This window comes from Lissotriton helveticus, chromosome 10 (assembly GCF_964261635.1).
Source record: "Lissotriton helveticus chromosome 10, aLisHel1.1, whole genome shotgun sequence".
Taxonomy (NCBI): domain Eukaryota; kingdom Metazoa; phylum Chordata; class Amphibia; order Caudata; family Salamandridae; genus Lissotriton; species Lissotriton helveticus.
The window spans coordinates 76,645,667-76,789,845 of NC_136071.1; positions in this window are offsets into that span (position 1 = coordinate 76,645,667).

Sequence of the window (144,179 nt, forward strand, 5' to 3'; positions counted from 1 at the left end):
AATGTCCTACTCAAACTCTCTATACCTGAAGACCCTCATCCTGTCGGATGAGATGGAGGGCACTTATCACAGCCCCCCACTAACATATCACATTAAAGGAGACCCTTCCCACATAGGCTCACAGCAGAGACTTCCCCCACACACCTCTGTGGTGCGATGTGCTACCCGTGTGGATAATCCCTTGAGTGACAAATATTGAAATTGCATTTATATAGCGCTTACTGCCCCTGACGAGGCGCCAAAGCGCTTTTTCAGCGAGTAGCACACCACTCCGGAACCAAAAAAGGATTATTGGTGAATTAGTGTAGGGAAATCTGAAATTGATTTGAGGGGTGGACATGTGAGTCTGTTATTTGGATTGAAAAAGGATAGTGGAGGGATAGAAGAGGGAAGGGTTTGCATTTATACAGCATTTATACAGCACTTGCTACCCCTGATGAGGTGTTGAAGCAATTTTTGGCAAGCAGTATGCGAATCTGGAACCCAAAAAGGATTAGTGGTGAATTAGTGTAGAGAAATATTAAATTAATGTGAGCGGTGGAGAAATAAGCAATATACAAATGCCATAAAGCAATGCGATAGCTGAATCATGGCAATGGCAACAAAGTATTTGGTGCCACAGGACGTCTGGCCTTGTGTGGGATCGGCATCCTGATGCAGGAAGTCATTGCTAGTGCTGAGATGGAGATAACTTCACGTTCAGCTACGTTTGGGGCATCAGGAAACATACCCCATTGGTCAAGTTTCCCAACTTTGGCCGAGAGTTGCTCTACTCTATTAAGAGACGCTCCTGTGCCGTCCTTTCACCCTGTTTTATATATATATGTGTATATATATATATATATATATATATATATATATATATATATATATATATATATATATATATATATATATAATTATGCATAAATATATATATATATATGTATATTTGTATGTGTGTGTGTTTGTGTGTGTGTGTGTCCTCGTGCACACCATAGATCACTTAACACGGGAAAGATGCTCCTTGTGCGCCACCCAGAGAGCGATGCGACACCTTTGGAGTGGCTGGTAGGGAACAACATACCAGCAGAACAGAAACAGAACACCTAAATAAATACAAGATATAAAGGTGGAAAGGCAAGCGAGGTGCTGGGCGCGCGGAGGGAGCTGGGCAGGGAATTAATGTTCCATTTCCTTCAGAAAAAGAAGCCACTCGGAGCACTTTAGCTGGAGTTTGACACAAGTAGGCAGCGCCGGTGGGGGTGGGGGGTGCTATCTTCTCCTAAGATAACCTTGCGGACGGACTAATGTGCACAGCCTGCCTCGTGCTGCCTGTGTATGTTTCCCTGTATCTGTTCCCCGTGCCCTCAGCGCGCTTCCTTTGCGCGGGCAGGGAGACAGATGCGCTGAACATGTGGATGGCGAGGCAGCAGTTTCCATGGCAACGGAAGCCAAGGTTAAAGTTCTGCGCCTCTTCTGTTTGCGCCGCTCCGGTTCAGCGGGCTCGGGCAGGAGATGTGAATACAGATGATGCGAGTCTCCCGGGCCCTCGGCCCGCACGAGCTCCCCGCACAGTCCTGGGAGAGGCCGGGAGGTTCCATTTCCAACCAGAATTCCATCGGATGTCTCCACAAGTCCAGCAGCCGCGCGACATTTACTGCGCGTTTCATGTCCACTGGGACCCTACAGTCCGTCTCTACAGGCTCCGCCGTTACCGCATATTTAATGTGTAGGCTTAAACCTCTCCGGTGCCTGCGTGCAGAGCATCTTATTTACCGCACGCTTCACATCAACTTAAAACCGTCTCTGTCTGTGCAAGCACAAACAGCACTGAGCACACCCCATGTCTATGAAAAAACGCCTCTATCAGTGTAAGCACAAACAGCACTGATCACACCCCATGTCTCTATCAGTGCAAGTGCAAACAGCACTGAGTACACCCCATGACTATGCAAAAACGCCTCTATCAGTGCAAGTGCAAACAGCACTGAGTACACCCCATGACTATGCAAAAACGCCTCTATCAGTGCAAGCGCAAACAGCACTGAGCACACCCCATGTCTATGCAAAAACGCCTCTATCAGTGCAATCCCAAACAGCACTGAGTACACCCCATGTCTATGCAAAAACGCCTCTATCAGTGCAAGCGCAAACAGCACTGAGTACACCCCATGTCTATGCAAAAACGTATCTATCAGTGCAAGTGCAAACAGCAGTGAGTACACCCCATGTCTATGCAAAAACGCCTCTATCAGTGCAAGTGCAAACAGCACTGAGCACAACCCATGACCATGCAAAAACGCCTCTATCAGTGCAAGCGCAAACAGCACTGAGCACACCCCATGTCATTGCAAAAACGCCTCTATCAGTGCAAGTGCAAACAGCACTGAGTACACCCCATGACTATGCAAAAACGCCTCTATCAGTGCAAACGCAAACAGCACTGAGCACACCCCATGTCTATGCAAAAACGCCTCTATCAGTGCAAGCCCAAACAGCACTGAGTACACCCCATGTCTATGCAAAAACGCCTCTATCAGTGCAAGCGCAAACAGCACTGAGTACACCCCATGTCTATGCAAAAACGCATCTATATCAGTGCAAGTGCAAACAGCAGAGTACACCCCATGTCTATGCAAAAACGTATCTATCAGTGCAAGTGCAAACAGCAGTGAGTACACCCCATGTCTATGCAAAAACGCCTCTATCATTGCAAGCACAAACAGCACTGAGCACACCCCATGTCTATGCAAAAACGCCTCTATCAGTGCAAGCGCAAACAGCACTGAGTACACCCCATGTCTATGCAAAAACGCCTCTATCAGTGCAAGTGCAAACAGCACTGAGTACACCCCATGTCTATGCAAAAACGCCTCTATCAGTGCAAGTGCAAACAGCACTGAGCACAACCCATGACCATGCAAAAACGCCTCTATCAGTGCAAGTGCAAATAGCACTGAGCACACCCCATGTCTATGCAAAAACGTCTCTATCAGCGCAAGCGCAAACAGCACTGAGCACACCCCATGTCTATGCAAAAAGGCCTCTATCAGTGCAAGCGCAAACAACACTGAGCACACCCCATGTCTATGCAAAAATGCCTCTATCAGTGCAAGCGCAAACAGCACTGAGCACACCCCATGTCTATGCAAAACGCCTCTATCAGTGCAAGCGCAAACAGCACTAAGCACACCCCATGTCTATGCAAAAACGCCTCTATCAGTGCAAGTGCAAACAGCACTGAGCACACCCCATGTCTATGCAAGTGTAAACAGCACTGAGCACACCCCATGTCTATGCAAAAACGCCTCTATCAGTGCAAGTGCAAACAGCACTGAGTACACCCCATGTCTATGCAAAAACGCCTCTATCAGTGCAAGTGCAAACAGCACTGAGCACACCCCATGTCTATGCAAAAACGCCTCTATCAGTGCAAGTGCAAACAGCACTGAGTACACCCCAAGTCTATGCAAAAATGTCTCTATCAGTGCAAGTACAAACAGCACTGAGTACACCCCATGTCTATGCAAAAACGCCCCTATCAGTGCAAGTGCAAACAGCACTGAGTACACCCCATGTCTATGCAAAAACGCCTCTATCAGTGCAAGCGCAAACAGCACTGAATACACCCCATGTCTATGCAAAAACGCCTCTATCAGTGCAAGTGCAAACAGCACTGAGCACACCCCATGTCTATGCAAGTGTAAACAGCACTGAGCACACCCCATGTCTATGCAAAAACGCCTCTATCAGTGCAAGTGCAAACAGCACTGAGTACACCCCATGTCTATGCAAAAACGCCTCTATCAGTGCAAGTGCAAACAGCACTGAGTACACCCCAAGTCTATGCAAAAATGTCTCTATCAGTGCAAGTACAAACAGCACTGAGCACACCCCATGTCTATGCAAGTGTAAACAGCACTGAGCACACCCCATGTCTATGCAAAAACGCCTCTATCAGCGCAAGTGCAAACAGCACTGAGTACACCCCATGTCTATGCAAAAACGCCTCTATCAGTGCAAGTGCAAACAGCACTGAGCACACCCCATGTCTAGCAAAAACGCCTCTATCAGTGCAAGTGCAAACAGCACTGAGTACACCCCAGGTCTATGCAAAAATGTCTCTATCAGTGCAAGTACAAACAGCACTGAGCACACCCCATGTCTATGCAAGTGTAAACAGCACTGAGCACACCCCATGTCTATGCAAAAACGCCTCTATCAGTGCAAGTGCAAACAGCACTAAGCACACCCCATGTCTATGCAAAAACGCCTCTATCAGTGCAAGTGCAAACAGCACTGAGCACACCCCATGTCTATGCAAGTGTAAACAGCACTGAGCACACCCCATGTCTATGCAAAAACGCCTCTATCAGTGCAAGTGCAAACAGCACTGAGTACACCCCATGTCTATGCAAAAACGCCTCTATCAGTGCAAGTGCAAACAGCACTGAGTACACCCCAAGTCTATGCAAAAATGTCTCTATCAGTGCAAGTACAAACAGCACTGAGTACACCCCATGTCTATGCAAAAACGCCCCTATCAGTGCAAGTGCAAACAGCACTGAGTACACCCCATGGGCCCGATTCACAGAACTAACTTAAGACAAAATCCTAAACTTACTACTTTTGGTATTCACAGAAGTTAGGATTTTGTCTTAAGTTTGTCTTAAGACAGACTTAAGTTAGAATTTTGTCTTAAGTCTGTTTTAAGATTGTCTTAAGACAAACTTAGGACAAAATCCTAACTTCTGTGAATAGCAAAAGTAGTAAGTTTAGGATTTTGTCTTAAGTTAGTTCTGTGAATAAGGCCCTGAGTCTATGCAAAAACGCCTCTATCAGTGCAAGCGCAAACAGCACTGAGTACACCCCATGTCTATGCAAAAACGCCCCTATCAGTGCAAGTGCAAACAGCACTGAGTACACCCCATGTCTATGCAAAAACGCCTCTCTCAGTGCAAGTGCAAACAGCACTGCCTTTACAGTATGTCCAAGCAAAACCGTCTTTATCTGTAGAAGTGCAAACAGCATTGCCTTTACCGCATGTCTAGGTTGAATCGTCTCCATCAGTGCAAATTCAAACAGTACTGCCTTTGCCCACATGTCTAGGCGAGACCGTCTCTATCTGCAAAAGTGCAAACAACATTGCCTTTGCTGCATGTCTAGGTAACATCATCATCATTTATCAGTGCAAGTACAAACAGCAAATACACTACCGCATGTCTTGGTAAAGCTGTCTTTATCTGCAGAAGTGCAACAGCACTGCCTTTGCCGCATGTCTCATATCTGGGCGATCCCTTAACAGCTTCGCTGCGGGGGCAATTCCTCCACAGCGCTAGGGGGAGGGGGGCCGCGCGGCGCTCCCATGCTCGTGACGGAACCGCTCCGTCACGAGCCTCGGGCGTGCTGTGCTTGTGACAGAGCGGTTCCGTCACGGCCCCGCCCGCTCAATAGAACGCACTGCGCAGGCGCAAAATCAGCGCCGCGCAGGCGCGCCGAGCGGCGCGTGACGGAACTGCTCCGTCACCAGCAAAGCGCGACCGAGGCTGGTGACGGAGCGGTTCCGTCACCAGCATGGAAGGGGTTAATTCAATGACTGGAAGCGTAATTAAGGGTGCCATCTTACTACATTTTTCCCCTCTAGGTGATCCCTGCTTTCTATCTCTGAAAAGACATGATCGCGACCTCAACACATATTTTGGGGATTATTCACAAAATGCATTTTGTATCAGGTTTTGTAATACTACAAAATGCTATTCACAAACCTATGTGCGGTGTTCACGCCTCCGCTACTCCTATATTTATTTATTTAGATTTGTATAGCGCCTTATCACCCAGTGGTTTCTAAGCGCTTGTCCAGAGGTACACACAGAATATTCACAGGGCCAGAGCAACCTTAGGACGAGCCCCATGCCTCCCGGAAGAGCACTTGAGCATCTTCCTGAAAGGAAGCTCTCCGCAACAAGAGGATGGAGTTTCTACACACGTAAGTAATAGCTTTATTCAGTGCTTGAAGTGGGATGAAAAAACTGGGGGGGCTCCCAAAGGGGCGTGACCAATGTAATGAAGGGCGTGGCTTAAAAACAAGTATGCTAAAAGTCTGTGCTTAGCACAGTGTGCCTTACGACTTGTATTTTGTTGTTTCTGTCATTGCATTCAGATGTATGATACAACAAGTAATATCATACCTACAAGAAGTCAAGACTATTGGCTTTTTCAATGGTTGTTTGTTACATAAGATAATAAGCAGCAACTATGGCGTGTATGTAATATTGAAAAAGCTTCCATTTAAAACCCTGGTGTCACCACAACATGTTGCTGCTCCTGAGTTCCAAAAAGAGAAGGGAAATCCAGAGAGAAAATAACTCTCTTTAAAGGATTTCCCTTACCCTTCAATGCGCACCTGGCATGACGTCATGCCGTAACTTCTCCACTAGTGCGAAGTGCGCAGTGTGAGCACGTGCACATGATGAGCCTGCTGTCACTGCAGTCCGGAAAAAAAAACAGACCGCCAGTGCCAGGGCACAAAACAGAGCCCGATAGAGACCCGTTTCGAGCCCCCCTTTAAAAAACTGTCGGTGATCAGCACCGGTGAGACCCGACCCACTTAAAGCCCTGTTTTTTTTAGTAAATGTAGGCTCAAGATGAGTGGCTGTAAAATGGGGAATGCCTACTTCTAAAGGGAAGAGAAAAGTTAGGAGAAAGAAGGTGTTGAGGGAGGACAGGGGAGGAGTTTATGGAGAGACTCACAGCCTCTCACAAAAGGGTAAGCCTGTTTCAATTAACAAACTGCACTTCTAAAGTTACTACAGCCAAAAGGACCCAAAAGAGTTGTATATTTCTCCATCTAGGGCCTGCTTTACCACGTCTCATGTCTAGGTGAACCCTAGTGTCTCTCTTTCTGTACAGTCGGACTTGCTTTAATGCACATTTCATGTCCAAGTTAAACCCCTACCCATCTGTAGGTACCGTAGGGTCTTCTTTACTCCACCTTTCTTGTCTGGGTGAACACTTCTATCCACAACCACTCACACAGTGTACCACTATTCTAGTATGTCATACACCCTGGCTCAGTGGTGAGGCATCCGCATAGCTCTCGCAATGCATCTTTATGCTGATGTGTACTGCACTCAGACATCCACGGATATCCCACAATGCACCTTTTATTCCACTCTGTCACACACCACTCTCCCTGCAATGAGACATCCAGAGAGCTCCCAGAATGCATCTCTTCATGATGGATCATACCCTACTATCCCATGCCATTCATAAAACGTCCAGAGAGCTCCCAGAATGCACCTCTTTCCTGGCATGCGTCGTAATCTAGAATCCCTTTTCTCATGGCATTGACTGGGTTCTAAGCAAACACAAGAAGATAATGGACATAGTGCTGAAACCTTTCAAACACTCACCCCAGTCACAGATCTGGGTTGAATCCATCATTGTTCTTTAGCTCACTTCACCAACTCAGTTCAGACACAGCTATATGCAAGGAGTCTTGACCATGTGTCTAATAGGAACAGTCCAGCCCGAACTGCCAAGCCATGTCTTCCCTTGACCGCAAAACAAGCATCCTGGGACCAGTTTCGGGGTAACACCCCTCAACAGCCAGGCTAGCTTGAAACCAGTGGCAAAGTGAGAAAGGGACCCACGTCTGGTCATGCCCTGCCAACGTAGGTATCCCACAATGTACCTTTTATCCCAGTCTGTCACACACCACTCTCCCTGCAATGAGACATCCAGAAAGCTAATGCTGAAGCAACCTCTGCATAGGGGTTGACCCTCTGTGCACAGCTGAAATAAAACTAAAAGAGTTTTTGATCCAATAAACGATTTTTGAAGCAAAAAGTTCCACAAGGAAGTCTTTAATTCCAGTCTTTAATAATCATTATCTTCATGATCACATATAGTCAATTGCTCAATTATATTTGCTCCACTGTCAAAATCCAGTGTGTGATTTTTCTTAGATACAAGGTTCACCAGAACATTTCCCAATGCATTTCGGCCATGCTAAGTGCCCTTCGTCAGGGGATAGTTCTAGAAGCAAAGAAACAGATACTCATCAAAAAGACGTTATGAACCAGCTCAGTGGTCATGCTTTAGGAATCCATGCGAAGCATGTGAGAGGTGAATAGAAAGCTCCCAGAATGCATCTCTTTATGATGAATCATACCCTACTATCCGATGCCATTCATGAAACGTCCAGAGAGCTTCCAGAATGCACCTCTTTCCTGAGATGTGTCATAATCTAAAATCCCTTTTCTCATGGCATTGACTGGGTTCTCACAGTGCTCCCTGTCCTGGCCTGTCATCCTTTTATACTCCAGCATTAATACTATAAAGCAATCCTCAGTAAAATAAAGTTATCTGAAATCTAACATGTTAGTTAAATGCTCAGTGGGTTGAGTCCATGTCACAGTCAATTCTTAGCCACCTCTGTGAACACATTTCGATCGAAAAAAGTTAATTCTGTAGGTTGGGGTGTAAGCAATCTGTGAGTAATCTACCAGTTAAAGAATTAAATCATAGAAAAATGGCTCTGTAGGTTCTGTCGCTACTTTAACAGTTTGAGTCAGGCCTGCAGGTCAGCGCTCCAGTCTCTACAACAGAATGCCCCTGCTGCGACCAGTGGCACTGCTAGAAAGGGGCCAAGTAGGGCTCCTGTCCCAGCTCTCTGTGTCCTGCTCCCACCTTAGGCAGCACCACATCAGCTGTTGAATGCGCCAAGAGGCAACACAAAAGAAAATACAGACACTGCAAATTGCCACACAAATGTATTTGTCCATTTACCTTGTTCTTCAAAGCAGTATTTTGTTTGAGGCAATACATACGCCCAGAGGTTTGCTTGAAATTTTACATCTGATTTTTGTTTGTATTCATGAATATATGTGTATCTATAGGCACATGCACGGATCAAGATATCTGCACCCTCAGCCAGATTTTAATGCTTTAGATAAGCATGCATATGTATATACACACACTCACACACACATTCTACGCTTATCCTTTGAAGTCCCCACCAGTTCTGTGGTTCCGTGTGTATCCCCGCTAAATGTCACTCATTGGCTGCGACACGTTTTGTGTAGCCTGCAGTCAACAGATTTCAAAATCAGTAGATATTATGGGGCATATAAGCAACAGCCGGAGATAATTATCGCTAAGCGCGATTAGCCCGAGGATAATTATCGCAGGCTATCGCTAGATTTTATCGCAGACATAGAGCGCTATCAGCAACGCTTATCTCCAATGTGATAAAAATCCAGCGATGGCTGCAAAATGTGCGATTATCGCTGGAAAATCCAGCGATAATCGCAATGCGATAGGCAAATCCTTGTAGGTAGGGCAGGGTGGTCTCGTCCTTATAATCCACCACCCATAGAATATAATGGTTAAGTAAGTTTAAAAGCAGGCATAATGAAACCTGCGATAAGCGCGGTTAGTGCTACTATTATCATCGCTACGCAACTTAGCGAGCAGATTGATAACAGGAGAAAGGATCGTTAACAACATTTTTCACTTTCTTCTAGTAAGGTACACCCACTTTGCATATTATTAGTGTTTCAAAGCTGGGCGTCTAGGAAACTGGCAGAGAGGCATTGGAACACGCGCCAGCGTGTGCTAGCTGATAGTGGGATAAAATTATCGCAGCTTTTCGCCCGAAAACGGACGCTAAAGCGGTGATAATTTTATCGCAGAGCCTTGATAATATGCCCCTACATTTGCTGTTGAACTCAAAGCCACCTTTTAACAACATGTTTCAGTTAGGGATGTGTGAAAATGTTCTCCATAAAGCAAAGATGGTGAAATCAGTCCCTCTTTTGAAATAATGTTTTAACAATTAACCTTAAGAGTCGATTTTGGTAACAGAAATCACCAAAATCTACTCCGTGGGCAGACTAGATCGAAGGGCAAGTTTTGTGCCGGAATACTTGTTTTTGGGCTTTCCCCCAAGGCAGATAAGTAGTCCAGGGATCCAGGGAAGTGCAGGATGTCCATGGCCCTTCTGAATGGTTGCCAGCATCCAATCAAAACCATGGTCTAACCACACAGATCAATTCTGAGAGCAACCAATCAATACTGCTGAAACAGGATGATTCAGATTGGCTACCCTAAGCTAGCAAGCTTAAGCAGCCATTTCTGAGTAAGATTTGTTTAACGAATACATTAATGCATATAAATAAATACATGGATGTCAATTCACCATCAGGCCAAGGGTAGTGGAAGTGACATCACATGCCTTTTGACCTCCACTTTCACTTTCACTTACACACACAGACAGACACACATATTCACACTTACATATACTCTCTCTCACATAAGCACACTGTCACCCACACGCATGCACACAACATAGATTAGAGGTACCTCCAGTAAGTGCCACAGAGCTGTGTTGTAGAGAGGTGGTCTGTGGCCACACCGCTTTTTACACCTCTTTGCAATGCAACTCTGTGGCGCTTACTGGAGGTACCTGGTGGGCTAGTTGCCCCCCGGTGACCCTCAGGATTCAAGGGACTCAATTCCCCAACTTAAAACGCGCCATAGGGCACCTTTGAACACTTTTCACATCAGGCCCGCCCCCTCCCTGCCCCACTGTGCAAACGCGCCCCCTGGCACATGGTAAATTGGGGGATTAAGTCCCCTTGAGTCCTGACTGTCCCTGGGGGCCAATTAGCCCATTATGTACCTCTAGTAAGCGCTACAGAGCTGCTTTGCAGAGTGGTGTAAAAAGGGGGCATGGCCTTGGACCACCTCTCTGCAGCGCAGCTCCCTGGTCAATACTGGAGGTTCCTGGTGGGCTAGTTTGCTCCCAGGGACCCTCAGTATTCAAGGGTAATTAATTCCCCAACTTACAACACTCTGGAGGGTGCATTTGCAGAGTGGAAGTGCCATCACATGCCTTTTGACCTCCACTTTCACTTACACACACAGACAGACACACATATTCACACTTACATATACTCTCTCTCACATAAGCACACTGTCACCCACACACATGCACACAACATAGATTAGAGGTACCTCCAGTAAGTGCCACAGAGCTGTGTTGTAGAGAGGTGGTACGTGGCCACACCCCTTTTTACACCTCTTTGCAACGCAACTCTGTGGCGCTTACTGGAGGTACCTGGTGGGCTAGTTGCCCCCCGGGAACCCTCAGGATTCAAGGGACTCAATTCCCCAACTTAAAACTCGCCATGGGGCACCTTTGAACACTTGTCACATCAGGCCCGCCCCCTCCCTGCCCCACTGTGCAAACGCGCCCCCTGGCACATGGTAAATTGGGGGATTAAGTCCCCTTGAGTCCTGACTGTCCCTGGGGGCCAATTAGCCCACTATGTACCTCTAGTAAGCGCTACAGAGCTGCTTTGCAGAGTGGTGTAAAAAGGGGGCATGGCCTTGGACCACCTCTCCGCAGCGCAGCTCCCTGGTCAATACTGGAGGTACCTGGTGGGCGGCTAGTTGGCTCCCAGGGACCCTCAGAATTCAAGGGTAATTTATTCCCCAACTTACAACGCTCCGAAGGGTGCTTTTGCTGAGTGCTGCAGGGTGAGGGCGGGGCCTCTTGCGCGATGCTGTTTTTTTTTTTTTTTCTGAAGGGGGCTGTGTGGCCCCCCTTCTTTTCCCATGTTCTTGGCCCTGGGGAACCCATCCCCCAGGGCCTGACCCCTTTTAAAAAATAAATAAAACTAAACGGGAAGGGGGCCGCGTGGCCACCCCTCCCGGGGCCAATTTCAGCCGCGGGGACCCCTTCACTCGGGGCATGGCCATATATGTATTTTTTGTTTATATATTTCTTTTTTTAAGGAGGGGGGTTGCGTGGCCTCCCTCTTGAGTCCTCTATCAGCCACGGGGATCCCATCACAGGGGCTCTACCTCTATTATTATTTTTTTAATTTGAGGGTGAGCGGCCGCGTGACCCCCCTTCCGGGACACTTCTGGCCCCAGGGACCCCATCCCCTGGGGCCTGGCCGCTCTGTTGGGGACTCTGGGGGGACCCCAATTCCCCCACGGTCGCGCCGGCTACCCGTATCTTGTGGGAGCTGGCATTGCTTTTCTACAAGGGGAGCTGCTGACATGCAGCGCCCCTTGTGGAAAAGCAATCTGCTTTGCTTCATTGACGCGAGATCACGTTTCCCTGCTCTTGCTTCAATGAAGCAAAGCAGAGTTTGTTATGGCAGGACGGGAGCCGCACGTATCCCGCCCTGCCATATCTAACAGCAGTGTCCCGGGGGTGGGCACCCTGGGGCACTGCAGGAGCCGACCCTGGGGGGTGGCGGTCCCCAGGGCCATCAAGGGCTCCAGGAGGGGGACGTGCGGCCCCCCTCCCAATGTTTGAAAAGCCCCGGGAGGTGGTGGTCCCCAGGGCACGGGCCTGTAACGGACCCCCATATTTAAATTCAAGGTGCCCCGGGGAGCTGGCAGTCCCGGGGCTTGGGGTCCCGCGAGGCCCCCCCACCCCTATTTAATGATGCCCTGGTGAGATGGCGGTCCCTGGGGCAGCACGGGGGGAGTGTGACCCCCTACGCATTACTATTTCCAAAAAGCCCCGGGAGGTGGTGGTTCCGGGGGCTGCGGGAGGGCCGCGTGCCCCCCGCACATAATGAGCATAGCCCAGGGGAGGTGGCGGTGCCCGGGCTGCCGGGGCCCTGTAGGTCCCCGCTATTATTTATTGACGGTAATCAACCTTTATCCAGCATTTTTTTTCCCGCGGACTTTCAGGCCGCATACTATTAATCCGCAATGTCATTCATCCCGCATACCATCATCCCGCATTTTTTTACAACGCATGTGCTTTTATCACGCATGCCTTTACAACGAAATACGCGTTGTAAACGATGACGATGATGAGAGAGGTAAGGGGGTTTGGTTTAATTTTTAAGGGTGGGGGTCGTGCTGGGGTAGTGATTGTGTAGTGTAGTGTTGTGTTAGTGTAGTGTAGAGTTGTGGTGGTTGTTTAGTGTAGGGTCGTGCTGGGGGAAGTGTAATAGGGGTTAGGGTAGTGTTGTAGTGTTTGTGTAGTGTAGGGTCATGCTGGGGGTAGTGTTTTAGGGTAGTGTTGTAGTGTTTGTGTAGTGTAGGGTCATGCTGGGGGTAGTGTTTTACTGTTTTGGGTAGTGTTGTAGTGTTTGTGTAGTGTAGGGTCATGCTGGGGGTAGTGTTTTAGGGTTTAGGGTAGTGTTGTAGTGTTTGTGTAGTGTAGGGTCATGCTGGGGGTAGTGTTTTAGTGTTTTGGGTAGTGTTGTAGTGTTTGTGTAGTGTAGGGTCATGCTGGGGGTAGTGTTTTAGGGGTTTGGGTAGTGTTGTAGTATTGGGTCATGCTGGGGGTAGTGTTTTAGGGTTTTGGGTAGTGTTGTAGTGTAGGGTCATGTAGGGGTAGTGTTTTAGGGTTTAGGGTAGTGTTGTAGTGTTTGTGTAGTGTAGGGTTATGCTGGGGTGTAGTGTTTTAGGGGTTAGGGTACTGTTGTAGTGTTGTAGTGTAGGGTCATGCTGGGGTGTAGTGGTTTAGGGTTTGGGTAGTGTTGTAGTGTAGGCTCATGCTGGGGGTAGTGTTTTAGGGTTTAGGGTAGTGTTGTAGTGTTTGTGTAGTGTAGGCTCATGCTGGGGTGTAGTGGTTTAGGGTTTAGGGTAGTGTTGTAGTGTTTGTGTAGTGTAGGGTCATGCTGGGGTGTAGTGGTTTAGGGTTTGGGTAGTGTTGTAGTGTAGGGTCATGCTCGGGGTAGTGTTTTAGGGCTTAGGGTAGTGTTGTAGTGTTTGTGTAGTGTAGGGTCATGCTGGGGTGTAGTGGTTTAGGGTTTAGGGTAGTGTTGTAGTGTTTGTGTAGTGTAGGGTCATGCTGGGCTGTAGTGGTTTAGGGTTTGAGTAGTTATGTAGTGTAGGGTCATGCTGGGGGCAGTGTTTTAGGGTTTAGGGTAGTGTTGTAGTGTATGTGTAGTGTAGGGTCATGCTGGGGTGTAGTGGTTTAGTGTAGTATTGTAGTGTTTGTGTAGGGTCATGCTGGGGGTAGTGTATTAAGTTACTGTTGTAGTGTTTGTGTAGGGAAGTAAAGTGCTTTATGGTAGTGTTGGGGGGTCGTGCTGGGTAGTGTAAATGTAGAAAAAGGACTGTGTGTCAAGGGTGGGTGGTGCAGGGGTACTACATTAGAGTGTAGGGTAGTGTAGGGTAGGGTAGGGTAGTGTACTTTTACTTACCTTTACAACTTTTACAACGAGTATACCTTTAACATGCATGCCTTTACGTTGTAAAGGCATGCGTGCTAAAGGCATATTAGTTCTAAAAGTTTTCGTTCTTTTAATTTGCGGCCTAATAGTACATGCGGGATTATTTTTGCGGACTGATGGTATGCGGGCTGTTTGTCTGCGGGATGACGTCATATATTCTTTATTAACAACTTCATGTTATTAATAATTTCGGCGGGATTAAGGACCCCAGCGCCAATTCAGCTGAAATTATTTAAAAAAAATGTTTTTATTGGTCTTGGGGGTCCTTGTGGGACCCCCTGAGCAGGTCTAGGGGGTAAGGGTGTTTCTGCCCTGCCCCCTTTTCTTGTTTTGTAACCTTTATTTTACTGTTTTCTTGTGACTCGGTTCTACAGAGTCACAAGATGGCTGGCAACACTTCCTGGTTTGGAGTGTTGGCAGCCAAACAGAGTGAAGCTCTTGCTCGAGAGGGTTCACGAACCCACTGCGCCCATAGATATCAAAACATTTTCTTTTTCTAATTTCTCAGGAACTACTGAACAGATTTACACCATTTAAAGAAAAGTGATCTTTCTGAACCAAGACCTACCCTTTTGCCGAATTTGGTGTAATTCCATTTAGCAGTTCGGGCTGTAGCTTTGTCTAAAGTTTCCTATGAAAATTACATGGTGAAAACGGTTTTTGGTACCCCCCTTTTTTCTCGGCTTCGGCTATCAAAGCAGGAGCTGACCGGAGCTCCTCACTAATTTTGAAAATTTCGCGAAGATTCGTCAACCAGCGCCAAAGTTATTGGGAAAAGAAAAAACGTTTTTCCTATGGAAACTAGGTCTTAACTATAACTACCTACTGGTGACCGCCAGTAGGTAATATATATATATATATATATATATATATATATATATATATATATATATATATATATAGAGAGAGAGAGAGAGAGAGAGAGCAAGAGAGTGTGTTTGTGTGTGTGTCTCGTGAAATCCAACAGAGACCTCACTACCATACCCTAATGAGAGCACTTGTATCTACAGCTATTACAGGGCTTCAACACCCCAGGCACCCCCTTGAAGTTATGCCTCTGAGGATGGATTTGCAATACATTGCATGCAGACCTGGGAGCGCATCTTCATTCAGTGTGGCTGGGTGCTATTGGAGGGCCGCTGTTCCCTGACACTGTGGGACAAGTTCCCTGGCTTGCCTATAGCTGCTTTGACCTCCCTACATGTTCTGAAAGTGTAGTGGGGTCATGAAGAAGGCAGCCATTACCTCGTGAGGTACTTTGAGGTCACCTCATCTTACCTGGGTAGCCATCATTAACTAGATCACTATCCTAGCTTACAGCAGCATAAATAAATAGTGGCTGTCAAGCTGAAATGATAAATGGCTACTTGCTACAGCAATTTACCATTGGTTCAATCTGAAAGCACATTTGATGTTTCATAAAGTAAAGAAATCTTTCCTCATGCAAAAAACATGCACTAATGCGTTTGCCCGAACTGTTGACATGTTGACACCTGATTCCATTAGAACTGGATCTATTGTTCTTGACAACACAGGTAGGAAGTGTGCTTAGCATGACTCATAGTAGCTCTACGGAGACAGGTGGCTGGCTGCCTAGTGAAGGGGCTTTGCAGAATGGGAGACACGTTTAATGTGCCTTCTCAGCAAAGTATTTTGTTTCTCAGAGAACAACTATTAAAGTGGGAGTTTGTTTTTGAAAAACAAGAAGAAATGGTCCCGATATGTTGGATGTTCCTCCAGTTATCAAAGAGTGATTTCTGTATTTTCCTGTTTAGGAACAACAGGCTTTTCATTGTGATCCAGATCAGGAAAAATGGACGCTTTCCATAATGGTCCAGATGAGGGATAAACTTCGATTTCCCCTATGTTAGGGGTATGGGTCGTATATGTATATTGTGTTAGCATGATGTATCTATATATTCCTAGTATACAGGTATGCACAGAATGTAATCTATAACTTCTTTCACTGAGTTAGTAAGGATATATGTGTGTTTATGTTCTGTTTTCCTTGAGTAGGCCGAAAACTATATAGACGCCATCTCTTCTTGTCTGCTTTAGGCATGAGCAGTGATCACGTGCTACCTTCCAATGGCTGTCAGGCCCTAGCTTAGTTGATTTGCTGGAGACAGCTGAATACACGCTATTCTTTCCCTGTCCCGGGACTTAAGCTTGCATCTGGCTTTGGGTGCCATAAGCACATTCCTGAGGGCGCTGTGCCTGCACTCCCGGGCACTGAGACGAACGGGAGTCACCCCTCCTGACCTCCCCAATAATAACTAAAGCAGAGCTTTGTACTAATCATGTGTGCCATATATGGTCCTTCCTCGAGGGCCAAGAGCCAAGTAGTGGTTTTCCATCTACGGTGTTTCATGCGCTATGCCGAAAGCATTTATGTGTCGTTTTGAATGTAAGCCAGCAGTCTTCTCTGCACACCTTGATGGGTGAGGATGGGAGAGGCTCCTCTATAGAGTATTCTGTATAATAAACAATTAAACTTTCTTCACTGCCAACTGTTGGGTAATTGGTATTGGGGCTATTGGTAAGTGTTGGAAATGGGATCCCCGGCTGGCCAGGGCTTTCGCCAAAGTCAGTCAGAGACCCACACTCCCAAGGTCAGGGCAAGGGAGTTACACGCCAAGATAACCCCTACTCACCCTCTAGGTAACGTGGCGCGAGCAGCAAGGCTAAACTTGGAGGCGATGTAAGTTAAGTATTTGCGCACGCACCCCAGCAACAACACCCAAAGGCCCACCACAAAGGAAACTCCACACAAGGTTATATAAAAATAGCCTTTGTATTACACCAAAACACATTAGATAAAACACACTTTACAATGTGCCAGAGGCACGGGCAGAATTTACAAGGGATTATTGTACAAGACAGGGCCACCTGGACCACTGTCAGGAATCAGAAGTAGCACTTTCAGAAATAGCACTTAGTACATAGAATATAAATTTACTTTAGCACAAAATAGCACACAACCAGTAACTACTGGTAACAGGACCTCACTAGCACCACCTGCACTAGGGAGAAAACAACCACCTATGTATCACAATACCTGTAGGGGTGTAAGAGGAAAACACATGATGCAATGCATGACATTCATTCAGAGGTGTAAAAACAATATCAATTGCGCCAATCTCACAAGTCACCACCTGTGACTGTCCATGTGTCCCAATGTCAGGGCCTAAACGTGGCAGCTGCCCACGAAGTGCTGGGCAGCTGGAGATGAGGATGGGGCCAACGTGGGAGCCTCTCTAGGCTCTGCCCAACTGACTGTCTCCTGAGCCTCTCTGGGCTCGCGAAACAAATGGCCCCTGCCTCTCTGGCTCGCAAAACAAAAGATGCAGCCTCACTGGGCTGTTGGGGTCCCTCACGGGGGACCTAGAAACACTGGGGGTGCCTCGAGCCACTCTGGGCAGGAGGCACCAATGCGGGCGTGTAGGAGTCCCTCCTGGACTCAAGACTCAAGTAGTGCCCACACGAGCCCCTCGGGCTCTGAAAACAACTGCTGCAACCAAGAGCCTCTCAGGGCAAGAGACAAAATGCCCTCACGAGCCTCTCAGGGCTCGTTACCACTTTTGCCCCCTGAGCCCTTCAAGGGCTGAACAAATATGTGGCCAGAGCCTCTCCGGGCTCAAAGAAGGAATGCCCCCGGGGCCCCACTCACCGGCTTCCTGTGGCGGAGGGAGGGGCTCCTCCTCTTCACTGGGGACACACGAGAGCTCCCGCTCCTCGGGGCTCTCTCCTCTTCACTTCGCTTGGACTCCTCTGAGTCCAGGCTGTCCCTCGAGGCGGCGGTCTTCTTTCACGAGAGCTCCCGCTCCTCGGGGCTCTCTCGGCACACTTCTCCCTTCTCTCCTGGGCTCTCCCTCGCTTTGGGAGCCTGGGGGGGGGAACAAGGAAAGACGCCGGCTTCTCCCCTTACCGGAGCACGGGGTGGCCTCCCGTCTGCTTCCGGTTGCCTCTTTGTCCTGCCCCCGGCCTGCCTGACTTCCGGGTCGCGGCTGCGGGGGCGGGACTTCCGTCGGGCCGCTCACTGATTGGCCGGCCGGCCAACCACTTCCGGGTCGCACTTGGCAGCGGCCCGGCAACGTTTTAAAAACACTCCGGGCTGCGGCGGTGACTCCACAGGAAAATGCGGCGTGGGCAGCCGCTCAACGGGGAAAATAAACAATAACTCGAGGTGGGCACTCGAGGGGCTCAGCACTCCTGAGCAAATGCCGGGTGGGCACCGGCTGGGCAATTACATGTTCCCAAGCGCTCCAGCCAGAATAAAGCGCTGTTAGGCGCTAGAAGGAAAACGAAGCGCTCCCAGGCGCTAGGAACCTCAGAAAGCGCTCACCAGCGCAAGCAATAGATAAAGGTCCACAAAATGTCCTTCAGCAAGGCAGGGGGGGGCAAGGCTGGGCCCAGAGCCAGCACACTGGGTCTCCAGGCAGGGAGACACCCCAAGTGGCGGTCCTCTGGCCCAGCGACAGCAGCAACAGCCCCTCAGGATCCTAGAAGAGAACCACTTCAGTGGGAAGACAGCCCCATTTTTATACAGTGCATTCCTTTGTCTGAGGGTGCAGAGTGGGGGCGGAACCAGTCGCAGCTGGTTCTTGAGTACTCTGTTTACCTCAACCACCCTCTCTATTCACTGGCAGGGCTTGGGTCATTAGACACACCACAGGGGGGCGGAGCCAGCATTGTGTGGGGAAAACCCAGCCCATCCAGGACACAGGTACACTCCTCCCACACATTACTCATGCAGATCTCCCACTCACCACCGGGCAGACCCATCCAGACTTCCTGGAGCCTGGCATGCCAGCCAGCTCCAGCCAATCACACGCCAGCACCCTCACAGCACACGTACAGCCATGTCTAGAAATGGCGCTTCGCTACTAGACACATACATGCTGCATACACCATCTCGCAGCATTCACTCTCACGAGTTCACACATACCAGACTCAAGCCTATACACCCCACGCATCAGGAACTACCAGGGACACATACATTCCCCATGCATTCCTATGGGCGGGCAGGCCTAGCTCAGCACATGCACTCAGAGTGCGCACGCACTTTCCACTGGGACACAGTGAAAGTGCGCAGAATCCAAAAATCACCATCTCCAGGTCACCATTTCAAGCAAAAAGTCTCGGGGTGAACCTGCCCTAAGGGCCAAAGTCCAACATAACCCCCTTCCAGCCAAAACGCAGGGGAGACCAATCACCACCGTGATGGACTTCCCTGCTTGGGGCGATAGAACACGGACGCGGGCCCACAACTGCAGGGACACCCTCCTGTTCTACGCCATGGTGAACCCAGGGGATTCCTTCTAAACACACTGTCTGGACCAACTGGGCTACCCCACTGGTACTCCCAAGTTGTCCGCGGCCAGGACCAGGCCCTGGGCCACCCAGGTGCCACTGGTCCATGCCAATTCGCAGAGCGGGGGGTAGTAACCCCTGGCACATAGGAGCCATTCTCCACTCTTCCTGTCTGCAAGACAGGACTAGACTGCCACTGGTTCTCCAGCCTAAGGCCTACAACCTCAGGCGGACCAGGAGTCTCAGGGAAGGCTCTCCTCCCCTTACCTCTTCTTCTAGGGTTCCTCCTCCCTCTGCAAGGGGTACCCCTAGAACGCCATTCCAACCCAGGACTTATCCACTCAGGTTGCACCGGGGTCAGAGGTGGGCTCTCCCACCCTCTGCACCCCCTTCCAGAGGTCTGCCCTCTCCCACCTGGAGAAGTTCCTCTGGAAGAAGAACCGGTCAGGACACTGGTTACAGTCGTCCTACCCTTCAGGTCAGGCTGATCCTGAACCTGGCCTTCCAACCTCTGGTCTAAAACCTTCGGTGGAACAATTGCCTGGCACTCCAGGACTTCTGGGGATTCACACGCAATCCCCCTGAGGCTAACAAATGTCACATCGGTTGCGTGACTGTCTGTCTGGCGCAGATCTCCCGCCCTCTGTCCACCTGACAGTGCGTGACGATCCCCCAGACCAGAAGTGGTGTCACCATGGTCACTACACGGGAACCTAGCCCAACTGGGTAGTCCCTGACCCACTGGTCCTTCCACTGGGGAACTCCCCCAATCACTCCTCACTCTGGACTCCTGTACCCTCCCTACCGGAGCGGTACTGCCAGACTCTAGAACCACAGGAGCTCTGGTTACAGACACTCCAGGTCCTCTACTCACTAGGAGATCCTCCTCAAGTGGACTAACAGGACAGCCTAGGTCCCCAACCTGGTGTTCCCTCAAGAAACCACCCAGGTTCTGAGACAGGGCTTCGGGCCTCTGGGGGCTCTCAGCCACCCACTGACTCCTGCTCCACTGAGCCAGGCAGTCAGCCCCTACACCCTTCTCACTAACCAGGGACCTAGCTGGGCTACACTGAGCCTCTTCCACCACGCTGGGCTGGAAGATCCCTGACCCACTACTTTTGGAGTCACTCACCAATGACTCTACAGAACCTCTGGTCCCTTCCCAGCGGTCTGCTTCCTCTGCCAGCTCACATGGTTCAGACAATCCACACCCTAACAGGTGTTGGCGCAACCCTGAGGAACAACAACTGAGCAACTGCTCTCTGAGAAGCATATCGAACAATAGGTCCCAATCACATTTCGTGGGCTCCCGTACCCAATCACACAGGGCTTCACAACAGTCATCCTCAAAGTCTTCCCAAGACTGATGAGACGGTTTCCTAAGGTTCCTAAACCTCAACCTATTCTCCTCCTCTGGGGAAACAGGAACCATACTCTGGGAACTGGGACTTTCTAGACTGAGATTTAAATAGCTGCCACCACTGGACCCAACCCTCCCTGGGGGATCCAGAAACTCAACACTGCGCGCAGGGGATAGTCTACCCTCCAGAGCTACTTCGCCTCTGGTGGAGGCCCTCTCAGCCTCCTCTATCCTGTCCTGCGCTAAGACCCTCTCGGTCTCCAGCTGTTGCTTCTTAACCTCCAGCTGTTGCCTTCTAATGCCCAGCTGTGCCATAGCCTGGGCATGCTCCAACCTGAGCTTTTCTAAAGCCAGCTGGTGCTCCCTTTCTCTCCTCCTATCTTCCAGCTCCTCTGGGGACAGGGAAAGGGATGAGGCGCTGCCTCCTATGCTGGACCCAGCAAGGGACTCCCTATCTATGGGGTCCTCACTATCTGCTGGCGTCCCTGTGCTATCATTTTCTTCCTCCTCTTCTGAATCTTCAGGGCTCCCCACAGACCCACCACCCTCCTGGTGTGAAGCCCGGGCCCTTTCCTCACTGCGCTCAAGGTCCCACTGACACTTTTGCCATAGGATCAGGCTGCTCCTAAGTTCCGACTGAGTGTCTAACTCATCCACCCCTATGTCTCTCTCTTCACAGAACCTTACCAACTCTCCCATACTGTATCTAAACAGATCACAGACATCAAAAGCAGGCTCCATTCTGGCAGACGTTCTAGAGAAGAGATCACACAGGGAACCTAGGGGTCTGAGCTAACACAGGAGTACACAATTCACAAGGTATCAGCAAGCTCTCTATCCCAGAGAACTCCACTCACTTGCCTAGTGCCAAACACCATTCATCCACACACAACCCCCCCCTCGGACTAGTAAGGCAGTTTCTACCACCCCTGACTTCTCAACCTGACCACAAGTGACACAGGTACCAGACTCTGGGCGCGGGGCAGGGGAACAAATGCACTGGACACAATTGCACAATGATACCTTCAGGAGAAGAAAATATGAAACTTCCAAAAAAACAATCCCCTTAAAATGTGGTCATCTAAAATGCAGAGTTTTGTGGTGCAGCCAGCCGCTACTAAGGTACAAGGCAAACACAAATCCTTATCCCACCGCTTGCCGCCAATGTTGGAAATGGGATCCCCGGCTGGCCAGGGCTTTCGCCAAAGTCAGTCAGAGACCCACACTCCCAAGGTCAGGGCAAGGGAGTTACACGCCAAGATAACCCCTACTCACCCTCTAGGTAACGTGGCGCGAGCAGCAAGGCTAAACTTGGAGGCGATGTAAGTTAAGTATTTGCGCACGCACCCCAGCAACAACACCCAAAGGCCCACCACAAAGGAAACTCCACACAAGGTTATATAAAAATAGCCTTTGTATTACACCAAAACACATTAGATAAAACACACTTTACAATGTGCCAGAGGCACGGGCAGAATTTACAAGGGATTATTGTACAAGACAGGGCCACCTGGACCACTGTCAGGAATCAGAAGTAGCACTTTCAGAAATAGCACTTAGTACATAGAATATAAATTTACTTTAGCACAAAATAGCACACAACCAGTAACTACTGGTAACAGGACCTCACTAGCACCACCTGCACTAGGGAGAAAACAACCACCTATGTATCACAATACCTGTAGGGGTGTAAGAGGAAAACACATGATGCAATGCATGACATTCATTCAGAGGTGTAAAAACAATATCAATTGCGCCAATCTCACAAGTCACCACCTGTGACTGTCCATGTGTCCCAATGTCAGGGCCTAAACGTGGCAGCTGCCCACGAAGTGCTGGGCAGCTGGAGATGAGGATGGGGCCAACGTGGGAGCCTCTCTAGGCTCTGCCCAACTGACTGTCTCCTGAGCCTCTCTGGGCTCGCGAAACAAATGGCCCCTGCCTCTCTGGCTCGCAAAACAAAAGATGCAGCCTCACTGGGCTGTTGGGGTCCCTCACGGGGGACCTAGAAACACTGGGGGTGCCTCGAGCCACTCTGGGCAGGAGGCACCAATGCGGGCGTGTAGGAGTCCCTCCTGGACTCAAGACTCAAGTAGTGCCCACACGAGCCCCTCGGGCTCTGAAAACAACTGCTGCAACCAAGAGCCTCTCAGGGCAAGAGACAAAATGCCCTCACGAGCCTCTCAGGGCTCGTTACCACTTTTGCCCCCTGAGCCCTTCGTGGGCTGAACAAATATGCGGCCAGAGCCTCTCCGGGCTCAAAGAAGGAATGCCCCCGGGGCCCCACTCACCGGCTTCCTGTGGCGGAGGGAGGGGCTCCTCCTCTTCACTGGGGACACACGAGAGCTCCCGCTCCTCGGGGCTCTCTCCTCTTCACTTCGCTTGGACTCCTCTGAGTCCAGGCTGTCCCTCGAGGCGGCGGTCTTCTTTCACGAGAGCTCCCGCTCCTCGGGGCTCTCTCGGCACACTTCTCCCTTCTCTCCTGGGCTCTCCCTCGCTTTGGGAGCCTGGGGGGGGGAACAAGGAAAGACGCCGGCTTCTCCCCTTACCGGAGCACGGGGTGGCCTCCCGTCTGCTTCCGGTTGCCTCTTTGTCCTGCCCCCGGCCTGCCTGACTTCCGGGTCGCGGCTGCGGGGGCGGGACTTCCGTCGGGCCGCTCACTGATTGGCCGGCCGGCCAACCACTTCCGGGTCGCACTTGGCAGCGGCCCGGCAACGTTTTAAAAACACTCCGGGCTGCGGCGGTGACTCCACAGGAAAATGCGGCGTGGGCAGCCGCTCAACGGGGAAAATAAACAATAACTCGAGGTGGGCACTCGAGGGGCTCAGCACTCCTGAGCAAATGCCGGGTGGGCACCGGCTGGGCAATTACACGCTCCCAAGCACTCCAGCCAGAATAAAGCGCTGTTAGGCGCTAGAAGGAAAACGAAGCGCTCCCAGGCGCTAGGAACCTCAGAAAGCGCTCACCAGCGCAAGCAATAGATAAAGGTCCACAAAATGTCCTTCAGCAAGGCAGGGGGGGGCAAGGCTGGGCCCAGAGCCAGCACACTGGGTCTCCAGGCAGGGAGACACCCCAAGTGGCGGTCCTCTGGCCCAGCGACAGCAGCAACAGCCCCTCAGGATCCTAGAAGAGAACCACTTCAGTGGGGAGACAGCCCCATTTTTATACAGTGCATTCCTTTGTCTGAGGGTGCAGAGTGGGGGCGGAACCAGTCGCAGCTGGTTCTTGAGTACTCTGTTTACCTCAACCACCCTCTCTATTCACTGGCAGGGCTTGGGTCATTAGACACACCACAGGGGGGCGGAGCCAGCATTGTGTGGGGAAAACCCAGCCCATCCAGGACACAGGTACACTCCTCCCACACATTACTCATGCAGATCTCCCACTCACCACCGGGCAGACCCATCCAGACTTCCTGGAGCCTGGCATGCCAGCCAGCTCCAGCCAATCACACGCCAGCACCCTCACAGCACACGTACAGCCATGTCTAGAAATGGCGCTTCGCTACTAGACACATACATGCTGCATACACCATCTCGCAGCATTCACTCTCACGAGTTCACACATACCAGACTCAAGCCTGTACACCCCACGCATCAGGAACTACCAGGGACACATACATTCCCCATGCATTCCTATGGGCGGGCAGGCCTAGCTCAGCACATGCACTCAGAGTGCGCACGCACTTTCCACTGGGACACAGTGAAAGTGCGCAGAATCCAAAAATCACCATCTCCAGGTCACCATTTCAAGCAAAAAGTCTCGGGGTGAACCTGCCCTAAGGGCCAAAGTCCAACAGTAAGTAAAGCTCCTTATGTTATTTTCTATGGTATGTCACAGATACGGAAAACATGGAGGCTTTGCTTTTTGGTCCACATAGGGAAATATGGAGGGTTTGCATTACGGCTCAGATAGGGAAAGATTGAGGCTTTCCATTATGGTCCAGATCAGGAAAAATGGAGGCTTTAAAGTCACGTCAAGTCAGGGATATTTGTATAGCGCATACATCACTTCAAGAGTCTCATGGTGCTTGCAGACGGCTCTGAATAGAAAGGCTGGCTTAATTATCGAATAGACATGACGTCTGCATTCCATTATGGTCCAGATCAGGAAAAATTGAGGCTTTGCGTTATGGTCCAGATAGGTAAAAATGGAGGCTTTGCGTTATAGCCCAGATAGGGAAAAATGGAGGCTTCGCATTATGGTCCAGATACGGAAAAATGGAGGCTTTGTGTTATGGTCCAGATCAGGAAAAATGGAGTCTTTGCATTATGGTCCAGATCAGGAGAAAGTATGATGGGCCACCCTAAATCAGGGGTCTCCAACCTGTTCAGTAATAAGAACTATGTGTTCAACAGAAATCCTCCTGAGCTACTAATATTGTTTGAGATGTAGTAGTAACCACAAGAGACAAGATTACATTAGTGGCCACCATATGTAAGATTACTAGCAGTGATCACTTCAGTGCATCTGGCAGGGTTGCAAGCAGGAAAAGAAAAGGAAATGCTTTGTCAATGTTGGGTGCCTCTACATGGGTAATACATACAGCCATAAATGCAGTGCCCTAGCACCAAGTTAATAATATTAGTAATCGTATCCCCAACACTGTTTGACTTTTATTACTCAAATGTCAGCTTTAAGTATAGTTTGGAAATTCAACTGTTTTTCTCCAAACATCAGCTTTTCGATTTTGGAATACGAATATTAATTTAGCCAATCAAAAGATAAATACTTTTGTTCACTGGATGCACACAGGAGAGCCACTTACAGGTAGCTAGAGAGATACCATTAGCTCACAAACTACTTGTTCGAGAAGCCTTCCCTAAATAGTGCTTAAATTCTGTTTTGGTGCACGGGATATCCGTAAATTTTTGGAGCTGTTTCACATCTCCTAAAATCTAAACGAGCATCCTGGTCTAGACTCCAAGGCAGTGGCGGCTCCTCCGCTATGTTACAGGAAGGGTACGAAGTTCCTCTGTGTTAAAATGAGAGAGTAGTGAAGTCACTGGAGACCACTGATGTGTGAGTTAAGGAGAGGGGATTCTCCTTGTTGGAACGAGGGCTCTCACACACCCAGCAAGCTAGGTGTCATGCTTCATCATATGAGCCTGCCCCTTGTCAGGTCGGCGCTGCAATACCTGACGGGCACCCGAAACCGGGGCTCTTTATCGGGGATCTTTTGTTCCTGTCGGTAGGTGCATACCTTCAGAATAAAGTGTGGCTAGGACTAACTGACCTATTTTAATTCACTTATTCCTTACATTTACACACACTAGGCCCCTCACCTCCACTGCACCTACCGACAGGAACAAAAGATCCCCGATAAAGAGCCCCGGTTTCGGGTGCCCGTCAGGTATTGCAGTGCTGACCTGATGAGGGGCAGGCTCATATGATGAAGCATGACACCTAGCTTGCTGGGTGTGTGAGAGCCCTAGTTCCAACAAGGAGAAGCCCCTCTCCTTAACTCACACATCAGTGGTCTCCCAGTGACTTCACTACTCTCTCATTTTAGAACACAGAGGAACTTCGTACCCTTCTTGTAACATAGCCTTCTGGAGCATGTACGCTGGACCTCGGTAAACTAGCCCCCAGTCCCTCTTCCTGTTCAACACGGTTCCTCCGCTATGGCAGAGGAGTGTCCCCCCACTGCTTTTAAGCAAGTTATTTTCATTTTATGTTTCTGTCCAGTTTTGCGGGCAGCTGGGCGGGGCTGCTCTGCTCTCGGAGAACGGCAGGGAGAAGTGGTTTGCCCACTCCTAAGTGCACATGGGTGTTTGTCCGGCCCTCTCGGGCTGCCCAAAACAGTCATATGCTCTTTCCCTGTTGTACATGCAGCCTGCATTACAGCCTACGTGGAAAACATGCCCAGGCCTCTATTCCCTGGCTGAGCCTTGAACCAGGATGCTCAGACCAAATACAACGTATTGCTGCATTGTGATTGGTTAGGTGAGCTTGGCTGTGCATCTTGTTCCTCGGGTCAAGACAGGAGCAGAACTCAAGTGTTTATATATCTTTTTTACATTGCGCACAACCCCGCCACCCGTGAGCCATGCCACTGCTCCAAGGTCCCATTTTCCAAACATGTTCAAGACGACCACTGAAGCAGAACTCCAAACCTCTTGAAAAATGTCTTTGAGATCTAGCTACATTTCTTTAGACGTTATTGGTTCTATGTGATTTAAATGAGCCATTTATTACAATTCTTTTGCATTTTGGGTCTGCTATTAAGCACCTTTGTAAGCACGGTCTCACATCCTAGTCAATGTTCTCTTGTATTATTGGTGCAGCGTGGTTTAGTAAGTTGACCTTTCTTAAAACATTCATTAGTTGAGAACTAAAAAAAAACTCATATTTAAATTTGTACAAAATAATTGGCCTACAAAGTATTGAAAAGCATAACCAAACATACCTGCCACACACACGGTGCCACCCCATATCGGTTCCCATCACACGGTCTCCCGTGAGGAGCCATATCACTCTGTGGCAGGACAAACAAGCTGAAAACCAGTGTAAATAGCATTTCTCCAGCTCGTTCTCTGAGGTTTTGAACTGTAGACATCCATGACATGGGCACCAGCCTCAGTAACTCTTTTTTGGGGGGGTTGGGAGAGGATTTGGGGGCAGGGTGTGGTTCAAAAGTGCCTGGTAGGTACTTTTCCGCACCAGGCCCCGCCCCTCCTCACACAGTGAGATTGTTCTTTAAGTTGGCAGGTATGACGTAACAATATATTGCCAATAAATACAATAGTGGACAAACCTTTGTCCTGTCTAATGCTTGAAGATGGAGTGTTTCCCAATTTCCTTCCAAAAATGTCCTATTTGAGAACTGTAAGCTGGGCTGTCACGGGGAACATCGTTTACAACAAAACTTTTACCCCGCACTACTATTACAACGCAGGAATTACAACGAAAGTCGTTACAACGACTTTCGCTGGAGGGCGCTGTTGGATAGGAAATAGTTTAATTTTCTATCCAGCACCTTTCCTACTATCCACGGGGACTGGAGTTGGAATAGAAAATTAAAGTATTCCACTAACCAGCGACCCCCCAACACAAGTCGTTGTAACGACTTGCGTTGTAATCCCCGTGTTGTAAAGGCATGCGTGGTAAAAGCATGCGTTGAAACTAAATACATCGGGCTGTCACACCTTCAGGTTTTCGACCTGCGCACCAAGACAGCTTCTAAGCAACCAGCGGACGTATGGCGGAGGCAGCAGATAAAAAAGAACAACACATTTTTTGACTCAATAAAGTGCTGGATTTGATCTCCACGGGTCTCATAACACACCACAGACCCTACCGACAAATCACTGCGGTGCGAGATATATTTAAACTCATAGAAATCTGATTTCAAGAAAGCTCTCTGCATGGAAGGCTTCTGTTCAATATTGCATTAATTAAAGCTGTTCAGCTGCCTGCCCGTGGCCTGCAGCGAGCTCGGTGGAGCCAGCAGAAAATACTATTTATTGCATTAGGTACACAGGGAGCCCCACGCGCAGAGAAGCGGCCAAAGGTAAGCCTGTGTAGCCAATAGATTCCAGGGGAAAATAGGTGCTTATAACGACGAGCGCTGGCACGAAAAAATAGTTTAACAAACCATAAATCAATGCCACTAAAACATATTCTGTTGATTCATGCGTATACACAAAATGGTACCTTCTGCCAATCAGCTCTGGCAAAATGGCCACCTTTGCAGCCAAGTCAGACAATTAGACTGCAAAAGAAATCCTCCATTGTTTAATGATGTCTGTGCATCGGAGGTGGGTTTGCTGTGTCTGCTCAGCTGATGTAAATATCAGAAAAACCAGTGCAAACTGGCAGAAGTTGTGATTTGTGTTCTTTTCTTTTAAGAGCTGGTTTGTAATGTGCATTTCTTGTTAAATATTGCCCTTGCTCAATAAATGTAGGGGAAGATTCATTAAAAAGTCATGCAACGCAGCAAGTCAAGTTGAGCTGTGTTGCGTGACAGGGAGAAGGCAGGAGTGTGCTGTGGGAAGCTGGCGCTTTATCTAATGGACTATAACTAGGTACACTGTGTAAAGAGTTCAGGTAAACCACAATTGGTTACAGAGGCACAAATGATAACCCAAATGCTCTCTTTTGTGGTAGTGTGGGCGAGCAGTTGTGTGTATCAGAGGATAGTGCTAAGCATTTATTGTACTCACTGAGGCAATCAACTTATTTCCTTAGCCTCCCTGGTGGTCCAGAGGACCTCCGTTCTCCTTTGTCTCGCTCAGCTGTCAGCTTCGCTTTTCACTCGTTTTTCACCCTTTTTTAGTTCTGCACTTTTCTGCTTTCTGTGCTTTTCTTGCTTTCTGCCTTATTTCACTCTTTTTCTCCTTTTTCCCCCTTATTTCTCCTTTCCCGCCCGTTTTTACCCGCAGCTGCTGCCCCCGCGGCCCCTCCCTCCCAACACGACCAATCCTACACCCCTCCCCACTCTCGCCTCCCAGCTGTCCAGCCCTCCGTGACCCCTACTGGCAAAGCGGGTGCGCCAAAGGCAAGCCCGTCTATGCCCGTCCGCGACCCGACTGCGACCAGCGCTAGGAACCCTGGATCTCCGCATTGCCATTGCTACAACCCGGCGGCACTCCACGCACTCAACCCAGGCCACAACAACAACTGCAAGCTAGAGTCACCGGCCGACAGCCATGGACCTTTCAGCTGTCACCGCTGCCGGCACACCTGTAGCACCACCAAGACCACGGACCCAGTGCAACCCACCCGCAAGAACACATCCGAACCGAAGACCCTGGAATGCATCCTCCTCAACGTCCGATCCCTCCACAAACACGCCCCCGAAATATGGGACCTCCTCAACAGCACCACCCCGGATGTAGCGTTCCTCACCGAAACATGGACAAACACCTCCTCGGGACTGGACAGCGCCATCGCCATCCCCCAAAGATACAAGATCTCCAGGAAGGACCGCCCCACCCGCCCGGGAGGATGAATCACCATCGTCCACAAAACCACCCTCTGCCTGAGCACACTCCTCGACGAGCCCACAGACCTGATGGAACACCTTCACCTCAATATACTGGCCAGCCCCACCAAAAGATACTTGCCAGCCCCACCGCCACCCTCTGAATCCACACACTCAGCAGGACAGACACTCGACCCCCTCTTCACAACAGGAAACTCCATCACCTTCAGCCACACCACCGAACTCCCAAGGACCGACCATCACCTTTACCTTCAGAACACCCACCATCCACAGACACCAGCACCTACTCCCACGAAGAAACTGGACCAGAATCACCAACGACCAGCTAACCTCATCACTCAGCAACTCCACCCCTACCATCCAGGAAAACGACAACCCCAATGCCGCAGCCCGAACCCTGCACAGATGAATCACTGACAGCGCCAACACCTTAGCCCCCCTCAAGAAAAACAACAATGCCCACCCCAAGAAAGCTAGATTGTTTACCACCGAACTTCGAGAGTCCAGACGCACTTGCCACTGCCTCGAAAAGGACTGGAGGAACACAAAATCCACAGAGGCCCAAAACAACTTCTGAGCCACCACCAAAGTCCACCACCAACTCATCAGTAAAACAAAGAAAAAAGTGATTGAAGATAGAATCTCCATCCACGCGCACAACAGCAAAGAACTCTTCAACATCATCAAGGAGTTCGCCCAACCTACCAGCGAGCCCACCATCATCCACCCTCACAAGACCGCTGCGACAAACTCAGCACCTTTTTCCACCACAAAATCAATAGCATCTACGACAACTTCGATGAAGACAACCAAAACACTGAACCTTCACCAACCACCCTGACACCATGAAGCCAGCGACCGACTCCTACACTGCCCTCACCACCAAAGACACACTGAAGACGATAAATTCAATCCACTCCGGGGCCCCCATGGACCCCTGCCCCCACCACATAGTTCTACCAAAACCATTGCACCCATGCTCCGCCACACCATCAACTGCTCCCTTGCAACTGCATCTTTCCCCGACGACTGGAAACACGCCGAGATCAACGCCCTCCTCAAGAAACCCTTGGCGGACCCCACCAACCTCAAAAACTACAGACCCATCTCCCTGCTCCCCTTCCCTGCAAAAGTCATCGAGTAGGCCATCAACAGCCAACTCGCCACATTCATCGAAAAGCATAACATCCTCGACTCCTCCGAATCCAGCTTGAGAAAAAACCACACCACAGAAACCGCCCTCATCGCTGCAACAGATGACATCTGCACCCTACTGGACAAAGGAGAAACAGCAGCCCTCATCCTGCTCAACCTCTCGTGGCTTTTGACACTGTCTCTCACCCTACCCTAATACGCAGACTCCACGACGCAGGAATTCAAGACAAGGCCCTCAACTGGATCCGCCCCTTCCTCTCTGGCAGAACGCAGCGTGTCAGACTCCCCTTTCCTCTCAGACCCTACACCAACCACCTGCGAAGTCCCCTAGGGGTCATCCCTCAGACTTACGCTCTTCAACGTCTACATGGCTCCGCTCGCGCCCCATCGTCAGAACCTACGGGCTCAACATTTGTCATACGTAGACGACACCCAACTCATCCTCTCCCTAGCCAATGAACCCAACACCGCCAGACAGAACTTTCGAGAAGGCATGGAAGCCGTCACCAAATGAATGAAAAACAGCTGCCTCCAACTAAACACCAACAAAACGGAAGTACTCATCATGGGCCCACACCCTGATGCCTGGAACGACACCTGGTGGACCCCGGCTCTCGGAAGTCCGCCCACCCCCACGGACCACGCATGCAACCTGGGATTCATCCTGGACTCTGAACTCAAAATGGACTGCCAGATCAACACCGTCTCGTTCTCCTGCTTCCACACCCTCCACCTCCTATGAGGACCTTCAAATAGATCCCCCTCTAACACAGAAAGACTGTCACTCACGCCCTGGTCAACAGCAGACTCGACTACGGCAACGCACTCTATGCTGGAATAAACAAAAATCTCACACGCAAGCTACATAACATCCAGAACGCCGCCGCAAGACTGGTCCTCAACCTGCCAAGACACTGCCACATCTCCCAGCACCTGAGCACACTCCACTGGCTCCCCATCGAAACTAGAGTCACCTTCAAGATGCTCACCCACGCTCACAAGGCCCTCCACGACACTGGACCAGCATACCTGAACATCCGACTAAAACTGCACACACCCCAAAGGACCCTTCGATAATCCCAGCTCTCCTACGCCGTGGTCCCCTGCACCAGAAAGACCAAATCAGGTGGCTGCTCCTTCTTCTTCCTCACTACCAGAGCCTGGAACATCCTCCCGCTCCACCTCAGACAGACAACATCTCTCCCCATCTTCACAAGAAACCTCAAAACCTGGTTCTTCGACAGACCGCTGCCTTGATGGACTGGAACCTGCGAAACCCCCTCCCCCAGGGCCTTGAGATCCTTACGGGTGAGTAGTAGCGCTTAACCCCTCCGACGATCATGACGAGCTCAGCTCGTCATGAGCCACGTTCTCGTGCGCTCATGACCAACTGAGCTCGTCATGACCATTAGAATGCTCAGGTGCGGGGCCAATTCCCCTGCTGTGCTGGGCGTTCTAAGGAACGGGCGTGGTCATGACGAGCTCAGCTCGTCATGAGCACACGAGAAACTAGGCTCATGACGAGCTGTGCTCGTCATGAGCACCGGGGCGCTGTGCCCGCCCCCCCCTCCCCCCAGCACAGCAGGGCAATCGGCCCCGCAGCCAAGTGGTTAACAAATGCGTGATTGATTGATTGATAAACGACACACTCAAAAATAAATCCAAGACCAATTAAGAAAAAAAAGTTGTATATTTATATGAACTTTATTACCAAGTAAGTACTTTTGCAATTAATAATTTTTAAAGGTAAGTAAATTGTTCAATTCCATGCATCTTTACACAGCAATGCTTTCTTATTTTAGAATAGGAATATGTTGCATACAATTAGTTGCAATCTCTTTCTGGGGGTCTACTTTGGGACTTAGGATCATAGGAAGCCAAGAACCAAAGTACCACTTGCAGTTACTTGTTAACTGCCCTGGGGTGTCTGAGTGCAGAGGTGCTGGTCAGATTGGTAGCTACGCTGGTGGAAAAGAAAGTGGGTCACCTAGAAACAGGCTGCGGGGGTGGACTTGGGGGCAAGTCCGGGATCTCACAATGGGGGGCTTGGGCCACAAAAGTGGAAAGTTCTTCTGAGCTCTGTGCGTCCTGGGGCCTTGCGGTTGTTGGTCTTTGCCAGCTGAGGGGCCAAAATAAGGACAGCTGAGCCACTCTGAGAGTGGATCTCTGCAGTGCTGATGTCCCTCAACAGCTATGTGTAGGGGTAGTCCAGATTGGACTCTCAGGAGTGCTGTTTGCAGTAAAGGGTCTGCTAGCCTGGGTATTGGTCCTGTGCGACTCTGGTTGGTCATGGTGTCCTCAAACTTGCACTTGGTGAAAGGACAGATCTGATCTTCAGGAGCACAGGAAGAGGACCATGATGCAAGGGCAACGCATGCCAATTGTAAATCTGGATCATCGGTTGTGAAGTTTTTAGTCACAAATTTTGATGTTTGGCATCTATTCATTACCCAGTAAGGACAATCAACATTCAAAACCTGGCAGAAAAAATGTTGCAAGCATGATGCCAATATAGCAACTTTCCTAAGTGAGAACTACACTTGCCAGAAGAGACCAGGCAAACACCAGCCACCTCCACAATTAAGTGAGTGTTAATTACATTTAATGAACAAGACTCAACAAACTACTGATAAGCCTTGCATGGAGTTTTATGCAAGGCTATGCTTGCATAATACAAAACTAAGCACAGCCATAGAAATTGTAAGACTCAGTACTTAAAGCTATCAAGGAAACACACAAAGACCTGCACACACTTGCACAGACACAAACACAGGCAGAGACAGCCGTTCACAAAGATACACACACGTGCAGAGTATTGAGAGTAGGCAAAGTCATTTTATTTGATATAACTGAACACTGATACTAACGTGGTCTTTGACAGACTGGCAAACCCAGATAAAACAGTAACCTTATAATGTCTCCTAGTGTCAGTTAAAAAGTCCTGCAAAAGGCCTTAAAATACCTTTTTTAATTGTATGGGGCAATCCCCAGAAACTAAATTTCTATATCCCCTGGATTTCATAATTTCTGGTCTGCTAGTGTTCAAAGCCACCATGGACAATCTTTAAGTATCCTTGTCTCAAACATTGATAACGAAGTTCCAGTTTGAAGCCTTATTTTCAGAACGTTGTCCTTTGTTGGAGGCAGTGGTGGATGATACAGGTACCACATCTTAAGCAGCAATACATTTAATCGAAAGAAAGTAACTTTCAAACCGAGTTTATGAACAGGAAAGGTTTACCAGCAACTAAGTAGGAATGTATAATTTTTCTTTGGTTGTAAAGTTTTGCAAAGATCTCAATTTTCTCCAAAAATTTCCGAGTTTTTCCTCGGAGGACTTTAGTTTTTCCCACATTGTGAAATCATTTTAACTCCCTTACAAGATACATTTTACACCAATCAAGCCCATCCAAGCAGGAAAACGAATGCAGAATAGTCTTTGCAAGTTTACCTTATGCAAAGCTTTTCTATACATATACATAAATGCAAATGCCTGCAAGCTTACCCTTTTTAGATTGTTTCTATACACCAAGTGGCAAAGTGAAAAACTTTGGAATATTTTTAAAGTTACAAAGTTTTTCATAGAAATTTGTGGGATAATTTTTCAAAACTTTGTTCATGCCTTCTTCTAATCACAAAAAAGTGTAAGGAAACCGAGAACTTGGAATTGCAGAATATAGTCTTTGTATGTTATCTTGTTTAGCTATATTTATCAAAAGATCGGTGAAGTATACAAAATATACAAAACCAATAATTAGATATCTATTTGGGATAAAAAGCCCATAGCCACTTTTACAATGAAAGTGACTCTTCAGTATAAGGAGGGTCCATAAAAGATCATCAGTGTGCAGAAGTATTTAGTAGCGAGCTACGGTGTGCCAAGTGTTTTGACAGAAGAAGGAGGTGGTAGGTAGCTAGGGGATGAGGGGACTTTGGGTAAGCCAGTCATTTTGGGGGAAGCACACTGATTCCCGTGTTGGATGGTGCCAGATGTGTATTAGCAATTCAGTGCCAGGTCAAGAAAATTCTTCATCATTAGAAAAAGGGTGTCCTTGCTCCCTGTTTTCAGTGTTCTTCTGTGTCTTGAAGAATTTGGCATCGTGGGTGAAAATCCAAGATTCTCCACGCTTTTCCAGTACTACTCCAAAAATGCCAGACATTTTCAAAATGCAGGAATGCGCAATATTTACAAAAATACGGCACACCCCTGTGTTTTCCCTAGCGATGTTGCTAAGAAATCTGCCTAGCACCAGCACAGGCACCCTGCCACCATGTTTCAAGGGCGCCTGCGCTGCAGGGGATGAATAATGGCTATTTGCTCTTTCTATGTGTGCTACAGAATGTAGCACACATAGAAAGAGTAGGAAACAAGGAAAGATGTATAATTTCTCCTCATATCTCCATTCTAAGTCCAGGTATTACCTGGCCTTATTTTATGGCACTGCCCCAGCCTTGTAAATCTGGGGCAGTGTCAAAAAGCAATGGGCGTTGCGGTGGAACGCCTGCTGCAACACCCATTGCCTGCCCCTTTGCCGCAGCAGCCTGTGGCAGGAAGCAGTATATTTTCAAGGTGGCGTTAGGCCACATTAAGTGGCTTGGCACCACCTTATAAATATAGTAATGGCACAAAGCCACCAGAGCCTCAGAAAAAGTGATGCTCCGGTGGCATTAGGGGCTTGTAAATATGCCCCCAAACGATAGAATCTTGTGAACACCATCGGCATATTGGGTGTCCCACAGTTGTCTTCTACTCCTTCTGTAGATTACCAGAGAAGCAGGACCTCATGCTTCTTACGTGTTTGGATTCACTCTCTGGGGCCTCTTTGGTTCTCTCATTTACCCACTCAAGTCTGCCATGCACTTCCTCTCTTCCAGGATAAAGCAGCAGATGGTGCACCTCCTTGTCACATTGATAAGTCAAATGGATGGTCAAACTCCACTGGATATGGCTGGGTACCATGGGACCGCTGATCCAATATATCAAGATTCTTCATATCTCCAGGGATTGGGATGTGTCTTCGGGTTCCTGGTCCATTACATAGCTCAGCAGGCTCAACAAGGCACTACATATTGGATTTAATTTGATTTGCTTCAAATCTCAAAATGCATCATTTATGGACTGGCCCAAAAGAATGTTCCCCGCTTTTGTATAAAAGTAGCCTTTGCAAAATCTAGTAAGGGGGTTCCTCTAAGATGTAGTACAGCTCAAATCCTATGCAAGAGCTCCTCTGCCTATTTGTTCTAATGTGTCCAGCTCCTCAAGGACATCCATGGGTTGAGACTGAGAAGAGCCTTTTGAGCATGGCATCAGCAATATTGGCAAATTATCAGTAAGGCAAACATGACACTGTCTTTCTCATTGGTTTAGTCTAATTTTTCTTGCTAAAGCCTGAAGAGATAAGGGGGCTTTTTACATGCCCCTTGCACTGTTGGTACGTGACTTTTTCTCATATATTCTTGCCCGTGCAGGTTAGGTTCATCTAAATATGTGAAATACTATTTAATATGCTACATAATTTCAAATGTACACACTAACTGATATTACAGGTGTCACACAGTTTCATTTTGATGCTTCTTCCGCAATGAGGATGCTTAGCTGCGTGGCCTTTACACTACCGCCGTGGCTGAAATTCAAACAGAGAAATATGCCCACTTGTTAGAACCAACCACACTCTGTGGTGACCTAGGGGTGCTTGTTCTCTTTGAATTTTGTCTTTGACGTTACTACTCGGATGATATGAGAACAGCAGAGTGTTCCCGACACAGTTTCTGACCTCTTCTCTGGTCTGTTATGTTATGTTATGTTAAATTTAATTTCTATAGCGCACGGCTACTCGATTTGAGTGTCCCGGCGCTTTATTTTGGCAGCTCAGAGAAGAAACATAACACCATGTAAAACATTCATGAACAGTAAAACGGAAACACACTAAAGGGTAAAAAGCCAGGTTTTAAGGCCCTTCCTGAAAGACAGAAGATTGGAGGTACAGCGTAAGGCCAAAGTCAGAGTGTTCCAGAGCTGTGATGCCCTCAGTCTGAAGGAACGCCCCCCGATACATCATCCCCCAATGGTCTACGATTATTCTTTTCATCTTTCAGTATAATATTTTGAAATGAATCACAGACGATCTGGGGTTTTTTTAGATTTTTTTTTAGCAAATTATATTTGGGACAAAGTGGCCATTTTGTTTTTTTGCACGTGTTATTACTTCATCTGCATATTGTCTGTCTTTTGAATTAGCACGCCGGAATCCCTTCTCTGCCGTATCATGTCAGATCTGAAACGAAGTCAGTCGACTGAGAGGGAACATGGAAGGACAAGACCAGCCCTGTCCATTGTCAGTGATGCTGGAACAACTTTTCAGAGTGGGGGTGCTGCCATCAATGTTACATCAGTAAAGTCATGGGGATTGTGAAAAATCCAAGCATCACACAAAGAACACGTCTAGCAAGTGTATTTAGCAGAAGAGTGGTAAGGCTGTGTGTAGAATTTAACTGGTGGTTCATTGTGGAGCACCCTGTTGCAAATCTATGACTTAAGATTGGTGTGATAGACCACTGTCATTTACAGACAGTACATTTTCCATTGAAATGGTCATTACACTTGCACTTGAACATATGTACAGACTTAATGATAAAATGATACAGCAGACAAACAATAATCTATGCAAATTCAATGTCAGCGAATATTTATCATTTGTGGATCACAAAGTAAAGGGTCTTGATTTGTTTTGATCCAATAAAAATCTTGGTTTCCATCACACTTCAGAATTACAAAAAATTTGCTTCATTTGTTCTCCCCTAACTGCTGATATATTCTCTGAAATGTTTGTACAGCTCATTTACAAGTATTTACAATGTTGTTGTGTTAGAAAAAAATGACACCCTAGACCGCTTTCTTTCACACTCCATGTACCCCAGCAAGAGTATCACATAGTTCACCTTACAAAATCCTCTGCCAGAAAAAGTAAACAGCAGTCTCCATGTTTAAAGAATAAGCAACAGTTGACCCCTTTCTGCACCTATACATGAAAGACAGAAAGAGATCATTTGCAACCAAATGTGAAAACCAGTCATGATGGAACTGGGCGTGTTATACAGGTTGAAGGACATGCCTTATGTTGTCACACACTGTACCTCTGCCTTCTTCACATCTGGAGACTGGCTGCAGGTGCTGCAAGAGAGGTGGAGTAGGCAGACTGGATGCTCGGTATCAACTCCTGGTCAAGAGCCTTATCATCATAAATGCAATCAACAGGTGAGGGTAGCAGGTAGCATTATGTGACTGCGACCCGACCTGGCAAAAGACTCCGAAAAAAGACCGCAGCAATTTTGCAATGGACAAAATGGAATACAAAATAGGATTACAAATATGAGGAAAAACTTAGAATTATGTTGTATCCCTGCAAGTTTTTGATTCAATAATATCAGTAAAGTGTAATTATGTAATTATAATAGTGCCTGGAAGATTAAGCTGCTGAGTGGGCTATTTTGTTCTGGTTTGTTAGTATTGAAGTCTTGCAACCATCCCAAACATGAGTGATGTATCACTCATCAAGCTCCCTTCAAAATATTGAGTTTTGTTACTTACTAATCACTGCTAAGATTCAGTGAATCATTTGGTGTGACCTTTGCTAAAGAATCCTGCTGTGGACAAATTCTAACAAACACATTAATTAATATGCAAATGTTTCTACCAGCTAATGATGCCACAGCACTGTACAGCATAAAAGGATGCACTTCAAAAGGCTCTGCTACTCGCATCAGTATTAGCCATGAGCAACAGTGCAAACACTGCTCACTGTGAGCAAGACAGTCAGTTGGTATTTGGGATTCCTTCTGGGAGCATTGTGATGGATTAAGGCTACCAGAAGTGTAAAGTCCTCCATGGCAATTCAAGCTATGCACACTAACACCCAATGCTCTTAATGGCCCCTGTACCAGGTGCTTCACGTCCTATAATCTCCTTATGCAGCGCATGTGCCCCAAAGGCCTTACCTTGACTCACCTTGAGCTGGTAGCATCTCATACTGTCTATGGCATGCTAGCTCCTCACACTGTCCCTGTGTCCCAAAGTCCTTGCACAACAGTCCATGGACAGGTCCTCTCATTTTCCATGTTCCCAAGGTCCTCACACTGGCTGTTCTTGAGCTTGGCCTATGTGCCCCAGGCCACCCAAATGTTCTGTCAATGTCTTGCCAGCTTATCATACTGTGCCTGTTCCCCAAGACCCTGCCATTAAATGTCCATGCCTTGCCAGTTCCTTACACCGTACAATCACCATGGTGACAGTGATGAAACAAGATTTCACACATCGCGACTTGCTTGCGTCATGAACCTCGAATCACTCACAACTCTGTAATCCAATTGTACGTCTCACTAATTTCCTTATTTTCTTATATCTTAGTGATGCTTGCCTATGTGTTTTACTAACTTCGTAACCCTTGTCCATAATATGGCCGCCGCTTGATGTATTTTCTACTGCGCATGCGTTAGTCACACTCACGTGACGTGACGCAATTGTAGTTTTGGTGGGAAATTGTGCGCATGCGTACTTGCCTTTAAGATGGCTGTCTATATACTCACATGGTGAAGCTTGCGCAGACGCTCTCGTGTTATTGTGTGGCGCGCTAACCCGTAATGGCATAGTATATTTTATAAGTAAGAAATATGAAGTAGTTATTCATGGTATATGGTACATTCATTTATTTCTATGTTTTAATTTGTTCTCGCTTACTTTTCATGCACCACGCTATTGGGGGTCGGAAATGAGACGGGAACCATCTTGAAATGTCCCTTCCACGCATGCGTGAGGCCTGGGAGACGATAGCCTTGAGCAGTGGAACTCAGCCAGCTGGCAGCCACAGTCAAGATGCTCCTGTGAACGCCACCTCTGACCCAGGGGGATGGAGCAGAATTTGTTCTTCATTTGTAACATTTGTATTTCTCTATTGTATTCTGTGAAACTTTTCGTGGGAACCCCAAACTTGCTAGGCGGATCCCTAGAATGTAAATTTAGGCTTACAGTAGTCTGTTCTGATTGGTGTGCTGACCTATCCTACTTGGGGACCAAACGAAATTTGGGATTCTGACACTTTGCAACATTGGGGGGTGGTACACTGACCCGAAAACAGTATAACTAGCCTAGGTTTAGCTAGAGAAATTGTCCGACTTGTCTGAATAGCTGACCTGTCACTGACCCAACGCACTCAATAGGTGACTGATACAGAGGTGCTGCGGAGCACTCTGTCCGAATATACCATAGACTCAGAGAGGTTTTACTGAACCTTAAGTGCTGGCGGAGCACTTTGCTAGAGAATTCGCTAACCCAATCGGGGTTCTGACTGATAGCTGCAGAGAGGGTGGAGCGCAGGCGTTGCTTCCGAACTGCGGGTGCTGGTCGTGCCTTGGTGGTCCTGTCCTGATTCTTATCTGGGTTTCCTGTCCTGTCCTGGGGTGTCCATTCTGCACCTGCTGTCCCATTGATGACTGCTTTCCCTTGGAGTATTTCCTGTCCTTGACTGATCCGTGGCCAGGGTTGGTCTTCACACCATTCTAGGTAAATATATAGATAGGGCTAAGAACTCTATACTGCACCTTCCTATTCCTCTGTCTTTGCTTCAATAAAGACATACCTTTGCACATGTTATATTTTCCATGCTTTTCGCCAACCTACTAAATGAAAGCTCTACATTATTTTTCGTAGCATGTTCCTATGTTACCCTCCCTTTATGCATCTTCCTCCATACCGTTTATGACATATAGATGTTGTCTATAAATTCTCTCCTTTAAAACTGATCGGAAGTTATATTGTTATAGCGTGTTCCCTTTTCACCCTTCCTATAGAGGTATAGGAGCCCTAACTTTTATCCACTGTAGTATTTTCTATGTATATGCCCACATTCTGCCCATTTATAGTTGTGATTTCAGATTTATCTTCCGGATACTTGCTTAGCATATTTCCCTGAATTTCATTTCATTTAGACTCATAAATGGTAGCCCTAGTATACATTCTTTACGGTTATGTGATTTTCGTTATCCTAATCATTGATTGCCTATTAGCTGTGAATCTGATGCTTTCTGAACTCGAAAACTAGATAAAGCTTTTAAAACTTCTCAGTAGTCTGTGGTCATTTGATGAATACCAAGAAATAAAGTCAGTTTTGTATTTTGCCTGCTTTTCTTCACAGCTAGCTCCCTGATCCATTGTGGTCATAGGTACCCGTAACGGTGGATTGGTAAGTCGGGTACACTAGAAATAAATAGGAAGGAAACAGGGTTACTGGTAGTAGAAAGTAAGGTCACCTGAATTAACGTATATGGTGAATTGAATATGTTTATGGGCCTGGTACGTATATGATGAAATTGTTGGTCGGGTGACCTGCGATCTCTATCAGTAATTTTCTGGTAGCAGAGCTATGGTTAGGGACTAGTTAAAGTTAGGTAGGACTAGTTAAGCTAGATAAGTTGGATGCTGCTAGTTGAGAAAGAATTTTGCTGCAAAAGAGTAAAGATTTTAGGTGAACTGATCACTCACGTGAAATGCTTCGCTTTGAAAATTATGAAATGTTTTACATTGTTTTCTTATTGATATACTGATATATGTATTAACCCACTCGTTAGTAAATGTTGAATGTTTGTCTGGAATCCCCGGGGAATTGAATAGTGAGTGGTGAAGAGAATCCACTTACTTCGAGGTCACTGGCCCAAGGAAAATTGGTGCAGGTTAGGCAGAACTGGAAGCACTGATTAGGGTTTTTCTGAATGAATAGTTGAGTAAAATGATAGCAAACAAGAACACTGGCAAAACTTCTATTGTGATATAAACCGAGTGAGGGTCACACCGGAAGGAGTAGCAGGTTCGTCGGAGCTTGGGTGATAGCAAAGAGGTTCGTTGGTGAAACTTTAGGCTCTGTATATATCCCGAAAAGAAGTGGATGAGTCAAAGAAGTAGCAGTTTCCTTAATGCTTGAGTGAAGGGTAGGCAGAAGAGATCTATCCGTAGTGTGTGAAAAGTAAATGGAAGTAGTTTACTTGCAGTGAAACAAATCTTTACTGTCTAGACACTTGAGTACAGTGGCGAATGTGTATTTGTTGTTAAATTAACCAAGCACTAGCCCTTTAGAAAGAAAGAAAGTTTCCGTTACCTTGAAAAGGAGGGAGTCAGTTGCGAAGCTACTCTGACGTCACTCCGTGCCGCGCTGGGATTGGTAGACGCAGCGGGTGTGTAGCGGAGCTGGAATTGTAAAGGAGGGGTGAGTGCCGAAGCGTGAGAACTGTCTCGCGAAAAGGCCGCGCACCCATTGGACGAGATTATTTGAAACTGCGCACTTCATTGGTTGCACGAAAGTAAAAGACGCATTTGGATTGGAAGTGATTTTGTAAACAAAAGTCACTCGTAGGAATCGTATGTGGCATTCGTATGGACCGCATACTTGACCCGATCCTCGGTATATGGGATTTGAGAACGACCAGTGGAAAGGTGTTAAAAACGACATTATGTATGGAAACAAGAGAAAATTATCCCTTGCAAACAAGGTAAAGAATTTTTTCATGAAAGACAAACCTATTAGAACCAGAGAAGGTGTTGTCATTCCGCCGCCCAATACTCCCGCATCTTTCATGATGTTTGACAAAGGGTACCATACCTGTGTATGGTTGGAAAATTGGGTGGAATACACCAAGGATGACGGAGTTTTGGCTTTTCCGTTAGAGGGTACATTTAATGGCAGGATTTTGTTTAACTTGAGAACCCGAATGAATGATTTACATCCCAGACCTAGACTAACGCAGTATGAAGCATTAGAATTTTGGGAAATTGAGGCTTTTGAGAGAGACAAGCCCCGTATGAATAAAGGTTTAATGAAATTTTATCCAAAATTGAAACAAGAGACCCGAGACAAAAAGATGAAACAGTGGAGGCAGAATATGATTGTAGAAGGGTTGTTTCCAATGATGCCAGTAGGTGATCCTCCGGAGGGAGGAAAGAAAGCAGAAAAGTGCAAACACTGGGTACCCATTGGGGAGTCGGATGACGAATTAATAGATGACCTGTTTATGAGAAGTCCGCCTCCTTATAATGAAAGAAATAGACCCTCTAGTGAAGGGAATACTTCCCAACAACCTCCGTGTCCGGAAGGGAATAAAGTTGTAAACCCAAGAGATAGTAGCCAAATGCCTGCTTATACTGCAGGCCTAGGACCCATAGGTGCTAGAGATACCTGTTCAAGACTGCCATTTAGTGGGGAGTTGAGATGCTCAGGTGAGAGAGATTTCAGTCCCAGACCATCCTATGAAGGTGAGGCAAGACCCACGAATACAGGGAACGCGTTCTCAAAACCTCCATATACAGAAGAACCCAGATCATTAAGCACAGGAAGCTTGTTCCCGAGACCCAATTATGGTGAAGGACCTAGTAATACGCACCCAACTGCCCCAACATTGACTCCGCAAGTAGTACCTGAAATAAGCCTGGATAGGTTACTGCAGGAAAGAGAACGGGAGGCTCTAGCCCAACAGAGAACTGAGATAATTCAGAAAATTTCCCAGTTAAATACAAGTCCTGAAGCATTGACAATTCCGGTAACTATTGGACCTGTGGTTCCATTGTATGGGGACCGACAAGGAAGTCCAAAAACTCCAGTTATTACCCCAATTATAGCACAGCCGAGACCAGAACCCTTAATCGTGGATGACCAGACAAGCGAATGCGAGTCTGAGGTCTCGCTAATGGATCTGCCCATTAGGGATACAGGAAAAAGATTGCAGAAAAGGCATAATCCTTTCAATACGAGAGAGATTCAAATGGAATCGACTTCAAGTACTAAGAGCGTCACGCTAGTGACTCCTGAAGAAATTGAAAGATGGAGTCGAGAATTAGAAAAACAAACTCCCCAGACGAAACCTTTAGATATTTACAAACTGAGAGTAGAAATAGAAGAACTGATGGCAGGAAACGTAGGCTTGGATAGATTAAATACCTATTCAGAAGAAGAGCTACTGTTTATAGTTAAGAGTCTTACCCGAAATGCCCGAGTGCTTCATGAGAAATTAACAGACACCGCAGCTAGTATGGGAATAGATATTTCAAAATCAAAGCCATTGCAAAAACCCTATAGGGCCGAGTTTTCGGACAAAGATTTGGAAAATTTGAATGTGTCGGGGAAAAAGGCACAGGTCAAGGAAATGTTGACTGTGTTGCAGAAATGGGGAGACGTAGAAAGATGGAAAGCCAGATGGACCAAGAAAAAGGAGGAGGCTAGATCCAAACAGGCGACTCCTGAATTTGTTCTAAAGGAAACTGACAAACCAGAACAGTTGTACCCTATGCGTGGAGTGCCAGGTGGAAAATATGTGCACGTTCCCTGGTCCAGACAGGATATTGTATCCTTTACCAATGATTTCCCAAAATTGCGAGAAAAACCGGTAGATTGGTACAGGCAAGTGGAAAGATTTGTAAAGGTGCAAAAATGCCTATGGAAAGACCTGGATGGGTTTTTCGACATAGTTGTTCCTGTGGATTTATGGACCGAATGCAAAATTGCCATTGGTTGGCCTAGTGAGGAATACCCGAGGGACTCTAAAACAGGAGCTCCTTCTGATGAGGTGATGAAAAAATACGAACAGGTAATGTTACACTTGAAGCAAAAAGTGCCTGCAAAGGAAACTGATTGGACCAAGATAGACAGAACCACGCAGGAAAGGGACAAAACTGTGCACTCATTTTATGAGAGACTGTTACAAGTGTTTAAAACGTACAGTGGTATAGATAACATCGAGATGAAGGATATGACCCACTTCATTTACAGGTTTGTAAACGGTTTAAGACCCGAAATTTGTCAGTGGATCAAAGATAATAAAATATGTTGGCAGTCTAAGAAAATGGATGAGGTCCTACGGTACGCAAAGTACTGTGAGGACGAGATGGCAGATAAGAAAAAGGCACTCAAGGAGAAGGTCATGTGGGCACAGGTGAAGCAATCAGAACAACAAGAAAAGCAATTGAATAAGATAAATAAAAATACCCAAAATCAAGGCTCTGGGGGTGGAGGGAAGCCCAAGGTGAAAATGAGCAGAGAAGAAGCTAAAAAGAAATTTCCCTGCCACCAGTGCGGAGAAATCGGGCACTGGAGAGACGAGTGTCCATATTTACAGAATGATAATGCCCAAACCCCTGATTTAACTCCACAGACGCAGAATGAGAAACCAAGAAAGACCTAGCATCAGGTAAAAGCAAGTCAATTGCCCCGTGCGCCAAGACCAAATTACAAGGGAAAATCACCGCAGGGTGATGATATCGAGATCTGGGGTGGAAATGAGAATAGAAATCTGTTGAATGACACCTTTTTCTGTGACGATCAATACTGACGGGGCCTGAGAGGGGAGGACGAGGAGTGCGTGCTTGGCGCCTCCTTGCCGGTAGACTAGTCAGGGCCATACATTGAAGGAAAGGTTGATGGAAATGATGTCACCTTTCTATTGGACACTGGTGCTACCCGTTCTACTGTGAGAACAGCAGACGTTCCAAACCTGCCCCTCTCGGGAGAAGCAATCCAAGTAGTGGGTGTGTCTAATCAATTGATTAGTACCCCAGTTACTGAGCCCATGGAGATAACAATAGGTAACTTCAAGGAAATGCATAGATTTGTAGTTTGTGATACCAGTCCAGTAAACTTACTGGGACGTGATTTGTTGTGCAAAATGAACTGTACCATCTTTTGCACACCAAAGGGCGTCGAAATTCAAACCCCGGACGAAGATGGCATATACAAATTAATGTTATTCAGACCAGACTCAGAAATTAAACAAATGACTGTACAAGACTTACCTGAAGAACTCCAAAAGACAGTGAAACCAGCGGTATGGGACTTTACTGGAAAAGATGTAGGTCTAATGGCAAATATAGACCCAATCAAAATAACTATGAGAGAAAACGCAGTTTACCCCAATACCAAGCCTTACAAAATGAGTGCAGAAGTGAGAGCAGGAGTTGCCATTGAGATACAGAAATTGCTAGACGCCAACATCATACAAGAGGTGATGAGTAGCCCGTGTAACTCTCCTATAATTGGAATCAAGAAACCTAGTGGCAAATATCGAGTAGTGCAGGACCTGAGAAAAGTGAACAAGATTGTGGTTCCTTGCTGTCCTATTGTCCCGAACCCCGCAGTGATCCTATACCAGATTCCCTGGGATGCTGAGTGGTTCACGGTGATAGTCACGCATTCTTTTCGATCCCATTGCACCCAGACAGCAAATTTCTTTTCTCATTTGCTTTCAACAGTCACGTGTATGTTTGGAATTGTGTCCCCCAGGGGTATACAGAAAGCCCCTCTATCTTTAATCAGATTCTAAAAAAGTGCCTTGAATCTCTAGTCTTACCTGGGAAGTCTGTCCTAGTGCAATACATAGACAACCTATTGGTGGCGTCTAGAAGTCATAGAGATTGTGTGATTGACACCATTGCCTTACTGAATCACCTAGGTGAAAAAGGACATAAAGTATCCCCTGACAAATTGCAGTTCTGTACAAAGTCAGTGAAATATCTGGGGCATCAGATAGAAAAAGGCATTAGAAAAGTCACCTCAGAGAGAGTCAGGATAATTCAAAAGATGCAGTTGCCCCGTACTCAGAAGGAAGTCAGAATGTTCCTCGGAGTTGTAGGTTATTGCAGACAATGGATTGTGGGATTTGCAGTCCTAGCAAAACCTTTGATAAAAATGACAAAGAAAGGAGCAAAGGACCCCGTGGAATGGGATGATGAAAGCTTGACAGCTTTTACTAAGTTGCGAGACTGTCTGTGTACAGCCCCTGCTTTAGGGATGCCTGACTATTCCAAAGAATTTGCACTGTTCTGTGACACACGAGACAATTGTGCACTGTCGGTTCTAACTCAGGAGCATGGTTTAACTAGACGTCCAGTGGCATATTTTTCTGCCACTTTGGATCCAGTGGCTGCTGGATTACCTGGGTGTCTAAAAGCAGTGGCTGCAACTTGCACGAGTTTAGAACAGAGTGAATCCATTGTTATGGGACATCCTGTAACTGTGTATGTTCCACATGCAGTTGTAATTTTGCTGACCCGAACAAAGACTCAGTATCTCACCCCTAGTCGGCTGACTAAGTACGAGAGGATTCTCGTGGGTGCTGCAAATGTAGTAATTACTCGATGTAATATCTTGAACCCAGCTACCCTGCTCCCTGACACCATGATTATGGAAGCCGAGGGAGAGGACGAGCATGACTGCATTGACCTGACAGAATTCAGTACCAAACCCCGCCCAGACATTAAAGAGACACCTTTGCCAGTGGAAGACTTGGAGTTGTTTGTGGATGGCTCATGTATGAGACACAAACTCGTAGGCCTAAGTGCTGCTTATGCTGTAGTCACTTTAGACAGCATTAAAGAAGCATCCTGTTTATTTGGAGTGAAGTCTGCACAAGTAGCCGAACTAATTGCATTAATAAGAGCCTGTAAAATTGGGAAAAACCAAAGAATAACAGTGTATACTGACAGTCAGTACTGTTATGGGGTTGTGCATGACTTCGGCCAATTATGGCTACAAAGAGAATTTCTGACTTCATCAGGTACTCCCATTCGAAATGGAAGGGTTGTACAAGATTTACTGGAGGCAATCCAATTGGCAATAGAATTGGCAGTGGTCAAATGTGTTGCTCATAATAAGGGCCTTGACGCTGTGTCTTTAGGAAATCATTTTGCTGATGAAGTGGCAAGACAGTGCGCTAGGGAACGCATGTCTGTGAATGTCAAACTGGGGGGATCTGGAAACAGCTGCCAACTTATGGTGTTTGAAGAAGTGCCTACCTGGGAAGAGGTGAGAGAATGTCAGCATGCTGTGCCATCGGAAGAAAGAGAAAAGTGGAGGAAACTTGATTGTCGACCGAGAAGTGAGGATGGTGTCATTGTGGGCCCAAATGGTATGCATGTGTTGCCTAGACATCTGCTTGCTACAATGGCCAGGTTGATACATGGAGATTCACACATGGGTAGGGATGCCATGGTCCTGGTTTTCCAACAAACATGGTACAATCCAAAGTTCAGGAAGGTAGCGGAGTCACTCTGCCAGAGATGCTTATCATGCCAGCAATTCAACGCTGGGAAAAGAACAGTAGTTGAATTAGGCAAAATTGGGAAATCAGGGGGTCCCTTTGTGAGAATACAGATTGACTTCATCACCATGCCTCGTTGTGAGGGAAAAAGGTATGTCCTTGTCATTGTCTGCCTATTTTCAAAATGGGTGGAAGCCTACCCTACCAAACAAAGTGACGCCCTAACAGTAGCCAAAATGTTACTACGAGAATTAATACCTAGGTTCGGAATTCCAGTCACTATTGAATCAGATAGAGGCAAACATTTTCAGAATGAGGTAATCGATCAGCTCTGTAAAGCATTCAAGATCACACAAAAGCTGCACTGTGCATATCGTCCAGAGGCTTCTGGAGTAGTAGAGCAAATAAATGGCACTATAAAATCAAGGTTAGGAAAGATGTGTGACTCTACTGGCTTGAACTGGATAAATGCCTTGCCTCTTGTTCTGATGGGACTCAGAAGTATTCCAGACCGAAAAACAGGTCTGAGCCCCCAGGAAATCTTGATGGGAAGAGTGATGAGACAAGCATGGGTACCAGGATACAAACTGTTAAACATTACTGATGATTTGGTACTTGAGTACTGCAAGCGACTAGGTGACCAAGTGCGTTCTATCTCTCGCCAGATTGGGGAAGACGCCGTCGCCAATCCAACAACTCCAGTCCACAAATTGGTTCCTGGTGACTGGGTTAGAATCAAGAAACATACTCGTTCAAGTTGCCTTGCACCGAGGTGGGGAGAGAAACGCCAAATCATACTGGTGACCACGACAGCGGTGAAGTGTGCAGGAGTTCCCAAGTGGATCCATGCCAGCCATACAAAGAAGGTAATTCCAGACAAGGAACCTGGAGCCGAAGGTTGTCCAGCTGAGGGGTCTGCAGACGTTGGTCCTGAAGTAGCTGATGACGAACAGCCGAGCACCAGCCAAAAGGATTGGATACCCATAATAGACTCAACTGAAGACCCAATCAGAACAAGAGAGCGAACCTGCGGAGTTAGAGAGTGGGATAGTGAGGATGAGATAGGCACAGGCGAAGACCCTCAGATAATTGAGATTCACGTCAAATCTGAGGAAGAGGAGGAAGGTCAGACAGGGACAGAGCAAGTGATCGACACCCCTCCACAAACTCCTGAAGTCGAAAAGGGACAGTCTAGATATAGTGGAAAAGTTCGAGCAGAAGAAAATCAAGAGATCGAAGTGCTTGAACAGGATCAGATAGAATTAGAAGAACGTGTTCAGGACACAGAAACAGAGACATTCAAAAGTCAGAACCAAAATTCACCTGAACCAGGCCAGCTTAGTAACCAGGCAGAAGAAATAGACACAAGACCTGGGACTAGTCAGATAGGAAGGGAAGAAACAGAAGTAGAAGTGCCACAAACTAATGAAAATAAAAGAGCTTTAGAAGAAAACCAAACCACAGTGCCAGCTAAAAGACTAAAGAAAAAGAAACATATCGAACCAGGGTACATCAAGAGGTTGAGACTGAGAATAAAAACAGTAGAAGAAAAACTTGCAGAAAGGAGGAAAAGTCCTCGAATAGCAGAACAAGCTGGAGAAAGCTCCAAAAGAAGAAGTGATCGAATAAAAAGACTGAACGAAAAATACCAAGATCCTGAATGGACGTATCTAATATTGGAGGAATTTGAGGATCTTGATATAACTGACCAAAGTGACGAAGAACAGATTGCTGATCTGTCTGCTGAAGAAGAAGAAGAACCAACCTGAAGTGGCTCAGTGTAAGCTACCTGTGCAAAGTTACAAAGAGGGGTTGAAAACTTCTTCTGAGCAAATGTCTTATTCAAATGTGAATGAAAGACCTAGACGTAGTTGCCGTAAAACATGCTGCCAAGTATGTTTATGTAGTGTAGCAATAGTACTAATCCTTTGGATAGGACTAACTGTGACCCTTCCTTCCCTGATGAGTAATAACCCTAGTTTGTACCCGAATAATAACTTACCTGACAACACTGTAGAAACACATACTAAGAATACACCACGAAGAGTAGACACCTTGGACACACCTCTGAGCCTGAAACGAAGACAATTAACTCTAGAAGCACCAGATGAGGATGAATTACATTTCAATAAGATTAAGAACAAGACGCATTTTAACGTTTTCGCGAACCTATTATTGCATTATGTAGAGACCATGGAAATAGACGACTGTTATGTCTGCATGAAGCTACCTACTTCTGTAGCTGAAGGCGTGACCTATCATCACTTGCCCTTAACCTATGGAATTTCCTGTAGTATACTGACTAGCTTATTTTACAAGAAAGGACCTTTACAGTATTCCTATTCAAACTACGATATGACCTTTTCAAGACTTCCTGTTAGAAGAGACCTAAATCCTGTAAAAACAACTAGAAACGTAGTTACATCCATGGGTGATTACTTTCTAACTGTAGGAAAAATTAACATAGAGGATGCACATAAAAATAACCTGACCTGTTCTTTACATGAAAAGGAAAAAGAATTCCTGGACATGGTAGAGAAAAGAAGAGAGAGTTTTCAAAAGACAGCCAGAGACAAGAATCATAAAGTTCCTAAGTGGGCTGAAAATATAGAGAGTACCTCAGATGGTGGAGCTACTGCTGCTATGCTCCTGGACTTTGAGAAGAAGGGAAAACTCTGTCTTAAAAGGGAAATGACTAGCTATTATAGCAATGTTTTCATCGGTTCCAGTGAATGTGAACACACTTATAAGGTAATTGGGGGTTGGGGTTTCAAAGATGGGACAGAGCCTGTGTTTCCTGGAATTTATTTTATTTGTGGGAACAAGGCTTACTTCAAATTGCCCGACCATTGGCACGGGAGTTGCTACTTTGGTATTGTCTTCCCAAAGATATACCATGTGGGAAAAATCACTGGAAGCAATGAAGAAACTAACCCATTAGTGCGCAATAGAAGAGAAACTGCTGGAGAGATTGTAGGAGATATTTTCAGCGCAATAATACCTGCAGTGGGAGTGGTTCTGAACTCGAACAAAATTTGCAAATTGTCTACAGTAGTAGATCGGTTATCTACCGACACTGCTTGGGGTTTCCTGATGGTCAATACCGAAATGGTTGCGATCAGATCAATGGTTTTACAGAACAGACTTGCGCTTGACACCTTATTAGCAAAAGAGGGCGGAGTCTGCAGAATGTTGAAAACGCAACATTGTTGCACTTACATACCTGACAAAAGTGTAGGCATTCAAAGGTATGTGAGGAAAATTACAAATTTGGAAAAAGAACTCAAACCACTGGAGGTTGACAGTGCCTGCAAAAGACTCACTGATGGTCTCTCTGCTGTAGGTCATTGGTTTGCCCAATTAGGTAGAGGGTTGCTGTTTAAGGTACTGATGCCAATTGCCATAATAGGTTTCATCCTATTCCTCATATTTGTCTGTTGTAAATGTCGTAAGCACACCAAAAGATACACTGTAAATAAGAGAGGTGTGAAACGAAGCGTGGATGAACTTGAATTGGAGGATCTGAATAATCAGATTTACAAAAGGGTGAAAAATTCTCACCCTAACAAAGATGTGAAAGAGAAACTGAATCGAATGCTGGAAGAAATAGAGATGAATAAAGTGTGAAAGAAAGTTGGCATCTGGTTCCAGTAGTTTGTGATGATAGTAAATATCATCAAAGAGGGGATTGATGAAGCAAGATTTCGCACATCGCGACTTGCTTGCGTCATGAACCTCGAATCACTCATAACTCTGTAATCCTATTGTACGTCTCACTAATTTCCTTATTTTCTTATATCTTAGTGATGCTTGCCTATGTGTTTTACTAACTTCGTAACCCTTGTCCATAATATGGCCGCCGCTTGATGTATTTTCTACTGCGCATGCGTTAGTCACACTCACGTAACGTGACGCAATTGTAGTTTTGGTGGGAAATTGTGCGCATGCGTACTTGCCTTTAAGATGGCTGTCTATATACTCACATGGTGAAGCTTGCGCAGCCGCTCTCGTGTTATTGTGTGGCGCGCTAACCCGTAATGGCATAGTATATTTTATAAGTAAGAAATATGAAGTAGTTATTCATGGTATATGGTACATTCATTTATTTCTATGTTTTAATTTATTTGTTCTCGCTTACTTTTCATGCACCACGCTATTGGGGGTCGGAAATGAGACGGGAACCATCTTGAAATGTCCCTTCCACGCATGCGTGAGGCCTGGGAGACGATAGCCTTGAGCAGTGGAACTCAGCCAGCTGGCAGCCACAGTCAAGATGCTCCTGTGAACGCCACCTCTGACCCAGGGGGATGGAGCAGAATTTGTTCTTCATTTGTAACATTTGTATTTCTCTATTGTATTCTGTGAAACTTTTCGTGGGAACCCCAAACTTGCTAGGCGGATCCCTAGAATGTAAATTTAGGCTTACAGTAGTCTGTTCTGATTGGTGTGCTGACCTATCCTACTTGGGGACCAATCGAAATTTGGGATTCTGACACTTTGCAACATTGGGGGGTGGTACACTGACCTGAAAACAGTATAACTAGCCTAGGTTTAGCTAGAGAAATTGTCCGACTTGTCTGAATAGCTGACCTGTCACTGACCCCACGCACTCAATAGGTGACTGATACAGAGGTGCTGCGGAGCACTCTGTCTGAATATACCATAGACTCTGAGAGGTTTTACTGAACCTTAAGTGCTGGCGGAGCACTTTGCTAGAGAATTCGCTAACCCAATCGGGGTTCTGACTGATAGCTGCAGAGAGGGTGGAGCGCAGGCTTTGCTTCCGAACTGCGGGTGCTGGTCGTGCCTTGGTGGTCCTGTCCTGATCCTTATCTGGGTTTCCTGTCCTGTCCTGGGGTGTCCATTCTGCACCTGCTGTCCCATTGATGACTGCTTTCCCTTGGGGTATTTCCTGTCCTTGACTGATCCGTGGCCAGGGTTGGTCTTCACACCATTCTAGGTAAATATATAGATAGGGCTAAGAACTCTATACTGCACCTTCCTATTCCTCTGTCTTTGCTTCAATAAAGACATACCTTTGCACATGTTATATTTTCCATGCTTTTCGCCAACCTACTAAATGAAAGCTCTACATTATTTTTCGTAGCATGTTCCTATGTTACCCTCCCTTTATGCATCTTCCTCCATACCGTTTATGACATATAGATGTTGTCTATAAATTCTCTCCTTTAAAACTGATCGGAAGTTATATTATTATAGCGTGTTCCCTTTTCACCCTTCCTATAGAGGTTTAGGAGCCCTAACTTTTATCCACTGTAGTATTTTCTATGTATATGCCCACATTCTGCCCATTTATAGTTGTGATTTCAGATTTATCCTCCTGATACCTGCTTAGCATATTTCCCTGAATTTCATTTCATTTAGACTCATAAATGGTAGCCCTAGTATACATTCTTTACGGTTATGTGATTTTCGTTATCCTAATCATTGATTGCCTATTAACTGTGAATCTGATGCTTTCTGAACTCGAAAACTCGATAAAGCTTTTAAAACTTCTCAGTAGTCTGTGGTCATTTGATGAATACCAGGAAATAAAGTCAGTTTTGTATTTTGCCTGCCTTTCTTCACAGCTAGCTCCCTGATCCATTGTGGTCATAGGTACCCGTAACGGTGGATTGGTAAGTCGGGTACACTAGAAATAAATAGGAAGGAAACAGGGTTACTGGTAGTAGAAAGTAAGGTCACCTGAATTAACGCATATGGTGAATTGAATTTGTTTATGGGCCTGGTACGTATATGATGAAATTGTTGGTCAGGTGACCTGCGATCTCTATCAACAGTATCCATTATGTTTGACTTCTGCACCTTGCTGTTAGTGGATTGTTCAGCTACTGTCACTACGGCGATTTGATACGCTGGTTAATTTGCTATGTAAAAGGAGTACCTCTGGCCTTACTATTTGATTTAGAGTCATACCTTGTCCATCTACATTTTTGGGGGGATCTGTGCCCAAAACGTACGTCTAAGAAAGTTTTTTTGTGTGCAGAAGAAGGTCTTGTGATTTTGAAAAATAGCAAATGTATGGGACCCCCTCGAGTTTACAGTTGGTCAGGTAAAGAGGGGAATGAAAAAGAACACAACAAATATTTTTCCCTCCTAGATCGTACTTATTCACTCATGATATAATTCATTTTCCTTTTTTTGCATTTTATCTCAAAAGTACATTAGTGACAATCACAAAAAGTTCCATTCATTATTTATTATTTGCACAAGTTCTATTTTCTTTTTTTCTTTTTTCAAACCATTTCATATGTATCTCATACTTTTTCTTTTTTTTAGAACAATTCATTACATCTCATGCTTGGTGTCACCCAAAACATTAGAGATATTTTACATTATATGGACACATTATACAGTGATTTATATAAATAGAAAAAAACAGCATCTACTATAAACAATAAAAGAGAAAAACAATTATAAAAAAACAGACACAATTCATCAAAAAGAAATGCACAATTTGTCACAAATATATACACAGTCCCTGGAATCATGCCACTCTCACACCAATCATACTCACACGTTTAAACACTTCAACTAAATCTGAACAAGGATGGGATCTAATTGACAAAGAGAGATTCTCTATCAATAAGTGAATCTCAAAGTATTAAATGAGATTCCGCACTAGAATGGTCGACGCGCGTTTCGGTGGAGCAAGCCACCTTCCTCAGGACCTCTCCAGATGCAGACATACAGTTCCCAGGGGACCTAAAAATGTACAAAGTATATGTCACCAATACTGTACTTAAAATAGACAAAGAGAGCTACACAGTACAATTCCATATAACTATCCAACATAGTCCCTCCTGTGTGATCAACTATCATGTGTATGCCAAGTCACCCACCACTACGGGAAAAAATTCAAAGAAGGGGAATAGGGGAAAAAGACGTATAAATTTCTTTAAGGATTAATAGCAGCAACTACACAGAGTTTATATCAAGCCTGTAATGGTTAGCCGCAATGCCACACAGAGGCAATTAATTTAGCCCTGACATGTAGAACTACTCACAAAAGTAATGGAGTCCTACCTCCAACATCAAGTTCAAGCAAAGGCTGTAGAATCTAAATATAGTGTAGCATCTGCTAGCCCAGCCGACATTAAGTGAGCTATCTGTAAGAGGAATTATAATAGTTACTTCAAATTGATGGATATCGTGAATAGTACATGACCATAGTTACTAATATAGTAAGAGGGATTTCTTACCAAATAAAATGACACAAAGGTTTTCAATTTCTCCTAAGAGATAGTGTTCATAAAAACAACAGCAAGCTGGAAGATGAATCCCATAAGCTGTAGGTGAAAGATAGATATACAGCCCACTGTTAAAAGAAGGGAAGGGGCCTTGCAAGCTTCAAGATGCCAACAACACAAGTCATAAGCCCCGCAAAGAAGGTAGGTAAGCCCCGCAAAGAAGGTAGGTTACATACTAACCTTGTACTTAAATGGTCAAATATTCTAAATCCTCTTCAACTAATCAGTGTGGAGTATAATGCTCCTTTTCAGATAGAAACCGCTCTTCCAACCACTCGGATAAATAAAGTTCATCTGTCAAGGATTGTATAAAGAGTAAGATATGCATCATAATTGTGAGGCTCAGTATCTTAGAAGAGAACACATTTTACTACCTCACTAAAACAACCAGGGTATCGTATCTTACAATCCAGCTGCAATATTCAATAATCTACAAAGATCAAAGTGCAGCAATATATCCGAAATACGCCTGAATTTATCGTTAATGTGATAGCAGCTACTAAATATTTACATGTATTAAAAAGAACTGATCGTGCCTATGGGCCCAACACGTAACACGACCCAGTTTCCTCCGCGTCTGCTAGAAATGCCATTAGCACACGGGAATCACGGATAGAGGAAACCCTCAACATGAGCCCACTTACGAGTAGCGCTTGACCCACTAACTAACAGATGCAATATGTAACTTAAATTATAACAAGCCTAAAAAATCCTCCTCGATTCTCACCTCATAGAGACATAGTTTAGGTTCATCATATCGGCCGACCCCTTTGATCCATCTCGTGTCAATAGTCAGAAATAGAGATAAGCGAGCAGGATATCCGCTTTTAAGTACCACACCATAAAGTGTTTGCGATATCCACCAATGTTGAATCAGTCTCTCTTTGGACATAAACATAGGACTCAACTCAGCGGCCATCTTACAAGGATGAGTCAACAGTATTAAATAACAAAGATAAATTCGCATAGCGGTTTAGATAGCACTGTTAGTTCAGTCTCTATGTCAACACAGGACTATACTCAGTGGCCATTTAAAAAGGCTAAGTCACCGACACTAAATGACACCGGATAGAAAAAATTCACATAGCGACTTAGACAGTACTGTTAGATCAGTCTCTATGTAAACACAAACATAGGACTATACTAAGCGGCCATCTTAAAAGGGGTAAGTAACTTAATGTCGGCTGGGCTAGCAGATGCTACACTATATTTAGATTCTACAGCCTTTTCTTGAACTTGATGTTGGAGATAGGACTCCATTACTTTTGTGAGTAGTTCTACATGTCAGAGCTAAATTAATTGCCCCTGTGTGGCAATGAGGCTAACCATTACAGGCTTGATATAAACTCTGTGTAGTTGCTGCTAATAATCCTTAATGAAAATTATATGTCTTTTTCCCCTATTCCCCTTCTTTGAATTTTTTCCCGAAGTGGTGGGTGACTTGGCATACACATGATAGTTGATCACACAGGAGGGACTATGTTGGATAGTTATATGGAATTGTACTGTGTAGCTCTCTTTGTCTCTTTTAAGTACAGTATTGGTGACATATACTTTGTACATTTTTAGGTCCCCTGGGAACTGTATGTCTGCATCTTGAGAGGTCCTGAGGAAGTTGGCTTGCTCCACCGAAATGCGTGTCGACCATTCTAGTGCGGAATCTCATTTAATACTTTGAGATTCACTTATTGATAGAGAATCTCTCTTTGTCAATTAGATCCCATCCTTGTTCAGATTTAGTTGAAGTGTTTAAATGTGTGAGTATGATTGGTGTGAGAGTGGCATGATTCCAGGGACTGTGTATATATATTTGTGACAAATTGTGCATTTCTTTTTGATGAATTGTGTCTGTTTTTTGATAATTGTTTTTTCTCTTTTATTGTTTATACTAGATGCAGATTGTTTCTATTTATATAAATCACTGTATAATGTGTCCATGTAATGTAAAATATCTCTAATTTTTTGGGTGACACCAAGCATGAGATGTAATGAATTGTTCTAAAAAAATAAAAAGTATGAGATACACATGAAATGGTTTGAAAAAAGAAAAAAAGAAAATAGAACTTGTGCAAATAATAAATAATGAAATGAACTTTTTGTGATTGTCACTAATGTACTTTTGAGATAAAATGCAAAAAAGTAAAATGAATTATATCATGAGTGAATAAGTACGGTCTAGGAGGGAAAGATATTTGTTGTGGTGTCGTGATTTTGATCATCCACTAGGAGACTGAAACGTTGACCTTTTCCCCACATCAACCACTACAATTTAGATATATAAATATATACCACATGTACTCTATGCATAGAGTATTTGGGATTAAGTTGAGCGGTTGTTCTGAATAATCAAGGTCTATTTTCTGAAACATTCTAGGAAAAACTGTAGGACCTTGCTTGTGTGAAAAATGTCTGTTACTCTGCAAGGAAATTTTTATTAAACTGTTTGGTAACATTTGTGATTTTTCTATTAAAACACATAATTTAAAAAACTGCAAGTAATTTTGACTTATTTATGTTATTGGCTTTTAAAGACTGGACGCTTACATTAATATATATAAAATATCTTTATTAGAATCCCAACACTGAGTATACCTCTTACTATTATCTCTTATTTTGCTTGTGTTTGTTCTTTTGATTGAGATTGATTCCCTTGATTGGATCTTCTGGATTAGTCATATTGCATTTTTGAAAGATTTCTTAAAACAATGTCTCCAGGAGGTTTTGTGTTGTTTGTATTATGTACCTATCTCCTGAGGGAAGATTGAGTTGCCATGTTATGCAACCTATTGTGTGTTACAGTGATCAATCTCAAAACGCTTCCTGCCCGGTTCCACAGACACCCCTCTCTCCACGAATCACAGGTTGCCTAACTGTGCCTATATACACTTTAAACGTTTATTATGACCATGTTTTCTAGCTTCTTGCAGTTTTTACCAATGAACCACAAACTCTCAGCACTATCTGCCTCTATTCCTCAGACTCCAGCATTATTAATTTCTTCTGGAACCTCACACTGTCTTTCTGTGGGTCAAGTGTTCGCCGCCAGGGCCGGACTGGCCGTAGCGGGCACCAGGCGTTTCCTCGGTGGGCCAGTTCTGGACTGGTGGGGGTTGTTTTTTGTTACTGGGGGCCCTTGTAACAAAAGTGCATGGAGCAGCAGTGTTCCCGCCAGCACCCCCCTCAAGGTCCCACCTCACCCCCAAGTCAGGCATAATTATCTGGGCTGGCATGCAAACCCAGCCAGCCCTGCTCGCCGCACTACTTACAAAAAATGGTTCAGCACTATTAAATTAATTTTTAATTAAAACTTTAGTTAATGGAAATATAGTCAATTAAATTTAAAATATGTTTCTCAAGTTTATATAAAAAAATGACTTGCAAACTAATTTTTTGTAATGTGCATTAATAATTATTGAAAGTGATTTTTAGAATTAATACGACTTATTGTTACATTGTTTTAAATTGAAAATAGGAACACAAATATGTTATCATTAAATAATAGATGTGTACTATTTTTATATATTTGTACATTAATTTATATTCATATTTATTTGACCTATATTAGGTAATTTAATTTCATTTACCATTATGTCCTATGGGGCGTTTATTTTAAGTATCTACCTTCATTATTTTCTATGGGAGCATGTTGCAGTACCAATGGTTCATCACCTGTAGTGCAGGACTTATTACTGTATTTTTTTGCAGTGACTTACACTCGCAGTTTGTAAATACCGAAGGTAGTAAACTTATTCAAAAGTGTAAACGCACTCAAAAGTGTAAATTACCCTTGTGAATCAGTCCCTAAGAGTGCACTGATGTCAATAGCACCAGGACTGTGAAAAGGTGGGTGAGGGGGGCATTAAGTCCCAGGCCCAGCCTTTCTAGTGCACCATTGCATACCAGCAAAATGTGTTTACAGATTTGTAAATAAATGGAAACCAGGTGCATTTGTTAACAATGAGGTGGATGTGATGCTGGTGTCTGTTTGTGTGAATTTAGGTTTGGAGAATGGAGTGTGGCATGTGGAACTCGAGGGATGAATATAGGCAGGGCCACAGGAATTATGTGTCAGTAGCGGGCCAAAATATGCGCTAGGTTTGACTAAATTATGTGGCAAAAATTACAAGTTATTCGGCATAATATGGCACAGTTTCTGTAAGTATTACTTCATTATTTTGTCATTTTTACCCATGTTATCACTGTCTGATATAGGTTGCACCTCATTAGTACCAATATAACGCCCAACATGGCAATAAGCATCAGAAAGGGGATCGGTCAACATTCGCCAAGGGCCTACCACTGCGCAGAAACAAATATCACTGCGATTTTAGTAACTTTTGGACCTTTCAAGGTAGAAACACATTTTGTTAAAATCTGCAGATTATGCAGCAGATGATGGATTATGTGGCAAAGGTGGCAGATCCATAATTATTGTGAAAAATGTCAGGGCCACACAATGGCATAATTCCAGTGTCCCTGAATATAAGTCATGCATGTGAAATTCATGTTGGGGGGAGCTGCAGTTGGCAGAGGAAGGCCAGATGGAGGGCTGCACATAGCATTGCTCCTTTCCCTGTGTAAGTCTTGAATTGTAAATAAATGATACCTGCATCACTGCACTCATGAGGTGTTCCATTTACATTCAACACACAGGAAATTATTTGACAGAGGATTATGTGGCAATATCCCTAGATTGAGGTATGTGACATTTTCTCTCCTCCATTCACTTTAATACTTAGAATCAGGTGTTTATTGCACCTATAAAAACAGAAGCATTTAGAGGCCTACATTGGCAACACATCAAGGGGCATATTATCAAGGAACGGCTTTAAAATTATGACCGCTTTAGCTGCTGGAAACTGCTGCTAAAGCGTCGATAATGGGCTTGATAATATGCCCTTGTGAATTCCAATAGAAGTCCATGTTCTGGTGAGAACATGGGCTTCTATTGGAATTCTCAAGGGCATATTATCAAGCCCATTATCGCTGCTTTAGCTGCAGTTTTCTGATGCTAAACTGGCGATAATTTTAAAGCCGTTCTTGATAATATGCCCCCAGGTTTTTACCTCAGGCCTCACTTTTTTTGTGGGTTTACCGCATTGACGTCACTCCTTTCTCTGTGTACATTTTGAATTGGAAATTAATTAAAAATAAATGACACCTGCATCGCTGTACTCGTATTGTGTATGCCATGTACATTTGTTTCACAGGAGAGAATTTAACAGACGGTGACACCAGGAAAGAACTTCGGAAAGAATGAAAGCAGAAAACACCGAGGAGGTATTTCGGCGACTGAGCTGGAGTGTTTCTCCATGGTGTGTGGGCAGAAGATCAATGCAGGAATCAGGCTATTGGGCAGGGCCGCTGTAGACCAGTGCTTGACATTGTATGCATACCTGGCAATTTACAAAATAACTTCACTGTGTGAGGAGGGGGTGGGGCCTCGGAAGGGGAGGGGCCTGGTGCCGAAAGCTACCTAAGAGGAACTCTGCCCCTCACTAAGCCCCGTACCCCCCCCCCCCCCCCCAAAAAAGGGTCATTGACGCTGTTGCTGATATTCTGGGGGTGTTTTCACACCTTTAAATGGACATCGGCTGTTTACTGCCCTGGAAAACAAGCGGGTAATCCCCAGTTTACAGTGGTTTTCAGCTCTTTCTCCCTGCCACCATGTGATTACGTCTGCTCACCATGTGAAGGGAGCTAAAATCATGTGACACACGATGACACCATGTGAGTTGGCAGGTCTGTGTATCTAAGCTGCCGAGTGACACAAAGTCAGGCGGACAGGCAGTGCTAACATGTGTGCCTGGTGTAATTTCAGTAGCTTTTCATGCCTGAGACTTCCTGCTCCAGTCAGGCAAGTGACGTCATGCCACTTAAGGCACACGTGCTATGGTTCCTAGCGTCGCTTGCGCCTGATGACTAGGTGTTGCTGCTTGTCAATGTCAGGGTCAGGCAAGTGGCGCTATACACTCATCCACTTTCACAGCAGCTGTGACACTGGGGAGTCTGGCATCGCTGCTCTTCTGATGTTGTAATTGTTATCTTCAGTCACCGGAAGCTGTACTGCCTGTGACTTGGTAAAAGTACATTGTGGAGAAGAGTGCAGGAATGGCCTTTGCAGTAAAATTCACACTTTTAGTGAAAGAGAAAGGAGTCACCTGCTACTGCATATAATTATTTAAACTTACTGTAAGAGGGTGGTGCAACTGGTGCAGCTGCACCTGGCCCTGACTTTGGTGGGGGGTGCTGTGTTTAAAAATAACATAGGTTTAAATGCACGTGAACTTCCTGTGCGTTCAGCAGTATTCAGGCAACAGTAAAAATGTCAACTCTAGTGATTAATGTTACTGTTGGTGAGAGGTTGGAATTTGGTCTAGAGAAAGTTTTTTTGGTCATTATAATGTGGCCCAGATGAATAATGTGCCTCCTGCAACGAACGAGTACCATGAAAATCACAAAACTGAGTGTGAGTGAACTATGAGTAGCACTTTAACCCCTTCACTGCGGCGGCTATTCCGCCGCAGCGCTAAGGGGGCGGGGCGGCCGCGCGGCGGCCGCATGCTGGTGATGGAACCGCTCCGTCACCAGCCGTGGTTGCGCTGTGCTCATGACGGAGCGGTTCCGTCACGGCCCCGCCCGCTCAATGGAACGCTCAGCGCAGGCGCGGAATCCGCGCAGGCGCTCCGAGCGGGCCGTGATGGAACCGCTCCATCATCAGCACAGCGCGACCGCAGCTGATGACGGAGTGGTTCCGTCACCAGCAGGGGAGGGGTTAAAAAAATGAAATGTACCCCAGAGAGAGGCTATGGAGATGTGATGGGCATTGTTGGGGAGTGGTAGTGGGGTAATTAGTGGAGAAGGAGGTCTTGGGAACGGGGCATAAAAAAGACTGTTGCACCAGGCGCCACCAACTGTAAAGCCAATCCTGCTGTAAGTTGCTGTGTGTCTAATACTTGCCCTAACTTGTGTGTGGTCCATCTCCATTTACTTTCTGTGTGACACTTCTTCTGAATATATTTTTCTTTGAGCACTGTATTCGAGTATTTTCTGAGGACTACACTTAAGAATGTGAAGAGTCTATTAGCAGGATTTATATTTGGACATTGGTGACTACATTAACTTTAATTAATTATTTTGCAGGATGTGGACATCTGTAAACAATGTATTTATTTCAGTTTATTGCTTAACTGGTAATTTGCCCAGTATTTAGTTTCCTCCACCATTTGTAGCAGAGCCTGGTAATCTGCCCATTGACTGGAAAATGTCTTCATATCTACCTTTTTAAAGCATTAGTTGATGTTTTGGAGGAAGGCAGGGATTGTTCTCTACAAAGACAATTGTTCGACATGGTTGACCTCAAGCTTTTTCTAAAATCCTGGCCACAATGGATATGAGCAGAAGACACTGTTTTGCAGTGGATTGAGTAATTTCTGCGTAATCCCTTGCAACAAATAATAATAACTTGACATCTGATGCTTCTGCTACCAACCATGGCATCCCCCAAGGCTCAGTGTTATCACCTACACTCTTCAACATCTACGTGGAACCAGTCACTGTAATACTTCAACAAGCAATCATCGCCTACAACCTTTATGCAGATGGCCCACAATACTACCTGGAAATTACCTCTCTGGATGACATATGCCGGTATCTAACCACAACCGTTCTTACTATTTAATTTTTTTTTTTTTTATTGATTTAGTCCCTGACTGAGGACAAAAATGCATTCTCAGTGAGACATGTAAAACCAAACAAGAAAAATCTACTTTGCATACATAGTTGATACAGTTGTATAGCTCAGTTCAAAAACAAGTATATTCCCATTTTAATAATACCTTAAAACATATTAAAATGTAAATATACAATAACACGTACTTTCAATTTCTTTCTTGAATTTTCTAAGATTTCGTTTTCATCAATATCTGGTCTCCCAAAATTTGATACTACTGTATATTTATTTATTTATATGTTCAAAGTCATACATACACCATAACAATGCAACGTACTGATTGATAGTCTCTCCCTCCCTTTGACTCCAGAAATAAAATGTAGACCTTTCTAACACATTGTTTCCTTTCTTCTGATATTTTTCTTGCATTTGCTTCAATTCAATTTTGATATCCATCAATATTTCCAGTGTTCTCCAAGTAATGTAAATTGTTGATTCCTTTTAGTTCCACAGCCCCCAAAGCAGTGCTTCCATTTATTTATTTAGAGAGTTTTATATAGCGCTAGCTAGACCCAGGGGTATCAGAGCTCTGTACAACATTGTCAGGCAATATCAGTCAATAGTAATACTGTACAACATTGTCAGAAGCATTGTTAGTCCATAGTGATACAGTATAATTCCAGATTATGGGTGCATTGTCTGAGAAAGAACAAGAGAGGGCTTGTTATTTATGTTTTAAGGCGGTAGGAGAGGAGGTATGTTAGAGGTAATCCTGAGAGCACCTAAACGTACATCGAAGGAACAACATCGCTCATGTTGGGCTCTTGCTGAAATTAATTCAATTCAATTTAAACTTTATTTCGGTCTTTTAGACCATAAAAGCGCATGTTAAAAACATTCCCATTATACACTTTGTCGGCAGTTGATTTTAACACATCATTTGGGTAGCAAAACACAATTTCATGATCCGCTCTAAGTATACAATTAAAAAAACTAATTATCCACATAAATAGAATAAAAGGATATTTTACAAACATTAAAAATAGGCAAGTTAAAACCTGTTAAAATCTTTCGGTCGCCATCCTTATAATTACAACATTTATTCGATATCTGATAACTCCACAAAATTAGGATTTTCAAAGGTCGAAAGGAAATTCATCACCGGGTTCTCATAATTTTTTAAAGTGCAAGTGCAACAATATATCTGAAATTTACTAGAACTAAACAGTAGACTGTTACAGTTTCAAACCAATTTTGGCTCTTCACATTAAACAAGAATCTGCTTACTCCAAAAACCACCAATTGCGTGGTATCCGTTCTCATTATACGCTCGGCCACTCTGCAATGCCTGATATTCAGATTATTGCAGAGCGGTTTGATCCATTTATTCCTTGGAGGGTCGTATGAAGGGCAGAAAAATAATATGTGTGCATCATCTTCCTTTACGTTAGCCACATTTGTGCAAAACGTGTACTTATCATAGTCTTTATCATCATGATTACTGCTCCATTTGGATTTATTATCGTGTGTTTGTAAAACTCCATATCTAAATTTCAGGTACAGGGATTTTGCAATTTGTGGGCGCACCTCGTCTAGAAATGGTTCAAACTGAGTTATATCTTTAAACAGGAGAAATATTGATGTTACGGAGCCCAGACTAGAATCATGGAGCAAGTTACTATTAATATATGCCCAAAAAGATGACTTTACTAACTTGCTACATGCCATGGTCAGCTCAAAAGGCTCCTCCCAATAATGAAGTAGCCTATTTTTCCTAACCAAGTTGACACATGTTGGAACCATAGCCTTAAAAAGTCCAGTGCTTATATTCTCCTGTAGGCCTTTTTTGTAATATAAAAGCTCAGCTGTTGACCAAATTCCTACCCAGAATAAGAGGGGGTGTAAGCGTGATAGTCAGTTAGCTTAAAATTTAAATCCATGATCACTGGAATCAGGGGTGTCCTACTTGGGAGAGACAATAATTTCCGAAAGAAATTATTTTCTCCAACTTCAAAATTACGTTTACAGTGGGGCCCCCATATTTCTGCTCCATACAAAGCAGCCAGGGTCGGCTCTAGGCTCATGGCGGCCCTGGGCAGGGAGCGTAGGTAGGGGGCCCCAGAAGAGGGGGTCCGGGCAGGGCGGAGCTCGGAGGCCAGTGAAGAGGGGGGGGGGTCAGGGTGTTTGGAAGTGGAACAGAGCCGGAAGCCGCCAAATCCCTGCCAGGGGCCCCACGCAAATATGTATCCATCCTCAGAGGATTATTATATTAAGGATGTATATTGGTGTGGTGGCCCCTGGGATTTGGTGGCCCTGTGCAGGTGCACAGCTTGCACATGCCAAAGGACGCCCCTGAGGCAGCTGACTGAGCCTTGAATTTAAAAACCTCAATGGCAGGAGCTAAAGCCTTAGAGGTACTGCCCCCACGCTTTTTTATAATAGGAGTGGAGTTTTAGAGCATGATTATTCTACTTTTTTCCAGTTGTGGCTTCCAGGTCAGCTTCGTGTCTAATGTGATACCTAAATAAATAAAACTGTATACATGCTCTAGTCTTTGACAATTTCGCTCTAAAGTCTTTTTGAAAGATCTACGGGGATTGATAGACATATATTTAGTATTGCTGGAATTTATTTCAAGGCCCTTATTGGTACAATACGACTGGAAAGAATTAATCAGACTTTGGAGTCCACTAGGGGTTTGTGAAATTAAAATAGTGTCATTAGCAAAAAGTAATGCAGGTATTACTTCGCCTCCCAACCGAGGTGAGTCATTTTTGCAACCTTCCTAAAAATGAGGGATATCAATTACATAGAGGCTAAACAAGGTTGGCGCCAAAACACATCCTTGATGTACTTCCCATCTCACCGTTTTTTCCTTGGTGAGTTCTCCCCTTGGCCCCCATCTCACTTTGGCATAATTTCCGTCATGGAGACTGATTTTTTGGAAGAGCAGTTCAATTGGCACCCCCAGATCTTTCAGACAGCTCCGTAGCAAGTTCCTGGGCACCAAGTCAAACGCGGCCTTTAAATTTACAAAGGCAATATATAAACTACCTTTCCTTAAGTTTATATATTTCCAGCATACACACATAAATCTAAAGACTTGGTCAATAGTGCTAGTTTTTTTCCTAAACCCCGCTTGGTATTATGCACTGCTATCTCTACCACCTGCAATTTCTGGTTTCCCTCTGCTATGCCTGGATTTATTGTTCCATTTGCCCAATCCCTAGATAAATCAGGCTGATAGGCCTCCACTACCAATGTCTTTGGGGCAGTTCCCCTAGCCATAAAATCATTTGTCCTAGATTCTGTTGGAACATCCAGCCTGCGATATGAAAACTTTGGATGTCAATCTAAATCCTCTAGGGATGGAAATGCCTCAAAGTTATTCAGTAGTGGGACTGTTGGAGCAGCACCAATTACATTTCCTCTCTCCGCCGGCCTATAAAAATATCCCAACAGTAACGCGATGATGCTGGTGTTCCCTAGAGTAGTTTCCTCTCTGATAGCTAAAATAGCCCTAACCATCTGTGGCCGTCTAAAATGTACTACCACACAGTCGCCCCTAATGTTCTTCCTAGATTCTCCCACCCATTCTACCCTACGCAACATCAAAAAGTCAGCAGCCCTCAGTAAGTTGAATTGGTTAAACTTAGCTAACCAGTCTACCGTCTTATTTCTTAAGTTCACCCAATTCTCATTCTGGCCCCTCCTAAGGGCTGGTACTCCTGCTAAGACTATCACATACGGGCATGAGGCAGGAGGTAGCTTTAGGACATCATTGTTTGGAATTAGATCTGTACCTTTAGGACTATATAGTACTGGTTTCCCCGTTTGATTGCCTGATCTGTCATGGGCTGTCTCTCGATGTAAAAGACCAGTCTCGTTCTGTTGTGGTTCAGTGCTAGCCCATGTCCCATCTTCTACTGAGGCCACCCTGTCGTCTCCCGTAGAATTAGAATGTAGCCTGGAACTATTCCTGACCACATTACGCCTCATATTACCTTCTGGTGCGACCAGTATTGGCCTATTGTCACCCTGCACTGTTAATAGCGATGAGTCTCCATGTGATTTTTGCGGCCCTCTCTCCTGGGCACAATAACTAGGGGGATGGCTACTATTATTCCGAAGTCCTATGGCTTTTTGCAATTGTACCAACTTCTCTTCCATGGACTTCAGTGCCACGCTAATATGATCCACTAGCTCAGATAGCATGGCCTCATTAGCAAACTCAAGAGATCTTTTTACAGTACGTTCAAAAACCCCATAAGAATTGCTTAGGTCCGGGTGGTTTGGATCATCGATGGCCCCTGTCTGGGTACTAACACTTTTCTCTGATACCCTTAGTGCATCAGAGCTAGGTTTTGATTTCACTCCTTGCGCCGACCCCCCTGTGGCCTTAGCCCTAGGTTTCCTTGCAACTGGGATAACTTTCTTTTTTGCACACTTATCATATCCCTTTTTCCCCAGTCTAGGATTTTGCTTCCTTAAGCTTGCTCCCATTGTCGGACTTGGTGAGCTATTTGGGCCATTTTGTCCTGGAGGTATGAAGATGATGGAGCAATTAGATGTCTGCCCGTCATCTCTGCCTGTTTCTATGGACACCAATGGAAATAGATGCGGGGGTGCCTATGGACCTAGGCGTACACATTTGAGTATGTGTCGGTTCAAGGGATAGGCGCCTTTCTGCTATTTGAATCTCATGATTTAATAGCGATTCTGCCCTAATGATAAAAGCATCCAATGTAGCAGCAGGGCCCTTAAGTTTACTCATAATTCAATCAGCGCCTCTCTGTACAGTAAAGGTAAAAGGGAACAGGACACTTAAAAATACACAAGGAGTTCAGACAATATAAAGGTTCAGCTTACCACACAGCTATTAAGCTATCAATGTCCAAATGTCAGAGGGGTAGCCCAGTCCAGTCTCTGTCAGGTTCTGACGGGCAAGGACGGGCCCGCCCTTTGCCCGGGCACGCCTGCGGGAGCCCTTGAGCGTTTTAGAAGCGCCTCCTGGCGCTTAGGCTCTGACACGGTGTTTGTGCGCTACTGGGGGATTCTGGCATGTGTAGTCCCCTTCCCAGTTGGGTCAGCGTGTGGGGAGTGGCAGCAGGGAAAATCGTTGCAGTCCCCCTAGGGTTGTTTCAGCAGGCAAGCAAGGTGGGCAGCATTTCCAGAAAACCAAAAGCAGCAAGGTAACCGAGGGACCAGCGCTGCAGGAGCCCTCGAGCGTTTTTGAAGCGCCTCCTGGCGCTTAGGCTCTGACGCGGTGTTTGTGCACCACTGGGGGATTCTGGGATGTGTAGTCCCCTTCCCAGTTGGTCAGCGTGTGACGAGTGGCAGCAGGGAAAATCGTTGCAGTCCCCCTAGGGCTGTTTCAGCAGGCATGCAAGGTGGGCAGCATTTCCAGAAAACCAACAGCAGCAAGGTAACCGAGGGACATATATTGAGAGCAATGCAACCAAGGGATAAGGCCTGAGGAAGCTACTGAAGAAAAATGTTAAATTTGAATGGATACAAGAGCAGGAAGAACGGTTTAGGATTACCAAAAATAAAATTATTCAAACTCAATACTTATACCCATTTGTAAAGGGGCCAGGTGTGTCATTGCCATGGATGTGAACTTATACAGTGTGGTGGCAGTGCTAATGCAGAGAGTGAGAGATGAAGTGTATATGGGTCTTGTTTATTAGTTACATTACACGCAGCAGAGTGTAATTGATCTGTGATTGAGTGTAAATTGCTAGTATCAATCAATCAATCAGAGTACTTGTGAAGCGCGCTACTTACCCATGAGGGTCTCAAGGCGCTGAGGGGAGGGGGTGCTGCTACTGCTCGAAAAGCCAGGTCTTGAAGGAGTCTTCTGAAGGTGAGTAGGTTTTGGGTCTGCCGTAGGTGGGTAGGGAGGGTGTTCCAGGTCTTGGCGGCGAGGTAGGAGAAGGATCTGCTGCCAGAGGTTGTTCGTTGGATGCGGGGGACAGCGGCGAGGGCGAGGCTGGTGGAGCGGAGCTGGCGGGTGGGGGTGTAGAAGCTGAGTCTGCTGTTCAGGTAGTCTGGTCCGGCGTTGTGGAGTGCTTTGTATGCATGGGTGAGGAGCTTGAAGGTGATCCTCTTGTCGACGGGGAGCCAGTGTAGGACTCTCAGGTGGGGGGTGATGTGGCTGTGGCGGGGGACGTTGACGATCAGTCGGGTGGAGGTGTTTTGGATGCGTTGTAGTCGTCGTAGGTGTTTGGCTGGGATTCCTGCGTAGAGTGCTTTGCCGTGATCCAGTCTGCTGCTGACGTGGGCCTGTGTCACCGTTCTTCTTGTTTCAGTCGGGATCCACTTGTAGATCCTGCGGAGCATGCAGAGGGTGTTGTAGCAGCAGGAGGAGACAGCGTTGACCTGTTTAGACATGGAGAGGAAGGAGTCGAGGATGAATCCTAGGTGGCATGCATGGTCGGTGGGTGTCGGTGCTGTTCCCAGTGTGGTCGGCCACCAGGAGTCGTCCCAGGCTGAGGGGGTGGGTCCTAGGATGAGGACCTCCGTCTTGTCCGAGAGAAGTTTCAGACGGCTGCTCCTCATCCAGTCGGCGACGGCAGTCATTCCCTCGTAGAGGTTGGTTTTGGCTGTGTGCGGGTCCTTGGTGAGAGAGGGGGTGAGCTGGATGTCGTCGGCATAGGAGATGATGTTGAGGTCGTGATGGCGGGCCAATTGTGAGAGGGGCGCCATGTAGACGTTGAACAGCGTCGGGCTGAGCCCTGGGGGACGCCGCAGATGATGTCGGTGGCTTCGGATAAGAAGGGCGGGAGGCGGACGCTCTGGGTTCTGCCAGAGAGGAAGGACGTGGTCCAGTCAAGGGCCTTCTCTTGGAATACAGCTTAGGAGGCGTGTCTTTAGAGTGCGATGGCAGTCCGTGTCGAAGGCAGCTGACAGGTCCAGTAGGATGAGGGCTGATGTTTCGCCATTGTCTAGTTGGCGCCTGATGTCGTCTGTGGCGTCAATGAGGGCTGTCTCGGTGATCTGGTTTCGTCTGAACCCGGACTGGGACGGGTCCAGGATGTTGTTGTCTTCCAGGTGGCGGGCCAGTTGTGTGTTGATGATTTTCTCGATGACCTTCGCTGGGAATGGGAGCAGGGAGATGGGCCGGAAGTTCTTGAGATCCTTGGGGCGTTGATTTTGGCGTGCTTCCTGCTTTCCGAGAATGTCGCTGTTTCGAAGGAGATGTTGGTGACCTTCCGTAGTTGAGGTGCGATGGCTGTGTCTGCTTTGTTGAATGTGTGGTGTGGGCACGGGTCTGACGGAGATCCTGAGTGGATGGAGTTCATGACCTTGCGTGTCTCGTCGTCGTTTGACGTTGGACCAGGAGGTCAGGCGGTTGGCGCTGGTGGTGTTCACAGGGGAGGTGGAGTCTGGGGTAGTCGGGGTGGTCATGGTGTTGAAGCTGTAATGAATGTCAGCGATCTTGCGGTGGAAGAAGATGGCTAGTGAGTCGCACAGTTCTTGTGAGGACAGTATGTCGTTGGCGTTGGCACTGGGGTTTGAGAGTACCTTTACAATGCTGAAGAGCTCTTTGGTGTTGTGTGCATTGTTATCCAGGCGGTCTTTGAAGGAGGATCTCTTGGCTAATCTGATGAGGTGGTGATGTCTGCTGGTGGCGTCCTTGTGGGTATACAAGTTGGCATCTGAACATTTTAGAATGCATGTATGAAGTGCTAAGTTTACCATTAAAACTGGCCACAAACCTAGTCAGCAAAATATTGGCTCCCAGTGCAGGTAAGAATTGAAACCCTGGGTTTGGAAGTTTGTCATCTATGTTACAAGTATATCACTCTGAGATTGGGCATGTTCCTGGGAGGTTGAATAGTTTAGCCAATGGGTTATCCAGATTACCATTAAGGAGAGTAATAGGGAAGACATGAATATCAAATGTAAAGTGGCTTTCACTTATGTAGATGCTGTGGAAGGGATGAATGTGATAAGTGAAGGAGTTATAACAAAGAGAGAGTGGGAATCTGAAATGGATAAGGATGGGGAACTCAGTAAAGTCAAAGATTACTTAGTTAAAGTTTGGCCAATGAGAAAGACATGAAGGAGGATGGCTTAAGTTACTGGAAGGACAAAGAGGGCTTTTTGGCATGAAAGGTGGTTGTCTTGAGAAGGAACAACAATATTCCTCTGTCTCATTTCACAACACAATAGTCAGAATGTGTCATGCAGGGTATATTGGAATTCTCAGTACTAAAAAAAAGGTAGAGATAATTTTAGGTGGACCAGGATCGATGACATGGTTGTTCAGTCAGTTAAGAATTGTCGAAAATGTTGACGGAATGATAAATTCGACTAGGTCATACCGTATTTCTTCAAGCTCTGAAGAATGGCCAAAATAGAGCCTGGGGAAGTTTTTGTATTGATCTAATGGGTCAATTTTCTGTTCTACTTCACAAACATCATACCCAATAGTTCTAGTTGATAATTATTCACAATTGCCAGGGATGTGAATGGTCGGGGAAGTCGCCACACTGTTTTTTGAAGAGAGGGTTATCAGAGGAGACCATTTCTGACAATGATATGCAGTTCACATCAGAGAAGTTGAGATATCAAACATTCCCTGATTACATTGTACCATCTGAAGGGAAATGTACAGGAGCTTCAATCGAATGGCAAATGAATCTATACAGTTAGCACACGAATCTGGAATGTGCTGGAAGAAATTTCTGCAGGATACTTTTGAATTACACCCAATTCTTTGAGAGGAAGCATACCTTTGGAACTCTTGAGAAGTTGTAAGATAGCCATGAGACTGGCTAAGAGGTGGTTGATCAACAGACAGAAGGAGAAAAACCTGTCAAAAAGCATGTAGAGATGAAGAGTGAGGTTAGGAAGTATCAGAGGAAGATGAGAGAATGAGCTGAGCCAAAAATGGGAAAGTTGGAATGAGGTTTAACAATTTGCTTGGGCAATGTGTCAGGGTTAAGAAACCAGAATTTGTAAGAAAAGGGTGACCAGGATGTTCAGACCTACAGATAAAGTGGAAACTGTGATGAATTATGCTGTCAGGTTTTGGACTGAAATGTAGAGGAAATGCACATGGTATTCATATGATGAAAACATTTGTGATGAAGGTTCTAGCAATAACAATGTACAGTACAGGGTGGATGTAATTATTTGTTTTATTCACCTGGAAGAGAGAGGTGGTGTTTATGCATCAGGCAGCAAGTCTGGGTCAGAGCAAACTGCTTGAAATGCATCTTCATTGGACAAATGGTTTTCAGATCCAAGGTCTGTAGCAGGGAATATGTCCGGGTTAGAGCTTAGACCAAATGGTGCATCGCACAGGCTGGGTCAGATTATCAGGAGTCAGTCACTGGTCTAGTGTTGGACTTGGCCCTTTCTTCAGGGTCACCCACAAACATTTTGTCTTCACCCCTGCTATTCTGCTCAATTATTTTTTGTTGGCTTTAGGACTCTGTGTAAGTTACCACTGCTAACCAGTGCTAACGTGCTTGTGCTCTCTCCTTTAAACACGGTGAACTTGGCTTACACCCAATTGGCACATTTAATTAACTTGTAAGTCGCTAGTAGAGTGGCACTACATGCACCCAGGTCCTGTAAATTACATGCTACTAGTGGTCCTGCAGCATTACTTACCACCCACTTAAGTAGCCTTTTAAACATGTCCCAAGCTGGCCATTGCATCCTGAATGCAGTTTTAAACTGCCAATTTGACGTGGCAATATAACCCCCTTGTGAGAAGTTGGCCTGGTATATGATGCTCACTAGTTCTAGTGATCACCTTGTACCATGCCAAGCAACCCTTATGGTGCAGGTTGTAAAGTCAACCTTATAGACAAGCTATCCTAGGGGTAGCATGGACTAAGCAGTCTTAGGCTAAACTCTGTAAAGGCATGTGAAGCAAGCTGTTTTACCATACACAATCCCTTGAATACCAAATGAAAGGACACCACACAGATATATATTGAAAATATATATAGATTTATTTCTCAAAAGATACCCTATACTCTTTATGAGCACAGAAGCACAAACGTTAAAACAAAACACAGTTTAAATACACAAAAGTTGCACGAATATGGATGAGCCCTAGGGGCCACCTAAACCATATACTAAAATAGTGGTATAAGAACCACTATGAGGAAAGTGAAGAGGCCTAGGGCCTGGGGAATCGCTGGAGCTGTTCAGGACTAACAGTGATGAAGTCGGGAAAGGCCTGCAGGACTCGGGTGCAGTGCGGAAAGTGCAAGCAATACCAATGCAGTGTCAATGGTGCGTAAAAAGTACAAAGTTAGTTAAAAAGGAACCTTCCGAGTGACCTAGAAGGATGAAACTTAAGACACAGGCCCTAGAGGTGTGTACCAGTGTGGGAACACCGGCGGAGCTGAGTTACCTCACCCACAGGAAGCGGGTGCACAGGGTCGAAATAGTGTCGGGTTTCGTCACGCTGGTCGATGGTGCTTGGAGCTGAAGATGCTGCAGGCAACTCGAGGTGAAGAGTTCCGGTGGATCCAAGGGTGGATCTGAAGTCGTGAAGACCTGAAAGCAGAGGGGACAATGTTCAAAGTCACTAGCCAGTGACTACCGTGGAACCAGAGTGGAACCAGGCGATGTCGGGTGCAAACAGGCGTCGAGGTGTAGCTTCTCTCTGCAGCCACGTGGACACAAGGGGTCGAAGACGTCCAGAAGTCAGTCACGAGCTGTCCCACGCAGGCTTCTCGCTGTTGGCGGTGTCGGCAACCGGATGGAAGCAAACAGGCCTTGGCTAATGCAAGCCACGCAGTAATCAAGAAAGGCTTGTCACTCGGACCAGCAAGGTCAGAGCGGGTGCTCCTTTTCACAGGAGCAAGGGCGAGTCTGGAGCAACCAGACCTGCAGTGAAAGTTGTAGATTTCATCGCCAAGATGGCCACTAGCCGCGTGGCAAGTGGACGGGATGGCGCGTCGAGTGGCACAGTGCAAAAGGGCCCCACGCAGATCGTGGAGATGCTGGGGGGCTGATCTTCGGTGCAAGGGCTGCTCGAGGTTGGGGCTTCTCAAACCCCAAAGCACAGCATCGAGGGTGCCTCTGATGCTGCGCAGTCAGCTTTTCGGGGGTCTTCCAAGATGTCCGGTCCCACATCTCTCGGTGCCTCCACGGGTCCCTTCTTTGCAGGGACTGTGGATCGGGCGGTGAGAAGTCTGGGAGTCTGGGTCATGTCAGGCTCTGGGCTCGGGCTCCGGCGGGAGGCAGCGGCAAAGCAGACGTCGAGTTGCTGGTTGGTGCCTGTGTTCACAGGGTGGTCACTCCTTGGCCACAAGGGAGATTCTCTTCCGTCTTCTGAGCAGCAGAATGTCGAAGTCCAGTCTTCTTCTGTATTTCAAGTTGATTCAGGATGATCTGAAGTCTCAGGACACAGCTCCCACTCTTATTCGAATCTGGGGGGCCGGATCACCTACTAGGTCCCTCCTCTGGGTGGAACCAGGAAGGGGGGTGGTTACACCCCCTTTCCTTTGTCCAGTTTCGCGCCAGGACTGGGGCAGGAAAGCCCCAGCACCGGTTTGAACTGGCCTATGCACAGGGACACCTTGTGTGCCCCAGGCATGTCTGATTCTATTCAGCCCTGTCCTACCCAATACACAAAATCCTGTCTGGGGTGGTGCTAGCACCTCCCAAGGCAGGAAACCCTTTGTCCAAGCTGCCCTCGCTGGAAGGACTCCCAGCAGCAGGAGGTCAGACTTGTGTCTGTGGTGGCAGCATCCATTTTTTGATGCTAAGGCTCTGTTTAACTTTAACCGGGGTTCAGGTTAGGTACATGTCGTGTCCCTCTAGAAGGGTGGAATGCTACCCCCGTCGCCAGAACTGGCGAGGGGGTAGTATTCCAATTCGTATGACACCTTACTCGACATGTTTTGATAAAGCCAAACCTAAGATAGCATTTAACCGCGAGGATTATAATGCACTTAAGAGTATATGGTATGGCAGTATCATGAAACAGCTAAAGGACATGGTTCCCAAAGCTGCAGACGGGCTCAGCTCATGCCAGAGCACCATCTCACATATTTCCAAGCACTCTGCCTCCAGGATTGATGAGGCCTTCCATAGGAGTGACTGATAGGAACATATGTGTCCATTTTAGGTTAGGTATAGGCATACTACACCTAAGTAAGGGGTGGTTACACCGACTTACCCCAGCTGAGTGATCAGCCAGTTGTGTCAAATATGGAGGCCAGGCCAGGGGTGGCACAATACGTGCTGCAGCCCCTGGTAGGCCTTGGAAGCACCTATGCCCTGGGTACCTGGGTACACTTTTACAGGGGCCAATAAGGTGAACCAGTTCCAATGTCGTTATGCACCTAACGTGCATGGATTACAATTTAGAGAGAGAACAGCAGGCTGTGGGTCTGATTAGCAGGCCCACAGCCACATTAAGTCAGAAACCAGTGAAGCAAAAAGCAAAAATTTGGGGTGACCATAGGATAGCAGACCCTACTCTCCTACACCCCTTGCCAAGCTTTAAACTCCCCTTTTATTGCACATAAGGTATATCTAAGTTAGGTCCTAGGTAGTCCATAGGGAAGAGTGCATTGTAATTAAAAGGCTGGACATGCACTTTTCAGTTGTATATGTCCTCATAGTATAAAACACCTTAATTTGTTTTTCACTACTGTGAGATCTACCTCTCCCAAAGGATAACATTGGGTTACCTTTTTATGCTTAATAAGAGCTAAATTTTGATTGGGAACAGGTAGACCTTTTATGATTGGTGTCTGAAAAATTGTAATTAAACATCCTCCTTAATTGTAAAGTCAGATTTTTCAGTTTCAATTTAGAAAATGCCACTTTTCAAAACTTGGGATTTTCCTGGCCTAACTATTTGGTGCCTGCAGCCTGTTTCTGGGTCACATGACTGGGTGAAGCTTACAATTGGACTTTGTTAATGCCTCCCAGGCAGACACACAATATAGTGATAAGGTGTGCCTGGATAGGCCATCAACTGGCAGAACTGGGCATAGGCCCACTTGCAACTTAATAGGCTGTGCCCTACCTTCACCAAAGGACTTGTCACAACTGCATTGATCATGCAGCCAGTAAGCATGGGCAGGATTTTCCGAATTCGCTATACGCAAATTCACGTGAATTCGTAATCGCAATTCGCAAAAATCCACCAAATTTCGCGAGCTTGCACATTTTTTTTGCGAGTTTGCGAGATTTTTTTACCAGTTCGGGAACGAGAACTTGCGCTTGCGGTCGCAACGGTCGCGAACATGTTGTTTCCACTTAACCAGCCTGCTCGCTTTCCTGTTTCGGGTCGCAATGACGTGTTCACGTTCGCAATTTCCTTTTTCAGGTCGCAATGACGTGTTCGCATTCGCAATTTCCTGGTTTGGGTCACAATGACGTGTTCGTGATTGCGGCGTCGCTCGGTCACCTACCAAAATCTCGCAGCGCACGCGAACAGGGAGGAAAACTCATCACCGAACGCAGAATCATGGTAAGTCAATGCCGTGCGCGCAGGATTGTATTTTTGAAGCGCGAACAAGAAAAAAAAATCCGCCAACTCGCGAACTGCGGACTTTTGAGAAATTTGGCGCGATTCGCGGATCGCAAAATTGCCAAAAAACGCAAATTCCGTGAGCGGAACGAATTTTCCACCCATACTTACCAGCCAGCTTGGAGCCAGGGCCGGGATGGGAGGAAACTTCAGGGATGTTAAAGGGAATTCTCTGGAAACATCTCTTACTTCAAAGTGGGCACCAGGTATAAATAGTGGACCCATAGACCCAACTCTTCAGTACACTCCTGGAGCTAGATACTACAGAAGATGGACTGCTGTGCTGCCTTGCTTCTAGAAGAACTGCTAATCTGCTGGCCTGAAGCCCTGCTGCTCTGCTGCCTGCTGCCCTGCTTGCTGAGAAGGAAGATTGAACTGGCACCCTTTATCCCAGGTTGAATTCACTCCAAGTGTCAGCAGACTGACCTCTTGTTTTGAGCTACGGGGACATAACAAGAACTAGAGGCTCCCTGCAACTGTCCAGCGCATGTGCTGCCTGGATCTGCAACTGGACTTGACTGTGCCCTGCTGGCCTCTGCTGGAGTTCCTCAGCCCCAAAAGGTGACCAAGAGGTCCGGGACCATTGTTGTGGCCTCAGTTGAGCTCCCCCTCAGGAAACGAAACATCCTGAAGTTTTGAGCTCCTCATGAATGGGAACGGGTCAATTCTCACCAAGATCTTTCCACCTTCTCCACCTGCTAATGTGAAGTCCCGGCGAACTCTACTTTTCACGCCACAGTGACCACCAACAACGCCCAGCAATATGAGATCTGCACTTCGCACTACAGCATTGACAGCTCACGGTGACCAGCAACAGAGAGATCCAGTAACAACTGTCCATGACGCCCAACAGGATCTTCGCACTACAGGAATGAGCATCTACAATGTCCTCCTGGCCTGCTCTTCACGCTACATTCACGACCATAGGCAATGCTCTCCCTGCTACACGCCGCCCCTTTCATCGCAAACGGAACTCTTCACTCTGATTTTGAAGCTAACTCTTTCAACTGGACTGTCCTGGTTCCTGTATCTAGCCTGCACTCCATCACAGTCAGCCTGAACTTGTGACTGTCATCCGGTCTCACGCGACCAGATAGCTGCGAGTGGCGCTTTGTTCTTTTAGGCCTTTGTATTACCTGAAATCTTTAAAACTGCAAATCTCCAGTTCTACTGATTGTATTTTTGTCTTTTTGGTATCAAATAATGTGTTACATTTTACTCTACTTGTCTAACTTAGGGGCCGATTATGATCGCGGACGAACTTGAGTCCGTCCGCGATCACCGAGGATGAGGGAACGTCCGCATGGGCTGCGGCGTTCCCTCCTGTGCTATTAGGATGTGACCGCCACCCTGGCGGTCACATCCTCTATTTTTAACCTTGCGGCGGGTGCAGCTTCAAGCTGCACCCGCAGCAATGTTAAAAATGCACGCATTGCATTTGTATGTAGCAAGTGGCAGGCACCGCGCGGTGCCTGCCGCTTTCTGCATACAAATGCATGGGGGTACCATAGGTACCCCCCATGTGCACCCCCCACCCCCCTTCACCTAGGGGGCCCGCAACGGGCCCCTGCAGTGAAGATCCGTATGCTTTTCATCGGCGGTAAACCCGCTGCGGAAAAGCATATCTTGGCAGCAATCCTAATATGGCGGACGGTGTCTGAGAGACACCGCCACCATATTAGAGCTATTCGGCCGCGGTTGTAAGCCAACCGCGGCGGAAAAGCGGCGGACGGAAACCAGGACCCACCAGCCATCCTAATGTGGCGGTGGGTCTTTGGTGGGTCCGCTGCTGTTTTTCCGCATCCTCCGGGCCGGCGGTGGCTTCCGCCGGCCCGGAGGATGCGGAAATTCCGCAATCATAATAGGCCCCTAAGTGTGGGATTTTTCATGTCATTTTTTTACTTTATTACTGTTTGAAGTGCTGCATAAACATTAATTTACACATTACCTTTAACCACATCGATGCTCGATGAGTTCCAGCCCTGTGCTGGAATATGCAAAAACCCATTATTCATGACGAGCTGGGCTCGTCATGAGCGTGCTGGGAGGCTACTGCATGACGAGCCCAGCTCGTCATGAGTGTGGAAGGGGTTAAGTTTAGCCAGACTGTTTTTGTGCCAAGCTACCAGAATACACAAATGAATTTGGAGTTTGCTTCTGTTTTACCCTAACAGAGATTGTGGCTGTTGCTTAAGAAGCGTTTCACCCCCCTCAACTAGTAACCAAAACTTAAGTTTAACTGAGACAAAAGTCTAACTTTACTACTCCCAAATGCCCTTTGTGAATACCGAAAGCCGTAAAGTTAGACTTTTGTCCCAGTTTACCTTTGTAACTCTGGCCCTAAATTTGGTGGATGCGGCTTCCAACTCTTTTCTCATGGATTTCCTGCAGCAGCTAACTAAATAAGACCCAAAGGTATAGCTCAGTGATAGGTTCTAAAAACACAGTAATTGTTGTAGTGTTTCTAATATGGATTAACTATAGGCTTAATTAAATCCCTTAGGCTAATAGGTGCAGAGTGCATGTCTGAAGCCTCTCCACCTGTCATTGCTCCTGGCACATTTTAGGCTGCTGGTTCCCTGCTGGCTATTTATTTCTGCGAGCAGGGGAAGGATGAAGGGGGTGATAGGATACGTGCGGTTGGCACCGGTGTGAGAAAATAAGAAAAGATTCATTTAATCTGCAGTGAGGTAAGTCCTATTGCAAAAGGCCTCTATCTCAGGAGCAGAGCGTGCACTGGAATAAAAGCAGGTACTTGAAAAACCACAGAGGAATGACTCTCTGTGCGCGCTGTTTGGAACAAAACACAAGGTTAAGCTGTCAGTGCTTGGTGTCAAATTAGCTTAGAAAACAGACAGACAGTCTAAAGCAAACAAAAACTCAAAATGGCAACAAGCAAGATAGTGCTTAACTTGTTGGGGGCCCTACCAAATGTGTTTCTAAGGTTGGAGGCGCCGAATGCCACTAGTGGAAAAGCCCAATTTCACAACTGACACCCCAGCATTTATGGTGTTACAACCACTCCTAACATTATGGTTTTTAGCAGTATAAGTCAGTTGTTTAAGGTGTTCAGGGTTTATTTCCTGAGCATGATACAAACATGTGCCTGAATTACATTAACTGCCCTGGGGCACAACCAGAATGTTGGCCCGGTTTTTGCCCATGTGGGGTACTTTGGTATTACAGAAGAAGCCACAGATGCTTTGATATAAATAGCGCATGAGTACCCATAGTGCCAGCACAATCCAAAGGGGACATTCCTCACTTACATGGGGGTGTGGTTATATAATGATGAAAAAACCTTGCCTTTGCATACACTTTATATAGACTGTCAAAGAGAAGGTGCACAGTAAGTGCAGCCCCGAGGGCACCCTCTGAAAAGGAGAAAAGAGGGGTCCTTTGTACTCCTCAAACATTCCACTGCAAGCCTTTGCATTCACTCACTAACCCACCTGCAGGATAAGCTCTGTCCCCATTGTAAAGCAGGCTCTGTGCTGCCTGCACTGTAAAAGACAGAGGGCTACTTAGAACAGTTGCTCCATATTTTGCTAATGTGCTGGCTGCACTATAAACAGACAATATATACAAGCATATAAACACACACACACATATATATTGAGGACAAGAATCTTGCAAAGGTAAGTTTCTATGGAAAAGAAAAGTTTTACTTTACTTCGCCTATATGTACCTTGACGATATATATTGTCAAGGTAAGTAGATATGAGTTAAGAATAGTAAATCTATACTCACCTATTTGCACTTACCTTCTCAATATTTTGATCATCGATACTTTTGACACAACGGTCTGTGCACACAATATTTTTGTCCTCGATATCCTATCAGTGATCCCGGAGGTCTCCCCCAGCTTGGGAGAGATCGAAAGCACAGAAAACATAGGGTAGACTGAAGTCTCTGCCCACAGGTTTATGAGTAGCATTTTGTAGTATGTGAGTACTACCGTAGAACTACTTTACAAGATATGAAATGCGGAGTGTGAATAGGCCACATACAGTTGGATTTTGCTGCACCCATTGCTTATATTTATTCTCTTTCCTTTAAATCTAATGTCCTCGCTTCTTATTCATTTGCTTTCGTATTACTCTTCTGGTGTTTTTCCCCCACATGCAGCATAGCTGGTTTACAGTGTTTTTGATTGGATGAGTTGTATATTTCCACTTATTTCAAAATGAGAACATTGTTTCTTTTCCTTTCAGCACTGCCTGAAACTGCATGTATGTTTCTTATATCTCCATTGTGTGCTTGGTTTGTTTCACATTTCACACCTCTACCACTTTGTGTTTTGCGCCTTCCACTCTTCCTCTGTTGATCTTGTACCTTTGCATACCTGTTTTACAGTGTTTCTGAATGGATGAGTTGTATCTTTCGACAGTTTACAATCAGAGAACGACCTTTTTCTTCAGAACTCCCTGTGAGTAAATGTGCATTGCTTCTCTGTCTCTCCCTTGTGTTCTTGCTTTGTTTCACATTTTCTCCCTCCTCCACTTTAGATTTTGCTCCCCACACTCTTCCTCCATTGCTTTAGCGCTCTTCAAACTTTTATTATTAATGTTTTCTTGTATTTATTTTCCTGATCGTCCAGCAAATGCACACTGCTACTGTATCATTTGCTCACAAATATGCTGCTCTCTACCCCGTCCCCTCTTGTGTCACACTGTTTTAAAAAAGTGTTCTGCAATTGTTCGGCACCTAGAGGCATCGGCTAGTCACTTTATTCTTTTTTTCACACTCCAGTGCAATATGTGTATTTTTTTAATTACTATTCTAAAATAGCCATCAACCATGTTAGAATGGTAAATTAAAAATTCAAAAATGGTCACATTTGAGTCATCATCTATGTGCATTTATGAGTTACCATTCATGACTAGGCATGGGTGGCCATCTTGGAATGGCTTTTCTTAATTAGAAAATCAATTCCAATATGGCCACCCATGCTTCTGCCTAAGACAATATGCACAAAGGTCATTTTGGATTTTAGTCAAGTGAATGTAAATAGGCATTGGCCCAGCTAATAGCTATCACCTTTAATGCAAGGCATTGTCAATACCTGTTCAAGTGGAGCAGCAACTGAGTTATACTCTCCCTACCCCCTCACTTTTTTCAGTATTCTTCTGCAGTCACGATGTTGCTGCTTCTAACATTCTAACAATCTGATTGCTGCTGAGGGTAATTTTTTTTCTCTGCCCCCTTCAGGCAACATCTTGCAATAGCTTTTCACAAAGTTGCCCATTTGTCTTGCCTATATGTATGTGTGTGTATATATATAACGATGATACAACAATTTAGTTTCATGCTGTGTTAAATAACAAGTAACTGGTGTTATGTGTCTGTGACTATTAAATAGTCTATTTTCTATATTTATTGCCAATTTGTCACGTGGTCAAAATCATGTGATTAGGTTGGGAAAAAATGCACACTGCGTAAAATAAAAAAATGAAAAAAAAACACAGATAAAAAGACGTAATAATAACGTAACGCACATGTGATCAAGGCCGCAGGACTTCGGCCAAAACGCGTCATAGGGACATTTAAATCTAATAATAAAGAAGCACATTATAACAGAGTATGTGCCCGACCTGTTTTTTTGATCGGAAAATTGGGCTGATCGGATGTATATATATTTTTATATCACCACAGATCTCCTGGTGAATTTATTAGCTGCAGGCAGTCTGTTTGAGACAGGATATTGCCAAAACGCATAACAATCTATTTGTATAATCTTTTATTAAATATTTGATTGTTTTCAAATGTAATAATAAACTTGTTAATTAAAAGTAAATTATAAGTTTTAATTTTTAGAAAAAATCTAAAGTTATTTAGAAGTAATTCAAATCACGGTCCCATTTCTGCTTAAACCCAACCATGTGGAAATCAATCTTTGTCCGGCTCCAATGGGAACGGTCCAGTCCGAACTTCCAAGCCAATACTGCCAACCCATTTCCTCCTTGAACCGGAACACAAGCAACTCAAAACCGGCTTGGGCTTAAAGGGGCTTCTTCAGTCGAGTGATGCTTGATTCCAGTGGCCATCAAAACTTTAGGATTTGTCATCAAAACTACAATTGAATTCACCAAGGATGAGTATTGTCAATCAATCAATCAATCAGGTGTTATTGAAGCGTGCAACTCACCAGTGAGGGTCTCTATGGGGGAAATTGCAAACTCATCATGTCTCAAAGTCCATTATAAAAGAGGGAAACTTCCTGAGTGATGACGGATAGTTTGGTCAACAATTGGCAGGGACTTGAGAGATGGAGTAGAATGGGTTCATAGATATGATCTTAAAATCCATAAAATGCCAAGAAAGTAACCTGGATTCCAGGAAGTGTAAAGCGGAGACATCACCTGTGTATAAAAATGGTACCCAGAGAAAAGAAGGTGACCTTTGAGGACAAATGGAATACAGTGACTATAAAGCCTGTCCTGACCATAACGGCAATTAATTGGAGACTACATCTTGAGTTGGAAAACAGTCATAAGATTGTTCTTCGGAATCTTCACCCAGGTCATGTTTTTGGGCACGAGTCAACATGAAAGGACTCTGCCTCTAAACATTTAGTTTGCAAATAGTGAATCAATATTTACTTGTTAAATCATTTCTTTCTTTGCAACAAATCTGCTTTAATTAATTTCTCTCTCTTTTTTTTAAATAATATTTTTTTGCTCCAATTGTTTTTTTTTAAAACATTTGTGAACCTTTTGCAGAAAATTTGTTTAAAAAAATACACTAACATTTTCTTAGGGCATTTTTTGTTTTTAAATGGCCAATTTATAGGTTGTCGCAAGTCTTCTGAGCTGTCCAAGGTCAGATGAAAGTCAAACGTAGTACTGTTCCTTCTAAGTGCCCAATCATCCACTGGCCTTGCCAACATCTGTGTGACCTTTGCCCTGGGGTTTGCGGCTCGGGTGCAGTGTAGTCGGGGGGGTCTCTCCGGTCCGGAGCGCGCGGCACCCCCATCTTCTCCGAATCCTGGCCGGAGGAGGAGGAAGGCTTTGATTGCATTGTGATACATCAGGCGCGCGCCAGCTCGCGCGGCGCACCGTATACCATTAAGCCTCATCACTCACCATAATGTATTTCCACGGGTGCTGCTCCGTCATATATCACCAGCGCGGGGACTCTGGTTACATATGAGCAGGGTTATGGCGCCAACACACCGTCGCCTTCCCCGCGCCCTGACAGCAGCTTCCAGCAGATAAGAAGATAAATTGGTTTCTGGAAATTAAAAAGCGGACGGTTTTGAAACTTTTAAATTGTGGATGTCCTGGAGGCCTTGACACCTTGTTAAAAGATCTCCAGCCAAGGGGGGAGGAAAATAAATGAGGGAGCTGAGAGGAAAAGAGGGAACAGGGGGCAGAGGGAAGGAAGGAGAAGGCAGGGAGAGAAGTGACATGTAAAATGGAAGGAATGTTAGTGCTTTTAGTGTAGGAATCAGTGCAGATAAAGGAAGAAATTCTTTGATCTAAAAATTAGTGCAGATAGAGGAAGAGATTCTTTAATCTAAAGATTAGTGCAGAAAGAGGAAGAGATTCTTTAATCTAAAGATTAGTGCAGTAAAACCAGAAGAGATCTGGTAAGTAAGTATAATGTTAGGGGTAGAGCCTTTAGTCTGGATATTGGTGCACTAAGAGGGGGGAGAGACTTTAATTTAAAGATTAGTGCAGTAAGAAGACGTGGAGCCTGTAATGCCGGCATTACAGCAGTAAGGGGGGGGGGGGGGTGAGAAGCAGGAAGTAGTATGGAAGAAGGAGGCAGAGCCTTTAGTCTGGAGATTAGTGCAGTAAAATGGGAGAGACTTTAATTTGAAAATGAGTGTAGTAGGAGAGGGAGTGGAGCAGAACGTAGAATCAAAGGAGTCAAGCCTTGAGTGTAGAGATTAGTGCAGTCAGAAGGGGTGGAGCCTGCAATATAGACATTACAGCAGTAAGAGGGAGTGAGAGGCAGGAAGTAGAATGAAAGGAGGGGATAGCCTTGGTCTAGAGATTACTACAGCCAAAAGGGTTGAGCGTGTAATGCAGACCTTACAGCAGTAAGAGGGAGTGAGATGCAGGAAGTTGAATGAAAGGTGGGGACAGCCTTGGTCTAGAGATTAGTGCAGTCAGAAGGCGTGGAACCTTTAATATAGACATTACAGCAGTAAGAAGAGGCAGGAAGTAGAATTAAATGTGGGGATAGACTTGGACTAGAGAGTACTACAGTAAAAAAAGAGGTGGGGCATGTAACGCAGACATTATAGCAGTGAGACAAAGAGAGGCAGGAAATAGAATGGAAGAAGGGGTAGAGCCTTTAGTCTGGAGATTCCTGCAGTAAAATGGGGAGAAACCTTAATTTAGGAAGGAGGAGTGAAGCCTTGAGTATAGAGATTAGTGCAGTCAGAAGGTGTGGAGAATGTAATGCAGATATTACAGCAGTAAGAGGGAGAGAGAGGAAGGAAGTAGAATGAAAAAAGGGGACAGCCTTGGTCTAGAGATTAGTGCAGTAATGGGGGTAGAGTCTTTAATCCACACAGTAGTACAGTGAGAGTGGGAGAGAGACAGGAAGTAAACAGAAAGGAAAATTAGAGCCTTTAGCGTAGAGATCTGTATAGCAAGAGGGGGACAGAGGCAGGAAGTGAAAGTACAAGAGGGGTAGAGTCTTTAGTGTAGAAATTAGAGCAGTAAGAGCGAAGCGTGAATGGATGATAGAAAGACAGAGCGTGAACCCAACATTCAAGAAACTGAGAAATGAAAGGGGGAGACAATTAGGAAAGGAAAATAGTGAGAAAAGTGTAAGAGGCTAATGGAGTAATAGTGAAATTAAGAGTAAAGGAGGAAGCGTAAGCTTTGAAGCCGTTCCTCCAGGGCCTGTACAACTTAAGGGCATTTATGCATTCTTTGCATCAAGGATTGGCCTTCAGGCAAGCACAAACACGATAAGATTGTGTTAGATCCTCCTCTTTAGGCCTGGAAATCAGGGTTCAAGTCCTGGTTGAAATAATGAAAATCTTCATGGTGTGTGTGAAAACAGAATCCCCTTTCCTCTTTGTCTTACAATATTGTTTTATATAGAGTGTACTAATGAATTTTTAATCGAACATGGATGTTTTTTCACATTGGTTTGAAGTATCCATTGACTTCTAATATGCTTGCCAGATTTCAAGACTCTAGCTGGCCCAGAAGCCCTGCTATGCAAGGATGCACATTTGCAAATTTTGCAAACCATAACTTCACTTTCACTTCTGGCAACTGGAAGAAATATTGTGGGAGAATAAGGAGCTCAGTGTTGGGTTCATGAATGATAGCTCTTTGTCAAGGACATCTTGCACTTTTTCTCAGTTTCCAACGGATGTATGATGTTACAATGCATTCTTTTACAACGCATACCTTTACACCGCATTTTTTACAACGCAACATCCATTACAACGCATTCCATTACAAAGCTTGCCATTACTACGAATTTTTAAAAACTACCTTTACAACGCATTCCATTACAACGCATACTACCTTTACAACGCATACCATTACAACGCATACCATGACATTGCGTGTATGGTAAGTATTGGATAGTGTAGGGGTAAAAATTACTATTCTAACTCCAGGGGGGTGCAACAGTAGGGTAAGTGCTGGATAGTGTAGGGGTAAAAATTACTATTCTAACTCCAGGGGGTGCAACAGTAGGGTAAGTGTTGGATAGTGTAGGGGTAAAAAATACTATTCTAACTCCAGGGGGTGCAACAGTAGGGTAAGTGTTGGATAGTGTAAGGGTACTATGCGTTGTGATGGTAGGCGTTGTAATGGTATGCGTTGTAATGGCTGCGTTGTAATGACATGCGTTGTAGGGGTATGCGTTGTAGTGTCATGCGTTGTAATGGTTGCGTTGTAATGGTATGCGATGTAATGGATGTTGCGTTGTAAAAGTTTGGTTGTAATGGTAGTGTGTTGTAAAAGTTGCGTTGTAAAGGTTGTTTCCCGTTTCCGACACAGGACTAGATTCTATAGGCCTTTATGAAGAGAAAACCTATTTAAACTGTCCTAAATGGTATGTATTTCACCTCTGTGCTCCAACTGACCGCTTTTCTAGCAAGAGGTACAGTTAGTGATGCTTGCTAGTTGGCATTGAATGCAAGTTAGACATTGGGTTTTCCAACATGTGGTGTTTTATTTTTAAAATAATTGTTTTTTAATATAAAACTAATAAAATGTTTATTATCATTAACATAATAAGCTTAGTAATGTTTTATGGCATTAGCATTATCATCTCATTGCATATCCTAAGTCACTCTGTACATAAACTGCATTCAGGATTTCACACACAAGGGTTTCATTCAAAGGGATAATCCTAAATCAGTAGCAAAGTCATTCCCTGCTTGCAAGTCTTGGAGTTATCACACTTTGATATCTTACAGTAACAGTTGTTTATGTCGTGAGGGAGGGGATGGTGAGATGTTAATGAGCAGTGGGCAGTCAGACAGTGGTCATAAAAGTATTAAAGATCATGGCTCACAGGAGTGGTGATAGCCATGATTCAGGGCATGCTGGTGGACATGCAGTGGCAGAGGAGGGTACAAGAACATGCCAGTGTGTCCCACACACCCTACACATTTAGGAGCTCCCTTTACAGATGGGGTACCAACGAGGATAGCACATGACAAATGTACCCAAGCACATGCAAACACACTCCACATACAATGGGGACCTTACAAGGCCCAGCCATGACACGCGACACAGATATACCAGGGAAAGTTAATGATCAGTCTACCAGCAGAGGTTCTAGTAGCAATCCCTGTACCCCACTGTTGTACTTGGCAGTTCGGGCTGGACTGTTCCCATGAGGCACAGGGTCAGACTGATTTGCATATGGCCATGTCTGAACTGGGGTGGCGGAGTGAGCTAAAGAACGGTGATAGATTAAACCCAGATCGGTTGACTGGGGGTGAGTGTTTGTATTGTCAACGCTCCGTCCATCACCACCTTTGGTTTTTCTTTGTTCGCCCTAAGTTGGCAGGGTATGCTCAGACGTGAGTCCCTTGCTCACTTTGCCACTGGAGTCAAGCAAGCCCGGCTGAAGACGGCTGTAATGCCAGAAACCGGTCCTGGGAAGCTTGATTCCGGTCCAGGGAAGACATGGCTTGGCAGTTCGGGCTGGACTGTTCCCATGAGGCACAGGGTCAGACTGATTTGCATATGGCCATGTCTGAACTGGGGTGGCGGAGTGAGCTAAAGAACGGTGATGGATTAAACCCAGATCAGTTGACTGGGGGTGAGTGTTTGTATTGTCAACGCTCCGTCCATCACCACCTTTGGTTTTTCTTTGTTCGCCCTAAGTTGGCAGGGTATGCTCAGACGTGAGTCCCTTGCTCACTTTGCCACTGGAGTCAAGCAAGCCCGGCTGAAGATGGCTGTAATGCCAGAAACCGGTCCTGGGAAGCTTGATTCCGGTCCAGGGAAGACATGGCTTGGCAGTTCGGGCTGGACTGTTCCCATGAGGCACAGGGTCAGACTGATTTGCATATGGCAATGTCTGAACTGGGGTGGCGGAGTGAGCTAAAGAACGGTGATGGATTAAACCCAGATCAGTTGACTGGGGGTGAGTGTTTGTATTGTCAACGCTCCGTCCATCACCACCTTTGGTTGTACTTAGGTGTTGCCAACTGTTAGTAGTGCCATATCCTGCCCTGAGAAAGGATTCCACTCACACTAAAAGGAGAACCACATTGCTTGGACCCCAATATTCCAAAGAATTCAGCAGAGAGATTGTTTTGGAGAAAGAGAAAGAAAAAAGAAAAATACCGAGTGATAGGGAGAGGGCGAAGGGAAAAAGAGAACAACATAGAGAAAAATATATAGAGAACGAGAAACTGAGGGGGAGTAAGCTACATGGATAGATAGTTGAGAACAAAAAGAAAGTGAAAATTAGTTAATAGAAACTTAACGCTAAAGGCAGCCAGGACTGTGTGAATAAACTTTATATACTGGCTTGACTGCTGATTGGCTAATCAGAAAACAGGAATTATGAATCCAGATTTCCAAGTCAAACACATTTATTTGATACTGGGCACAGTCGTTTATCACAGTGTGTTTGCATTCCTATAAAAAATCAGTGTGTTGGCCCCTATAAAAACTCATTACTCGGCAAGAAAGAAGCCTTCTGCACCTTGGTTCTCTGACCGTTTATGTAGGATGAGACAAGAGTGCAGAAGAAAGGAAAGGCTCTGGCGGAGGGATATGACACCCCGGGGTAGAGATTCACACAAGCATTCCTTGAAAGCTTATAGAGCAGCCATCATTGAAGAAAAGGGAAGCTATTATTCAAAATTATCAGAGAGCCGGTCGTCATCTAAGTAGGCGGTGGAGCCATCCCAGGCGCTATGTGACAGGTTAGCCTCCTTCTTCTCTTCCAAGATTTCGAACATTTATGTTCAGTTGGAGATCCTAAATGCGAATGACATACTCGGTGGTTTTCCAGAAACCTTTGCTGGTGACAGCCCAAGAAAGGTGGTTTCAGCAAATCTCTCTGCCTTTCCAATTCTCACTCTAGAATTAGTCGAGAATTTAGTTGAGGGAGTTAAGTCGGTGTCGCCCCTGGACCCCTGCCCTCTTAAGGTCCTGAAAGCAGCCAAGGCGGCACTTATCCCCCACCTTACTGTGGTCCTGAACTTAGCCATCTCACAGGGCCAGTATCCCTTAAGTTGGAAGGCGGCAGTGGTTAGGCCTCTCTTGAAAAAGCCTTAGTTAGACCCGTCAAACATGAAAAATTTCCGCCCCATCTCCCTTCTGCGGGTTCTAGCAAAAATCCTCAAAGTTCACCTGAACTCTCATTTGAGTGCCTATCTGAGAGAACACCAGATTTTGGATAGCTCACAACATGGCTTTAGAAGGTTCCATAGCACGGAGATGGCCCTTACTGCAGTTGTGGATAAGATTCGAGTGCAGGTGGATGCAGGTTATACCACCCTCCTGATCTTACTTGACCTCACTGCAGTATTTGATACCCTGTCTCGCCAGAGACTGGTGGAGCATCTCAGGGAGATAGGGGTTGGGGGCTTGGCTTTGGATCTCCTAACCTCTTTCCTGGTGGAGCGGTCCCAAACAGTCAAATTGGGAAGCTTCCACTCGGAGTCCTCCCCCCTAGTCTGTGGGGTACCTCAGGGCTCCTCCCTGAGCCCCACCTTATTTAATATCTACGTGGCCCCACTTGCAGGGGTGGTGAAGTTGTTTGGGTTGGAAGTTCTGTCCTATGCAGACGACACCCAAATTATGGAGTCTATTACGCAAAACGTCAGGGATTCCGTGCAGAACTTTAAGAACTGCATGTTAGCAGTCTCGTCCTGGATGGTGCAAAACTATCTCAAATTGAACGGCGAGAAGACAGAAGTCTTGATCTTTGGAGACAACCCTAACATCTGGTCTAGGGAGTGGTGGCCTGATGCCCTAGGTGCCTGTCCAATCCCGGTCTCCCATGTGAAGAATCTGGAAGTTGTGGTAGATGTCTCCCTCTCCATGAATCTGCAGGTATCCAGGACAGTTGCCACCTGTTTCGGGCTCGTCCGGATCATAAGGAAAATCTCTCAGTTCCTCTCACTGGAAGCTCGTAAAAAAAGTGGTGGTTACTTTAATATTGACCAGACTGGATTATTGCAACGCCCTATATTTAGGCATCAATAAAGGCCAGCTGCGTCGTCTACAACTGGTGCAAAATGCCCTCTGCCAGGTTGGTGATGGACATTCCTAAACACCACTCGGTCTCGTCCTCCCTTAGGTCGCTGCACTGGCTCCCGGTGGAACGCAGAATCATGTTTAAAACTCTCTGCCTCACTCACAATGCATGCTATTTCCTGGGCCCTTTGGGCTTAAAGACCATTTTTCAACAGTATGTGCCTTCTAGAAAACTGAGGTCTGCAACAAAGAATCTCCTTGTTGTTCCTAGGGTTAAAAAGATGAGATGGGGCGGGAGGGCCTTTTCATTTGCAGCTGCAGGTGTTTGGAACTCTCTCCCGGACTCTCTCTCGGGGCAACAAGAACATTCACTTTTCCGTAAAGCCCTTAAGACATGGTTGTTCCCCTGATGGTCGGGTTGAGTAGAAATCGGCATTGCCTGCATGATGTCTGTTTTCAGAGCCTTGATGCCGTTGGGCTAAGTTTGCATTCTAAAAGTCGCATATTCATTCATTCATTCATTCATTCCTGCATCTGGATGGTTGAAAAACCCTTGAAAATAGATTTACGGGAGGGGCGGAGGGAGCAAGATGGCGTCTGGCTAGTTGGCTGGGGGAGAACGCTCCGATGCTGACCTGCTTATTTCTGAAGTTAATGGATTAGTTTTCGGATTTGAAGACTGAAACTACACGCTGATCTCTATTAATGATATAGCAAAGACGCTGACCCCCCGCTGTTACCTTAATGGAGAGTGGCATTACGTTCGTTGCAGTAGTGACAGCCTCGGTGACAGCCTTGGCAATACCGGCAGCTGAGGTGCGATTTTTGCAAACGCCACGACGCTCTCCACGGCGCTCTCGACTGCTGAGCAGAGGAGGCAGAATTGGCAGAACTGGTCGAGCAGCTGTGGTACAATCTTTGTGGCAATCTCTGTGGCGCTTCCAGCAGCATAGCGGAGGGAGCAGAATCAACGGAGTCCGCGGAGCGCTGGGTGATCTCGGAACAGGCAGCTGCCTGCAACGCAGGAGGGGTAGCAGAGGTCAGAGGAGTCGAGCGTCAGCTGAAAGACGACGAAGACTTCACAGACAGCCGGCGCGCTGTAACCGGCAACTGCAGAGGAAGTCAAGGGGTACAAGAGAGATACAGACACGCTGCTTGGATTTCCATAATTACACCCTAAAAGACTGCCAAGCTGGAAGAACTGGTAAGGCAGAAGCGGCGCTCGGGGCCAGAGGGGGTGAGAGAAGAGTGAAAGTATCCATTACCCAACCAGGCAGAGCGAGTATAGCAGGAAGCTATTCACAAAGCTGGTGCCTGAGTCTGAGTTTGAATTGGAGCCTGCCAGGTCTAAAAAAGCAGAAAGACTTGCAGAAGCAGCATCACCTGGCTATAGAGGCTGAGGTTGAGGTATCTGAGGTGGGTGCAGCTTTCAAGGGAGACAAAGGGGTCAAAATGGCTCCAAAAACTGTTCGTGGGGGGAAAGCGAAAGTACCTGAAGGGGCTGAGAAACAAGCCCTGGGGCAAACGGTGAAAAATAAAGGGGGTGACAAGGACACACAAGTTATGAATGAGGATGGGGTCAAACGAGAACCAGGAAGCAAGCAGCGATCAATGCTACACAGCCATCAGGCCAAACAAAAAGTATATCTGGGTATTTTACCCCCTCGAACACTGCACACACAGTAAAAGAGAGTATCACCAGTACTATAGATAATATCTCTGAGATACCTGGCACCCCTCTAGTAGAGACACAATGGAGTAACATTATGGATCTAAATGATATTACAGACAATACAGAGGAAAATACACAGTTTAATGTCGATAATGAGACCTCAGAGACAGTAACATCACAAACACAACAAACTGAAATATTGATACAGAAAATAACGGCAAACAGTGGCCAGAGTGGGCTAGAGGATAACATGGATCTAGTGGATAAATTTTTCTCAGTAACAGATGGGTCAGATGCATCTGAGGAGACATGCTCAGGATTGGAGGAAAACGAAGGGATTAACACCGATTCAAGCTTGTCTCTAAGTTTGGAAGGGGGAAGCAGATCCTCACCAAGGGGGAAAAGTCAAGAGCCAAACCAAGAGCCAAGGAAGAAAAGGTTGTCTCGACGCCAAAGAAGTACACAGTCACAAGAGAAATCAGGCAACAGCCGTAGACGGATAAGTGCGGCTAGTACTGAAACGGAGGCAGCTTTAAACTGGGACTACTCAGATACACAGCAGATCTACAATGACATCGAAACTGAGAAAGAAGATCCTAAAGCTGGGGGAGTGCATGGAGTGCATGGACAGGCACAGGCAGTGGAACCCACTCTACAGCTAATACTCAACTCAATTAAACAATTGCAGGATGCTACAAAAGTTGAGGGGAAAAAAAACCGTTTAGCAACCAAACATTTGCAAGGAGCTATAAAGAAGGTTGCAAAGATATGTACAGCCACAAATACGAGGATGACACATTTGGAAGACCGACAGGGGATGATGGAGGATCAACAAGCCAAAGACTCAACTAGATTGAAGGGATATGAAAAACAGATGGTAGATGCCCAGTGGAAGTTGGAGGACTTAGAGAACCGCCAAAGACGAAATAATCTTAGAATCCTGGGTATAGAGGAAGGGGTCGAAGGCGGGGATATTAGGGCGTATACCCTGAGATTGTTCAGAGGAGCCTTCCCGGAACTGAGCCATTGGGATTGGGACAAGGAAGTGCAAAGAGTGCATAGGTTCCCATTAACTTTAAAAAAGAAAGGTTCCTCCACCACCGAGGGGACATCAAGACCAAGAGCCATTTTAGTATATTTTGGCAACTTTTTGCTGAGGGAAGAGGTATATGCAAAAGCTCGCCCCAACGCCAAACGCACATTTGAGAATCAATCCTTCTTTTCAACCCCAGATTATTGTCACAGCACAGTTGAAAGAAGATGGAGACTGAGAGAGCTACTGGATCCATGCCATAAGATGGGCCTGCAGGCCTATTTAATGAACCCGGCCAAACTAAAGATAATCTACAAGAACTCTACCAAGGTTTTCTTTTCCGAAATCCAAGCAAAAGAATATATGGATATGATCAGAGCCAGCGGTGAAACTAGTAATGAAGCTAGAGACAAACTGTGAAGATTGTAGCGGGGATGCGTTCATTAACTTATATGCTGGCTAAGCAAGAGAAAAGCTGGTTTATGAAGGGCTCAGCCTTGTTAAATGTATAAAAAAGATACTATCTGAGAAAGAGAATGTAAGAAGTACGAAAAATTTTTTTTTTTTTCTCTTTTTTTTGTTTTTTTTTGGGGGGAAAATATATGGGCAAATATGGACAAAGGGATAAACGGAATGAAATGTTATTTTCATGGGGGGAAATGGTTAAAGAGGTTCTAAAGAAGAAATCAAAGCGAAGTAACTAATCCAGATGGTTTAATTTAATTTAAAGGTCGGCAAAGGAGAGTCGACAGCCAGACTCCATCACAGAGGCCAGCGGCCTGCTTGCTCTAACAGGTGGGGGGTAGGGGGGGAAAGGGGGAAGGGGGAAGGGGGGAAGGGGGGGAGAAAAACAAAAAAAAAACATCACATCAAGACAAGATAGAACAAGGGGATGATCATCTTTTAAAAGAGGAAAAAACTGTAGAAAAACTGTATGCTGCACTGAGGATAAAACAAGAATATCAATGCGGATAGGCACATTGAACATATGTGGACTAAATGATGGTAGGAAGCGAAGGGAGTTGAGGGAATACTTAAAAACAATTCAGGTTGATATGCTTTGTCTACAGGAGACCCATATAGAGGTGTCCCAGAAGGAATTATTGGGACAGCTAGGCTTTCAATTGCTTGCCTATACAACACAAGGGACGAGAACAAGAGGGGTGGCGGTATTAGCACGGCAAGGCATGGTGAATGTTAAAAGGCAAAAAGCTGATTCATATGGGCGATGGGTGTTGATGGAATGCCAGGTGAAGGGATTCAATTTTACTCTATGTACAGTGTATGCCCCGACAGTCGATGATCCTGAAATGCTTAACCTGATGAATACACAATTGGCTAACTGGCCCCAACCCCTGGTAGTATGTTATGTTATGTTATGTTATGTTAGGGTGATTTATTATGCGCACAGATACTCCAGCCAAGGAGCGTCCCGGGATACAATGAAAGCAGGCATAAGGGGGGAGACACTTAGGTATTCAATTAGACGAAATAAGGTAGAAAAGGAGGAGATGGCAGGGAGGATAAGAACGGTGGCAAATTTGGAGGAGGAACTGGTTGGAGCTATAAGGTCTAAACAAGACACTGTTGTAATATCACAGAGATTAGCAGTGGCTAAAGCAGCTGTGGGGGAGATATTTGCATCTAAAGCAGCAGGGAAGTATCTGGCTTGGAGAAAGGAACAGTATGAATACAGCGAACAGATCGGCCGCATGTTAGCCTTGAGAACTAGACAGGTAGCCACAAAGGGTGACATTGCAGAAGTAATGCTTCAAGATGGCAGTATGGTTACAGCGCCAAGGGATATATGCGCCAGGTTTCAAGAATTCTATCAATCACTATATAATTCTGATCAAGGGGGTGAGAAGTACGAGATGGAGGAATTTCTGGAAGGAGCCAATTTAGAACAACTGGGAGCTGATGACAAAAGTGCTCTGGAAACGATTGTTAGTCGAGGGGAAATGTATAAAGCAATTTTGGATCTTCCAGTAGGGAAAGCTGTTGGTCCTGATTCTATACCATTGGAATTTTATAAAATCTTTTTGCCAGAAATAGAAGAGGATTTTTATAATTTAATAATTAATATTCAAAAAGATATACCTCCCCCAGAGTCATGGAGCGAAGCAACTATGATAGTGTTTATTAAAAAAAATAAACCACCAACCAATCCTGGGTCATATAGACCAATAAGTTTAATGAATAGCGATGCGAAAGTGTATTCGAAAATCATGGCGAATAGATTAGGGAAGGTAATAGGCAAGATAGTATCCCCTAGACAGCATGGGTTCATCCCCGGGAGAGGTACCACAGAACATATCAGGAGAGTTGTAACCCTGTTTGATGGAACGGCAGCCTCACGAGACCCTATGTCATTATTATTGCTAGATGCAGAAAAAGCATTTGATAGGGTCTCGTGGGGATTCCTCTGGACAGTATTAGAGAAGGTAAACCTTGGGAGTGGTTTCATAAAGGCAGTCAGGGCTTTATATGTCAATCCAAGAATTAAACTTAGAATTATGGGTGAATTGAGTAATGAGATAATAATTGGGCGGGGAACTAGACAGGGATGTCCTTGCTCTCCACTACTCTTCGCTCTATATATAGATGCATTTATTAGGAAAATAGAACAGAACATAGTTATACGGCCGATTGTCCTGAACGGACACGAAACAAAAATTCTGGGGTATGCGGACGATCTGGCGGTCACCTCCTGTGACCCTGAAGCTGCATTACGGGCAATTGAAGCAGAGGCAGCTATATATGGAAGACTATCAGGATATGAACTAAATGTAGATAAAACACAAGTTGTAATAAATAATAAAATAGCGTTGGTAGATCAAAGAGTCACTGAGACTGCGATATATTTAGGGGTTTCAATTTCCTCCGATATTACAACCATAGTGGAGAAGAATTTACAACCTATAATACGCAAGGCTAAAACTGATTTTAACCGATTAAACAACCTACATTTGACTACAATTGGCCGATGCAACTTGATAAAAATGTCCTTCTTGCCTAAAGTACTTTATCTCTTTAGGTCCATTCCCCTACTATTTGACAATAAATGGTTCAGAGAGCTAGAAGGGGTAACAAACAGGTTCATATGGGCAGGAGGAAGAACACGACGCAGCCAAAAATTTCTGTCGTTGCCCCGAGAACGTGGTGGGCTGACACTCCCCGACTTCAAAGCTTATTATTGGGCAACAGTTTTACAATTTATAAGAGGGATGCTGGGGGGGGATATAACAGATAAATGGAGAGGGAGGGATACGATTCCGGATGTATATGAGCTTTTGGTCAAGGACTCGGATAGTTGGCTGCTTAAATATGATGAGAAAAGCTATTACAAGAAGGTACGGTTTAAAACTCTGGGGGCTGCCATAACCATATGGTCTATCCTTAAAAAGAAGCTAAAATTGTGTAGAATGAACTGTTATACACCACTATATGGGAACCCATCGTTTCCAGGAACATTCCATGACTCCATAATGAAAGATTGGGACAGGCAAGGGGTAAAAACTATAGGAGACCTAGTAGGGCCGACAGGGGTAATCATCACTTATGAAAATGCGCAAAGGCTCTATAATTTAAGGCATAGAGACTTTTATAAATATTTACAAATTAGATCAGTCCTGTCAAGAAAGAGGGGCGGGGAGGTTGATATGCAAAAGGTAGATCTGATGGAAGACTTAAGAAAGGAGTCAGGATGCTCCATATCGCAGTTGTATGTTGAATTATGCAAATATAAGGAGGAGGATTCTAAAAAAATGTTTGAGAAATGGGGAACCAAATTAGGGTTGACGGGGAATGAGGCTGAGAAGTCGTTAACAATGTCAAATACGGTGCTGAGAACAACAAATTTGCAAACCCAGCAATATAAAACATTGTATGAACTGTATCATTCCCCCCACAGGGTGGCACAGTGGGGTGGAACAAGCGGGATAATCTGTCCAAGATGTCACTCTACCCAAGCTGACACGATTCACATGTTTGCTTCATGTCCTTGTTTAGATAGCTATAAACAGGATTTAGAACAATTTTTTCATACATCACTGGGAATGAATATATCACTGACAGACGAAGTTATGATTTTAGGAGTAGCTAAGGATGGCATGGTAGTTCCTCACTATGAGTTTTTGTATATAGCCATGGTATTAAGTAGATTATGTATAGCTTCGCTATGGAAAGATCCCAGTCCACCTATATCAATGGATTTCTAGGCTGCTGGCGATCTTTACCTTGGAACAGGCTTTATATGAAAAAAAGGGAAGGGTAAGAAGAGAAGTTGCGAGACGAATTTGGGCTCCAATAATAGCATGGAAGCAAAAGCTGGGGGAGTTATAACTATAAGCATACAGTAATATAATTAATAATTTGTTTTAAGTATTATGTTGAATTTGTAAGAACTCGTATGTATAGAATTTACAAAATGGAAGCATGAATTTATGAACTTGTTAAGAAATTAATTTATGAATGATAGTTATCTGATTTTCTTATCCTGATGAAATACATAATGAAAATGTAATTGTAATCTTGATGATGATGAATAAAAAAAAAAATGTAAATAAAAAAAGAAAATAGATTTACGGGAAGTGGACAAGACGAGAGACAGAGCAGCAAATAAGAATTAACAAGGCAAATCTCCCCTCCTTGGTTTAAAACATGCTACCAAAGCCCTTGGTGGACCATTGTAATTTGGGGCTTGGAGTGAATCTATATAATAGATTCACACAGTGAAAACTCGGCCCGTTCCCGAAAGCTTTAACAATGCATGCATTTGCACAGACTGTATCTCTTGGAAAGAACTATCATTGTCAATGAGTATTTATTGATGACAAATTAACAGGATCTTTAACTTATAGGACCAATCCTTAAATGTCATAAAAATACTGTTCTCTTTCTGGAAAACGATGAACAAAGAAGCCAACTTTAAATCTAAATTAGGCCCTTAGTTATATTTCAGTCCTTTTGCTATTTAAAGCACTTCACTATCCCCACGTAGATTTGCACATCACTATTGTCATGCCAATGCATGATTGCATTATAACATTTATTTCACATAAATAAAGTTCCACATGCACGTACGGATGATCCATGTCCAGTGCTGTATTCCTATAGCATTTCTGTATTTGTAGTCAAGCATTTATAATGGAAAACAAACTTCAAGTACCAGGATGCAGTGAAAAAATGAATGCACTGTGTTTACCTGGCTGCAATGGGTTAATGTTAGAGATACTGTTTGTTTGTGTTAGTTGGGTTTCTAAACCTAGATCTAATTCTGGTTATGTCAATGACAGACCAGTCTGTTGGTCCAGCAGTGTTGAAAATAGCAATATGTATGTACATAAGCGGCGTTCATTTGTGTTCACAGTACCCCTTGTTGTAAGCAGAACAGATATCGCTAAAACACTGACTGTGTTATCCCGCTAGCATAGACCCATGCACACACGTACACGACAGCCATTTTAGGTACCATGGTCTCTCAGTTTGCGATCGATCACCAGCGCCCCTTCCCTGACCCTGCAAGCTTCCCCCATGCACCCTGACCACCCCCGCTCTCACATGCACAAGTCATGAGCCCTCCCCTATGACTCTGCCTCTGAGAATCACACCCCGCGCCTGACCAACACCTCCTTTCCCTCCATGAATACCCCTCCTTTGATGACCTCTTCCTCTGAACCTAATTGTCCACATGGACCGCTGGTCATCCCTTAGCCTGAGGATACAGTTTATTGCCCACTACTGTATGCACTTGCCTCTCTTGAAAGTAGCCACTATTGATCATGACCACCCCACCCCCTGAGATTCGATCAGGCGCACACATTCCAAAGGAATCAGCAGAACACTCAGCTGCGTGACAGCCCCATCCTATTGTATGGAGGATAAGGGCCCCTACTTTAGCCACGTGTTGGAATATCTTCACACTTCACAATGTCTTGATTGTAATGAAGGATGTGTGTGCCATAAACCTGTGTATAAAAGACGAAGCCTCAGAGAAACTTGTTAGAGCACCTCCCGAAGACACTATGCGAGTGTCCCAAATGACATGCTCTCCTCATGAGAAATAAACTCTGTTCTTGTTTTCCTGCCTTCAGCGCCCGTCTCTTTATTTGGTAATTATTCAAGATGGGAACTAAGAGTCGCCCTGCACCAGCAGCCTGGGCATCGGGTGCGATATGGGCTGACTTTTTTACAATTGGCGCCCAACGTGGGGCCCATCAGCGACATAAGGTCCGGTAAGAGAGGTCCAGACGATGGGGTGAACATCTAAATGATTGGAGTATACCTGCCTTGAGAGGGCCCTCGTCCGGCTGCCGATTGAAATGAACTTCACCGATTCCGAACGGACCTCTCTCAAGTGACCTATTGTCCTGACTGGAATCCCACAGGAATGCTGCGGTAAAAACATGGAGAAAGAGAACGATCGGGCGCTGGAAAAAGGAAGGCGAAGAACTGTCCACATGGTCCGGTCCGGGTAAGGTCGTGACACACGACAAATTGCGAAATTGATTGATTGATTGTTTGAAAATACTAGTATTACTCACTTTATTGTCTCTGAGAGATTCTCTATTTGCAAACAAGCACAGAGTCGCCATACTCTGTTTAGTCTTTGCAGATAGTGAAGGATAGGTAATGCAGACTTTTGTCCCCATTGTAATCCGTCATACCTATTTTTCTCCCCATTGATTGATTGTTTGAATCGAGCATTGAATTGTTCGAAGTTGGTTCTCTTAAGGATCTTCTCTGCCTGCAAACGGGGAAGAGTAGGAATATTCTCTCTCCCTTTGCAGATAGTGAAGGGTAGGTAACGCAAACCTTTAACACGTCGTGCCTATTTCGTTCCTCATTGATTGATTGTTTGCCCGAACATTGACTGTTTGGGAATTGGTTCTTTTTGGAGGTATTCCCTGTTTGATGCACCAGTCTCACCCGGACCATTCACTAGAGGTAGGTCATCTGGCCCGACCAGAGAGCACCCCTAGTGAAAAGGACATATACAATAATAACGAAGTGATCACTGTATCCTGTTAACAGAAACTTTAGCATGAAACAACCTGGAAAGAAAGGAATAGGAAAACGAAATCAGTAGGCCACTGATGAACTTTTTATTAAATAACGAACAAGGAAACGATAACAATACTTAATGATAAAACCTATTATTGTCCTAGAAACAAGAAACGTTAGAAATAAACCCGTAATAAGAAACCTGAAAATGATAAGAGAAGCCAAGCTTGACATTGCAACAGCCATGAGGCAATGAGGCTTCATCGCCCCTCATTGCTCCAAACATGTCTGTCCCACCGCCTGCCACGCCCAAATAACGGCAACCTAGGAAAGATACAAGTCAGCAGACATCCGCCCCCTTTCTGGAAAACTCCCAAAGTGCAACAGGTTTGCGGCTACGCACAGCCGGAAGCAACACATATAGGGCGGGTCCTGCTGCCAACCGTCGGCCGGAGATCATCACATAGGGTGTAGCCGGAGGAGAGGCCGAGGCCGACGGGACCCGGCCAAGGGGACTGCTACGACCACCCTGGAGAGTTGCAGGGGGGGAATGTCCGTGTCCTCGACCCCCCCCTCTCTCTCCCAGTCTGGACCAGCATCCATGGAGGGCCTGGGAGTGGAGAGGCCACTGCACGAAAGGCCCAGGAGAGGCGCCACACGCCAAGGCCTGCCCCACCGGATGAACCAAGGAACCCGTTCCTGGGGCCAGGGCAAAGAGTGTCCGGCCGCCATCCACTGGAGGCCCGGCCCGAAAATATGCCAGGCGCCACTTCTTTCTTTTATAATGGCTGCGACAACTCTGGGGGGATGTCTTGCACATGCCTCCGACCCCCCCCCCCTCGTCCTCATCGCCTCGTCCAGCCATAACAAATGTCAAGCGAGACGCCGTGAGGTGCACTGGGAGGGAGAGGCGGTGCGAACGAGCCTCTCCCGCCTCCCCAGGTGGAGGCTCCCCAGCTGCACCCTAGGCGCTCCACGCGCCCGGAAAAAGGGTTCATCCACTGTGGCGATGCTGCAACACCTCGCCCGGCAGGTTGGAGCCCGTCTGCTCATTTGACCCCGCGATCGCCGGTGGCTGCCGAAATCTCAAAATGGCGGTCGACCTTGCAAGAGCGGGCCCAGCAGGAAGGAATGTCCCGGTTGCTTGTGGATGCCACCATCATAAAAGTTCTCCTCGTCCCTGAAGATTCTAGAGGAGCCGCGGGAGTCCCCGACTCCCGCAGATACCCCCGATGGGGAATGACTGCCATGATTGCCCTCGGAACGACGGAAATGTAGCCGCAGGACGTCGGCGCTCCCATGCTGTCGCCAGCCTCAGTTTGAATGACTAGAATCCTGCAGACTACAGTTCGGATCAGTTCCGGTGAAAGCACAGTATGACCCAGTAGGAACATTGTTGCCTCCCTCCCCTTTTGATTGATGGTTCAGACCACCGATCCCTTCTTTTACCCTTTAACGGAACTTTTGGACTGCCAAAAGAAGCTCTGGGCCAACCACGAGTTAGTAGAGATTTAGACTATGCCTGGTTCTGCCTGACTGCACCCAAAATGGCGCCGATGCAAATGAAACTCTCAACTCCTTATTGTACCCCGATTGCTCAGCCTTGGTGTCATAGGATATGTATGAAGTTTTTTAAACATATAGATTGATATAGGATGTGTACTGATTATGAGTTCGGACAATGGATTGATATAGGATGTATACTGTCAGCTCGGACAATGAATTGATATGAGATGGGTACTGATTATGTGTTCGGACAATGAAGGACAATGAATTGACATGAGATGGGTACCGATTGAACATTCGGACAATGAATTGTTGTTGAGTTTGGCGCATCATGATTATTGAAAGTTCGAAATTTCGATGCTTATGATACTCGCTCACACTAAAGATTCAATATGATTTTTATTGCACTTGGCGCACTTTTTATGAAATTAACGACCACCGACTTCATTAAGTTTTCCACTAATAAAGTATCCCCACATCTACAGTTCCAGCCTGCTCCGTGGCCGGCCCACGGGGTTGTAGGCCCGTATTTGTACACCGACATTCTTATTAAAGATTTTTGGAAAAAGTAAACGTAGTTGTCACAAGTAAGTTGATAAGTTTCAAATGAATGATCACTATTTCCGATATAACTAAAATACAGGTGAAATAGCTCAGCTCGATTAGTTAAGGGATAAAACATATAGTACGCAGAAATAGTGCAAATATGAATGGTCCAGGTTTTTGTTGTATGTACTTTGCACATTTTTGTACAGCCTAAAGCAACCGCTAAAAGACCCTGGAATTCAGTCTATACTTTATATGCCACCTGTATCAGGAAAATTGTGCTAAAATGCCCCTAAGTCGCCCCGAAGGAGTGCCACCTGGCCTCCCTACATACGGTCCATAATACCACACACTGGCTTCCGATAATCATCTCTCACACACTAAAAGGTTCATCTGGGCTTAAATGCCGAGTTGGCCAGAACTGCGTTCCGTGGAGATAGACCGAGTATGTAGTAAGTAAAAGCCTTTTCGGGTTTATGCGCGCTGATGTGTTCTTAAATGCTGCCCCCGCCCCCCTTCTTTTTCCCTCTTTCTGCAGGTCACTTTGGAACATCGATTAAGAATACAAAGAAGGAAAATGGTGATCTAATGGACGAAGAAGACGGGAAAAAGGCGTTCGATTATGGTGCCCACGCATTCCGAATAATACCACCAAAAATAATGTGCACACATGATTAAGCACTCCACACTTAACTAAATAGGGAAAAGTTTAGGGTATATTTCGAGGTAAGGTTTACACAAGTATCCTCCGCCGAGAGGACTAGGGATATTGCCAATATTTGAAAACCTACTACCTCCTTTTTCGCATCCTCATAGACATGTAACTCAAAGCTGCCCCATTGTTCTCCAACTGACACCGACTATTGTCTCAGCCTGGAAACACATTTGCTATAATGACTCGAAAATACCACCGTGAGCATTAGCCCGACCAGGTTAGTTCCTGACCAATTGCCAAAGGCGTAAGTGTGTACAATCAAAGCCACCAGTAAGGGCAGCCGACGGTTAAAAGAGAAGAAAAAGGTAAAAAGAGCTTAGGATGACAAGGATGCACAGCATACAGAAAAGGATAATTTTGGCCAATAGCTGTTTTATGTTTTGTCTTGGATTTTTTGTGTATAATACATGTACTGTCTTCCCCGTCTGAGTTTGTGTGTACGTGATGTATGGATCTACGTCATCCCTCCGCTTGTGTTTCCGTATTACTTAACCCCTGTTGTTCTATGTCGTGCGCGCACTGAATGGTCCATTATTGTACACGTCTCACTCTCTCTCTCTCTCTCTCTCCCCCCCTCTCTTTCTCTCTCCATGTCACACGTGTACTGAATGAACCACTTAGAGTGCGGTCTCTCTCTCTCTCTCTCTCTCACTCTCTCTCTCTCTCTCTCTCTCTCTCTCTCCCCCTCTCACTCTCGCTCTCTCGCTCTCTCGCTCTCTCACTCTCTCTCACTCTCTAAAACCCCCCTGTTCCCTCCTTCCTTGTATGGTAACGTTGTGCCCCTCCCGGCACAACACCTAATTGGGTCTCCTCGAACACAAAGGTGTTTGGAAAAATTGACCGGAACTAAACGATTGTGACTCGCCATATTACTACCTCCCCTTTCCTGTAAAGCGATAGAACCCGAGTTGGTAATGAAGGAAAGGATAGGTAAGACGACGGATGTCCCCTAATCTGGCCTTCTATGGGGGGACTATAACGTCAATGGCCTTCTGTTTTTCGGTTCGCTAAAATGCAATCCCCAATGCACAAATTACTTCGCTCCTCTGCCCTTGAGTACGAATGTCCAGAGTAACCCACTTCTCCCGATCGACCCCAGCTCCCTGTCCAAAGCGTCCCCGTTTCCCCCGATTAACCCCAGCTTCATGTCATCTACCCTCGAAAGCGAAATTGATGACCTTGATTAACGTTCACTCCCCAAGAAGAGCATGTTTTACGTCCACCCCCTCCCCCTTCTTCATGACGATAACGCCCCACTTACAAGAGTTAGCCGACCCCGAAGGGAGATGTAAGATTGTCGATGCTTGGGTTAAAGGGAAGGGCGAGTCTCTACATAAGGACTCGATTTTGAGTTTGATATAATACACTGTGTATAAAGGTCCAATTTCTCTCCACGTACGTCCCGAATGAGCGCCGAACAGGGTTATGAATTCCATAGCAATGCACTCCTACAGACTCCATAAATGACGACTTCTGACTGTGACCGATGAACTTATCCCCCACCTACATAGGATTGGGGATGGAATTGAGATGTATAAATGTCTTCTCCTGCCAGTTTTTTCTAAAACTTGTTTTCTACCCATTCAAAGATACAATCACCGGAGGAGAGGAGTTGGACGTAACGCACAGCCTGGCCACAGATCATGGAGCACGTGTGACGACCAAAGGTGGAACTGCAGAGCAACGAGACGCGGGACGAGGCATAACTTTCAAACTCAGCAGATGGAGGAATGAAGGGCTGCCTTGAAGCCCTCGACTCGCTGACCCACTTGTGCCTGAAGTCCCCCGTCCCCTTTTGAGTCCGACTGTTGGGCTTGCCTGCTCGTTGTCCTTTGCTCCCTTGGTCCCTTGGTGTGTTCAAAGATCTGGCCCCACTCCGCCCTCTCTTCCCTCGATTATCCAACAAACTCACCCTTTTCGCATAAACTTTTGACTATAGAATGAGGTTTTGCCACGGAAAAAGAAAAGACATGCAGGTGCCCAGCTTGAGGCACCCCTAAGAAGATAAGTTAGGAAACAGGACTGTGATCTAACAGCAGAGGACTGATCGCACCCTGCAACGTGTAAGGATGAATCCGAGCTGGACCTATAGCTCCACCGCCGGTGCTCAGCAGCGCCAACAAAAGAAGACGGACTCTGTTAAAAGACATTGCGACAAAGACCCTCCCCCTTTCCAGAACTTTCTACTTACCCCTTGACTAATTGCTTGGATCGAATTGAATCCCTCCCTCAACCATTTTGTATTGCCTTTTAAAATGTTTTCATCGGTCACTCATGTGGTTAGTTTTCCCTGTATGTTGATGTCACTGGAGAGAAAATGTGAACTTGATTTTATAATGTGTCGGAACATTTTTCCTTGATTCTGCATCGACTAAATATTATGCCGATCTCTAGGCTTGTATGAAGAACCAACAAATGTAAATTAACATGTATTGCATTCTGCCTATCGCATCGACTATGTAGAAATTGAACTTGCTTATGTAAAAAAGCGGCGACTGTTGAAAATAGCAATATGTATGTACATAAGCGGCGTTCATTTGTGTTCACAGTACCCCTTGTTGTAAGCAGAACAGATATCGCTAAAACACTGACTGTGTTATCCCGCTAGCATAGACGTATGCACACACGTACACGACAGCCATTTTAGGTACCATGGTCTCCCAGTTGCGATCGATCACCAGCGCCCCTTCCCTGACCCTGCAAGCTTCCCCCATGCACCCTGACCGCCCCCGCTCTCACATGCACAAGTCATGAGCCCTCCCCTATGACTCTGCCTCTGATAATCACACCCCGCGCCTGACCAACACCTCCTTTCCCTCCATGAATACCCCTCCTTTGATGACCTCTTCCTCTGAACCTAATTGTCCACATGGACCGCTGGTCATCCCTTAGCCTGAGGATACAGTTTATTGCCCACTACTGTATGCACTCGCCTCTCTTGAAAGTAGCCACTATTGATCATGACCACCCCACCCCCTGAGATTCGATCAGGCGCACACATTCCAAAGGAATCAGCAGAACACTCAGCTGGGTGACAGCCCCCTCCTATTGTATGGAGGATAAGGGCCCCTACTGTAGCCACGTGTTGGAATATCTTCACACTTCACAATGTCTTGATTGTAATGAAGGATGTGTGTGCCATAAACCTGTGTATAAAAGACGAAGCCTCAGAGAAACTTGTTAGAGCACCTCCCGAAGACACTATGCGAGTGTCCCAAATGACATGCTCTCCTCATGAGAAATAAACTCTGTTCTTGTTTTCCTGCCTTCAGCGCCCGTCTCTTTATTTGGTAATTATTCAAGATGGGAACTAAGAGTCGCCCTGCACCAGCAGCCTGGGCATCGGGTGCGATATGGGCTGACTTTTTTACAGCAGTGTGGAATGGCCAAGCATGAGGCACTCTAGAATTATTGCTCTAGCCTGCTCTACCTGGCTTGGGATGTTTGTGCTGGGCCTGGGAGAGGCTTTTGTGCCACTTGGACCACTATTTTCCATGATAGTAGTGCAATTTTTCACATAAACTATTTGCATGTGTGGCAATCCTTTAATGCAAAATATACAACTCTCTACTGTGCAATCATTGCATCATCAGTGTAAGTGTTTCAGTTAAGTTCTGGTGCTCTAATATGAGATCTGGGGCTGAGTACTAACTAACACATTCTAAATAAAGCACTGCATATATGCCTATTTGTAAGTCCTTACAAACATACTTATGTACATTTGTCAGGACAGAGAGAAAAAGAGAGAGAGGCAGTGAGACAACGACAGAAGAGAGAGACAGAGGAAGAGAAAAGAGAAAGGGACTCGGGAAAAGGAAGAACAAACAAGAGGGAGAGACATTGAAGGGTAATAGGAAAAGATAGGAAAAGATAGGACATATGCGTGTGTGCTGGAGTGAGCCAAAAATAGAGAGAGACAGAGGCAAAGAAAGCAAGAGGAATGTAGAGAAAAAGGCAGAGTGAAAAAAGTGAGATTGATTGTGAAACGGAGAGTTTGAGAAAATTATGAAAAGGGGGAGAGAGATATAACGAGAGTGGTAGAGCAAATGAGAGAGTGAGGGAAAATGAGAGGAAAGGGGAGTTAGAAAATTACAGTGAGAGACAAAGAGGAAGATACAGGATAAGAAACAGGGATAGAGAAATATAATGTGATTGGGAGATAGTTAAAGCGAGACTAAAAGAGATAAACAATAGAGTGACAGAGAGAGATAGACTGGGAGAGAGAAAAAATGAAGAACAAGCACAAGAAAGAGTGAAAAAGCAGATGGATGAAAGAATTGAGGAAGAGTGAAATAAATAAAGGAGTGGCAGAAAGAGAGAATACGTTGGAGAAGAGAGACTCAGAAAAATCCAATGTTGAATAAATTATAACAAATCATGTGTTAGACCTGTCAGTGTGGTCTTTCCCCAAATGTTTTGCCTGCTTACCTCCAGTTATGCTGAATTTGTTTTTGTTGGCTTGAGGACTCTGTGCATATTCCCACTGCTAACCTGGACTAAAGTGCTTGTGCTCACTCTTCGGATGTATGTCGTTACAACGCATACTTTTAAAACGCATACCTTTACAACGCATTTTTTACACCGCAACATCCATTACAATGCATTCCATTACAACGCATGCCATTACAACGAATTCTTTGAAACTACCTTTACAACGCATTCCACTACAACGCATACTACATTTACAAAGCATACCATTACAACGCATACCATGGTTAGTATTGGATAGTGTAGGGGTAAAAATTACTATTCTAACTCCAGGGGGGTGCAACAGTAGGGTAAGTGTTGGATAGTGTAGGGGTAAAAATTACTTTTCTAACTCCAGGGGGTGCAACAGTAGGGTAAGAATTGGATAGTGTAGGGGTAAAAATTACTATTCTACCTCCAGGGGGTGCAACAGTAGGGTAAGTGTTGGATAGTGTAGGTATGCGTTGTATTGATATGCGTTGTAATGACTGCGTTGTAATCACATGTGTTGTAGTGGTATGCGTTGTAGTGACATGCGTTGTAATGGTTGCGTTGTAATGGCATGCGTTGTAATGGAGGTTGCGTTGTAAAAGTTTCATTGTAAAGGTAGTGCGTTGTAAGTGTTATTTCCCTCACTCTTCTGTTTTGAATGATATATAAGTAATTGGTACATTTGATTTAATTGTATGTGACTTGTAAAGTTGTAAACCATATACCCAGGGCCTGTAATTAACATGCTATCAGTGGGCTTGCAGTACTGATTGTGCCACCCAGCTAAGTAGCCCTTTAAAATGTGTCCCAGGCCTGTCATTCTTTTTCTTTAAATTCTGTTTATTGAAAAGACAAACAATATGACATCACACAAATCAACCAAATGCAAAACAAACCCTCATTAAAATACACAAAATGAATTAAATGAAAGTGGTCAGCTAAAATAATTGTGGACATTACAAAAAGTATATCAGAGTGGAGCGTAAGTGAAAGATTCATATTTGCAAATAATCCCGACGATGCATAATTACAATGATTCATTATCGACAGCAAATGGAGAAGTGTCAGCGAAAGGAGCTCATAGCCAGCCTCTGTTCTTGTTCCAGGGGGGCCATATTTCCATCCATTTACCCGGGCAACCTCTATTTTCATATATCACTCTCTCAGCCTGCATGCACCAGTCCATATCGGACTCCCAATCAGCACATTTGGGCTCTAGTTTCGACCCTCCATACAATGCCCTTAAATAAGTATCAGGTAGCATATTGTGTCTATCCATCTGGTACACAGGGACATCAATTGGCTGGTGCATCCAGTGATTAAGAACAGTAAGTTGTGAGGCCCAATAATATGCTCTGATGGGCAGTAATGCAATGCCGCCGTCATACCAGCTCATAATAAGCTTGGCGAAGGCGATTCGGGATGTGCCGTTGTTCCACAAAAGATTGCGAACTTCGGACTCAACAAAGGTAAAATGGACTAAATGAGGGGTATTCTGCAACGCATAAAGAAAGCAAGGGAGTGCCATCATTCCCAGAAGCATAAGAGGAAGAGTCCCCCAGTGTTGAACATCCGCCTTAAGGCGCTGAAGGGGGTCAGCAGATTACATTGCTAAAAAAACACCTCATCTGTCGTAATGTAGATTCCCAGGTATCGGACGCCATCAGTAACAATTTTAGCACCACAACTCGACAGAAGAAGTGGAGGGTGTCTACTCAGGGTATATATTAAGGACTTATCTCGGTTAATACTGTAGCCGGAGTATTTTTTAAATAAAGTGAATACATGAAGCACTTCATGGATCAAAGACCGGGGATTGGCAAGATAAAACAAAATATCATTGGCGTTGAGGGACACTTTGTCCATCCACTCCGGCGACCAGTTTAGTCTCCAAATCCAGGGGTCTCCCCTGAGCCATATCGCCAGAGGTTCAAGTGCCAGGGCAAACAACAAAGGGGACACTGGGCATCCCTGTCTTGTGCCGTGCCCCAACTCGAAAACTGATGATCTGCTGCCATTCACCCCAATTCTTGCCAAGGGTTTAGAATAGAGGAGATGCAACCAAGCTAGAAACCGGTCCCCAAAACCGTATCTTTTCAATGCTGCAAAGTGCAAAGGCCATTCAATCATGTTTATCGCCATTTTGGCCTCCTGTATAGTGGAGGCCCACCCAAATACCCTGAACAACGGACGCAAATTAAATGCTATATTTGTGGTTGGCATAAAGCCGGATTGACCGGAATGAATCAGTTTGGGAAGGAGGGTTGAGAGCTCAGAGCCAGTATTTTGGCCAAGATTTTGACCTCGGGGTCAAGGAGGGAAATGGGTCGGTAATAAGAGCATCAACCTGGAGGTTTCCCTTGCTTATGAATAACGACTATATTGGCCAAGAGTTGCGTAGCTGGGTGGAACGCCCTCCTGCACACTGGATCGTACATGCACCGCAGATATGGGGCAATAAGCGAAGCAACGGTCTTATACAGTTCAATCGGGAGTCCACTAGGGCACATGGCCTTCCCGGACTGCAAGAAGGAGATGGTTTTAGAGATTTAATCGGCTGTTAAAGCCCTGTCTAGGTCAGCAACCTCTTGGGAGTCTAGACATGGCAGAGAGAGCATAGCGAGTAATTCTGTGGCTTCCTCCTGCTTGGAGGATGACACTGGAGAATAGACGCCTCTAAAATAAGTGGCAAAGGCATCAGCGATACCTACTCTATCATGATGGCGGACAGACTCATCATCAACAATTTCAGCGACCCATCTATTCATCAGATCCCTCCTATCAAACCAATCCAGCAACTTACTGGCTTTATCGCCAATATCATAGATCCTTTGTTGAGTTGCCCTATAGTGAGCTCTAGCAAAATCACTTGCAATATCCCGGTATTACTTTTGCTTGACGGCCAATTTGTGCGAGATCTCCGACAACCTATCTGAAACCAGGTCCCGTTCCAGGGCCAAAATCTCACTTTCGATAGCCTCTAGCTGTTGCTGTTTTTTCTTCTTGTGCCCAGCCACTGCCACCAGCCCACGCCCCCGTATGATGGTAATAAATGCCTTCCACAATACAACATCCGACTGAACTGACCCCACATTGTCTTCAAAATAGTGCTGGGTGGTCTCAGTCAATTTGGTTCGAATTTCAGGTATTCTGAGATACCAGGATTGAAGAATCATCTCCCGCCGGCCTGCCGGGGGGCATACTCCATAATAAGTCACAATGGGTGCATGATCTGAGATTCCTCTAGGAAGAAGGGATAATTTATCAAACATGGGGAGCTGGGCAGCTTTACAAAAGAGATAATCAATACGCGACAGACTACTGTGCACACCAGAGTGAAAGGTATATTGCTTCTCTATAGAATTACAGACTCGCCAAACATCTATGATACCGAGTACCCTCAAAAAATCTGACAATAATCTACCAGAGGTTTTGTCTGATCTAGGGTGTAGGTGATCCAACATCCCATCCAAAGCTGCATTGCAGTCACCCCCCCAATAGCATGTCTCCTTTCAGCAAATTCAACAGGTGTGTACCCAAGTCTTTCAAAGTGGTAGCGTACAGCCGCAGAGCGATATACAAGGATGAGACATTAAGAGATCTACCCTCCCACTTTTCCGAGACAAATCGACCCGAGGGGTCACATACAACTTTCTGAATCTGAAAAGGAAAGGAGCTGCGTACAAGGATGCCAACTCCTCAAGAGCCACGAGCATAACCTGCATGGGCTATGAGTTTATATCCCCATCTATTGAGTGCACTCAATCAATCAATCAATCATAACATTTGTATAGCGCGCTACTCACCCGGAAGGGTCTCAAGGCGCTTGGGGGAGAGGGTCCGCTACTGCTCGAACAGCCAGGTCTTGAGTTGTCTCCTGAAGGCGAGATGGTCCTGGGTCAGTCGAAGGTGGATGGGGAGGGAGTTCCAAGTTTTGGCCGCCAGGTAGGAGAAGGATCTTCCTCCGGCGGTGGCTCTGCGGATGCGTGGAACGGCGGCGAGGGCGTGGTTGGTCAATCGTAGCTGGCGGGTGGGAGTGTAGAAGGTCAGGCGGTCATTGAGGTACTTGGGGCCCAGGTCGTGGAGAGACTTGTGTGCGTGGGTGAGGAGCCTGAACGTGATCCTCTTGTTGACGGGGAGCCAGTGCAGGTCCCTCAGGTGGCCGGAGATGTGGCAGCGACGGGGGATGTCCAGGATGAGTCGGGCGGCGGCGTTCTGGATGCATTGGAGTCTTCTCTGAAGCTTGGCTGTGGTTCCAGCGTAGAGGGTGCTTCCGTAGTCCAGTCGGCTGGTGACGAGTGCCTGGGTAACCGTCTTCCTGGTTTCGGTCAGGATCCATCGGAAGGTCTTGCGGAGCATGCGTAGGGTGTGAAAGCAGGATGAGGAGACGGCGTCGACTTGTCTGGTCATGGAGAGGGAGGAGTCCAGGATGAAGCCCAGGTTGCGTGCGTGGTCTGTTGGCTTGGGAGCGGTGCCCAGGTCGGGGGGCCACCAGGAGTCATCCCAGGCGGAGGGCGATGGTCCCAGGATGAGGACTTCCGTCTTGTCTGAGTTCAGTTTCAGGCGGCTTGTCTTCATCCACTCGGCGACGTCTTTCATCCCTTCGTGTAGGCTGGTTCTGGCGGTGTCGGGGTCCCTGGTGAGGGAGAGGATCAGCTGGGTGTCGTCGGCGTAGGAGATGATGTTGAGGTTGTGTTGGCGTGCGATGGCTGCAAGAGGTCTCATGTAGACGTTGAAGAGGGTGGGGCTGAGTGATGATCCTTGTGGTACGCCGCAGATGACTTCGGTGGCCTCGGATCGAAACGGGGGGAGGCGAACTCTCTGTGTTCTTCCGGCGAGGAACGAGATGATCCACTCCAGTGCCTTCTCTTGGATGCCGATGTTGCTGAGGCGTTGAACTAGGATGCGGTGGCAGACTGTGTCGAACGCTGCAGAGAGGTCCAGGAGGATGAGTGCCGCTGTTTCCCCGTTGTCGAGCAGGGCTCGGATGTCGTCGGTGGCTGCGATCAGGGCGGTCTCGGTGCTGTGGTTGGCTCTGAAACCGGACTGCGAGGGGTCGAGGGATCCATTCGTCTCGAGGAAGGCGGCCAGCTGTCTGTTGACGATCTTCTCGATGACTTTGGCAGGAAAAGGGAGGAGCAAGATGGGGCGGAAGTTCTTGAGGTCGGTGGGGTCCGCTGTTGGTTTCTTCAGTAGGGCGCTGAGCTCGGCGTGCTTCCAGCTCTCCGGGAAGGTGGCGGTGTTGAAGGAGGAGTTGATGATGTTCCGGAGTTGGGGTGCGATGGTGGAGTCGGCCTTGTTGAAGAAGTGGTGGGGGCACGGGTCGGTCGGACATCCGGAGTGGATGGTGTTCATCGTGCGGGCGGTGTCTTCGGTGGTCACTGTGGTCCAGGTGCGGAGGGTGGTGGTGGGAGGCGTTGGTTCGACGGTTGGGTGCGTGGATGGTGCGCCGAAGCTGTTGTGGATGTCGGCGATCTTGCGGTGGAAGAACGAGGCGAGAGAGTCGCAGAGATCTTGTGAAGGAGTGATGTCGTTGTTGCCGGTGCTGGGGTTGGAGAATTCCTTGACGATGCTGAAGAGTTCCTTGCTGTCGTGGGTGTTGCTGTCCAGTCGGTCCTTTAGTGATTTCTTCTTGGTGGTGCGGATAAGCTGGTGGTGCTTTCGGGTGGCTTGTTTGAGGGCGGTCATGTTGTCAGTGGTCTTGTCGAGGAGCCAGGCTTTCTCGAGGGTGCGGCAGTTCTTCTTGGAGTCCTTGAGTTCGTCGGTGAACCAGGAGGCCTTCTTGCTTCTGGGCCTGCTGGGAGGGTTCTTCAGTGGAGTGAGGTCGTCGGCGCAGGCGGTCAGCCACTGTGTGAAGTTGCGGGCTGCTTCGTTGGGGTCTGTTGTGTTGGCGGGTGGGCTCTGGCTGAGGGAGGTGGTGAGCTGGTCGGTGGTGATCTTGCTCCAATTCCTGTGAGGTACCTGTTGCGGGTGGTGGTGGGTCGTGGTTCTTTTGAAGCTGAAGTGGACGCAGCTGTGGTCGGTCCAGTGGAGTCCGGTGGCGTGGCTGAAGGTGATGTGCTTGCTAGAAGAGAAGACGGGATCAAGCGTGTGGCCAGCGTAGTGGGTGGGGGTGTTGACCAGTTGCTTGAGTCCGAGGTTGGCGAGGTTTTCCAGCAGAGCGGCGGTGTTGCGGTACTTGTTGTTCTCCAGGTGGAAGTTGAGGTCCCCTAGGAGAATGTAGTCGGCGGAGGGGAGGGCGTGTGGGCTGATGAAGTTGGCGATGTCTTCGCTGAATTGTGTGCGTGGTCCCGGGGGTCTGTAGATGAGGGTGCCTCTGAGGGTCGTCTTAGGGTCGGTGTGTATCTGGAAGTGGAGTTGTTCCGCGGTGGCGAGGGTGTCGTTGGCGTCGGTCGTGATGCAGATGGTGTTCTTGTGGACGATGGCGATGCCTCCTCCGGTCTGGTTGACGCGGTCCCTCCTGATGATCTTGTACCCGGCCGGTATGGCGATGGCGATGTCGGGGGCTGAGGAGACGTTCATCCAGGTTTCCGTGAGGAAGGCAATGTCTGGTGATGTTGTGTCGAGGAGGTTCCAGAGTTCCACGGCGTGTCTGTGGACGGAGTGGGTGTTGAGCAGGATGCACTTCAGGTGGTTGCTGCTGGTGTTTGGCTTGGCGGGAGCGGTGCCGGTACGGAGACAGGTGAACTTGCAGCTTTTGCAGGTGAAGGGTCCGTGGGTGCGTTTCGGGGTCGCTCGACAGCAGGCGGGGTTCCGGCCGGCATTGAGTGCGTTGAGGGCGGGGGTGTCGTAGGTCTGTCGGGTCGTCTTGCAGCGGCGAGGGCCAGGGGTCCTGACGCTGGGCGCGGGCCAGGCGCGGATGGGCGCAGACGGGCTTACCTTTGGCTTTGGCTTAGGGCGCGCCCGCTGCGCGTCAACGCTGCGCGTTTGCCGCTCTGCCATATGTGGAGAGTGGGGGGGGGCGGAGCGAGGGAGGAGCAGCTGGGAGGCGGGAGCTGGGCGGCGAATGGGAAGGGTGACAGAGGGAAGGGGGCGGGGCCGCAGGGGGGCAGCGGCGGGGAGGTGGCGGGAAACGCGGTAGGGGCTGGGCGTAACAAGGGGCCGACCGAGGGAGAAAACACCAAAAATAAACAACAAGGAACAAAATTAATACAGCAAGGGGCAAACAGTGGGAGAGATACACCAAAAATTAAACAAATAACGAAATTGACACAGGGATAATACAACGCGGCGCAAGCAGGGCAAAATGCAGCAACAGCGGACGAGGGTCAGGAGCCTAGCTGCGGGCAGCGGCGGCACTCGGCAGGCACGGGAGCAGCCTGGGCTCACTCACGGGGAGTGTGCGCGGTGTGTGGGGTGACTGGCCCAGAGGGCACAGTAAAAGGGACCCTGGATATGAGTTTCTTGAAGAAGCACCAGGTCAGGTGCTTGGCGTTTAAGGTACTGCAACACTACATCCCTCTTTATTCGATCACCAAGACCATTGACATTCCAGGAGAGAAGTTTGAGATGGCCCAGTGAAGGACCCACACACTCACCAACGCTCATCCGTTACAGCTACAGGCGGGCTCCTTGACCCCTAACACAGAAGAGAAATATTACTGACATAACAGAAATTCGCTCCAAGAAGAACCATCACATGAACAACATGTCATTTGAAATGAAATAAGCATAAGCTCCAACGTTAATTGTCCACCCAACTAGACGGACGTCCACATCATTTAAGTTGCTGAAAACGACCACTTGAGAAGGACCACACAAAGAACAAAATAAAACATTACTACAAAACCCCAAATACTACTCAAAAATACATCCCTCCCTACCTCCCTGCAACGTGGACTTAAAACTGCCCACCCCCCAAAATTGCAGAGTGTCTGTATACCCAAACAACAAAAGAGTAAATATAGGGGAACGCTACTCAGCCTAAACAACCCAAGGGCACCATCTATGAGGTACAGTTTTCTCTCCGCCCCCTTTCAAACCCATTGACTTGCCCAAATTCAAACGTTGTGCAAGGCATGGCACTATGAATGATTAACATATAGCAATAATACCAAACTGTTCCCCCCCAAAAAAAAACCCCACTAGCTCCCCCAGATCCCAACGAGGAAAACCGAAGAAGACATCATGCAGCCGGTCAATTAAAGGACCCCCTCAAATACACAAGACTGCCATCAATCCGCATAAATTTGGAACAAATCAAGAGACCCCATTAACCCTCATTAATACAACGCCACAGGGCATACACTTTCACAGTAGCCAAGGTACAGTCCTCACTAGAGTGGTCCCTGGAGCATCACTCTTCTCCAGTTCGAGGCTCTCCAGACGGGGAGGAACGCCTTCGTGCCGCAGCTAATCGCCAGCCCTCCAGCCAGTCCCATGTGTCCTCCGCTGTTTAAAAGAACCATGTCTTCCCATCATCCTGTACTCGGAGCTTCTCTGGAACAGCATAGCGTACTTCAAGTTGTGACCCCTGAGAGCTCGCTTGAGTTCCAAAAAGGACCTGTGCTGTATTTGCACTTCGTAGGTGAAGTCAGGAAAAAAGGTTATGGTGGAATTTTAAAACTTAACTGGCGGAGCAGCCTTTGCCATCTGGAGAATAGCATCCCCATCTCGGAAATTGAAGAGCCGAGCAAGGATGGCATGTGGTGGGGCCCCAGTTTTGGGGGCCCCCCCGGAATTCTGTGAGCGCGTTCCACTGAAAAAAACTGCGACAGAGACTGGGGCTGCAAATGCTTTTGAAGGAGGTCCTCCACAAATAGATCTGGCGCCTGCCCCTCCGCTCTTTCGGGTACCTCCAAAATTCGGACGTTGTTTCGGCTTGCCCTCCCTTCATAATCTTCTAACTTAGCCTCTAAATCTGCCATCTGGGTCTAAAGGCACTTAACCGTGGTTTCTAACGCTTTAGTGGAGTCTTGTAGGGTGGAGATGGAAGCTTCATTTGTCTTAACTCTGTCCCCCATGTTTCTCACGTCTGCTCGGATCAGGGTGACGTCTGTAGTCACAGTATCAATTGTCGCTTCCAGTGCCGTGCGAACCGCCTGGATTGCCGCCATCACATCAACCAAGGTCAGGGCATCCTCTTCTGGGAATGTTTTGAATCGGGTGAGCTCCTGTGTCCTTCCGCCCCATCCGATCTGGTATGTGCATATTTTGCCAACGTGCCGCATGCAGTTGCTTGTTGTCCTTAGTGGTGGCCATGCCTACAGTGTCCGTGTATGAGATGGGGCTCACCCGAAGGGCGGTGCACGATCAGGGAGATCAAAGCGAGCAGAGAGTCCTCAGACGTTGGCTCACCACATCGCAAACTGGCGAAAGTCTCAACTGGTCAGGCTGTCAGTCACCACCTCCAGGGCCAACAAGGGACTCAAGCCGACAAATTACTGCGAGGGCAGAAGTATCGCATCAGAGACTAGCCAGCGGCATAAACGTGTCCTAAATAGCTGTGGGGGAGGGGGGAAAGCCCCCGGTAGAAAGTGAATCCCGATCTGCACCCCGGCCCCCGCCGCACCGCCCCTCCACTTGTACCTTCTGGGTCCCTCGTAGATCACAGGCCATGTAGCGCACTACAAGGGAACCCGAGTCCTGAGACGCCATGAGTGTATCCCAAGATGACGGATGGCAGAATAGTGATCTGGCTCTCAAAGAACCAGATAGAGAAGCCCCGTGGGAGGGGCGGGAGCTCTGTTACTGCCCCTAGTACTCACCTCCACACGAGCAGGCAGTCTCTTGGCTGGCCTAAATGCGGCTGGACCCCAGCATCGGGAGTTCACGAAGCTCGCTGCTGTCACCCCTAGCGGTCGGGAGCTCCGCGTTGCTGCCTCGGGCGATGGGACAGTAGCACAGGGGGGTCCAAAATCGCCACTGCCACAAGGGCAGTAGAAGATGTTGATACGGCTCTGGAACCTTCACTGGGTCTCACTGTTGGCTGAATGCAGTGTTACACTAGCATGTCGTCTTGGCATTTAAAACCCTCTGCCAAACCTTAAACCCCCCTTTGATGACATATAAGTCACTCATGCAGTAGGGCACAGGTAGCCCATAGAACAGAGTGCTATATAATTAAAAGGTAGCTTTTAGGTTATACAGGTCTTGATAGTGAAAAACTCCCAAACTCCTTTTCACTATTGTGAGGCCTAACCCCACTCATAGGATAACAATGGGTATACCTTATTACATTTAATAATCTGTGATTCCTATTTGAGAGGAGGTGGATCTATCATGTTTAGTACCTATAGAATGGTAATTATAAAGAATAGGACGCATTACAATGCAAACTTTTACAACGCATGCCTTTACAACGCAGTTTTTTCATCGCAACATCCATTACAATGCATGATTTTACAATGCATTTTTAGAAACTACACTTACAACGCATTCCATTACAACGCATACTATTTCAATGCATACCATTACAAGGCATAATACTTTTAGGGCAACAAGAGTGTAAGTGTTGGATAGTGTAGGGGTAAAATATACTATTTCCACTCCAGTGAGTGAAGGAATGCTACTCTGCTGGACTGCTGCTCTCGAAGAACTGCTACCTTGCTGTGTTGCCCTGCTGCCTGCTGCTCTCTCTTGCATGGGTGATAAAGACTGAACCTACATCACTTGAACCCAGAGTGACTCCAAGGGCTAGATAACTGGCCTCTGATCTGAAGTGGCAGGGACATAAAGGCTTCCAACCACCTTGCTGCTAGACCATTGGAAGTGGGCATAGGGTGCTTGCTCCAGAGGAACCTACAGATCCTCTGCTGCAAGAGCAGAAACAATGCATCACCACTGTTGCGAAAACAGGACTGGAGCATCACACTGAGAACCAGCGCAACGGCAACGGAACCGCTGCTTCAGAAATAACACATTGCCACCACTGTGTGGAGAAGATCGACGCATCACCTCTACTGCATGGAGAAGCCTGGTGCATTGCCTTAGGAACCGGTGCATCACCTCTTTTGTGTGGAAAAATATATGCATCACTTCAACGACAAGATTGACACCAACGCTTTGCTCGGCTGCAGTCCGCATCTTTTTCATCACAACCAGGATCAAGGTATTTTCTTTTTTAAGTGTGCCTCACTGCGTCCCTATCTCTGGCCCACGCTCCATCGCAGTCAGCTTAAACATTTGACTTTTTCCCCTTACGGTGCTACCAAGTAAGTGCTTATTGCTTCTAAACGCTACGTGACAGTTTTTTTTTTTAATTCATAGCTCAAGTTCTATTTATTGGATCTTTGTAATTTTGGTCTTGTTTCATTTAAGACTATTTCAGTCTCGAACTTCCTCCTCCTAGGGGATTTTAACCTACACTTTCTGGACCCCGCGGACAATGCCGCAGCCAACCTACTTGCTGACCTTACCACGGCCGATCTCCACCTCCAAAATACTAAAGCCACCCACGAGAAAGGCCAACTCCTGGATCCCATTCTCACCAACATTAAGAACATAAAGACCCTGGACCCAACCCCTCTGCCTTGGACAGACCATATGCTGATCCCCATGCACTGGTCACTCAATCCCACCACTGCCCCTAAACAGAAAACAAGGATACGCACTAGACGATGGTATAAGCTAGTACCAGAGGATTGGGAATCTAAACTACGTGAAACCACGAGTCCCCTGCCCACGGACCCCAACTCCGCTGACAGAGAATTTAATGATTGGCTAGCCCATCCCCTAGACAGTCTCGTTCCTCTTACCAGTACTTTAAAACACGTCAAACGGACCACTCCCGCTCCCTGGTACACACCCGCTCTCAACACCCTCAAGAAGGAGTGCAAAAAGTCAGAACGTTCTTGGAGGAGAAACAAGTCGACATTGGAGAAAAGTGCGTATCAGTCATCCATGAAAGCATACAAACGAGCCCTTCACGTCGCAAAAAGTGCCTTCTACGAGGAAAAAATAAAAAGTTCCTCTTGCTCATCTAAGGAGACCTACTCCATCCTTAAAGAGCTCCTCCATGTCCCCGATCCTCCACAGAAACCCATGGACCCCAAAGAAGCGGAGGAAAAATGCGTAAACCTGGCCATCTTCTTTGACGAAAAAATCAAAAGAATCATCACCTCCCTTCCTGCCACTAAACCTGACATCATAATGAGATCCAAGGAGTCATCTTCGCCACTCAATAAGCCACATCTAGCGGCGCTCGGCCCAGTCACAGAAGAGGAAGTGATGGCCGCACTCATTTCAACTAAGAGTGGAGCCCCCAGTGACCCAGTGCCCCTACGGTTTGTCAAAACCATCCCTCAGGCCATAGTCCCTCAACTGACAGCCCTCATTAACACCTCACTGGCACTAGGAGAAGTCCCCTCGAACTGGAAAGAGGCTGTCGTCAAAGGACTTCTCAAAAAACCATCGCTAGATCCTGCCGATCTATCCAACTATAGACCCATCTCACTCCTCCCCTGGATAGGCAAGGTGGCGGAAAAATTAGCAAATAAAAAACTATCACACTTCCTGGAGTCAAACCATCTCCTCAATGACTCCCAGACGGGCTTTAGACCAGGTCAGGGTACGGACACCGCCCTCCTGGCAGCAGTAGAAAAGACCAGGGAAATTGTCGATACAGGAGGATCAGTGGCAGTGGTCCTCCTGGACCTGAGTGTGGCCTTTGACACGGTCAGTCACCAGGTCCTAATTCATCGTCTCGATAATATCGGGGTGAAAGACAGGGCACTAAAATGGCTCTCATCTTTTCTCTCCCGACGCTCCTTCCAAGTATGGGAAGGTGATAGCCGCTCCCCCTCCATTCCCCTCCAGTGTGGCGTGCCTCAGGGCTCATCCCTGAGCCCCACGTTGTTCAACGTGTATATGGCCCCACTGGAGGAACTGGTGTCACCCTTTGGAATTTCTATAGTTAGCTACGCCGACGATACACAGCTGGTGGTAACGCTCTTCCACCCCAAGCTAGAGCCCTCTAATCTCCATGACTGCCTAACCAGTGTACATCAGTGGATGAGTGACTCTGCCTTGAAACTAAACGGCTCCAAAACAGAGATCCTGCTCCTAGGGCATAACACCACGAGCCTCCCCCCTAACATCTGGCCCGCCTGCATGGGTGAACCCCCTATCCCCAAGACTGAGGTCAAGAGTCTCAGAGTATGGCTAGAGACTGATCTCACCTTTAGGACACAGGCAAGAAAGACTGCCGGCATCTGCTACGGTCTACTGAGATCTTGCAGGAAGGTACTTCCCCTACTGCCTTTCCAATCGGGTCTCCTACTGATCCAAGGCCTAATTTTATCCAGGCTGGATTACTGTAACGCCATATACCTAGGATCTCCAGAAGCCACGCTCCAAACTCTTCAAAAAGCCCAAAATGCCGCAGCCCGACTCCTGACGAACACCCCGGCAAGAACATCTGCCAAGCCCGCACTGAGGACACTGCATTGGCTCCCTATTAGGGAAAGAGTAACCTTCAAGGCCCTCTGTTTGGCCCACAAGGTACTGCACAATGCTGGCCCTCCTATTCTTGGTAACTGGATCACACCTTACAGACCCACAAGAGCGCTCCGTTCCGAACATGGGAACTTCATCACGATCCCCAAGGTGAAGAAGGCCCGGTTCGGTGGCCGTCGTTTTTCGGTCAAAACCGGGGAAAAATGGAACACACTCCCCCTGAGCCAGAACAGAACCAAACCTTCTGAGGTTCAGGAAGGCTCTTAAAACCCTACTTTTCCCCTGAGCCATCCCTCCCACTCCCGACTATCTTCCCCTGGTGGTAACAGGTTCAGCGCTGGGATACCCTCTGGGTGACTACGCGCTTTAGAAATCCCTAAAATAAATAAATAAATAAAATAAAATTTGTTAAATGAAGAGCTAATTTTCTAACCTGGTGTGGAATCTTTTTGTGTGGTGTTTTCATTGTTTTACTGTTTGAAGTGATACACAAATACTTTACACATTGCCTCTTACGTTAAACCTGACTGCTCTGTGCCAAACCACCAGAGAGTGAGCACAGGTTAATTTCGGGTGTGTTTGTGGCTTACTCTGACTAGGAATGTAGGGGCATATTTGCAAGGCGAGCGATATGAAATTATCGCTGCTTTTGCGGCCGATTTCGTCCGAGAAGCGGCGATAATTTCATCGCCCTATTAGCAAGCTGTTGCTAACACCAGTTAGCGACAGCTAATAGGCGATAGCGAGCGGTTTGGGGCCCGCTTTGCATATCAGCGATATTTATCGCTAATGACATGCAAAGTGGGCGTACCCAACCTGTTAGCGACTGCTTTCCTGCTCAGATCACTTATTAACCTGTATATCCAATGGGAGGTGGATATTAAGGCTAAGATCCTATTGGCGTTAATGCCTGAATATCCCTGGATTTCCAGCGATATTCACGCATTAAGCCGCTATCGCCGGATATTTGATCGCATTTGAGATAAACGTTGCTAATAGCACGTTATCTCTGCGATAAAATCCGGCGATGCAAGGCGATAGAAAACATTACGCTAAGCTTATTTAGCGATAAATATCGCCAGTTGTTGATAATATGCCCCTAGGTTACTGTTTGACCAGGGCTTCCACCCCAGTCCACCAGGCACCCAATTTCGAACATCATGTGACTGCAAAAGAAACATGGATAGCTCCAAGGGTTCCAATGCTCCCTCTCCAATGAACAAAAACCTACCGTGAAGCCACGCTGCAAGGTTCAGAGGTGGTAATCCCCACAGGAAGAAAACTAACTTGTCTCCCTTTTGTTTCTCATATTGCGTTTGATGCCACGCGACTTTGTTGCTTTTGTTTTACATTTTTTGTTTGTTTGCCGTGTTTGAAGGAGCTTTTCTTCTGTTGTGCTTTTGGTGCATGGCTTGTTCTCGCTTCCTTTTCCCCCAGTACATTTCATGTTCTGTATTAAATTATTCTCTCTGTTACACAGAAGATCTGTTCACTTACAAGTTTCAATAACAACTTCTGAACAAAAGCAAGTGAAAAATAAATGTAGCATCAATAGAGGCGGGTGACTCCTGCGCGCGCCGCGGATGGATGGGCGGCTTGTACTTTGTATGCAGCGTTTCTTCCCACACGCCTTGATGCAGAGGATGAGACGGGGGTGCAATGTGCCTCGTGGGCGGAAGTTAGCAGCCTGTCTGTGCTATTCTTGCGCGCTTTGAGAACAAAGGCCGCCTCGCGCTGGGAGCCAAGGTGTGAGGTAAGGGAAGGTAAACACAGAGGCACACCGAGCATGCGCAGAAGGGGGAAGTACCAGGGGAAGAAGGAAGTATGGGGGGGCGTAGATGCCCTGCAGAGAGGATCAATCTAAGTGATGGGCAGCCTTGGGGTGGCCTTGACATTGACCCTTCTTTTGGGTGTCCTGGGGGTGTTGTGGTTCACTTTCCCTGCTGAGGCTGTTCTCAGTCCTGGGTTCACCTCTTGGTTTTCTCCCAGTTTCTCATCTACGATGTTCTTTCCATTTCTGTTCTGAGGTTTCATTGCATTGTATTGTAATTGTATTTATATAGCGCTCACTATCCATGACGAGGCGTCAAAACACTTTTCGGCAAGTAGCACGCTACTCCAAAACCCAAAAAGGATTAGTGGCGGATTAGTATAGTGAAATTTGAGTTAACTTGAGGGGTGGACATGTGAGTCTGTTAGCTGGATTGAAAAGGATAATGGGGGATAGAAGAGGGAAGAGTCTAGAAAGTGTTTATTAGGAGAGCATGGTAGTAAGATATGTGAGCCAGCTTCGCCATTCTTTTGATATAGGTCTGATCAGGGGCCCGTGGGGCTAAAAGGGCTACACCCTCCCCCATTGTGTGTCTTAGCCCAGGCTGCAATTGTGCTGGGCTGCGCTGCAGATGGGGCGCAGTGACAACCAGAAATCAAATACATCAAATATGGAAACTGTGACCCTGAATGTGGAAGTGGCGGCTATAAGGGAAGATAACACTGTACAACTTTTTTGTGGGCTTTCACCTTCAGGTAAATGAATATAAAATACAAGGTACACATGTTAAATATAAAATAAGAGCACGTTAAAGTAATTGATGGGAAATGCATTATTTTATGCTACGGGACAACTCAGTTGGTTACTGCAGCCTCTGAAGATGTCGGTGTGTGTAGCACGATAGTCACAAACTGCATCCTGGTAAGTGCACAGGGGAATAGGCCGTGTGGTTTTTTTGTGCTGCAAGGTCCCAGCCTGTGACTAAAAGCACTATGAATACGCCAGTCTTTATTTTAAATTTGTATGAAACTAGAGGTGTGTGTGTCACAGAAGGCTCAAGCCAGGCACTCAGGTTGAAGCCCTCTTGACACCTCAAGCCCTAAACGAGCCAGCTTTCATGTGCACTTTTTCTTTATAATTGCACGACAGCACTTTGAAATACATGAGCTCAAGATGTGTGCTGTACAAACACCGCTTGACTTTAATTTAATACTATATAATGTTGCCACATATGTAATAAAAATGTAGGTCACATTTAGGGTGCACCTCAACTGACTTGCCTCTTAGTTTACTAATGGCAAAAGTCATCAGGATAGGGATGGTGGGTTGGGCATACATTTTTCTAGATTTCTTTTTAGACACTCTCATTTTTAACAAATGCACCTCAATGCAATGATGTACTCTTATGTACTAATGTACTTAGGGGAAAAGCTTTAGCATGTTACCAAATATATTTGTTTTTAATTATTTAACTCCTTCCACATGAGGCTAATTCTCCAGCGGTGCGGGGGGAGGGGGCCGCGCGCAGCGTCGCAGTGTTTGTGACAAGCCCAGCTTGTCATGCTGCACAGTGGAGCTGTGCTCATGATGAGATGAGCTTGTCACAACTCCTCCCACTCCTATGGAACGCCCGCACAGGAGGGGAATTAGCACCGCATGGGCGTTCGCGGCAGTTATGACGAGCTCAGCTTGTCATGAGCACAGCTCCACCGTGCCTCATGACGAGCTGAGCTTGTCATAAGCGCCGAAGGGGTTAAGAGACTTCATCATAATTGTTTTATGATGCTTGCTGCGCGATTTACATGGCAAACCTTTTCAGGGCTCAGCTTGTGTACTGGCTCTTAGAGCGTAATGAGACTTGATTTTGCTATGACTCAGTTCTCCATGTTAAGTTGTTGGCATGCTCTCCATATTACACATAGTATAAAATAGGCTACGGCATCCTAAAACATTTGCAGATAAAGAAGTATATTTTTGTTTTTTTAATTGTTTTGTATGCCTCATGGCGTCAGTGGCGTAGCAAGGTCAGGTGGTACCCGGTGCGGAAAAGTTCTTGTCACCCCGACATGACAAAATGGCAAAAATATGTGTTTAAAACACAGATTTTTGCCATTGTGTCACCCCCTCAGTGATTTCTTGTCAACCTCGGCTTGACAAAATGGCAAAAATATGTGTTTAAAACACATATTTTGTCACTCCCCTCAGTGATGACACCCGGGGCGGCCCGCACCCACCGCACCCCCTTCCTATGTGACTGCATGGTGTTGCGCTCTCTCTGCCTAATCAGTCCACTTGCAAGGTGCGTATAAAAGACATGGGCCCTGATTAAAAAATGTGCAGAGCAGAATTTCAGCACACTTATAAGAGGTCCAGTGTAACCATATACAGATTTCTTGCGTGTGAAAACCATGAACCAGATTTCCCCAGCTGGAAAAAACAGCAAGTAAAATCACTGTGGCAAAAGCTGCTTTGCTGCCCGGACTGCTTCTATGAACCCTACTCAAACCTCAAACTAGCAGAGGAGGAGCATTACACGTTCCCCCTGCCAGCCAACATTCTCCACCGTTTCCTCCACCCTCCTTACCCCTTACCCCCAACCACACCTTACAACACACTTTTACCACAGCCCCTTGCACAGTTTTACCACCTACTCAGAGCAGGTGCCAAATGTGTGTGTTAACCCCTGCAGAAAAGGGAATATGATGCGGAAGACCACCTGGAAAATCCTGGTCTGCGCAGTAATTCCCAGTTCCTAGGGATTTAAGTTGAAATGGTGGCTTGCTACCGCACCGTACTGGTAATTTCCGGTGTGGAGTTTGCACCCGCCAGTACTGTGCACTGGCCATGGTGACCCATTTAAAGTGCCTGGGGATAGATCAAGCAGTGGCGGTTCCGCCTTTTGGGCGGAGTAGTGTTGCTCCGCCTGCTGCGAGCGCAGCAGCTGCAGTAAACCGAGATTTAATGGAATGGTCAATGGACATGACCATTGTGGTGGGGTGCACTCGCTGTCTCATCTCGGGGCAGGGCCAGGCCCATTCCTGCTGCTGACTGGCAGCAGGAATAACTTTTCTAAAGCTAAAGTGTGCAGGTCAGGTTGTCCGGCCGTCCTGTGACAGTCAGCCCGACATGCGCACTTCAGCCCGCTTCTGTGTAATAGCTGGATGAACGCCAGCAGACTGCAGGCACAGGTTCCTGGTCTGAGAGTGAGCGCAATGTTGGCCTGCTCCGACCAATCATGGAGCTACTCTCATGCTGGGAATGGTATGGGAGCAACTCTATGATTAGTTGAGTTCATATGTTGGCTCTTCGTTTCGGGCTCGTGTTTTTGTGGGAGCGGATCAGTGGGATGCCTTCGAGCCGCATGAACCGACAACGGCTTTATTTTAGAGTACATCACAAGAACACTCTTCAACCATGACACAATAAATCTCGCTGCACATAAGCATGAACTGTTGGGGGGAACGCTCAAGGGCCTTGAAAGGACCATTACTGGAAAGCACACGCTGGTCTTATGCCTCCGCCACCAAGGGTTTGCCCATACAGTGCATCGTCCATCGTTTACTGACACAGGACTTTCTTTGATCCAAGAGTTGCTTTGTGTTCTGAAATGGACTGTCTGTTATGAGAGTGTTTTCTTCTTTTCTTACCAAAGTAAACACAATTTAAGCTCTCCTTTTGTTAGAACCACAAGGACCCCTGCCTGCTCTGCAGGGATATGTTTGATGCAGACAAATAACACACCTGCCTCCTCTGCCCTCAGTGACAAAGAGTGAAGACTCTGGTTGCTGTTCATTGAAACTTTGAAGGATCCCATTACCAGCCCTGCTCCTGCTAACAGTGAAGAGAGGCGCTTTGTGTGAATGTGATCAGGGTTTGATTAAAGTCCCTTGGTTCTCTTGCTAATGATGGCATACGTGAACTGTGGTTGATTAAAACCTTTGTTTACTCATTTTAATTTGGTGCGTGCCTTGAAAATAACATTCTTATAATGAAGCCACTTGCAGCTCTGTCTGAAACCTGTGAATTCAAGCCTGGTAGAAGTCAACTATTGTATTCTGAATGTTAGATGGTCAAAACAGCAGCTGATCCCATACCAGGTACAGTTGAGTGTGTGTGTCTGTCAGTGTGTGTGTCTGCGTGTGTGTGCTTGTGTCTGTGTATATATGTGTGTGTGTGTGTGTCTGTGTGTTTGTATGCCGTGTGTGTCTGTGCTTGTGTGTTTATTTACTTAATATAGTGTGGATGAGGGCGAAAAAGTAGGGCTATGTATGCACACCCTCTGAGCCGCAAACCACCCACCAGGGCTTGTGGGCGGGGCAGCCCCTGGCTCCAGCAGCAGAGGCTTCGCCACAGACCCGCCCTTCTGCAGTGCACAGAGCCAGCTTTAGAGCTGGTGATGCCCGTTGCGACAATCATTTTTGGCACCCCCACATCACATGACTGCCTCCTGGGATTCTCTGACTACCACCGGGCAAAAGTGTCCTTAATCTCTACAATCATATTTATTGCTAAACACAGCGCCCCTCCACAGGTCAGCGCCCAGTGGACCGCACCAGTCGCACTGTCCTATCAGTCAATCAATCAGAGTACTTGTATAGCACGCTACTTACCCGTGAGGGTCTCAAGGCACTGAGGGGAGGGGGTGCCGCTACTGCTCGAAGAGCCAGGTCTTGAGGAGTCTTCTAAAGGCAAGGAGGTCTTGGGTCTGCCGTAGGTGGGTAGGTAGGGTGTTCCAGGTCTTGGCGGCGAGGTAGGAGAAGGATCTGCCGCTGGAGGTTGTCCGTTGGATGCGGGGAACAGCGGCAAGCGCGAGGCTGGCGGAGCGGAGCTGGCGGGCGGGGGTGTAGAAGCTGAGTCTGCTGTTCAGGTTGGCTGGTCCAGTGTGTGGAGTGCTTTGTGTGAGTGGGTGAGGAGCTTGAAGGTGATCCTCTTGTCGACGGCGAGCCAGAGTAGGTCTCTCAGGTGGGGGTGATGTGGCTGCAGCGGGGGACGTTGACGATCAGTCGGGCAGAGTCTTTTTGGATGCGTTGTAGGTGTTTGGCTGGGATTCCTGCATAGAGTGTGTTGCCGTAGTCCAGTCTGCTGCTGATGAGGGCCTGTGTCACTGTTCTTCTTGTTTCGGTCGGGATCCACTTGTGGATCCTGCGGAGCATGAGGAGGGTGTTGTAGCAGGAGGAGGAGACGGCGTTGACCTGTTCAGACATGGAGAGGGAGGAGTTGAGGATGAATCCTAGGTTGCGTGCATGGTCGGTGGGTGTCGGTGCTGTTCCCAGTGTGGTCGGCCACCAGGAGTCGTCCCAGGCTGCGAGGGTGGGTCCGAGGATGAGTACCTCCGTCTTGTCCGAGTTCAGCTTCAGACGGCTGTTCCTCATCCAAAGCCGACCCTGGCAGTGCATTCACGAATAAGGGTTCAGCACGTGTTGTAGGTCCACATCATGTGTGTATAAGACATTGGACTGCGCAGAGCTCAGAGGAGATCCCCCCAACAGTGGAGCAGAAGTGAAGCTACCCCGGCCCTGCTGAGATGAACCTCCTGCACTGCCTCCCGCTGCTCTCCTGCCACAGTCTCCTGAGAGGGGAGCCCCGGGGTCCCCCTGTGAGTGTAGGGGAGCCCAGGGTGACTATGAAGGTACCCACCCGAGTGTGAGGGAAGCCCCAGATGAGTGTCAGGGACCCATACCCTGGGTGGGAGGGAGACCCACAAGTAAGTGTGAAGCAAGTTATGGGCGAATGTTACTCTGGAGCCAAGAGGTGCAGAGCTTTCAGCATCGTGGAAGTGTGCTTCTGAGGATGAAGATAATGGACCTGCTGTTACCCCATCTGAGACACTTAACTGTCCTTAAAAATACACCCTGAGGCTTCCAGTGCTGCAGCTGATATCTGGGGAGTGAGAGGGGAACTCATAGTCTGCATCTCTGTTTAGCCCTCCACACAGTCTGACTTGGAAACGCTCATTCTATGGCCCCACTGATGGCCAGTCTCCCCCAGGGCTGGTTTCAACACTTTTTTTCAAACTTGATTTTGGTGTCCACTTTGTACAGACCCCTCCCTCTTACCCTGTCCCAGATTCTTAATAACACACCATGAAGGACATGGTGACCATGATGTGCCTCTATTTCTTGGGCAGTAGAGAGGACCCTTGCTCCCACATTACACAAGCATGGCATAAGGTTGATAGAAACCAGGAGGTAAAAAAAATTCCTGAAGGATATGGGGACTGCTACACGCACACAAGCATGCCCATGTGCGCATGCGCACACTCACAAACACACTCTCACTCACTCACTCACTCATTCACTCACTCTATGAAGGTCACAGGGATCTTGGAATGGCTCATTGAAATCTCTTTATATGATGTCATAACTACAGTTTCACAATTGCTTTCTCAAATTTGTTTGAAAAGGCATTATTTGGCCACTCTTTTAAAATAAAATGAATGGGGGAGAACCCCCCAAAACTCCCTTATGAGGCACAGGCTCACTTGCCACGCTCGCTCGCCACAGGGAATTCATCCTGAACTTTTATGGCCACCACTTTCAAATATCACCAGCCGCCACTGAGATCAACAACGATGTAAATGCCCAGTTATCACTTCACTCGAAATCCACAAAACCTTGTTTTTATCCTGTGCCACTTGAAAGCTTTGTGTTAATGCTATCATCATTTGTAGATTGAGCTATGCCAGTGTTTACTATATTGGTTTTCCTGACTCTGTTATTTATAAGCTTCAAGGAGTTCACAATATGGCATCATGGCTTGTCATGATTTTCAGAAAATTTCATAGAGCCCCCGAGGCTCTCAGTAAGCTTCACTGGCTGCAAGTTTCTAGAAAGATCGATTATACGGCACTCCATTTTGCCCCCAGAGACTATTAAATTAAAAAGGGCCCATGCTGCTTATTTGTTTTCTTTCAAATCTAAGCCATCCTTTCATTTGGGATCTTACATTGTGGTATTAGTCCTCTGATTTAGAAAGACTCAGTGAGGGTGTTAAGAGGGATGTTCATTCTCTTGTTGCTCCCACTATTCCAAATGCACTCATCAGGGACTAAACAAAATAAACAACCATTCTAAGTTTAGAAAGGCTCTTAAAATTCATCTATTTTATTGATTATCTTCATATATTTTCTGATGTTTAGTCTGTTCAGCCTTAGGGCACTTTATATGTAACAACTAAACTCATATCTTACATGTAAAGGCTTTTGATATATTAGTGGGTGCCCTCAAGCACTAAACGCAGGGCCGGTAGCAATTTTAGAAGTGCCCAGAGGAGAAGATATTCTGCATATGACACAGTGCGTAGGACCACCGTCACCACCCTGCACTATACTCGAACAAAACTTGACCCAGTTGTTGCAAAAATATGGTAGGGAGTCAGGCTCTGTTTCCCCATCATGAGAACCTTGAGAAGCAAGTGTGCAAGTTGTATGTTCCTGTCAGGGGGGTTTTTACCAGTTTGGGTGATCATCTAGCCACTGCAATGAGTGCTGGAGTTGTGATGCCGCATAGTATAAAAGTAGATTAGGAAGGCCGAGGCTTCCATTCCACTAAGGGAGCTTCAGTGTGTCAAGTTTAACCCAACTCCATCCCCCTGCTTAGACCACATCCCCCCAGTAGTTTATTCAACAGCGCAAATGTGGAGGGGCGGTCATCACATAGAGGCATTGCGGCAGGAAGGCCATCTGCACTATTGAGACCCGCCCCATCATGGATAGTGGGAGTGTCTTCCAGAATTCAAGAGACTGTGTCAACCCCCCTACCATGTTTCCCAAGTTAAGCGTGTAGTAACAACATTGTTTCTTAAGTGAATTTGACACTTTGTGCCTTGCGGGCTTCAGAACAAATTTAAAAGCATGGTTGTTGTTATTATAACATCCAATATTAAGAGGCATAATTTCTATTGAAGTGACCTTTTTGGAAGACTTTGCCCATCAGCATTTTGATGGGGCGACATTACGCCCCAAAACCACTGGCACAGCCGATACTGCCTCTGCATTATTTCCTTTTCCAATTATTTTCCATTTTACTCATTTGTCTCCAAAACTTGTCCACTCATTGATTCATTTTGAGGTTGTACAAATCTGCATGCAGGGAAATGAATTCTCATGTTCTAGATGGGCCATCCGAACCTCTGTACAAGAACACGTACAAGGGCAAGTTCATCATAGCAGTTTATTAAAAACCCAATGCATTTCAAGCCACTCGGGCCCTTCGTCAGCCACACATTCTATGTGTTCTGGAGCTTCAATAATATTTCCATCCTTGGCAGCAAAGTTTTTTCAAGGCAACAACCATTTTTTACCTTTGCTTTCAGCTTGGTGGATGTAGCTCCTTTAATCTCATATGATACCTGCTCAACATGGCGTGCTTATAACAATTATTTTATTCTAATTTAGAGCAGCACAGTTTACAAGCAGAGTAATTAACAGGTTCTAATAATGCCATCTGGTTAGCACTCACTTGTTCAATCTCTGGAGTAATGGAAGATGCATCGGAAATCAGACCTGAGACGTGGCAGTCACAAAACTCAAAAATCTGGTACATGAAAACACTAAGCTCAATATTATGAGACACATACATGTAAGAGGCCTCAATTAGCCCCTTCGCTGCGGGGGTTAATCCCCCGCTGTGCTGGGGGAGGGGGGGCGTGCACAGCGCCCGCATGCTCATGACGAGCTGAGCTTGTCATGAGGCACGGCGCTCCTGTGCTCATGACGAGCTCAGCTCGTCACAGGTGCATTACCTGCTGTGGAACGCTCAGCACAGCAGGGGAATTATCCCCGCATGCGAGCGTTCCACGGCTCATGACGAGCTGAGCTCGTCATGAGCACCGGAGCGGCGTGGCTCATGACGAGCTCAGCTCGTCATGAGCCTCGAAGAAGTTAAGCATATATTTTAACGTCCCGATGAGCAAGTGTACCTTTTATCAATAGTCAGACAGGAGGTTTTTATTTTATTTTTCAAAAAAAAATTTTTTAAACCTTTATTTTCAAGTTTCTGTTTAAACAGACAGGAGGGTTTTTCCGAAGATGAAATTAAAAATATTTTGTGAGCTCATTGTCATTTCACCAAAGGAATTTTCTGAGAATTGCAAAAAGGGCCATTGTCTTTTAATAACTTAGAGGAAACTGGTTCTTCAGTGCTTTGTACTGAAATCTGTAGATGCTTTTTAGTTGTCAAATCACTCATTGCCCTCTATAAAGATCTTAGTATGTTACCTATAGAAATTGTCATATCCATTAAAACATGCTTATTTCTATCCTGTCTGGTTTGATCAGTATGTTTAAAATGCACAATTGATCAATCTAGTTTCTTGTTTTGGCTCCAAGGATTGCTACGCTCCATCACTTAAAGGGTTAGCCACAACCTCAATGGTTAACCTGTTAGCCCCCTCAAAGTTCGGGTCTAGTTGCGCCCCTATGTCTGAACCTTTTGGCTACTTGTGTGGCTCCAAGGTCTTCGAGTTCTGTGCTTCCTTTTTACCCTTTGTGGCCAGTGACTTTGAGTTTGAAGGTTCAGATTATTCATTCTAGCTTCTTGGTTGGGCTGTCTCCTCCAGCTGTGGCCGGGGTGCATAACTCATGGCACTTCCTAAGTTTATTCCAAATTCCTTTGTTTTGCTTCCTGAGTTTGATATACAGAGTTCCCTGGTAGTCTCTTTAGTGTAGTGGTATCCTGTTGCCAGTTCACTCATTGATTCGGCTTGTTTGTTTTCATACCTTGCAGCACCTTCCCTGTGTACTGTTGTTTTGAGTCCGTCATCAGGTTTCCTGCTTGGTCCATCCTAACATGCATAAGGACAGGGATGAGACAGATTGTCAGGGTGGTAATGTCCCAATTACTTACTGGTAATATTCATTACTCTGAGTGCCTCTTGGAGCCATACCATCCTTCCACCCTCCCTGCTTTAGGTGCCCCCTCTGTGCCTTCTTTCCAGATCTCAGTCTGTTGGGACTGATTTTATGGTGTAAGGCATTGACAGGAAATGCTTTGCCAATGGTGCTCTCTGATTGGGGCGACAAAATAAGAAGGGAAGAAAGACTTAACCATTCTCTGAATAAGAGAAAACAGCCTTCTATCTACTCATGAATTATAGGATTGTCTTTCTCTGAGTGAAGACTGATGTACAGAAACGTCTGTGATGAGGAAACAATTCAGATTACTGGTAATTAATTAGAACATTGGTCTGTACGACCGCAGGGTTCTGAAAAGCATAATGCAGCACCATCTGGTAGCCTCTTCTTGTCTCAGCGGATAGCCAATCAGGTGGAAGAAACCATGATACGGAGTGCTATTTCAGCTGTGCCTTGACTGTATTTAGAATGTGAGTGTGACTCCCTGCTCTCTGAGCGACTGATGAATGTAAGCAATTGTGACACATTCTTGGGAACAGTGCTTACAAGGTCCTAGTTTGCTTGTTTTTTTATTTCTATTGTTAATGTCTGGGCCACAGTGGTCTTTCTTTTGTGTCTGAGTGACACGATTGTGAACTGGAATTCAACCAGCTGCGGTCCGTGCAGGTAACAGCGGTGGGCGTTGGGGCCGGGTAAAGGGGGATTTCGAGGGACGATGCAGAGGGAAAATTAAATAAATAATTAATTTTCCCTCAGCAGCATCCCTCGAAATCCCCCCTTACCCAGTCCCACCATCCCACCGCCCCACCAGTGTTACCTGCATGGACCACGACTCAATTCAATAAAGACGCATACTACTTGCACCCTCTGTGGAGAGGTGCTTGGTGTGAGAGGAGTGCCTACTTCCTTTTTCTGTCAATCCCCCTGGGGTGGTTCAAGAGGCGACATCCGGTGTGGTATTTGCTTCTACAGGCTTTAGCGAACCCTCTATATTCCTCCATTCTTTCACCAGACTGGGCCACTCCTTCTCAAAAGCTGGGTTGGGGGAGGTCTAAAGCCCTCAATAGACAACACTGGCTTTGGTGTGGTCCCTGGATTGGCCATGGCATGGAGAACTTGAGTGGTCATTGTGGGGTCGAAAGTCTACAGCCAGTCATATCTAAAGGGTCAGTCAGGTGTGCTGCAGTATGTGCAGGATGGGACCAGAACCTCTAGGCTGTATTCACAAAGTTTAGTATTCACAAACTATAAGTGTAATTTTACTTCCATTAAAATTACAAGTAGTAAAATTACACTCTTAGTTTGTGAATAGAAAAATAGCAGTAAAGTTAGGCAAACATACACTTTTGTGTAAGTTTATACTTGCTGTGTGTGGCATCCTGGCCAATGGTGTCTCACAGAACCATGGGCCAGGGTTCTACATGTCTCACATTCTATCTGGTGTCAGTTGGCCCAGGCTCTTTTACTAAATGGTTTATTGTATTTATGCTAATAAACACATGGTTAATTTTACCTCGTCCGATTATATTTTTAAAACGTAACACTGTGGTAACATTTCTTCTGTTTTGGTATTTACAAGTTACGAGTGTAATTTTAAAATTAGTAACATTACACAAGTGAAATTACTAGTTGGAAAATGACACTTGTAGTTTGTGAATATCAAAACAGTAGTAAAATTACTACAGCAAGTATACATTTAAACAAAAGTGTAAGTTTACATTTATAAATTAGGCCCTCTATTTGTACATTGTTTTCGCACTCAAGTCACGATAGTCGTGACACACCTCAACCATAAAAAAGGCACTTTGGGCTGAGTTCAGATATGTAGTGTTTTGTCATAAATGCTTAGGAATTAAGGGACAAACTCCTTTTCTCAGCACCCTGCGAGAATGGAACTGTTTAAAAAGCATTGTTTATTGCATGAATAGAATGAGATATTCAGCACAGAGTGATATGCACTGAACCACACCTTCCTTACTGACATGCCTAAAGGTTTTCTATTCCTTGCAATGCGTTTATTGACGGGTTCCTTTTCTTTATTTAAAATAAAATAAAATACTTCAATTTTCATTGCATGTAACTAAAAGGCTTTTTGGTTAAGTATCATTAATTACCACTGGATTGGATTCAGGATACTTCCGGTCCAGAGAATGTGTGTACACTCAATCCTCCAGTCATTATGTGTAGGTTGTGCAGCTACATGCACGTACAGGTGATAGGTCATAGGGTGCTGGGTTTGGATAAGCACCCTTTGATGGTTAGCCATGGTCTAAAGAAAGCATGCTCCTGTCTTCATTGGCAACATAGGGGGAGGAGAGGTTGCATAAAAATTACACCAGGTGGGAGTAGGACGGGAAAAGCAGCAGATGAGGGAGAGTGCAACACGGAGCACAGAGGTGGGGGTTGGTCACCGCAGGTGCACTCGCTGAAGAGTGCAGCACATGAGGGAGAGAGCAACACAGAGCGGAGAGGAGAGAAGCACAGGAAGGAGCAAGCTAGAAACCACCTGTATGAGCACTTAACTGAAGAAGTACTTGAGGGAGAGTGGGTATCAAAAAGAAAAAAGTTATTCCCAAAAGTGAGCACAGTGGAAGTAAGCCAAGCAAAGGAACGGTAAAGAGTCTATGCTCCAGGGGAGGGACAAACATAAGATGGAATAAGATGGACAAGGCAAGCCATCAAATAGGAAGCCAGCAAAATAGAGAGACAATGAAGTCAACCAATAGTGGGGGAGCTATAACCCCACTGTAAGTCACACAACCAGTGCCACCATGTGGCATACGATAATGCATGTCTTCACACGGTCTCCCCGTGTAGAGTTGATATCACATGTCATGATAAAAGATGAGCTGGTAACCCCTTCACAGCTGAAGTCTAGTATGGGGTGTGAAACCTACGCAGGACATCGTGGCAATATTAGAAGATTTTTTTGTGGGGGGAGGGCTGGGGTGGACTTTAAGAGTGCATCGGGCAATCCTCTGCACTAAGCACCTCCCATCCAAGGCTCCCCCCTTGCATATGGGGACATTTCTTTAGAATTTAGCAGACCTGTCTATAAAGGTGGTGCTACAAAGCAAAGATGTTAGTTGCACACACAATGGCAGACACTGTTTCAGTCTGTAGCTTGTACAGAGATCTCAGAAGCGTGTATTCATTTCAGGATACAAGGTAGAGTGAACATTTATAAAGTGTTGCAGAAGTCTAATAAGAACACAGATTCTTCCTGGGCCTCCTGGCCATGGTGAACAGCCATTCACTCAATGAAACCCGACTTTTTAATATAAACCCGTAGCAGAGTGGAAGTCATAATTGGTGCAAGGCTGGTGAGAGCAAATCCTACAATATCAATCATTTCAAGGGATTCAAAAGCTTGCTGCGAAAAGCAATTGTGTTTTTAACTTTCTTCCCGTATTGAGAAAAATATAACAAAAGCTTTATTTGAAGTCTTTTTTTAAGCCCAACCAGAACTCCAATACATTTAGGGTTTACAATTTACCACATCGCCACTTTTTCTTGTTCATCAGAATACAGGGGCATATTACCAACAACTAGCGATAATTATCGCTATGTTGGCTTAGCGGCAATATTTTTATCGCCGAGCTGCGGCGATTTTTATCGCTTAGGAACCTTGCTATTATCAAGGTTTATCTCCTAAGCGATAAAAATCGGCCGAAATGCACGAATATCGCTGAAAAGTCAGCGATATTCATGCATTACCGAGCTAATGCTCTTAGCCATGTTATCCACCTACCATTGTATAACATGGCTAAGAACTGCTCAGGGGCAGATGTTAGCTTTTGGAGATATTCGCGCTTAGCGCGAATATCTCCAAAAGTTGGTAATAGGAGATAGCGATGTTAGCGACTGTTTCCAGTCGCTAACATCTTGGCACGCCCACTTTGCATGTCATTAGTGATAAATTTCACTGACATGCAAAGCGGGGCCCAAGATGGTCGCTATCTCCTACTAGCTGTCGCTAACTGGTGTTAGCGACAGCTAGGTAATAGGGAGATAATTTTATCTCCGCTTTCTTGGCTTTTTAAGCCAAAAAAGCGGAGATAAACCCCCTTGATAATATGCCCCAAAGTGTCTATACAAAAACAAAACATCCGGCTCAAGAAAACACAAAATCAATTTGGTGGAATGTTTGTTTTGGATACACATTCACCCATAAACCACATTTGATGTACACAGAGCATCTGAAGCTGTATTGACACCAACACACTGGCAAAAACTGGGAGAAATATCTAAATCATTTTTAAACTCCCACATTGTTGTCATGGGGGTAATTGTTTTACCCCAGACATGAAACGGTCTTTGCAGCGCCAAGATGCCCTCTGTAAACGGCCAGCCTTCAAGGAGCGCTTCCCTACAGTACAGCACTGCTCTTTTCAAACAAAGGTGGTGTTTTTGTGAATACGCCTCCAGCTCCAAAAGTGACTTGTCCTTTGGACCCAGAGGGCTGCACAGATGAAGGAAGAGGGTGGTGTAGAGAGCACAGAGCACGTGCATCGGACCTGATGCTCACGTGAAGAATTGGTGTGTCTTCAACAATTGACTCTACCTCAGCATGTATCACTTCTATCCCCAGAGTGACCATGAACAGGCATCTTTGACCATTTGGTACTCTCCTCACACATGGGGGGTGTGGACCGAAACACATAGCTGTCTACGGCTGAAGTATATAAAACCAGCATTTACAGCTGTTCATTTTGTATGCACAAGAGTAATTCTTCATAACATGCTTGAAGTTATCCACCTCATTGCAATATATATATACATATTTGTGCATATATATGTATAGCGGACTAATGTCAATAAAGAAACTCACACACTCAAATTGTGGTCAGTGCTTGGTAGGCTCCACCAAGGAGGTGTATGCGGCGTGGATCTTTGATACATATAAATATATACACATATTACCTACTGGCGGTCGCCAGTAGGTAGTTATAGTTAGGACCAAGTTTCCATAGGAAGAACATTTTTTGTTTTGCTTATAACTTTAATGTTGTTTGATGAATCTTCATGAAGTTTTCCAAACTAATTGTTTGTTCATATCAGCTCCTATGTTGAAAGTTTGGGGGTGATTCGTTAAGTAGGGGCCGAGAAAAAAGGTGGGTCCCAAAACTTGTTTTCTCCATAGAAAATTTTAGACACAGCTACAGGTCGAACGGGTGCATGGAATTACCCCAAATGTGGCAGGGAGAAGGGTATTGGTCTAGAAAGCATGCTTTTGTTTATTTGGTGTAAATTCATTCAGTAGTTTTAGAGAAATATTGAAATGTACAGATATCGATATTTGGGAATTCTGCCGTCTGATTGGCTGAGCACGAGATTGCTGCTTATTGGCTGTGAGTGGTGGGAGCAGTTGCACCTAGGAAGTGTTGGCCGCCATTTTGTGATTCTGTTGAAGCGAGTAAGGGGAAAAAAGGGCAAAAAAAGACAGAAAGAAGATGGTAGGAGCACTGTGAGCTCTGTAGGGTGGTTAGGGTGTGCTATAGAGGGAGTGTGAAGCGAAGTATTTACCCCTACCGGTGTGAAAGTGCTGTTTTGCCCAGAGTGAGATGGTGCTGAGGTGAGGTGCCGGTAAACTGGGGGATGAAAGCGTGCGCCTATACCGTGAGCTGAGTGCTGAAACTGATGTGCTGAAGGATTTACCCCTACAGGTGTGAAAGTGCTGTTTTGTCCACTGTGAGATGGTGCTGAGGTGAGGGGCTGGTACACTCGGGGATGAAAGTGTGCGCCTAAACCGTGAGCTGAGTACAGTAAACTGATGTACTCTGGGCACTGTAGGATACTTGCCACTGTAGCATACCTGTGTAAGTAGTGTTAGTATGCATTTATACTATACAGGGAGTGGGAAGCGAACTACTCACCCCTACTCGAATGCAGTGTTTTAGCAAGCAGGAATAAATAAATAATCGTTAAGAATATAATGCAGAATGTTGCAATGCCACAGAAGACGAATGGTGAAATTAGGTGTGTGTAAGAAAGTGGCTGTGTGTAATAAAGCGATGGAATTTGAAAGTTATATAAAAAGTGTCTTTATTTAAGTGCCATAAATGGACCCACTGGTGCAATAGCTAAGGCATCCAGCTGAGGCAAACTCTAAGCTGTTTTGCTGGATTCAAACGTAAGCTACTGTATCAGAGAATTCCACATTACATGTTACAGTTCCATGGAACATCAACAATACCTATTAGAGTTGAACGACTCTAAATTCTATGAGGGAATTAAAGGTAGGATATGATTACCACATGTATCCTTTAAGAAAACTTAGGAAAAAAAAGATATAGCAAAATGTAATCATCACACGTTTTAGGTACCCTGGTACTGCTTTTTTGTAGCAGAAAATGATCAACAGTAGAACAGTCAGAAATCTGTTGTACAGTAGATTCTATATGGTGCGTGTCAGAATTGGTAATAGTTCTACCCACATTGGAACTTTGAGGTGGAATACAAACATTGCGCTTCTGAGACGAACATTCGGTACCCTTCTGGTCAAACCATACATTATTGTCTTCAGCTCTTTCAAAAAAAAATTCTTGTGCAGAGAGCTAAGGCATTGAGCTGAGGCAAACGCCAACCGCTTCTGTTGTATTGAAACCGAAGCTCCTGCATCAGTGAATTCCACATTACATGTTGCAGTTCCATGTGACATTAATAATAGCTATTAGACATGAATGACTAAATTGTATAATGAAAATAAAGGTAGGATTACCACATTATACCAACCAAATCCTAAACAAAGTTGTGTGTTTTTATCTTGATCACCAGCTTGTGAGCACACGCTGAGGAAGAGTAAAATTGTGTGAAAGGGCTTTCTGGATAACAGGCAGGCAGAGAGAGACGTATGCACAAAGAATAGACATGGTTTCAAAATGGATGTTGGGTTTAGGCTAATTTAGCAAGTAAATAGCGTATTTGCATAGGCCATACATCACCAATCCCTGGTTAGAGTGAAGACGTAAGGGGCAATAACGAAAACAGAGTTCAAATGTGTGAGCATACTTAGAAAGTTATTATATGAAAAAATATTCAATTTAAGTGTATTAAATTTTTTTTAAGGCAAAAGTAAAAAAAGTTGCAAAAAATCAATCCAAGAATAATTTGAATTTCTTACAAGTCTTCGAGATTGCAGTCCGGAAGTTCTTCAGCGGCTTGGGATGCGTAATGTTCCAAGAGGTCATTGTTGCCATCGTGTGAGAAAAGCGAAGCGATCCAATTCATTACCTTGAAGGGACAGTAATGCTCCTTCGAATGTTGGAGCGGCAATTTGAATTGGCAGGCAACATTGGCATGTTGTCAAAGGTCGCACGTTGCAGGAGATCTTTCGCGGCTGCGCGGAAATCCAATTCCTCCACGATAATTTTTTGCGTTGCATTCACCATTGCTCCACTGCCTCCACAATCAAGTTCATCGCTTTCAAGATACTTGATTACTTGGTGGATATCGGGAGCGATTGTTGGGTTGTTGGTAAGGCATAGATCCATTCGCCAGTCGAATGGGCAAGTTTTGCAATAAAAAGATGGTTGTACATAAATTGCATATGTGTAAATAAATCTCATGTTGTTGCTGGCTCCGATAATAGATAGAGGCAGGCAGCCGAAAAGTTGTTCCATTTTTTGACAGTATTGATGTAGCTTTGCCTAGAGGCGTATTCTGTCGGACATTGTTGTAAGCACAGGGAGCGCAGCCATTCTTTAGAAGCAAAAATAGTAGTAGGATGGCCGCAAAGAGAGCGAGAATTATGGGCACTGTCCTTGTTATTCCATAGATGATTGAATAAAATTAATTCTGGTATCAGGGCCCGACTGGCGGTAGCGGATACCGGGCAATCCCCCGGTATGCCGCACGGGTGGGTGGCCGGTTTTGGGCCCCTGTGGGCGATTTTGTTACAGGGCAGTTTTTGCAGCATAGCTGCAAAATCGGCCCTGTAACAATATCGTCCGAAAACCGGCACTGGCAAAGAGCTCGGCGGCACCCCCAACCCTCCCGGGGGTAGGGGAGGGGTACGGAGCAGCCCAGCACTCTGCCAGGGCCGGTTTTGGTTCCCAGTCCGGCCCTGTCTGGTATTATACCAAAAACAGTTTGAAAGAGTGTGAGAAGGCTGGAGGAGACCGTGTTAAAACACTTTGCCAGACCTTGAGTGTGAGATGTGTTGAAAATTGTGTATCAATTCACAAAGTGTAATGGGAGGTTCGTATTTAAAAGGGACTGTATTTTACTTGAAGTTTGTGTTATCTGCAGTCGATACATTTCTTTTGCAGAAGTGAGGGTCACTTCTGTTCTGAACAAAAGCTGTTTCACTTTGGTTAGTTTAATGAAATCTGTTTTCAAAGTAGACTTTGAAGGTCAAGTTGAAGTTTGGGAGTTGTTTTGTGTGGGTGGGAATAGACATTGCCACAGGAAGTTACTCAGTTTGAAACAATAAGGACAGATGATATGCCAGCTCATATTCTGTAGGAGTGCATGCTATTGAGAAGCAGATAAGTGCTGTTAGAAAGCTGTGTGAATGTTGGGCAGATTGTGGGAGTTGGCGTGGTTTTAAGAAAGCACGCTAGATTGGGGGCTGGAAGCTTAGAAGCGTTGTGCAGTTGGACATTCTTGGATAGTAATGAATGAGTGCCATTGTGGTCGCAATTTTCACCTGTTAGAAAAAGTTCTGTATCCTTTTTAAGACAGCGATATGTAAATGGGAGAAACCACTGCTCGTGAATAAACGTGCTACCTTATATAATGACATGCAACATGACAAACAACATGTACACCTAGCCGACACAACAACACTACGTACTGTGGGAACCGTGGCTAGCCATATATGCAAACCAAACATGGCATGGCACCTCTGCCACAAAATGCAGAATGCGGGGAGAGATGGGAGCAAAATATGTGCAAAGGTGGGAAGTGATTCTCTATTATAAAAGTATACAATGCAAAGTGTTGAGGGGATGTGCCGGACAGACTTGAGTATGCAGATCTCAGACATGTACATGTGAACATACACTTATGGTCTATTGAGTGAAGCAACCATGATAGTACCACCAGTAGGGAAGATTACAAAAACATAGCGCGTACGTGACCCCTTCCCCAATTCTTTAGCGTAGTGGGCTGTTTCGGCATTCGCAAGGCTAGCGTATGGGTATGAATAAAAGGCACATTTGTGTGGGTGTGGTTTTGCTCAGGAATGGCGAACGTGTCTTCCAGGTCTGCGCAGCTTACACCGCCATGAGGTTGAACCCGTAAGCGAAGGTAGGTGCATGAATGATGCTCTCAGCCTGCTGGTATCTAGGAACCGTCATGGCCGCTGCGACGCACATATACCCCACAGTTCACCTTTCGCTACCGCATTATGTGAAAGAGGGCGCACCACGTGCCGGCGGAAGCTCCTGGGCCGAGATCTGCGTGGTCCGAAGGTTCCTGAGATCAACGCTGGCTACCGCGACACAGGCACACAGCGCCCAGCCTGAGGCCCAGCACCGTGGAGTGCTCTGTATACTACTAACACAGTAGTCCAACAGGTACCAACAGTGGAGCGGTGTTTTGCTACCATAGTGGATGATGTTAGAACTGTATCTGAGAGTGACGATGAAGGTACTCCCTTCGACCAGGTGCAACCAAATCTAGGTCCCAACAGTGGAACGGTGTCTTGATCCCACAATGGACGGTGTTAGAACTAGATCTGAGAGTGGAGAAGGTACTCCCTTCAACCAGGTGCAACCAACTCTAGGTCCCAACAGTGGAACGGTGTCTTGATTCCACAATGGACGATGTTAGAACTGCATCTGAGAGTGGAGATGAAGGTACTCCCTTCTACCAGTTACAACCAACTCTAGGTCCCAACAGTGGAACGGTGTCTTGATCCCACAATGGACGATGTCTGATATTACCTCCGGCTTGCTTTTCACAGAACTCCCTCCATTGAGGTGCATCACACTCTGTGCTTCCGTAGTTAACTGCTACACATGAATATTGGGCTTGGCTGACGGCAGTCACTGGACTACACTGTGGTACAGTAGGTCCAAACAGTGAAACAGGGTCTTGATTCTATGATTGAGGATGTCAGAAGTTAAAGTCTGTGATCATTTCTGTGTATCCCCTTTGTAGGTCCCAACAGTGTTGCGGTGTCTTGATCCCAAAATGGACGATGTTAGAACTTCATCTGAGAGTGGAGATGAAGGTACTCCCATCGACCAGGTACAACCAACTCTAGGTCCCAACAGTGGAACGGTGTCTTGATCCCACAATGGAAGATGTCCGATATTACTTGTTGCTTGGTTTTCATAGAACTCCCTACGTTGAGGTGCATCAGACTCTGTGCTTGCGTAGCTAACTGTTGCACATGAATATTGTGCTTGGTTGACACCAGTCGGTGGAGTACCTCGCGGTACAGCAGGTCTGAACAGTGAAACGGGGTCTTGATTCTTTGATTGAGGGTGTTAGAAGTTCAAGTCTGATTATTTCTGTGTACCCCCTCTGATCTGGTGCAACCAACTCCATGCTTTGGAATTGAACGGTACGTGGCTGAGAGGCATTAATGAATAGTGCCTCTGGCCTACACTGCGGTCAGCAGGGCTCACAATTTAGATCGAGTGGTGATTGTTTAATTACAGAATCCAGTAGTCAAGTAACTAGAACATCTATTGAAATATACACAATATCCTTTTAGTATACTTGCTTGAAGAAATATTTTTAGATGACTTATAGGTTTACAACAATGACCAAATTGAAAGTCCGAAGGAACACTAACTAGTCTACACTGTGGACAGCAGAAATCAGAATTCGAATTGTATTGATTTATTTATTGCAGAGTTTTCTGTAATGTATGTTCTTTCATTTTGGGAAGAAAAGTGAGAAAAAGTATTCATGGATGTCTGTGTGAGTACTGCCTTCAATTAACACTGCAGACAGCAGTGTTTGCAATTCAGGTCGAGTCGTTATTGTAGATGAGTCAGTCCTGTAGGAAAAGACATTGCTCCAGTGCGCTCTGTCTGCACCATGCATATGTATCAGATGTATGACGTTACAACGCATACTTTTACATCGCATGCCTTTACAACGCGGTATTTACAACGAATACCTTTACAACGCATAATGCTTTTGGGCGCTGGATAGTGAATAGTTTAATTTACTATTCCAAATCCAGTCCCCATGGATAGTAGGGAAGGTGTTGGATAGTACATTAAACCTATTCCCTATCCTAGAGCGCCCCCCAGCGCAATGCGTTGTAATGGTTTGCGTTGTAAAAGTTGCGTCGTAAAGGCACTGCGTGGTAAAAGTTGCATTGTAAAGGTTGTTCACCATATGTATCATTACAGGCTCCTCACACACTTTTCTTTTGGTTTGCTTATGAGAAACTGGGCAGCTCAAGTCAATGCCACGTGGCTGTGGGCCCTTGCTGGACCCTCTCTCTGGCCTACACTGCAGACAGTAATGTTCACATTTGAGATTGAGTTGGTATTGTAGATGACGCATACTCATCATGGCTGGGTTCGCGAATGCTTTTTTGTTGCTTCGCGTACTGCATACTGTGTAGCTCAAGTCAATGTCACATGGCTGTGGGCCTTTGGTGACCACTCTGTCTGGCTTACACTGCAGACAGCAGTGTTCACAATTCAGACCGAGTTGCTTTTGCAGATGATGCAGTGTTGATGGCAACAGATGTTGCTCCCTGTACGGCCCGCCCGCAGCACGCATCATCGCTGGCTGTGCACATGCTGAATGCTTTTGATGTGGCTATGTGAGTGCACTAGTACTGATGAAGCGTTTATGATATAATCTTTTTGTGTATTATTTCAGATCTATTGATTGTGTCTCAGTGTGCCACAAGTTGTGGTTCTTTTACGATAGAATTTTTTCTGTATTATTTCATAATCTACTGTCCCTACCTTACTGCAGCACAAATTATTGATTCTTTTAATATTGAATCTCTGTATGTGATCCAATGATTACTGTTGTAGTTGATGCTAGCAGCAACCATTCCCTCAGGGCTGCTTTACACTCACACCACACGCATACAGCACAGACGTCACTGGATATGTGACCCTGGTAATAAAAAGGTGTCGAGC